Below are 120,161 nucleotides of genomic sequence, written 5' to 3'. Positions count from 1 at the left end.
GTCTCCCACATTGCAGACAGACGCTTTACCGTCTGAGCCACCAGGGAAGTCTTTGTGCCAGGCATTATGACTTAAGTGCTGGGGATACAAAGATAAAAGACAAGCTTCCTTCTTTAGATTAAGTTATAAGTACCTTTGAAAAATCCAAATGGAAGTATCAAGTAAGCAATTATAAAAGTGAGTTTAGAGCTCAGGAGAAAGACTGAGATTGAATAGCAATAGAGTTTATGGTGAGCCACACATAAATAGTTATCAGAATTGTTGGTGTGTATTATCTTGGCCAATGATGGTGTGAACAGCAAGGTAAGGTAGCTAAGGATATTACCCTTGGGAACACTAATATTTAAGGAGAGGTCAGAAAGGCTGAGAAAAAGAGACCATATCAATAGAAATTAAGCCATTCATTCACTTAAAAAATATATCTATTAAGTCCCTAGTCTTTGTTGAAAGAAAGAACTCAGGAGGCAAAAGAGAGCATTTCAAGGAAGGACAGATTAACTTAGCCAAATGCCATAAAGAGGCCAAAAGGATAAAGACCGAAAAGCTATTTATCGAATGTGACAAGGAGGTCATCAGTGACCTGGATGAGAACAATTTCAATGGCGTGATGGGGGCCAAAATGAAATTAATTGGCAAATGGGGAAATGAATACAACAAGAATAGATGACTCTACAAATTTAGCTATGAAGGAAAGAGAGAAATTGAGTGATATCTAAATACAGGCAAGGATCAAGGGAAAGTTTAGAGTTTTTTTTTTCCTTTCCATCATTGGAGATATTTGAGCATGTATATGTGCAGTGGGGAAGATGTCAGTAGAAAAAAGATATTAGAAATAAAGAAGAAAGTATTTTTGAAAATATGTGGCATAAAACCCCTAAGGAGGATATACAGAATCAGATTTATTCAACCAATGTATTAACAGTCAATAGCTGCAATGTGCCAAGCCGTGTTGGAAATGCAAAGGATACAAAGGTAAGAGAGACATAGGTGGGCCCTGTGTGTGTGGTGCTTACAGTGAAGCAGAATGGTGAACCTTAGACAAGCAGTATTGATGCCCCACCTGCTGGGATGAGACGGATGTGAGGGGGCAGCTAAGTGCATGTCTAGAGGGCAAACGGTTGGTGAGACTCTCACTTTCTTATCTCGGTTTTTCTCTGAAGAGGGATATGGATCCTGCTAAGATGAGCAAGGAAGCTCTGAGGAAAGGAACTTGAGGAAAGAAGCAAGCATTTGAGACAGCTATTTGTAGGGGCTGGGAGAGGGTAATTTTCCAAGCTTGGAGATGCTGAATTTATAAAAGGCTCTCGTCTGTGGGACTGTGATTTTTTCCAGAAGACCCCGGGGAGTAGGAAGAAAGTCATTTCGGTTTGAAATAGCTCTCAGATTCACACATTTCTTTACATACCCAAAGCTACCATCCTTGTCTGACTGCCCCTCCCCTCACCCTTGAACCTTCCTGTTTTCTTGCTAGAAGGTCTCCTTATCTTGCTAAAATAAAGTATTTTGTTGGTAATACCTTTATTCAAGAACTTGAAATGATGTCCTTTTCTTATCAAATTATTTGAACCAACTTGCCTTGGTGTTCCCAGCTTTCCCTGGTTGGTCTCCCTCTTCCCCTGTCCTCTGCTAGTGTATCCCTTATATATCAAGTCACACAGGTCCTTTCGCTAGCCAGGCTTCAGGCTCCTCGATCACCAAGTAAAAGCTTTTGCTGAAGCTATGTTCTTCGAAACATTTTCTCCTTTCTTTTGCTCCAAGCCAACTCCCACCCAGGTTTTCCCTGGCCTCCATGATAAAATGTATCCAACATCTTTCCCTGCAGTTATCCTGAAGGGCACTTACTGTCTTTTCTTTCATTTAGGAATTATGTCCAATGTAACTTTGTGGCGGGGAGAGTGGGGGAAGACTGTTTTTTGAGATTTGGTATTGCTTTTTAATCATTCAGTACATGTAAGTCTTGTTTTAGTTCAAATAGATGGTGTTTTCTTAAACACTCCAACCACATTCCACAGTAGATTATATTTGAAGTAAGTGTTTAATATTTACTGGATTGAATTGAGATTTTAGTTGGGCCCTAAAACTTCAAATGAGTTATACCTTAATCCCCATTCACTATTCTATTCAATGAGAACATATTTTAATATTTTTGGATCTTAGTTCTCCAACCTGGGATCAATCCCACACCCCCTGAAGTGGAAGCACAGAGTCTTAACCACTGGACCTCCAGGGGAGTTCCAGGCAGCACATTATACCAAAGTCCTGTACTAGGAACTGGGGACATTTCTTTCGACCTCCATGTGACTCTGTATTCTGAGGTGTCTTTCTCCCAAAACAGCCCTGACTCACCACTGAATGACTTTGTTCCCAAGAGTCCCCTGGCAGTTCACCTTGTATAAGGAAGGTCCCATTGTTTCTGATTCTGTTTATCTCATTGGTTCACCTTCCCTCTCTGTCTCTGTGAGTGTGTGTGTATATGTTTATGTCTGACATGACTGAGCGACTTTCACTTCACTTCACAAGTCAGTGATGCTATCCACCCTGATCTCAGTCCATTAAAGACTGTCCAAGAGGAGCAAACCCCTGCCTCTCCTATCCTGAAGTCCAGAGACCAGGATGTGTATGTGTGTGTGTGCCCGCTCAGATAAACTATCCAATAATATCAATGTCTCCCATGCCACCCACTATCCTGGGAATTTTGAGAACGTCTTTTGTCCCAGTCCCCACGCAGGGAAGAATCTTAGCAGGCAATACTAAGGTGGGAGCTAAGCAGAGCTGTCTGAAGTAGCCTCATTCTTCCTCCCCACTGACATTCCTGGAATCAAAGGGTCTTTATAGAGGGTGGGGATTGAGAAAAGGCAGTTTTGCTGCTTGGAGGGATTCCAGGGCCCCCTGAGGAAAAATGGGACATCACTAATCCTTATCTGTGGGGCAGTAAGGATATGTGGGGTTGAGGCAGCTGATTCCTTTTCCTTTCTTTCAGGTCCCATGTTGCTCCTCTTTCTGTGTGACTCTGAATCAGTTTGTCCCAGTCTCCACATCTCTGTTTTGGCTTCAGCCCTACTCACCTGTCCTCTTCCATCAACCAGCAGCCTAACTGCTGGCCACCCTGACTTCCTGGCTCCTTAGTGTTCTGGCCTACTGGCCTAAGTACATCTTGCTTTGATAGTAGGGATAGGAGGGAGACGATGAAGATAAGGCAAACTTCCTGGCGACATCTTCCTTACCTTTTCCAGGCCTCAAGCCCTCAAAAGCATGCTAGGTCTCCCTTATCCGGGTCAGGATGAACCAGAGGAGGCACATGAGAAGAAAAAACGATTTGATGTAAGAAGAGTGGAGAGGAGGAATAGAGGCTTGGGGGCAGAGTAGGGGAGAGGTGTACCCAGGAGCAGGGTAGTCAAAGACACTGGAGAGAGAAAAGAGAGAGGGAGGGTCACGCCGGCTCTGACAGCCCAGCCCAGCCGAGGTCCTCGGGTTTCCTGTCTGTCTCTCCTCCCAGCTGCTGTTCCTTCCTTTCTTGTGAGATTTCTTCCTAGGGCCTCTCCATGTTAAAGCGTGTGACCCCTCCTCTGACCGGGGCTCAGCGACTGTCAGTGGATCTCGCGCCTAGCTCCGGGCTCCTGCTTAGCCTCCCGGCCAGGCCCTCTAGGTGGGCGGTGCTCCCGACGCCCCGCCTCCTCCGAGAACTATTGGTGGAGAGGTGTCGAGAAGGCGGTGTCTAACCGGCCTCCGAGATCCCGATTGGTAATGAGGACCCCGAGGCGGGCCGGAGGCGGGTCCGGTCGGGAGGCGGGCGGGGCGGCTGGGGCCCGGCCCAGAGCTCCGGGCGGTCGCATTGTTTTCCTCCGCGGAACCGCGGCGGGAGTGGGGTTTGCGACTGGGACCCAGGACTCGCGCGACCTGACAGCGCCCGGGTTCCCAGATCCAAGCTCCATCCAAATCGGACATTCACCACATCTCACCGGGGCCCCAACCGATTGAGAACTCGGCGCGGTGCGCGGCCGCTGCTCGACCGCTGCGATCTCTCTCCCGCTGACCCGGATCTCGGAGTAAGTATCCCGGAGTAGGGCTGGGGCTGCAGGGAGGCGGGGAGGATCGGGGCGTCGAAGGCTGGGGGTAAGCTTGGAAGTGCCAGAGGGACCTGGAAGGGCGCCAGCGCTCTGTCGTGCTTGGATGACGGAGAGGGTCAGCGGAGTTGGGGTGAACCGAGGGTAGAGGGGAGCCCCGCTACGGCACTGTGGGGCGCAAGGTCTGGGCGCCTCTTGTGACCTGGCTTCTCTGAGTCGCATCCCTCTCATGAGGAGAGCGAAAGGCATTTTTTGAGGCGCGCATCATACAGAGGGTGGAAAACCTGGTCTCTTGCCTCCCCAGCAGAGATGGTAAGGCTTCGAGATCCGTGGGGAACCGGACCCTCGCGTTTTCCTGCAGGGAAGGGAAGGAGAGCGCGTCGCTCCAGACTTTGATGTTCCGGCTGCACCTCTGTCATTGTGCAGGGGGGAGTCTGAGCATCTCCCAGCGGGGTTGACTTGATCATAGAGTCGGGAATGGGCCCCGAGGAACATTAGTCCTAGAGCCCATAACCTTCCTTCACCCCACTCGCCCAGGGGCTTTGTTAGACCTTGGTCTCCCAAGGCGGAGAGCCCGGCTGACGATTGCAGCTCCAGTCCGCGGACCCCGCTCTGCGCTGGCCGCAGGCCCGCCCTCCTCGGTTCCAAGCCTCTGGCCCTGTTTCCCTGGCCTCGGAGACCCGCCTCCGCTCCCAACCCCCGCTCCCATCCCTGTTCGATCTGAGCCTGCAGGCCCCTCCAGCCCCTCCTCCCGCTAACGTGGCTCTGGGACCCGGTCCCGGCCCAGACTCCGCTACCCGCCCCTCTCCGAGCCCCAGATCCAGTGAGGGGGAGACACGTCGAGCCCCTGGCCTCAGGCCCACCTCAGACGAGGCTCTAGACACCTGGATTATCCTCGTTCGGGGCTGGGTGGGAGGGAAGGTAGGTAGCAAACCTGGGGCTGATAGCTAAGGGTGAGGGGAACCGTCTTGGAGAAGGGAAGGCGCCTGTTCCCTGAGGCTCCTTGGTGCGCCCCCCACCCCATCCTTAGAGGAACGTGGACTGGGGCAGGCGACCAGCCCGAAGGCTTCCTGCTATTGTCCCCAGCCGGGTCTCCCCTTCTCCATCCCTTCCCCAGCCCCCTGCTAGAATCTGGCTATGACCCTGGCCACTCCCCAGAGGTGGCTGCAGGGCCAGGAGGAGAGAGGCTGTTTCCTCTTCCCAGCAAGGGGAGAACCTAGGAGGGGGAGAAAGAGCTGGCCAGGCCTCCCCCATTTGCTCCAGATTGGGGGGTGTGAAGCAGCTGGGATTGGTCCTGGCAGGGTAAGCCTTTCCCCAAGCCAGAGGTTGCATGGGGCAACTCAGATGCTGCTCACTAAAATCATCTATGGGAAGCCCTCTTAAAGACAGCATAGTTAAGTCTGGGGGGCCAACGCAATGGCCAACCAAGTGTTTTCAGAGGCTGGACTAATCCAGTCTAAAGAGGGGGGTAGGGTGGAGAGAGATTGGGTGGGAGGAAGGCAGGGCCTGCTCTGAGGAAAGGAAGGGGCTGGGGGTGCTTGGTATTAGAGCATTTTGCTTAGGGATGAAGACCATGCAAATGATATGCAAATTAGCCTCTATTGTCCCCAGCTAGGGTGCTTTTGCTAAGACGGCTGCTGGGTTCTGAAGGTTTTCATATGAGAGTGGCTGGCATGCCCTCCAAACTCTCCCAATCACCCCTTTTTCCAAGACTAGTCCTGAAGTTCCAGGATTTTCTGGGCAGGGTCCAGCCCCAGCCCCTGCCCTTGCCCTCACAGCTCTAGGCATGAATGGCCAGCACCTTTGTAATCAAGCTCAATGTCAATGTGTCCCCCAGTTCCAGGGCAGCATCTCCCCTACCCTAACCTCATTAGACTTCTGATGTTCACATTTACTTTTAAGGGATGTGGTAAGGAGGTATAAATCAGTCTCTTCCCTCCTTCTGTCCCTTCTTCCATCAGGTCAGAGGTCTCCTATCCCCCTCAAACCCCCACAGGAGTCACCACCCCAGGTAAGGAAAGGACAATAGCCCCTGAGGGCAGGGGATGGAAGTAGGCATGGCCTGGGAACAGAAGAGGGTCAGATCATTCTCCCCACTTGCCTGAGACTGAAGTTGTTTCCTGGGTGAAGATACCAGTTGCCCAGGGCAACTTGTGGGGGGGCAGGAGGAGGAGGATAGGAGACAAGCTGTGGGCCTTTCTCTTCCCCTGGGAGCACCAACATCCGGAACCGTGGAGGGGGTGGCAGAGGGAGGCTTGACCTTTCAGCACCAGAGGGTCGTTAGCTAGCTGACTGCTCTGCCCCTGGGGAGGGGGTCATCATTAGGTGTTCCTACCCCTTCCCCTCCTCCAGCTCTCTTGGGATCCCATCTGACGTCAGCCTCCCCATCAGTGACGCTGGATTGGGGGTGGGGTACACTTGGGTCCTGGCTCCAAGAGTGGGGTTGTGGGGGAGATGGAATGGGGTAGGCCTGGAAGCCCAGGGTCTCTTCTTTGGGGGACATGGCGGGACAGGCAACTGAGCATTAGTGAAGGATAACTGTCTGTTCATGGAAAGGAGGGAGTCTCACCCTTGCTGACCAGATTTCCTGGGCTTACTCAGCCCCTCACTTCAATATTAGGGGAAGGCAGGAAGCTGGTGTCCACCTCCCACTGTGGGTTCCAGCCAGGGTCAGCTTGGCTGGGGAAGGCCGATGGAGGCTGATGGGTGGGAAGGAGGGCTGTCTTACAGTCCCTTCCACCGTATCTATCTTTTCCTGGACTTTGGGCTACAATCGCCTGCCTGTCATTGAATTATTTACATTTTCATTCCAAGGCAGCCCCAAGAGGGAAGGAAGGGAGAGAGGGCCATATTCAGTCGTGTCTCCTCACCAGTATAGCCCCTTCTATGACTGGCTCCTCACAGAGGGTGGGTCCACTCTTCTCCAAATTGAGCACATGCAAGGTTTCTTAGGTGTCGGCGAGGGACCAGGGGGCTAGGGAGGCTGGGAGGGGGCACAGTGGTCGGGCAGACAGCTGCAGCCAGAGCTAAATTTAGCCTCTGATCTGGCTTTGATGCAGATTCATTTTTGGCTAAGACAGCCCCCTCCCCCACTCCTCTCCCTACCCAGCTTCTCCCTAGCAATGGAAAGGGCCCTAGAAGCAGGAGCTTAGACCAGGACAAAGACCCCTGGGCTGCCTCCCCAACTCTGTTCTTCCTCAGCCCTAAACAGGATGATGGCTGCCTCACAGCTGCCTCTACCAAGGCACAGTGCCTAAATTGCTCCCAGGGTGCCATGGGGGTCTGTGAGGGAGGGGAGGCAGACATGATATCCTCTTCCTCCACCCGGTGCCAAGGAATCACTATTTATAATTTTAAGGCTTCAGTGTCTAATTATAGCTGAGACGAGGTTAGCAAGAGGGGGCCAGGAGGTGTCACCTACCGAATGTCCCAGGCCCAGTCAGGAGAGAGGAGGAAAGGCTGAGTGAGAAGGCTGGGGGGAGGGAGCAGGCGTATCCTGTCCTCACCTGGGGTCACACTGGCAGGCTTCACACAAGCCAGTTTGGGCCAGTTGGAGAGAGAAGGGCCTTGAGTGACAGTGACAGCCGGATGGCACTGAGGCAGTGCCAGAGATAGGATTCTTTACCCTTCTCCGCAGGGTCTTCTGGGGATAGACCTGGGAAGGAGCCCTCCTGATTCAAAGGTGGAGGAAGTTTGGCCCCTTCCCCCACTTTTGTCTTCTCTTTCAGGGCCAGCATATGGGTGAGGGGGCACCCCCTGGGGCCTGAGCTGCCCCACACAGAATGCCCCGTGCCCCCCACTTCATGCCCTTGCTGCTACTATTCTTGCTGCTCTCAATTCCCCATACCCAGGCTGCATTTCCCCAGGACCCTCTCCCTCTGCTGACCTCTGACCTGCAAGGTGAGTGCTTGGTACCCTGACCCTCTATGTGAGCTCAGCACTCAGTCTTGGAATTAGACACTGAGACCTTTTGTGTGGGTGGCAAGCTGCAGGAGGGCTCTCAGTCTCAAGGAAGCTAAGAGCTGACAGGAAAGAGGAGCAGATAGGTGGAGTGGCACTGAGGCCAGTCACTTCTCATCTGTGGGCCGACTTTCTTCACTTCCAGGCGGCATTGTTCAGTGATAAAGAACATGGACTCTTGGTCAGACCAAACCTTAGCAGGTTCAAATTCCTGTTAAAGCTGCTTGCTTTATGAGCACTTATTTAACCTTCTTTGCCTCTGTCTCCTCATCGGCAAAATGAAGATAATTGTATTCTACCAGGAATTTCCCTGGTAGTCTGGTGCTTTCACCACAGTGACCACAGGTTCAGTTCCTGGTTTGGGAACCAAGATCCCATGGGCCATGAGGCATGGCCAAAAAAAAGTATTTTACCTCATAGAGTTATTTAGGGATTAAATGAGGTAATACAGGTAAAGTGCTAAGAACACTGTCTGGCACAAAGTAAATGATGTATATGTGTTTGCTATTATTATTGGCTACAAAATGAAGGCTTGGGACTAATTCAGTGGTTCCCAACACCTCTTACCTCCCTCTCCACCACTTTATCACCACCACATCTAGGTCCGTCAGGGTAGGACCTACCGAATGTACCAGGCCCAGTCAGGAGAGAGGAGGAAAGGCTGAGTGAGAAGGCTGGGGGGAGGGAACGGGTGTATCCTGTCCTCACTGGCAGGTTTCACACCAGCCAGTCTGGGCCAGCTGGAGAGGGAAGCGCCACTGTCCCACCATGACAGACCTTGCAGATAGATCTGTTTGCAGCTTCCTGTTATATATGTAGAATTTAGAGTAATTTTAAGGTTGAAGGAATGGCAGTTAGGTTATTGAGAGTAACTGTTGGGGGACAGATAAGAGTAGCAAACACTTCCATGTGCCAGACATAGTTCCAGTCACGGTACAAATGTTAAATCATCTCTCTGTGAACTCTGGGCTCCCTCTGAACACTGACGACTGTGGTTTCCATGATCAGGCCAGGTGGATGCTGGAGTTGGTCAGAGGAAGCAGAAAGCTTGGAGGCTTGAGGTGGTCTGTGAAGAGCCTTGAGGGAAGGGTGCAAAAAGAGGGCTGGGAGAGATGCGGTGAGGAAATGGTCTCCATGGGACAGCATACACTGTGGAATGAAAGGGAATCGCTATCCCTAAGCAGATCTAAGAACTGGGTTGGGCTCAGTTCCAAACTCAGACAGACCTGGATCTGAATTGGGGTGCCTGCCACTCCCAAGCTAAATGATCTCTGCAAATTTCTTATTGGCTTTAAGCCTCAGGTTCCTCATCCGTAAGACGGCACGAACCTACTTCATAGGGTTGTTGTCTGAAATGAGACAATGCAGCTCAAGTGCTAACGCAGTGCTTGGCAGAGGTGAAGTGCTCAGAGTTAGCTGATATTGTATTTATTAGTAGCCTTCTTAATACTTTTATTAATACCTCACAACTTATCTCACATATCCACTATGACCAGGGCTGGGTTTCCTCTGGTTGGAGAGGATGTTGAGGGAGTGTTGTATCCTGAGGGCATCAGCACCCACCTCTCTGTGCCTTCTAGGTATTTCTCCATTATCCTGGTTCCGGGGCCTGGAGGATGATGCTGTGGTTGCAGAACTTGGGCTGGACTTTCAGAGATTCCTGACCCTGAACCGGACCTTGCTAGTGGCTGCCAGGTAAACTGGCTGTGGCACCATTGTGGGGCTGCCATGCCTGTTCCAAGGCAGGCATGGGACCTGCATGGCCACTGCAACATCTTGCAGAGGATACGTGCAGGGGTACAAACCCTGGGATTTGGACATGCTAGGACCCAGAACATAGTTGCCAAGGTGTGGAGTCAGGGGGAGAAGACAGGGCAGGAGGTCTACACTGTTTGTCCCCAAGCAGCCGAACACTGACTAGGTGGGGACTCAGGAGTTCAAGTAGGGAGCCATGGCTTGGCTCTGATCCCTCCTTGCTTATCCCTTCAGGGATCACGTTTTCTCCTTTGATCTTCAAGCCCAAGAAGAAGGGGAGGGGCTCGTGCCCAAGAAGGTGAGGGGCTGTGTGGGAGGAGGTTGAGGCATGGAGATGAGACCGGAAAGGTCTAACGGGGATCCAGGGCGGGTGGGAAGAAGACTCCAAAAGGGAACCATAATGTGCGGTGGGTCTAGGTTGTCCCATGATTTTCCCTCTTCTACTTTTCCCTCCAGTATCTAACATGGAGGAGCCAAGACATGGAGAACTGTGCCGTGCGGGGCAAGTTGACGGTGAGGAGTGGGATGAAAATCTTGAGGGTAGGAGATGACCCAGCCTCCAGGCTCTGTCCAACTGACCCTCCACTGTACCCCAATCTCCACTACTTCTCTTATCTCAAGTCACAGAGGAAAATATACAGGAAAGGGAATTGATGATTTTTAGCTTCCTTTACACATCTCACACGGGCTTCCCTGGTGGCTCAGAGGTTAAAGCGTCTGCCTCCAATGCGGGAGACCCGGGTTCAATCCCTGGGTCGGGAAGATCCCCTGGAGAAGGAAATGGTAACCCACTCCAGTATTCTTGCCTGGAGAATCCCATGGACGGAGAAGCCTGGTAGGCTACAGTCCACGGGGTCGCAAAGAGTCGGACACGACTGAGCGACCGAACGGAATGGAACACATCTCACACAAAAGAAGAGTGAGGCTCTGAGAGGCCAAAGAACTTGCCCAAGACCCCAGGACTAGTAGTAAAGAGCTTCTTTGAAACTTTACCCCCTATTGCTCTAACTGGCTCAAGGAGGAAAACCCTACTTCCATGACCCCCGTCCCAGTCCCAGGGAGCCCCGTGTCTGACACAGAATTCCGGATTCTCTAGGACGAGTGCTACAACTACATTCGTGTTCTCGTGCCCTGGGACTCCCGGACGCTCCTTGCCTGTGGAACGAACTCATTCAGCCCCGTGTGCCGCAGCTATGGGGTACAAAGGCGAGGGTGGGGCATCAGGATGGGAGTGCAGGAGAACTCAAGCTGGGCAGTCAGTTTGGTGGGGTTGGACAAGCAGGGGTTGGGGGATGGGCATGCCCAGGGTAGAGGGTCCGGAAGCAGTGGGGCAAGGAGGCAAGGGGCCGTGAGGAAGTGGGCTATGGAGCCAGACTTGCAACACCCCAAGGCTGCCAAGAACCTGTTCCTTCTGCCTCCAGATCACCTCACTGCAGCAGGAGGGTGCGGAGCTGAGTGGGCAGGCCCGATGCCCCTTTGACGCCACCCAGTCCACTGTGGCCGTGTTTGCAGGTGTGCACCTCGGCATGTGCGGAGCAGGCATGTGGCTGCCGTGTGGTCCCTTTCCCAGTTTAGTCTTTCCTGCATGCTCCTGAATCAGGGTGACGTAGGGGCCAGGGTCAGGCCAAGGTAGGGGTGTGGGAGGCCCAAGAAGAGCCAAGATACAGATCCCTGAGCCCCCCTGATGCCACCCTACCCACCCCTCCAGAGGGCAGCCTGTATTCAGCCACAGCTGCAGACTTCCAGGCCAGTGACGCTGTGGTTTACCGAAGCCTTGGGCCTCAGCCCCCGCTCCGCTCCGCCAAGTACGACTCCAAGTGGCTCCGAGGTCAGGGTGGGCCTAGGGGAGGGAGGTTGCTCTTGGGGAGGGGGTGCAGGGGGAGGGCTGCGGCAGGCAGGCGGTGGTGACTGTGTGCAGGTGTGCTGAGGGGAGCGGCAGCGTGGGGTCAGGAGATTCCGGACAGGCACAGACACTCTGCATTACTGTTCCTGTTGCTCCCCACTCAGAGCCACACTTTGTCCACGCTTTGGAGCATGGAGACCATGTCTACTTCTTCTTCCGAGAAGTCTCTGTGGAGGATGCCCGGCTGGGGAGGGTAAGGAGGTGGGCACCGGGGGTGGTAGCTAGAGGGTTCTGCTGGATCCTAGGAGCCAGACGTTCAGGGAAGAGCTCCTGGCTGGGCTCTAAGCCCCCACCGTGGAGCTGCTCTCAGGCCTCTGTCCCCTCATCCTGCTGTCCCTCACCTTGACCCACACTGACCAACCACACCACATCCTTCCTTTGCTGTGCCCCTGACATTGGTCTCTTGGTACTCTAACCCCACCAAACCACTCTCATCCTCTCATCCTGCTGGCCTGGGGGTTCTCTCACTGATCTCCTTCCTCCCTGACTCTCCCCTGACAGGTGCAGTTCTCCCGTGTGGCCCGTGTGTGTAAGCGTGACATGGGTGGCTCACCTAGGGCCTTGGACCGCCACTGGACATCCTTCCTGAAGCTGCGACTCAACTGCTCTGTCCCTGGAGACTCTACCTTCTATTTTGATGTCTTACAGGCCTTGACAGGGCCTGTGAACTTGTATGGTCGCTCTGCTCTCTTTGGGGTCTTCACCACCCAGACCAATAGGTTGGTACTGGACTAGTCAATGTAGCCCAGTCTGTCCCCTTCCCCCCACGTCCCCCAGCAACAAAGATCATCCCTCAGAGCCTACTGATGAGGGTGGTGAGGGGAAGCTCCATTTTCCTTGTACTTTCCTTGCATGGCCCCCAGGGGCTGCCCCGCTCTCTCAGGCTCTCCCCTAAGATGGTACATGAAGGGGAGCAGCCAAGTCTTACCTGAGAGGCGCTCTGCCATCCCTTCTAACACGTAGCCCACATTGTTCTCTGGCTCCCTCAGCATTCCTGGCTCTGCAGTCTGCGCCTTCTACCTGGATGATATCGAGCGTGGGTTTGAGGGCAAGTTCAAGGAGCAGAGGAGTCTGGATGGGGCCTGGACCCCTGTGTCTGAGGACAGGGTCCCCTCCCCCAGGTACCCAGGATGGGGGGCTTTGGTGGAAGCAGAAGCAAGCAGTGTCTGCTCCCCAAATAGGTTATGAGGAGAAGGCAAGGTGTCCAAGGCCTGGGGAGGAGGCTGTAATGGGTTGGCAGCAGGGAAGGGAAGCAGTAGTGTGAATGTCTGTGCGCAGATGGAACAAGGAGCCTCCCAGCCCTAGGGCAGGCTGCTGGGGCTTAGTTAGGCTCTGTGACCACCAGCTCCCTGTCCTAAGGCCGCCTCTTCCTATGTGTCCTCCAGGCCCGGATCCTGTGCAGGAGTAGGTGTAGCTGCATTATTCCCCTCTTCTCGAGACCTCCCTGATGATGTCCTGACCTTCATCAAGGCTCACCCACTCCTGGACCCTGCTGTGCCACCTGCCACCCATCAGCCTCTGCTCACCCTCACCAGCAGGTATAGGGCTAAAAAATCGTGACCACTGCCATCCGCCCCTCACCCACTCTCTTTTTCTGACCCCATAAGGTAAATCATATTAGTAGGAGGAAGAACCTATGAAAGTGGGAGGGACAGAGCTAAGAAGGAAACCCTGGGCTGGGGGAAGGGCAGAGAAGGGGTATTCAGGTTCTTGAAACACTCAAGCTTCCACTGGTCAGGCTGTCCTGACCTGAGGCCTATTCTTCCAGGGCCCTACTGACCCAGGTGGCTGTGGATGGCACGGCTGGTCCCTACAGTAATACCACAGTCCTGTTCCTTGGCTCCAATGATGGGACAGTGCTAAAGGTGCTGCCGCCAGGGGGGCAATCTGGGGGTTCTGAGCCCATTCTGTTGGAAGAAATCGATGCCTACAGCCCCTCCCGGTAAGCCCTTTGTCCAGCAGGCCCCCTAGAGCAGGGATGGGATGTGAGGTGGGAGACGGGGATATGGGGATGGGGTGGGGACTCCGATATTGGAAGTTGTGGGGAAGAGAGAGGGACTTGGAGAGATGATATTGTGCGGCACTGCGGGGTAGCCCCATGAGTTGTATTCAGTTGCTTGTATGCCTCCCCACCTTCTTTTCTTTACCTCACCTGCTCCATCTCTGACTCCTTCTGGCCTCACCTTAGGTGCAGTGGGAAGCGGGCAGCCCAAACAGCACGGCGGGTCATAGGGCTGGAGCTGGACACTGAAGGTCACAGACTCTTTGTGGCTTTTTCTGGCTGCATCATCTACCTCCCTCTTAGTCGATGTGCCCGGCATGGGGCCTGTCGGAGGTGAGAGGGACTTTAGGCCAGGCTCACTGGGCCTGCAGGCACAAAGGCCTTGGGGGTGGCATGGAAATGCAGGAGATGGTTGTGTGTGGTGGGATGTCCACAAGCATCCTGCAGGTAGGCAGTCACCAGGGATGGGACTAGGGATTGGTGTGGACAGGATGGGAGTATCAGGCTAGGAGCCTCCTGCAGGCCAGGGTGAGAGTGAAAGAGGCAGGGGAATGGACTGTGATTAGAGTGGAGAGTCCCAGCCTCATTTGACTCAGTTTTCCCTAGGAGCTGTCTGGCTTCTCAGGACCCATACTGTGGATGGGACAGCTCCAGAGGCTGCGTGGATATCAGGGCACCTGATGGGTAAGTGAGGGGCTCCTGGATCTCCTGAGGGGAAAGCTCCCCACTACTAAGAGAGGAGGCTGAGGGCTAGAGTGGGGCAGGGGACAAGAGGTATACCTGCACTGAGCCACCTCCATTTCCTTCTAGGATTGATGTGGATCCAACTGGTAACCAGGAATCCATGGAGCATGATGACTGCCAAGGTAAAAAGGGCTCTGATGGCCACAGACACCATCCCAGGTGTGGGCTTTTGTCCTTCTCTCCTTCTGTGGCACAGTCATGCCCATCAGTTCCTCATGAAGCCTCCCCCCACCTTCACCCTTTCTCTCCCTGTTTCATAGGTGGAGCTACTGGGAGTCAGTCTGGTACAGGGGATTCCACTTATGGTGAGTTCTGTTGTCCCAACTTCACCATGGTCACCCAAGTCCATGCCCCATGGCAGCAGCAGACCAGCACCCTGGACACTCTGAGAGAGTCTCAGAAAGGGTTAACATTCTAAGTATCTAGCATATAGCTCAGTGCTTGGCACATAATAGGATGCCTAACAGATATTTTTTGAACAAAGAAATGAAAGAATGTCTTGCATGGTAAGCCCTTCCCCATTCCCAGAGGAAAATGAAGGCTGCAGTTCCGGACTTTTGGGTTTCAAAGGGGGTGGGGGACCCACTGGGGGTATCAGAGGTGGAGAACAGGAGTCTCACTGGCTCTGACCTGGTCTCTGTCATCAGTGCTTCTGAGTCCTGGCCCTTCCCCTGAGACCCCCAGCCCCCCCAGTGATGCCCACCCCTGGCCCCAGTCTTCCACTCTTGGAGCTCACACTCAGGGTAAGGGGGCTGGTTGGGAGGGACAGGAGTGAAGTGTGGAGCTGCCGATTCTTGAAGAATTCTAAGCCCCTCACTGATCATTGTTTGGTGCTCACTAATAATGCCTGTTTGGAGCCTCCCCTCCCTTCCCCTCCCCAGAGCTGGCGCTCCCAGCCCCGCCTTCTTCAGCACGGCAGAGTTTGGCAGTTGATCTTGGCATGGCTGCAGGGGCTGGAGCTGGGATGGGACTCCCCAGGCCCAGGCTCTAGCTTGTGTGTGAGCGGTGGTTGGGTGGGCGGTGTGTGTTGAGAGGTCAGGGGAGGAGACTCCTGAAGAGGGTCAAGGCTGTGTCGGAGTGAAAGCAGAGCAGCAGTCAGAGGGAGGGACCCTTCGGAACTTGTCTTCCCGCTGGCCTACCTTCGCTGAGCCTCCGTCTTTCCCTCTCGGTTAGCAGGAGTGCGCCGGGACCTCCCGCCAGCCTCAGCCTCCCGCTCAGTCCCCATCCCACTCCTCCTGGCCTGTGTGGCCGCGGCCTTCGCCCTGGGCGCCTCGGTCTCTGGCCTCCTGGTCTCCTGCGCCTGTCGCCGAGCGCACCGACGTCGGAGCAAGGATATCGAGTCTGCCGGGATCCCACGTCCTCTCTCGCTCCGCAGCTTGGCCCGGCTGCATGGGGCGGGTCCAGAGCCGCCGCCGCCGTCCAAGGACGGAGAGGGGCCTCAGACGCCGCAGCTCTACACCACCTTCCTACCTCCTCCCGAGGGCGTACCCCCGCCGGAGCTGGCCTGCCTGCCCACCCCGGAGTCCACGCCAGAGCTGCCGGTCAAGCACCTCCGCCACGCCGGGGGTCCCTGGGAGTGGAACCAGAACGGGAACAACGCCAAGGAGGGCCGGAGCCGCGCCCGGGGTGGGAACGCGGCGGGTGGCCCCGCGCCGCGCGTGCTGGTGAAGCCGCCGCCGCCTGGCTGTCCCGGGCAGGCCGTGGAAGTCACCACCCTGGAGGAACTTCTGCGCTACCTGCACGGCCCGCAGGCGCCCAGGAAGGAGGCCGAGCCCCCGGCCGCCGCCCCTTTCACCTCGCGGCCGCTGCCGCCCGAGCCCGCCCCCACCCTCTTTGCCGGCCCCAGCCTGCTGCCCCGGGACTGTGCCCCGCCTCGGAGGCTGGACGTGCCCCCGGAGGCCAAGTGCCCGGCCCCCGCCGCCCGGCCTGCGCTCTCCGCCCCAGCTCCCCGGCTCGGGGTGGGCGGCAGCCGGAAGTTGCCCTTCTCCGCGCACCGTGCACCCCCTGCGCTGCTCACCCGGGTCCCCTCGGGAGGCCCCTCCAGGTACTCGGGGGGTGCCGGGAGACACCTCCTGTACCTGGGTCGGCCTGAGGGGCACCGGGGCCGCGCCCTGAAGAGGGTGGACGTCGAGAAGCCCCAGGGGCCCCTGAAGCCTCCCTTCGTCGGGCCCTCCTCGCAGGCGGCCGTCCCTAACGGCAGCCATTTTAACTTTTGAAGGGAGTTGCTCCAAGGCCTCAAGTGGGACCCTCGAGGCACATGCCCTCAGAGGCCGTGAGCGTGGACGCGCCTCCAAGGACAGATGACCTCCCTCTCTGTTCCACACCTCCAGCCTTCCTGGACTCTGAGAGTCTCCCGGGGACCCTGCCTGCCCCGGGTTTATTTATTGACTGCCGACTGTCTTTTCCCTCTGTACCCTGAGAGAGGAGTGGGAGGTGAGAAGCTCGCCCCCTCAGTGAGCCTGCTTTTCGGGGGGTAACTGGCACACTCCCACTCCCCTTCTCCCTCAGCCAAGCTGCCTTAACTCGCCCCTCCGGGCCTCCACAGACTGGGCCCCGGTCGGGCCGCACGGCGGACGGCCGGGGCTGAGCCACTCGCGTTGTGTACAGAGTCCTCGGGCCTCCTGGGACGTGCCTCCTCCTACTATGTAGGAGCCTCCGCTTCCCAATACAGCTGTGTCCCCGAGCCGCTGCCTGACTTTACTCGCGGAGCGGGCGGGGCGGGACGGGACGGGACGGGACCCGGTCGGCTACTCTGAGCACCTTTGCTCCAGAATTTCTACCTTCAACTTGGCCTTGACTCTCTCCGGAGTAATTGGGATGGCTGCGGTCCCACCGGGGTTAATCAGGAAAGGTTTCCTGAAGTAGGCAAGCAAAGAAATGGTGAGTGGAGATGAACCAGGGCCCAGGAGACCCCGGGTAGAATTTAGGTGGGGTTCGGGAGGGTACTCCAAGCCCGTTTCTGGATCGAGGTAAGAGGCACTTTTTCGTAGAATGCTCGACAGGGCGGGAGGAGGGTATTTGGGGGAGAAATAAAATGAAGCTGCAGTGTAAGTGACTGAAGTTTCGCATCAGGAAATCGTGTCAGAAGAGAATTTCGCTGCAAGAACGTGAGTCGCAAGAGAAGAAGGCTACAAAAAGAAAAAAAACAAACAGCAAAGGCTTCATTCCTGGAGGAGTCAGGGGTTTGCCCCAACACTTCCCTAAGGAGCAGTCACCCTTTGCAGAGCCAGAGGGGCGCCGTGAAGCGTGATTCTTTGCACGCATGCGTAGCCTTCCCTAGCGAATGCCCCTGCAGCACTCCAACCCCGCGAGCCGAAGATCAGCTAGCGTGTTTTGTGCGGTTCCTCTGGCCGGGGCTGGCTGTAGATACCTGTCCGTTACTCCCCGGGGCCAATGAGAGGGACGAACAGGATCTGCCCCGCCCACTACCTCGAGCTGAGGACACTTCAGGCCCGGAGCTGGCGGTGGCGGCTTTTGCGGATTTACAAGTCTGGCTCTTTACCGGCGCGTGGCTGGAGTATCTTACAGGGTTGGAGCACTAGGCTTCCCTGTTGCCGGCGCCGCCTAGAGGCAGTCCACGCCTTGCAGCTAAGGAAATCTCGCCGGGCTCTCTCCCGGTTCTTTGCCTAAAAGGCTTGGGCAGGAATCCGCTTGGAACAGTTTGTTGAAGAACCGTCAGATGGTTTCTAGCTCCGCCCTTTACTCCTTGTTATCCTGCCGAGTCAAAGATCCACCTCTTAGCCTTAACCTGAAAACTGGGGTTGAGAGGCTCAAGTACGATAATGTATGAGAAAACTCTAAAGGAGAAAACATTGGTATCTTGTGATGATTTGTGAAAAAGTGAAAGTGAAGTTACTCAGTCGTGTCCGACTCTTTGCGATCCCATGAACTGTAAGCCTACCAGGCTCCTCCATCCATGGGATTTTCCAGGCAAGAACACTGGAGTGGGTTGCCATTTCCTTCTCCAGGGGATCTTCCCGACCTAAGGATTGAACCCGGGTCTCCCTCATTGTAGGCAGACGCTTTACCGTCTGAGCCCTCCAAACTCACACTTAGGCTATTATTCCTATCTTTGCGATCTGCTTCTACTCAGCAATCTGTTTCCCTTTGTATCCTTACAAACTTCACTTATAGATTTTCCCCTCAAGGTTTTTAAATGCTCTTTGGATACTTCTCACACCTTGGTTAGCTAGTTCCACCAAATTCGGCTGTCCTCGAGAATCTACCTTCTTTCTCCCTGAAGCTTGTTTACACCAGCTTGGAGAGGTCCTTTAGATCTCAGTTTTGTTTTCTCACTGGATGCCTTACTTAAACCAATATACTTTGAAATCATTGCTAGTTTCTAGATAGTAGAGAAGAGCAAGGAAGGAGTAAAGAAGTCACCTGACTTCATTATCCCTTTCAAACCAAGCCAGGATAAAGAAAAATTCTAAGACTGCAAACTTTCATAGCCTTCTGAAGGCAAATTTGCACAAATTCTTCAGTTCAGCCCTGAAGGTGGTCACAAAGAAAGGGGTAAAATACCCCAGGTTTCAATGTAGATCCCAAAGAATAGTATAATAGAATTTTAACCTTGTGACTCTGCAGTCAGCTGCAATTTACAGGTTAAAGTCCCAGTTTCAGTTTAATTGTGAAGGGTGTTCATTTATTAGTATTTCTAAAGGATGGCAACTTCTCTAGTCAAGAGTACCCAAGCTGGACTCTGAGAACTTTCTCAGGGCTTGGGAAAGCAACTATGTTGCAGTGAGAGCAAACAGTCCTTGAACTCTGCCACTTAATAGTCTTGTGGGTGACCCTGACAATTCAACTAACCTGTCTATACTTCAACTTCTTTTGTAAAGTATGGAAAGAAATATGCCAACAGGGGTTTATAAAGCATTATATAAATATATAGGTTTAAATTAAGTGCCTTGTGGGAAATGGTTACTTATCCCAAATAGACTACTACCAAGAATGTAATTCATTAGCACATATGAAAAACCTCATCCTGACAGAGTAGTGAGGAAAAAATTAAGGGATGAATTGAAAGAAATTATCACTGACAACACAGGGATAAACATGATCCTAAATGAGAAATCTGCTGATAGTCTTTTTTTTTTAATTAGGATATTAGCTCAAACTTTGTCTTCAGAAAAAAACAAACTGCGCTAACAGGAGGATAAAGTTATCATCCTGAGGGATTTCCAAGCTGATTTCTCAGAGGCATCCTGGGAGGCTATGGAGAAACCAGGGCCCCAGTAGGCAGAGTCCATCAGCTTGTGTAAAGCTTTGGGGACCTGAAACACAGAAGGTTCCACAGTCACAAAGCTTGAAAAGCTGTTCAGCATCTTTTGTAGCTAAGTCACAGGGGCCTGAGCTATTATTATCTCTCAGATTTATGTCTCCTTGATACCACTACCCTACCCTTGGGAACAGCACAGGTATGAGTCACTTTCTGTTACTTAAGCCAGCAGTTGACCCTTTAGAACTGTTGACTCATAAGAATTTAAGGTTACATGTATGAGCATAAGATTGAAGTATATGGATAAAATATGAAATTTATGAATCCAAAATATCACTGCTGTTATCAGGTGTATTAAGGCCTCAACAGAAAATAACTGACATGCTCAAAATAATCAAGGGTTACTTTTTTTTTTTTTTTTTTAAGAACTACTTTTAAAAATTGTTGGCAAGGGATAGGTTAGTAACTGGAGGCTAGTAACAGCCTTACACCTGAAAGGACAAAGGGAGGTAGTGGTTACTGAGCCTTCGCGAGATAGCATTGAGAGGAGCAGTGGCCTTTAATTAAAGGAGTGGGGCCCATGCGACCCCAAGGGAGGGAAACTGGGAAATCAATACACTGATTTCAGTCATTTTTCTCCATCCTGTCTTCTGCCCGGAACTTCCTATTGACTGAATCCAACTGGAAGCCAAAGTGCAGGAAACCCATTGATGAAATTCATGCAGGTTAGCCCCCCAGGGGGCATCCCAGGTGGCACTAGTGGTAAAGAACCTGCCTGCCAATGCAGGATTCGTTCCCTGGGTCGGGAAGATCCCCTGGAGGAGGGCATGGCAATCCATTCCAGTATTCTTGACTGGAGACTCCCATGGACAGAAGAGCCTGGTGGGCTACAGTCCCTATGGTTGCAGAGTTGGACAAGACTGAAACGGCTTCACACACACAGCCTCCCAAGATACAGAACAAGATACAGGAAGAAGGAGAGTGATCTGAAGAAAATATAAAAATATCTAGCATACCTAGATATGAAGACCCATCCATTTCCTACAAGAAGGGTTATCTTTAACTCTCCCTAAGTGTTGCTGCCCAGCAACTTTATGAAGATGCCTCCTAAGTTAGTTTAGAAGCAAATTTTACTTTGGGGATTTTGCAGGTAAGGCTGCTTGGAGAAGTTACTTCTTCTCAGTTTCTTTTCCTTTTTTTTTAAATTACTTTATTTTTGGTTGCACTGAGTCTTCATTGCTTCATGTGGGCTTTCTCTAGTTTCAGAGAGTGTGGGCTCCTCTGTTTCGGTGCACAGGCTTGTCACTGCAGTGGCTTCTGTTGCAGAGCACAGGCTCTAGGCACAAGGGCTTCAGGAGTTGCAGCACACGGGCTCAGTGGCTGCTGTACCTGTGCTTGCTTAGTTGTTCCGAGGCATGTGTAATCTCCCCAGACCAGGGATTCAATCCCTGTTCCCTGCATTGGCAGGCAGACTCTTATCCACTGTACCACTGGGGAAATCTACTTCTCCCATTTCTTAACTACAATTTGGGATGAGTTAAGTTGCCCAAAGTTAAGTGAGATGGTATTGTGACTAAAGGACAATAGAGAAAAAACACTAATAACTGTGTAGAAACAGGGGCTTTAGAAAGAAAACAAATATCTTTTAAGCTGAGACTTGGGGCACAGTTACAGCCTGTTTTTTAGTATCTATCTACTGAAGATAATACATGCCTTGCAAGATAGGTATGCTTGTGTATACACGAAGTACCTAGCTCACTGATGGACATATCGCAAAAGCTAAAGCATGTTACTGTTTATGATATTGGCTTCTCTCTCAAATACCATTTTACTTTACAATAAGAACTTTCTTAAACTTTAGGACTGATTATGGGAGCAGAATACAGCCCCATACCTGGCTTTTATTTATTTTGGCTGTACTGGGTCTTCTTTCCTGGGACCGGGCTTTCGCTAGTTGTGGTGAGTGGGGCTTCCTTTTTGTTGCAGTGTGCAGGCTTCTCACTGCAGTGGCTTCTCTTGTTACGGAGCATGGGCACTATGCACCCAAGCTGCAGTAGTTGCAGCACACGGGCTCAGTAGTTACAGCTTGTGGGCTCAAAGCTGTGGTGCACAGGCTTAGTTGCTCTGAGGCATGTGGGATCTTCCCAAACCAGGGATCAAACCCGTGTCCTCTGCATTCGCAGGCAGATTCTTAACCCCTGGACCATCAGGGTAGTCCCCCTCTATAGTCTTAACTAACTTAGTTAGCTAACAGACATCTTGTGTAAACCCTGAGTAGGTGTAATTATCACAAGGCTGCTCACACTTCAGCCTTCTCTTGTATTTTCTACCTACTGATCTTGGAGTAGAGGGCTCACTTTTACAGAGAGATTCAACACCACTTTCAGTTCTTTGCTTTTCAAAGCTTTTTAAATGTCTGTTTTTCTTTCAGCACTGCAAAGACCATATATCCATTTATGAGGTGCCTGCCAGCTGTGCCTTATAGTTAATATGTGCACAGTATTATTTACCGAAAAGCAATTATTCACATGCAGCTTAGTACATAGAAGTGTTCAGTTTCCTAAATATTGACTTTGAGAGCTTACCTGGAGATTCTGATGTTGAATACTGATACTTAAATGTCCTTGATTTTGGTATTACCCTCCTTTATTTAAGAAAGACATCTTTACTGCCAATGGAGCAGCTTTTGGAAACACCATACACTGGCAGCTCAGCCCGTAAAGAATCCACCTCCAGTGTAGGAGACCCCGGTTCAATTCCTATGTCGGGAAGATCCCCTGGAGAATGGATAGGTTACCCACTCCAGTATTCTTGGCTCTCCCTGGTGATTCAGCTGGTAAAGAATCTGCCTGCAATGTGAGAGACCTGGGTTCTATCCCTGGGTTGGGAAGATCCCCTGGAGAAGAGAAAGGCTACCCACTCCAGTATTCTGGCCTGGAGAATTCCATGGACTGTATAGTCCACAGGGTAGCAAAGAATCGGACACGACTGAGTGACTTTCACATACACTTGATGGGGACACCTTAGTAGCCAGCCAGACAGATCCCTTCAAGCCTGGCTATCAATGGGGACTGTACCACAACAAGACTGCTACTCATATTTACTTAGTAAATGTGTGCTGAATTGGACTGAGATAACAACAAGCACCTTATTAACCAAGAGTAGCTTAGAAGTTAGCAGAGCAAATCAACTGTCCCAGCCTCCCTGGGCCTTATGTCCACCCACCCCCTCCCTGAATATCTTGGCATTGACTTTACTCCCACACAAGACACAGAATCATTTCCTTCAGCTACTCTTCTCCTCTCTTGGTTATTTGCTTTTAGGGATGGGAGTCATCAAGAAGGGAAGAAGATATAAATTAATAAGCCAGTCAAAATCTCTCTCCATTCTCACTTCTGTTCTTGCCTCAACTTGCTCTGCCTGTTAAGACTATCAACAAGTAGCTAGATAAGGAAAAGGTAGAGAGTGTGAATGAGTAGAAGAGACCTCAACAGGGGAAAGAAGACACCGCCCTCCCCCTCAAAAAAAAAAACAACACCCTCCCACCGTTCCATTTTCATTAGTTCAGTTGGATGGGGAAAACTTGCTCTTAAGGTTTATCTGGGACCAGGCAATAGATATGTTTTGCTCAGGAGATGGAAAAAATTTCAGTGACACTTGAAATGGTAAGACTTTGACATTTTATTAAGAAATATCTTTTTATTTTAAATGATAGTACAAAAATTGTATATATAATATAGATTTGTATAGGTGTACATACACATAAATGCTCTCACACACACACACGAACTTGCTCATCAGATTCAAACCCTATTTTATCAAAATCCTAAATAAAAGAGAAGTAGATTTGTTTTCCTAAAATATACTGTACATAAAGCTGTCAGACAACTTGTAAAACTGAAGCTGTTTTGAGAAGCTAAGCACCCCACCTACCCTTTCTCTGGCCTAACACAAGTGGCCTTGGCAGAAGGACAGTACACAGGGCAAAGCCAGAGAAGGGAGCTGTTATTATTACTGCTGATAGAACAAGATGCCTGAAACCAATGAGGAAGCACAGGATATAGAGCATGACCTAGATTAATTCTCAGAATTAAGAGTAAACCACTTAATAAACAGAAAATAATGTGGTGGGGAAGGCAGGGAATAGAAAGAGGAAAGACAAGGCCCATAGATTAGAAATGACCTACTAATTAAGTTCCAGTGCCTGGGAAAGACTCAACGAGATAAGAACAATGGGGTCACAGAAGCAGAGTAGTTAGAGGGGAAGGGGAGGAGGGAGAGACAGGGAATCACAATTTCCTGCCATTAATAAGCCAAACTGCTCTGTAGTACAATCTTGGGATATCACCCCACCTCCTAATCTTAGAGAGGCTTAAAAAAAAAAGGTAGTACCAGAGGTTCAAAGCTACTTAAAGTGAATTCACATCCTTCTTGCTCCTCTCTCTTGGTAAATATGTTGGCACAGGAAACAGAACACTAACTCAGAAGGGGAGAACATAAAATGGAAATAGATTAGAAATTAGAGCAGCACATAGGTGTGCTTGGCTTGTATTCCATTCTAAAACTCCTTTTCTGGCCATACAGAGATGTCTACACAAGGAGCAGAGAATAGGAGGCCATTCTCCAATAAATCTGGACAAAGACTAATTGCCATTCTGGATTAAACTTCTGGGAATAGTTCTCTATATGTCTCAAGTCTTCTAGTTCTGGGGATCCATGATATTGTTTGTTAGGAGAGAGCCACAGAAATTTCTCAAAATGATCTTTTCTTAAAAGGATGAGGTATCTAAACTGGAAAAGCAGATGTATAGAATGTCTGCTCCTTCTGCCACAGACCTTTATCTAGAGTTTATTTCCTATTCAGAAGTATAAGAAATCATGCAAATGTCAGTCAAAACAGCTGCCACAGGAGTGGAAAGGAGGCTTGCTCTGTGGAAAGTCAGCTCCAGTTCTACCCCCAACCCTGCTCTGAAGCTTTCAGTTTACATGATGTCATCACACTATATGCTAAAGAAATCTCTGCAAAGCTAGGTACTGGCTCTCCCTAGGGCCTTACTCCTCAGGTTTCTCATTACTGCCTGTTGAGTGTGCCTCTCAGAAAAGGGCCAAAGTAATGCTTTTTCTTCCTCAGTCCCTTTAATGAATTGAAAAAAAAACCCTCTCTAAAGTGTTTAATGAAATAAAAAATATTTCCAGCTTTTACCAGGTACTTTTTAGAATTGGACCTCAAAACAAAGAGAAAAGTGGGAAAATTCATATGTATTTATAAACATACACAATAATACACATACAGCAAAGGGGTATTAAAAAAAATGCACTGGTCACAAAATACCTAACTTCAACTGGAGAGCCTTCTGGTAAATTCATTTCTTTTACAGCAATATAAAAAAAGAAAGGAAAGTCATTTTCTATGCCACAGATTTCTAGTATTACTGAGCAGACACAAAAATCTTAATAAAGCAATGCTAAAGCTGAAAAAGAGGGCGAGGCAAAGCCAAAAATAATGAAACAGATATGACAGAGAAAAAAGAAAATCCTTTAAGGTGCTGAGTTCAAAATACAGAAAACCTAAAGCCAAGTTCTCTCATATTTCAAGTAAGAGACCTCAACTATGGCATTATAATTAAGAGATCCCACAGAGGTAGTGATAGGAAGGGAATGTCCATCTATACATTTGTAAGTAATTTCCCTGAAGCCGGGAACAAGAACAGAAATATTAAGATTTATTTCTTTCTCTTATTTAGGCGGAAGCTTAAAACCATAATGTTAATGTAGGGTCTAAAATTTCTATATTAATACTGATACTATTAAAGCAGCTTTATTTTAAAATAGGCAGTCATCCTAGGTTTCAGGTTTTTCCTGCTCAAGTACCATCTCTGAAGCACCTGTCTGTTATTTGAGTCTCTGTAATCCAACCTTGCCAATAGGTCAGCTGGATTCCCCAAACCCAGAAGACCGAGCAACATTTTCCCAACTTCCAAGGTTGATCCAGAAAAATATGCAAAATCATATAATGGTACTGCCAATAATGTCGTTAATATTAACTACTTCAAGGGATCCTGACCTACCATTCTCTCTATGGCAATACAACCAGAGATCAAATCCTATTTCCCTTCTCTGGAATGATAAATGGTCTATTCCAGGTAAATAAAAACAAATGCCCTTTTAGTACCCACCCCTTTCCAAACATTGCCCTTCTCTCTCTCCCTAACCTAACCCCTCCTTAAACCCCCTATCTCAGAGACCCCATCATCAAAAATGACTTGGGCTATATTAGATATTTTTCTGGGTGGGAATGATAGGCTTTTACAGAAAAATTATAAGAACCTCTAAACAGCTCCTTCAAACAGTAGGGGCTCTGTATATTCAGAAGGGAGTGCTGGATGGAATCAACCTCCATCAGAAGCTACCTTAGAGAGTATGCTGGTTGGACCTAGATATTTTCTGCAAGGTTAACCTCCACCCCCTTAACAGGAAAGAAAAAAAAAAACAAGGAACTAAAGTTATATATACACCAAGAACACACACAAAACACATCTAAAATAACACTTGGTCCCTCTAAAGTTAAGCTAAAGCTCTGAAATGGAACACAATAGCAGCTTACTGTTAGCACCTGATTCACAAAGGGACTCAGAAAAAGGAAAAACACTGCAAACAGAAACAGGATGATTTGACAGCAGATACCACCATTTTACATTTTACACTCACCCTTACCTAGGCTGCTTCACTGCATTTCTCCACCATCCCCAATGGTGCAGACTAATCTCCGATCATCTGGACAGTGCTCAGTACTTGGTCCATGGAGAAAACCTAGCCAAAGTGGCCCATAACCAAGATTCATTTCAAAACTGATATTTTTGTCTATAAGCCTCTAATAGCCAATTCTTTTTGGATTTCCTTGGTGGCTCAGAGGGTAAAGCGTCTGCCTGCAATGTGGGAGACCTGAGTTCGATCCCTGGGTTGGGAAGATCCCCTGGAGAAGGAAATGGCAACCCATTCAAGTACTCTTGCCTGGAGAATCCCATGGATGGAGGAGCCTGGAAGGCTACAGTCCAAGGGGTCACAAAGAGTTGGACACAACTGAGCGACTTCACTTTCACTTTTCTTTTCACTTTTGTTAAATTTGGATTGGGGAGTTATGTTTACAGTCTATTTTGAGCCCTAAATGATTCTGCACCTCTGGAAAACTGCAGCAAATTACTTCACTAATCAAGGTAAACAGAACCCTGTTAACTGTCACATTTTATTCCAAATTAAAAATACATGTTTTCCCCATGATCGCTAATTAAGAAAACCTTATTCTAAACAGTCATTCAACTGTTTACTTGGCACATCTCCCTCTTGTTCAGTTTGTTCAGTCGTGTCCGACTCTTTGCGACCCTGTGGACTACAGCACACCAGGCTTCCCTGTCCTTCACATCTCCCTCTGGTTGCTTCTAATTTATAACAAAGTTAAGTCCAGGATGATGACCTCTCCACAATCTCTCTCTCTCTCCACCCATATTCCCATTCTTTAAAAAAAAAAAACTCCAAGAAACCCCAGCAATGAAACACTTTCTAAAGTGTCTAGGCAAAAGGAGCAGGCATGGTGGGAGAGAAGAGATTAAGATGACCAAGATCTCGCCAGAATCTTTGGTTCCTTACGTTATGGCACTGGTTGTCCTTATCCCCTCTGCCAACACACTGAGCACCTGTAAAGCACAAAATCTCCACACAAGACCCGACCTTACGAAAACAGAACAGTGTACTCATCCCAGATCAGATGGATAAAAACTATACAACATCCTCAGCCTTCTCTCCTCCTGTCTTTTCTTGCATATGAGTGGATACCATGTAAGTTCCACAGAAAGGCACACTTAGCAAACTCAACAAAATTTTATAAAGTTAAAAAGTTGATATTAAAGCTTGATATTACATAAATGTTTGGAAGCAAGTTGTTCTGACAACAAACTACCCTCCTCATTGCAATTTCATAAAATCTAGCCAGAGCAAAGTTGGTATCTCAAGACCAGACTGTTTCCTAACCCCATGAGCCTCTTTTCTGGCCACTTTCCAGCATCGCAGAGATGCAGTTGGAGGATCTGGGATCTACATACACTTCTCCCACATCAACAAGTTTTCTTTCCTTTCCAGTTTTTAAAAATTCGATTTTAGTTTCTTAAACTGGCATCTGGGCTATGGACACACAATGGATGCAAATTTACTTAGGTGATTTCTTCTCAGTGAAATTAACTCAGGATAGTGGGGAGTGCCTGTCTGTTCCTTTGGAAGCAGAATATATTTCTTTGTCTTCCCCAAAACTTACATCTAATCCCTCCTCCCAATTAGGTTTCTTCCCTAATGGGTACAGATCATAAATCTAAGGCAAAGTTTCAGGTCACTTGATGGTACAACTATTAAAGGCCCTGGGTATGTGCATATTAGAAATATTATTTCAAAAGCTTCTTTTTTATTTTTCAAAATCTTCTGATAGAAAGTCAGTTATTTAAAAAATAATCAGTCCATAACATCCACCTTTCTTTTACCACTATGCTTCAAGCAATGATGTGAGCTGAGAAATCTGGTCCTTATTATTTTGGACCCTCAGAAGATTTGTTCCCTAAATTTGGCTTCGAATTTTCCAGTTGCATGGAGAGCTTTCCTGAGCCCAAGCTGCAGCCTATAGCACTGTACCCTGCTATAATTTTCTTCTTTAGGACATTCTTAATTTTTACACAATGTTTGTCCTCTGTATTTTTTTTTTAAAGAGGAAAAAGATGGACACAGTACAAGTTGTGGCCCTTACACATTAAGTTGAAACAGCTTCCATGGAAACTCCAGTATGAGGCTCTGTGGTCCCTACTGTCCTAGTCACTTCTGTCTCTCTCTCTTCCATCTCCCCCTCTGTGACTACTACAGCATCTACCTCAGCCACCTCTTCAACCATGGCAAAATCGACTCCATTGGGCTGTTGTCGGGCCATGGCCTCTAGTTTGAGGCGGTACTGTTCTGCCTCCTGCTCTTTCTTTAGGAGCTGGTGTCGGTATTCCTGGGCTCTTCGATTAGCCTCCTGGAGTTGCTGCTGAAGTAGCTCTCTTTCAGTGCCTTCCTGTAAAAGTAAACCACAGAGGTAAGGATTCCTAAGAGCAGACAAAAAGAGAAGGGTTCAGGACGTGAGAAGTCTGGCTTTGAGTCTTCGCCTTCTCTCCACTGCTGAGAGCATTACCTTGCTTTCTTCCACACTGTTCGTCATCTCTTCTATCCTTGGTTTCTTAGTCAGTGGCAATTTCTCTGCTTCTTCTGCCTCTTCCTCAATGACAGTCTCCTCTGCAACCTGACCAGCAGGTACAGTTAGAACTATAAGCCAAAGGACACCAATTGGAGGTGATGAATACATAGTAAAACAAAGAGATTTTGCTTACTTTGAATCAGAAAACAAACTAAAACATATTCTCTGATATCTTACTGTTCATATCTCTTCAGATTTTAGAATCAACAGGTAAGGCATGGCTTTGTAGAGAGAAACTGAAAGGATTAGAGGCACTAAGAAGACTTCAGAGGGACTTCCCTGGTGGTCAAGAATCCTTCTTGCAATGCAGCGGATGCAGGTTTGAGCTCTCTTTAGGACACTAAGATCCCATATGACCTGGAGCAACTGAGCCCACATGTGGCAACTACTGAAGTCCGTGTGCTCTGGAGCCTGCATGTCACAATTACTAAGCCTGCACGCTACAACTAGAGAGTTCGTGCACCACAACTAAATATCTTGCATGATGTAATGAAGACCCTATGTGCCATAACTAAGACCCAGAGCCAAATACACATTTTTTAAAAACAGAAAAATACAGACGACTTCAGAAAGGAAGGGCAATGATTTGCAGGTTTGGAAGACATGCAGTTAAGACCCGAGTCTGAAGCTTTTATATAAAAGTGTCTGACTATAGATCAGAAGCTGTGACCACTTAGCTTACAATTCTGCAGGAATAACTTATCTAAAGTAGGTCTAATGTCTTAAATAAGAATTTTAAGAAAACTTTCATGAAAGCAGTTTACCATCAGTTATATCTAATTTAACTAGTTCTCTTCTCATAGATAAGTGAGAAAAGGGTCAACACATATGCACACAACATACAAGATGTACTGCACACCTATCAGAATGGCTAAAATTTTAAAAATAGTGATAACATCCAACACCCAATTCTGGCAAGAATGTGGAGAAACTGGATTATTCATAAATTGCTGGTGAAAATGTAAAATGGTATAGTCACTGTAGAAAAAATTTTTTTTTTTACAAAACTGAACATGTATTTACCATATGACCCAGAAATTGTAGTTTTGGACATTTACCCCAGAAAACTGAAAATTTATGTTCCTATAAAGCCTGTACATGATGAGTCATAACAGCTTTATTCATATATAGCTAAAAGCTGGAGACAACTTAAGTAGTTAAGCAATTAAATAAACTACGGTACATCCATACTATGGGATACCACTCAGCAATAAAAAGAAATGAAGTACTGATACAAACATCAATTTGGATAGACCTTAAGGGAATTATGCTAAGAAAAAAAAACCCTATTTCAAAAGGCTATATACTATATGATCCCATTTCTACAACATTCTTGAAATGACAAAAGTATAATGATAGAGAACAGATGGATTAGTGGTCACCAATGGTTAGGAATGGGGTGGGAAGGGAAGTAGCTGTAGACACAGAGGAGCACAAGGAATCCCTGTGATGGAATCGCTTTCTGTCTCAACTGTGGTGGTGCGCATACAGTAAATTGCACAGAACACAAACTCACAAATGAAGGCAGAGAAAACTGCAAAAAATCTCAAAAAGGTTGGTGGATTGTACCAAGGTAAATTTCCTGTCTGTAATATCTCACTATTTGTATATTTTACAGAACAGTACAATAGGATTCCCAAGTGGCACTACCGGTAAAGAACCTGCCTGCCAATGCAGCAGACATAAGTGACACGGGTTCAATCCCTGGATCGGGAAGATCCCCGGGAGAAGGGAATGGCAACCCACACCAGCATTCTTGCCTGGAGAATCCCATGGACAGAGGAGTATGGCGGGCTACAGTCCATGGAGTCGCAAAGAGTTGAATTACGACTGAAGCGACTTAGCACACATGCACAAAATAGTACAAAATATTTGTACTAATATACAAAATGTTATCACTTGGGGAAACTGAGTGATAGATATATGGGATCTTTCTATATTATTTCTTACAACTGTACATGAATTATCATGTATAATTATCTCAAAATAAAAAGTTAAAATTATATTTAGGTTTTAGGCTGTATTATGATTTTCGTTTAAAGCAAAAATTGATAGCATCAATCGACAGCAGTAGAAAGCATCTTGCTGCTGCTGCTGCTGTCGCTTCAGTCGTGTCTGACTCTGTGCGACCCCATAGATGGCAGCCCACCAGGCTCCTCAGATATCTGTTAAGTGGAAATGGAAGTTTTGTCTGGAATTTAAAATTCCTTACAGTTAATTCACAAAATTTTGGCTTTCCTTCTTTGAGCCTGGTTAAATGCATCTGTAAAAAAAAGTGCAGTTTATCCAGGCAAAATCTCGAAATTTTTTTTTCCCCCCTAGGGCTTTCCCAGTGGTCCGGTGGTTAAAACTCTATGCTCCCAATGCAAGGGGCACGGGTTCAATCCCTGGTCAGGGAATTAAGATCCCGCAAGCCGCAGGACCTTAAATTTTTATTTTTTTCCCTTAAAACAACTCCGATCTTAAAAAAGCAAACAAACAAACAAACAAAAAAACCCCCAAAACTCCGTTCTCATTTACTTAATTCCATTACAAGTAGTCTCTCACCTACTCTGTGAACTCCCCCAAACTTTAAATGATAATGTCCACAAAAACATCAGTAGTATATTTCCAAGTAAAATTCCAAGAACTTATGATACCAAAGCTTGGATTATAAAGGTTTAATTCCTACTCTTTCTTCCCATACTGCAAAGATCCATCAATTCAAATAATTTAAAAATTATAAAATCCTCATAATTATTTAGGCCAACTCAAATTGCTGATGACACAAAAGGCAATGATACCAACCCTCCTTTTTCAACCTCTAGTATTTCTGAGGAATGAAGTTGTAACGTTAGTTTCTCTTTTTTTCAAAAAAAATTTACATAAGTATTTTTTAATAACTAATACATTCAGATGGTTCCAAGATTAAAAGCTATAAAAGCATATACACTGAAAAGCTTCTCTTCCATCTCTAGCTGCCCAGGTGCCCTGCTAGAAGGGAACCAATGTTAAATGATATTTCTGAATGTTCTTCCAGAGACAGTCTAAGTCTACAAATACATTAGCAAATATACACATAAATTTATCCCTTTAAAAAATACAATGTAGCATACTCTACACACTGTCTGTATCTTGCTCTTGTCACTTAAGGTATTTTGGAGATTAGACTATACTGGTATATAAGAATTCTCCTCATTGTTTTTAATACCTGCATAGTATTCCATTTGGAGAAGGCAATGGCACCCCACTCCAGTACTCTTGCCTGGAGAATCCCATGGATGGAGGAGCCTGGTGGGCTGCAGTCCATGGGGTCGCTGAGAGTTGGACATGACTGAGCGACTTCACTTTCACTTTTCACTTTCACACACTGGAGAAGGAAATGGCAACCCACTCCAGTGTTCTTGCCTGGAGAATCCCAGGGACCGGGGAGCCTGGTGGGCTGCCGTCTATGGGGTTGCACAGAGTCGGACACGACTGAAGCGACTTAGCAGCAGCAGCAGCAGTATTCCATTTCAGGAGTAGGGTATACCATAATTTATTTATCCAGTTCCTTAATGACTTCTACTTAGATTCTTTTTAATCTGATGATTACAAATAATGCTGTAACAAATAACTTAGTATATAGGTCATTTCTCTGTGTGTGAATATAGATTCATAGAAAAATAACTTTTTAACCAGAAGGTATGTGCAGCCTATGATACATGTTGACAATTTGCTCTTCAGAGGATGCATTCACACTCTTACCAGTGATTTATAAGAGTGCCTATTTCCCCATACCCTTGACAGCATAGTGCTTTAATGGCATATTGGTGCAGTATTTATACTTCTCTTGCCATAAATGAAATAAATTTTCCTATTTTTAAGAACCATCAGTATTTTCTGTGAACTACTAGTTTGCAATACTTGCTCTTTTTTCTATCAGGTTATTGGTTTTACTCACATATTTTATATATATTAGGAGAATTTGACTGGTTTTGGTTGTTTTTTTTTTTTTCCAGAGATTCTTTGCCCCATCTGGGATCTGGCATTCTCCCATTTTCCCCTAACATGCCCTAATGCTTCATTTTTAGAGGTGTGTTGAGTGTCTAAAATATCTTTTAATAAATAACTGTCCACGTGGGACAACTCACCTTGCTGTCCATCTTGCACAGCCACAATAAACGGCTGGCCAATGCCTCCAGTAGGGATTGTAGTTTGGATATTACCCAGAGGGACTCCATCGGTCACTATGGTGATGACCCTCTGGCTTCCACTCCCCACCACTTGCTGGATTGATGAATCAACGGAATTTCCCTCTATGATTTCTTCTGAATTAGCTAGAGATAACAAAAGTAAACATAAAATTACAGCTTAAAAAATAGGAGTAATTTCAGCCTCCTTGAAATTGATAATATCAGGAATAGAAAAACTTGAAATGCATTAGAACAGTATTTTCTAAAATGTTTTCACTGACATGTTCAGTTCAGTTCAGTTCAGGTCAGTCGCTCAGTTGTGACCAACTCTTTGCGACCCCATGAATCACAGCACTCCAGGCCTCCCTGTCCATCACCAGCTCCCAGAGTTCACTCAAACTCATGTCCATCGAGTTGGTGATGCCATCCAGCCATCTCATTCTCTGTCGTCCCCTTCTCCTCCCGCCCCTAATCCTTCCCAGCATCAGAGTCTTTTCCAGTGAGTCAACTCGTCGCATGAGGTGGCCAAAGTATTGGAGCTTCAGCTTCAGCATCAGTCCTTCCAATGAACACCCAGGATTGATCTCCTTCAGAGTGGACTGGTTGGATCTCCTTGCAGTCCAAGGGACTCTCAAGAGTCTTCTCCAGCATCACAGTTCAAAAGCATCAATTCTTAGGCGATCAGCTTTCTTCACAGTCCAACTCTCACATCCATACATGACCACTGGAAAAACCATAGCGTTGACTAGACGGACCTTTGTTGGCAAAGTAATGTCTCTGCTTTTTAATATACTATCTAGGTTGGTCATAACTTTCCTTCCAAGGAGCAAGCGTCTTTTAATTTCATGGCTGCAATCAGCATCCGCAGTGATTTTGGAGCCCCAAAAAATAAAGTCTGACACTGTTTCCCCATCTATTTCCCATGAAGTGATGGGACAAGATGCCATAATCTTTGTTTTCTGAATGTTGAGCTTCAAGCCAACCTTTTCACTCTCCTTTCACTTTCATCAAGAGGCTTTTGAGTTCCTCTTCATTTTCTGCCATAGCATATCTGAGGTTATTGATATTTCTCCTGGCAATCTTGATTCCAGCTTGTGCTTCTTCCAGCCCAGCGTTCCTCATGATGTACTCTGCATATAAGTTAAATAAGCAGGGTGACAATATACAACCTTGACGTACTCCTTTTCCTATTTGGAACCAGTCTGTTGTTCCATGTCCAGTTCTAACTGTTGCTTCCTGACCTGCATACAGGTTTCTCAAGAGGCAGGTCAGGTGGTCTGGTATTCCCATCTCTTTCAGAATTTTCATGTTAGTTTTCACTAAAGACCAGTTCTAGGTACAAATAAATTTTCAAAATGTTTGTTTAAATATGCTTAAATTTTTGTTTTTATTTTGTAGTTTAAGTATCAGAGACCCTAATAGACAAATGAGCATTGTGACTCTCTGATAGAAAATAAGATATGCTGAGTTTCCCCAACATACTTGATCTTGGGACTCCTTTTTCAGGAAGTATCTTGAAAGTCTAGATAAATCTACAGAGACTAGAAATATAACTATAAATTAGAGTAGACCTATTTCTATAAGAAATAAAGGCATTTAATAGAGAATTAACAAAATAACATGTCAAGAAGTCAAAACACTAAAGAAGTTTGATAGATAAAAACAGGTGGCTTCTCCCATCTGACTGATCAACAATAACATTAATAGCAATGAACACTATTTACTATGGGCCAGGTACCTTTCTATTAATAAGAACTTTACATGTATCACATTGAATAGAGATTTTCACTTTGGTTAGTCAAATATCCCCAGTAACTATTAGGGGAAACAGCTCCTACTACTATGAAATTTCTGTATCTAAAGAGTCACAAGGAGACGTTTGCAACAGGGGTAGGGACTATCCATATGAGATGCATTCAGGCAATTTAATGGAAGTAGAGCATTCACACTTCTTAGAAGCAAAGAACAGTTAAATGTTAGAGCTGAAAGGACCCTGATAGATAATCTAATCCAACTACCATGTCAGAGATGAGAAGACAGACCTGAAGAAGTCAAATGATTTATCCAACATCAAACAGCAAATTACAAGAATTAACAAGCACAAGTTTAATACGTTGCTTTTTCCTCTGCCATGCTGCTCATTCATACACATCTGAGTAGAGATCTTTATGGTTGGTACCAGTTGGAAAAATAGAATTGGAGGAATGTTCTCAGCATCCAAATGTCTATGGCAGAAAGAAATCAACAATCTGCTTTCATTTATGATGGAGCAGATTGCCAGAGGGCTCCAGAAAGATTCCTAGATGACTATTTACCCCTATCTATAACTATTTGCCTCTTACCTATATGAAGTCTTAAACCTTTTCCCTGGAGGCCACTAGCTCTTGCTAAGGGACCTGAAACCTTTCTGTTTTAAAATCAGAAGGGCACTATACAGGATTTATCTCCAAAAATCCATTGGGAATGCCAAAATAACATCTCCAGTGAAACGAAGCACGCCAACCTGGGGTACACAGGATGTAATAATGAGCGAGGTAGCAGTCCCATGTATTTTGATGCTTTGATACACCAAGATATCTAGGCTGCTATTTTGAATCATTCTATGATAGTATCAGTCAAAACACAACATAGAGTATTTCCAAAACTGCTATATAAGACTAAACATTTCAATCTGATATAACTCGAGTCAGTGCAAACAAACTTGAAGCTGCTAGAATACAAAGGAGTAACTTACTCATTCTCTGATATTATTCAGCTGACTGATTGTATCACTTAGTGATTTTTCATTCTGATGCTCAGTGACTCTAGATCCCTTTATCCTAGTTGTCTCTAATCATAATTCTTTAACATTTCACGGAAATTAAATCTGCTGGAGAGTTGAAAACAAAAGAAGAAATGGTGATTCACTCAGCAGATATCCCTTACCTACCTGTGGCTCTGTGTGAGTTGGAAAGGGGGGCTGATGCCTCAGCAAGAGCTGCAAGGGTGGCCAGCACTGAGGTGGTAGAATTTGAGAAGTGTACTGTTGAGGAGGCATGGGGGTCACCTATTTTGGTAAAAAAGGCAAATGAGGTCCAGTGGAGAGAATAAATAGAGATGAACTAAAATGGCTTATTAAATCAAAATCTCAGCTTTTCCTTAATCTTGCTTTCTAATACAAACTTATATAAACCGATTATCATGGTGTTAAAACTCTTAAGGTTTAAAGTTTTCCTTTAAAGTGGATTAAGATAATACGCTTGGTATAGGGCCATTACATTCTCTTCATCTGATCATTCTCTTGGCACTGTCAAGGCTGAGCATCAGCAGCTAAAACACCAAGAGTTCCAACCACTCCCAAGGCTGGCTGTACAGAGCTCTTCTTGGCAGCAGGCAGTAAGCATACAGAGCATGCCTCACCCCATGCTCGGCAGTGGTGAGGGAACAGGCCCCTCCTGGGCTTTAGTCAGCCTCTTCTATTCAGCAGCTAGAGAGGTGAGAAGACTAGGACTGACCTCAAGGGCAAGGACAGTTAAAAATCTGAAGTTTCACATTTTGATTGTCAAAGGATAGTACAATTAATTGATGCTAAAAAATAACAGTTAATTAGTTATGTCATGATGTGTTATTTAAAAAAACTTTGTTCATAACCTTTTCCTCTAGCTATGTGATATACTTACAGCTAAGTTCCAAGAGGGAAGTGCATTAGATCTGGCAACAGGCATGCCTAATTTTATGAACCTAAAGTATTACTCAACAGTTTTGCATAAATCCAACTTTTATAACATGAATTGCATTTCCCAAAGTCTTTCACTATAATTTTAGAGATAACTTATTGTACCAATTGCAAATTAACTGCCACTGGGCTCCAAATCCACCTTCCTTTGCCATGCCTTGTGATACTGAAGCTGAATCCTATAAATATTTCCTGTCATCTGGTAGGAGATTAAGTTTTATCACATAGAAGTGAATGCTCCCCATACTGGCTATTCCTATATTCTTTAGAGTTCTCTTCACCTCTTAATAGTTATCCATGGTTACTAACAAGTCTTTTGAAATTAAGTTTATACATTATATATTTATAATATATATTTATTGTATATATATAAATATTTCTTACATATGTATAATAAAATTATGTATAATTAAACTATACCACACATAATTTTGTCTCCTGAATGAAATGGACTGATACACTTCTCTTCTTTTTTTAAAAAAAATAATTAGCTAATTTTATTTATTTTGGCTGTGCTGGGTGTTCATTGTTACATAGGCTTTTTTCTGGTTTCAGGGAGCAGGGGCTACTCTCCAGTTGTGGAGCATGGGCTTCTCATTGTGGTGGCTTCTCTGGTGTGGAGCATGGGCTCCAGGGCATGAGGGCATCCACAGTTGCAATTTCTGGGCTCGAGAGCACAGGCTCAATTAGTTGTGGGGCACGGGCTTATTCTGCGCCATGTACGAACCCATATCTCCTGCACTGGCAGGCAGACTCTTTACGCCCGAACCACCAGGGAAGCACTAAATGTACTCTTACTTTTTGTTTTCCCAATAACATACCTTAAAAAAAGTCAGTTATCTGTAAAATACTTTCAAAGCTTTTGGATGATGACTGTGGGAATGAAGATAAGCGTGGAGAAAATAATGATGTCATTATTTTAATTCTCTCATACGCAAGGAACCAAATGGTCTTAGTGAAACAGAGTGCATGACCTCCAGAAAGAGCTTGTGTCAATCTAATGACCTTGCAAGAGCAACATTAGCTACAGCTTATACTCTTAATTTTCTTGCTTAGTTCATGTTTTTCTTATCACTCAGACTATCATACCAAGTGCTGACATAAGAACTCACAAATGAAACAAATAAGGATCAAGCAAGTTTTAGATACATCCCTCATGGAGGTTGGAATGTATGTGACAGTAAGTCACTAACAATAAAAAATACACTATTATTTTATCACAGTTAAAACACACACAGACAAACACACAAACAAGGCTGTTATACCTAAAAGTTCAAGTAGGACAAATCAGGTAGGCCACCAAGCTAAAGGAGACTACTTGTGTAGAACTGCTTCATGAGAAAAGCATTATACACCTTTTAGCACATGATGATTCCAACCTAAGGGTTTTGTTCTCCCTCTGATTCAAACATAATGAGTCACCCAACTTCTCTTCAATAACAAGAAGAAGAAAGAACATTTGTGAAAAATTAGGTTTAGTATTCTGACAGAATACTAAATTGAAAAGTTGAAACTGAAAAGAGATGATACAAATGATCTCGTTAGACTTATCCCAGAGAGTTCTAGGAAAATAAAGGACTTTATTGTTAAATAGTGCTAATTGCTTCGTTTTAATACAAGACCCCCATCAAATGAAGTGAAATGTGCATGGCTGCTGTTGTTTTGGAAGGAAAATGGCATTTTTAGTGACAATTTGTTACCTACTCAGAATGTGGCTTATATAAATAAACTCTTCAGATCAGGATTTAGGGGCATGTGCTATGGTTGGCTAGGCAGTCTCACCAAGTCAGTGAAAACTGGTGGTGGTGGTTTAGTCGCTAAGATTCAGAAAAATTAAGTAATTTGCCCAGAGTCATGCAGACAGTGAATGTCAAGAGCCCAGATCAGAACCTAACTGTCTGATTCCAAAGCTTTTACTCTTTATGAACCAATACAAGGCAATTCGTACTTGACTTCGGAGTGCATCTCACGATTCTACAGAAAAAGGAAATTTACTTTCATAACTCTGTTTTGCCCTGATTAATATTTAAGTTAGTCTGCCTTCTCCAGTCACTGCAGTTTGATGGTGGCACTGATGATAACTGATATCTTTAGTCACAAATAGAAAATTGAAAGCAATCTTTACAGTCTGGATTTGGGTATCAAAAATATCCACCAAAATGACAATCCTAGGATACTTACAGTTAATTCTTAAAAAAAAAATTTATATATTTATTTTATTTTTGGCTGTGGTGGGTCTTTGTTGTTGCGTTCAGGCTTTTCTCCAGTTGCGGCAAGCAGGGGCTACTCTTCGTTGAAGTGCATAGGCTTCTTACTGTGGTGGTTTTTCCTGTTTCAGAGTATAGGCGCTAGGTGTGTGGGCTCAGTAGTTGCAGTTTGGGCTCAGTAGTTGTGACTCCTGGGCTCGAAAGCACTGGCTCAGCATTTGTGGTGCACAGGCTCAGTTGCTCCACAGCAAGTAGGATCTTCCTGAACCGGTGTCGCTTGCATTGCAAGGCAGATTCTTAACCACTGGACCACCAGAGAAGCCCATTCTCAGTTAATTCCTAAAAATATTGTTGAATGATGGGAAACAAGAGGGCTTCTCTACCATTCAGGAAAAGAAAATCCTTAAGCCCAGTTCAACAACAGAACCTGAATTTGACTTAGAACTTTTCTCCTTTCTTTAATCTGCACTGATAGGCCAGTCCCCTAAAGGGAAACAGCTAGGTAGAACTGCTTCATGAGTAGGATGACACTGGAGAGATCAGCTCTAATTATGTGACGGTTCAGCAATTTCAATTTGCTGCTGTCAACATATAGAAGAGAAAAAAGAAGTAGGTTTGCCAGAAGCAACAGGACAAGCATTATATAGGTCCACAGGAACCAAGGCTATGAATCTCTATGCTGCATGCCTTCAGCTTTGCTTTCATTTCAGATAAGAGTCTGGAGAATTTCAGTAGTTAGACTAAAGACTTAATTCTAGCCCATGTTGTAAACATGTTATTTTATTGGCTTCTAAAAACTTTTGAATTAAAAAAACACTTGCTCTAATTAGTGTGGCCTGAACCACAACAAACCCAAATGGCTGTGAATATTCTGATTACATATATACATATATTTAAGCTAAACTTTTTGAATCATTCAGCTGAAAACTAAACCATAATTTTAAGACAGTTGATAGCTTATAAAATGAAGGGCACTACTGCCCCCTCGTGGGCATGAGAGAGTCAACTTTCACTGAGAAGTTAAACATTTTCATTCAACATTAGCTATTACTGAAGCCCTGCTATAAAATGGGTACTGAAATACAAAACCTCAGTCTCACCACAACCTCATGAGGTAGATTATCATATTCTAATTTAAAATATAAGCACAAAAGGCTTAGGGAAATAAGTAGTATTTCTAAGGTCAAGTATCTTAGTCAATTAATAAATCAGTATTTGAAAGCAGTTCTGGAATGCAAAAACCTTTGTATACTGTGTATCTATTCTTTCTAGTTTATACTGCCTCTCAATAATAATACATCAGTCAAGATCTTCCTCTGGTATTTTACAAACAACTATGAACACAGTTGCAATTTTTAAATGAAAATCGGAAACAGAAAAAGAAACCAAGGGTCAGTAGGAACATTTATTTAAACAAGGACATAATTTCTCTCATTGTAAAATAAATATCTGTAAGGAGATGTTGAAAATAAATTTGATTTGCTCCTTTTTATTTAAAAAAATTTATTATAGTTAATTTACAATGTTGTCTCTGCTGTATAGCAAAAGTAGATTTGCTCCTTTCTAGATAGATATTTTATTTTTATTTAAAACATAAACACTGTGTACTGTGTACTGGTGGTACAGTAGATAAGACTCTGCCTGCCAATGCAGGGGACATGGTTTGATCCTGGGTCCGGGAGGATCCCATATGCTGCAGAGCAACCAAGCCTACTAAGCTAGTGCTCCAGAGCCCATGAGCTGCAACTCCTAAGCCCACACGCAGCAAGCGCTGAAGCCCACACACTTAGGGCCTGTGCTCCTCAGTAAGAGAAAACACCACAATGAGAAGCCTGTGCACCCAACTAAGAGTAGCCCCCACTTGCCACAACTAGAGAAAGCCTGAGCAGCAACAAAGACCAGAGCAGCCAGAAATAAATAAATTAAAACAAACACCTGTAAGTGTCAAAAGAGCAACACCAAGGGCTTTCTTTGCTACACTGTTGTTTTATATGTTCTCAAGAACAAATCAGGACTCTTAAACTTTAGTCGAATAACCATACTTACCTCTTGTATATCAGCATCCAACAACCATTTATGTTTATTTTCTTGTTACTGATTTAGACTATAAATATTTAACTATTTTCCTTAGCAGTACCATATTAAAGCACCTTATATTTTCATTTTGGGGGTCAGACATAACCCTTCAACAGATTAATCTGTAGAATATTTTACTTTTAACACAGTTAAGCATTTATGTATAATCCTAAAGTATGATCTTCCCTTCCTCCAGAAAGAATAAAGCATTAGTTTTAAAATCTATTATAAATCTTCCATTTGGGGAATATTTTAATAAAGGAGGGGATATCAGACAGAGTATCTAGTCATCTTATTAAAAAAACCTGGAATTCGGTTCATTTTAAGTCTAAAATAAATGTCACATTCTCAGAACATCACCTGAGGTTGTCTTGGTGCTGGCTGAAGAAACAAGGCTTGTGAGGTTGACAACTTCTCCTGATGTGAAGATGAACGGGGTAGCCATACTCACAGGGTTGGCTCTCTCGGGATTAGCATTCACCTGATTCTGCATAGCTTCCTATAAAACAACACAAGATATTTCAAAGTAAGAACACTTACTAACTAGCCTCAGTTATACAGTTACTGAACAGCCATGCCCCCTCCCCGCTCAATGCTCTGTCAAGCAGAATTAGTTCCGGCACACAATGTCCTAGGGACCACAGAGTTCTCATTAACACTACTGTTTTTTTCTCAGACCAGGGCAACAGATAGCTTAGATTGCTTTCCCAATTATTTTTACCTTAAAAAAAAAAAAAAGGTGTATATTTGCAAAAGCTTTTAGACAATTCACTTAACCTCTCTGGACACTGGTTTTTAACTTGAAAAATAAAAGGGGTAGCCTAAAAAGGAATTTCCAGCACTAATATTCTGTGATCAATTATGTACAAGACATGGTGCTAGCTGAAGATCCCTGCAGAGAATCTACAGAGAACAATATTCTCCAGAGTTTTGTCCAACTACTTATTCCATTCTGCCACTGAGGAAATCCCTAAGAGAATATATAACAAACAAATAAATGAGTGCCAGATTTTAAAGGCTATTTCCATACACTGCATTTTTGCTTTCAGGGATAACTGCACAATTTTGGTATAAAGACGCTTATCTTTCTTTTTTTATCTTCATAAGTAGTTTTCCACAAACATGATTACTACTTTAAAAAGTCGAATTATAACACTGCTCACTCTAAACAAGGAATTGAAAGCTGAAGTGGGTAACTGGTCTATAGGGAATCATACATCAGAAAAAAACAAACCACTGAAAATACAGCAGACATGGCTATTTTTTTTTTTTAACATACAACTATCCCTTTGCTATGAGTTTCAACTGAAGCAGATTATCCATTCTCTGGTTACCTTCTTGAACCTGCCCCTTCTACCCTCCATTATCACTTCCTTAATTCTTGGGCTTCCCTGGTGGCTCAGAGGTTAAAGCGTCTGCCTCCAATGCAGGAGACCTGGGTTCAATCCCTGGATCAGGAAGATCCCCTGGAGAAGGAAACGGTAACCCACTCCGGTATTCTTGCCTGGAGAATCCCATGGACAGAGAAGCTTGGTAGGCTACAGTCCACGGGGTCGCAAAGAGTCGGACACGACTGAGCGACTGAACAGAACAGAACAGAATTCTAGCCCTCATTGACTCTTGCCTGGCCTAATGAAAGTCACTAGATGGTGAAGAATCTGCCTGCAATGCAGGAGACACAGATGTGATCCCTGGGTCGGGAAGATCCTCTGGAGAAGGGAATGGCAATACACTCCAGTATTCTTGCCAGGAGAATCCTGGAGACAGAGGAACCTGGTTGGCTACAATCTGTGGGGTCAAAAAGAGTCGGACACGACTGAGCAACTAACACTACTACTACTATATGGTTCTTTGGCATTGTCTTCTCTCAAGTCAGTGTACCACACGTCAGACAATCACCTTTAAAAAAATCTTCTCATGTCAATCCTATATTTAAAAGCTTCTATTGGAACACCACAAAACAGTCCACACTCTTGCACACCATGGAACACCCCTATGTTCAGAACTCAGCCTTTCAAGTCTTAGCTCCTGCCACTCCCAAACTCTGCTTCTCTTGACCAATCTCTAGGCACAGAACTATTAATACTTACTCTTTCCTGATCATTCCATGCCCTTTCACACCTCTGTGTCTTTGATTTGCTTTTTCTAGCCTAGAATATCATTTTCTCACATCTCTGCCTAATGATCCTTCAAAACTCAGATCAGAGTCTACATATACTTTGATCTTTGCCTTAAGCATGATCAAAACTCCCTCCCGTAACACCTACCAGGTATCTGTTTATTATCATAGTGTTAAATCAGTATAGTATTGTACTGCTTTATATTTTGTCTTTACCTTCATTATGCTGTAAACACTCCAAGGACAAGGCTATGCCCTATTAATTTTTGTATCTCTCATCCTGTTATTTCCTGATATGCACATACTGGCTTAAGAAATCAATGGATGATATCATTACAGCTGATTTTTAATTCTGAGATAGTTTCCTTACGACTCAATATGCTTTAGAGCTATGTTCTATCTCACATCAGTTGATGTATGTTTATAAAACATAAAGAGGCTTTTCATATTATCCCAAGTCAAGCTTAATTAAAAAGGGAAATTTTCATGGAGAAAAAAAAATTCTAAAGCCACACATAAATCTTATTTTTGTACTGGTCACAACATTGCTCTTCAATCACCACGAATAATTCAGGGCTTTACAGAATTTTTTTTTAAGATACTAATGACAATCACAAGATTGAGACATAATGAAAGTACTACTTTGATAAGATACAGAAAATTCAGTTTTGATTCAGCTCCTACAAAAAATCCTTAACTTCAGCTAAAGTATACTGCGGTGGTATAAAAAGAACAGTACCTGAAGGATGACCAGAATCTCAGCATTGTTCTTCTCCAGGGCTATGTCAAAAGCAGATTTATCAAACTTGCTGAAAGCATGGACATCAGCTCCATATTTGATAAGCAGCTCTACAACGTCTCGATGGTGGTGCTCTGTGGCCCAGTGCAAAGCTGTCATCTTTAGCATGTCCTTGGCGTTCACATCTGCACCATTCTGTCATAAAAAAGTAATTTTTCAAAGAGATACTGGTTATAGTAGCACAGGTGCAATATCCCATCACCAGATACCGAGGATTTCCATAGTGATTACACATACTCAAATTTAGAAATGTTTAAGAAATATCAAAGGGAAAAACATGTCTAAAATTCTCATGCATGCTGACACACACAATGCCTTAAACGAGAGGGTCTTTTAAGGACATCACTGGGAAATTATAACAGATGGGAGAGGAAGGGGAAAAGAACAGATTTTTGTTGCATTTATTAACAGTGAGCTGAGTGCCTGAAAAAACAGGCATAAGAGCGAAGAACACCTGCAGAAGAAGAATGAAGAAAAATCAATAGTCTGTTTAGCCTTCAAAAGATTAGAAAATAAAATACTCATAGCTATGATGACTCTTGAAAGAGCTACAACTCAGTGCTATAAACCGTCCTAAATTTAATCTTTCCCAGCCTAGTTTCCTAATGCCTGTTGAAGTAAGAAAATAGGAAGGTTATTTGTCTTTTTCACAATACAGACCCGCCACTATTCTTGCTTTACCCTAACAAGCAGTTCCACGATGTGTGCATGTCCATCCGCTGCAGCCATGTGCAAAGGGGTCCTGTCCACTTTGGTCCGTGCATCCCTGCTGACTCCTGCTCGAAGGAGCACTTCTGCTGTGGAATAATGACCATACTGGGCTGCAAGGTGAAGGGGTGATGTTCCAAGCTGTGGGGAAATAATACGCATTTAATATCAACTGTGTGCAAAGTCCTAAATCATTACTGGAGGGATACAAATGAAGAACAGGAGAAGCCTAGGTTCCTGTCCTTGGAGAGAGAATCTGGCTGGGCAGATAAACTGAAGAAATGATTTAACTAAAATTAATATACTAATGGACACATAAACATACTATCAATTAATAAGTGCTAAGTATAATGGCTTTAAGTCAGGTGGACTTAACAGGTAAAATTCCATAAAGGGTACGATTTTAAACAGGGCTTGCTGTTGCTGCTAAGTCACTTCAGTCATGTCCGACTCTGTGTGACCCCATAGATGGAAGCCCACCAGGCTCCCCTGTCCCTGGGATTCTCCAGGCAAGAACACTGGAGTGGGTTGCCATTTCCTTCTCCAATGTGTGAAAGTGAAAGTTAAAAAAATAGAAGAGAGCATATTGAGTCAGGAACATGGGGGCATAGGCAGGTTCAAAACAATTCTTGAGAAAAGGGCAAAAACTAGAAAGTGACATGTGAAATTTAGGGTGCAAATCTAATTGGTTGAAATAGAAGTCTGTTACCACAGTAAAGCAAAGCAGAAAGACTGATGAGATGAACAGCCAAAAAAAAAAAAAAGATTAGCAATAGTGTGTCAATAGCAATAAACAAGTCTGCATCATCTCACAGTAAATACTGTTACTGTCAGAGTTATCTATCAGCATCCATTTGGGTCAGAGATCTATCCCTTTCTTTGGGTTATGTTCTTTAATTTAAAACCTATTTCATTTATTCTTTGCTGTTCATATATTCAGTCTCTCTGCCTGACTGGATTTAACTCACATTGTGCTTTTCAAGTCCATTTATAGAAATGTTAATCTCCTGGGTTTCCTTTCTTCCTTTTTGTGAAGTGTTGGCCTCTAAAGTTATGAATTAATCATCTCAGAATAGAAGACACTGCTTATTGAATTGTTAAAATTAGGCAATGCTAACAAAATCTATGAATACTAAGCAAGCCCATGTAATAACCTAGACCTGGAACTTCTGACACTCTGCTCACCAAGCTGATTGTTCGAACTCATGAAATTACACCTTCCTCTTTAACGTTTTTTAACAGTGAAAAAGGAAACAAAATGGTTAGGCTATTCCTTATTAATGAGGACATTTTAGAGAAAAGGAAACCAGGAGTTTATTAGTTTAGAAATGCACTCTTAGTATACTGATTTTGTTTAATTTCTAGCTAATTACAGAAGCCTATAACCCAAGTACACTCCAGAGAAAAGTAAACCTTTTAGACAATACTCTAAAAAACATTATAGAAAATTACAAGTACATAATACCTTACAATTACCACCTATCTATCCACAGGAGATTTGTTCAATTTGGAAAACTAAAAGAAAAAGAAAACCATGTATTCAGATGAGACAAAGATAATGAAACTTGTAGGGAGACTGAGGCAGAAAGACAATAAAAAATCAATTCAGACTATTTAGTCTTTAAGAAAAAGGCTAACAGCACACACTGGGAATAATTAAGAAAGCTTACCCAGTCTGTGGTGAATGGGGCACCATTTGCCATCAATGTTCTCACTTCATCATCTTGGCCTTTTCTTGCTGCTTCTAGCAACCTCTTCCCTAAGTCCACCAAAGACATCTTTATACATAGGAACACAAATTTTCAGGAAGCTGTAACTCAAACACAAGGAAAGATGCATGTAAAAATGTTTTTAGAAGACCTCTTGTATTAGAATATATGTAATATACTTCTCAAGTGGACTATCTGATAAGGCACTTCTTTTCTACTTCAATACGAACTGTCAGGCATTTGCAAAGTTTCAGGCCCTAAACTGTAGTTCCCTCATGTTCAATCTCCAGTAAAATACTTTGAAAATACATGAAACACATTGCTGCCTTTCTAGCTTAAAGACTCAATAAAACAGCATTGCATCCCTTCAAAATAACCATGGGTAGAAATAATGTGTTACACGAAAAAAAAAAATGAATAGACAAACCAAGGATATTGAGACTCGGGTACGTAGAGGACACTTTTTCAAAAATGAACAGAGACGTCACTGCACCTGTCAGAGGTGTCTCAGCAACACCTAGAGTGTTTTTTAGAGTCATCAATTTGGCCAGATTATATACTTTGTATAAAAGTACAGTTATGTCTAAAATCATTACAGTTTTTCACTTAATAATGCTGGCATTATTAAATTTTTGTGAAAGCTCACAGTAAAATAAAAGCATCTGAGTACGAGAGTTTTTTCCTTCCTTGTAAAAGGCATACAGTCAACTCCCCGTCATTCAAAGAAAAAAAAGGACTTCCCTGGTGGTGCAGTGGATAAGAATCTGCCTGCCAGTGCAGGGGATGTGGGTTCAATCCCTGGATCTGGGAAGATTTCACGTGCTGGGGAGAAACTAAGCCTGACCACCCGTGGGATGGAGCACCCTGGAGCCTGCGCCAACCAGGAGAAGCCATCACAAGGAGCAGCCCATGCACCACAACAATGAATAGCTCCCGTCTGCACAACTGAAGAAAGCCCAAGCGTAGCATTGAAGACCCAGCACAGCCAAAAGAAAAAAGGCTGCTGTTAAACACATGAAATCAAAGGCAATAAATGGTGGAGATTGTCTTAAAAAAAATGACCATTTAAATTGATAGTTGTTGTAAAGTAAATTAGAAATGGGCCTGGGTATAAATTCAGAGATGCACAGGATACTGAGAAGCTCCTGTATGCAATGCAGAATTGTCTGAATGGTCTATAATCACCACACATCACAGATTTTCCAACAAGTGAGGAAATGGCTGTTCTGGATAAATCTAATTTGTATTATTTATTTGCTTTCATCTTGTACTTTTTTGTCTTAGTTGCTCTGTGGCATATGGAATCTTCCTGGACCAGGAATCAAACCCGTGTCTCCTGTATTGACAGGCAAATTCTCAACCACTGGACCACCAAGGAAGTCCCTATAAACTTTTCTGATAAAATGAGTGGTGATACTAATAACTGTGATTTTTAAATATTGCATAAAATACATCAACATTTGGATGATGGGCATTATTTGGTGAACCAATATTTTTCAAATGAACCATATATGTCACAAAATTATGCTCAGGTAAAAAGGGTCATTCAAAATGAAAGCAGATCAATGGGTTTTAAGGTAATCAAGTATAAAACATTCATTGACATGGTTTCAGATTCCTCATTGCAACTAACTTTTAAGAAATTGCTACTTGTTGGGTTTTTGTGTAACATAGAAGAATAATAATCACCATTACCTGAACAAGCTATTAAAACACTCCTCTGGACTTCCCTGGTGGTCCAGTGGTTAAGAATCTGCCTGCCAATGTGTTATATCTATATATAAAAAAGTATCACCAAGCCCTAAACACTTTCAATCCCTGGTCAGGCAACTAAGATCCTGCCTCAAGTCACACAGCACATTCCCCCACCTCCCCCTCAAAAAATGAAAAACAAAACAAAGCCTAAAACACCTCTACGATAACTGATCACAAAGGGAAAGAACGTCCTACACGGGAATGTTGAGAAATGTTGACATGCAGCAGATTAAATTCTCCTAATATTGAAATTTCAGTTCTATTCTCCACCACAAAAAAATATGCAGTTGTAGGCTGAGGTATCTGGTTAAGGAGATACCTCGTTTGCTTCACATTCCTGGGAAGCTGATACTTCTGGAAAACAAGATCCTTTAATTAAGTTGATTTTAATCCCACTGCAACTGGTGTCCTTAGCACCTGAACTCTTAACAAAATATTTTTGAGGCATCAATTTTGTCCACTACAGTCTGCTTTCATATATATGTCAATTTTATTACTTTTCTTCAATCATATTTACAAGTCTGTGTATCAGCACCTCTAAATGACAAGTGACCCAAATGTTTCATCCCATTGTTTTAAACAGGCCACCAAAAACCTTATTTCTTATTATAAATTGTAGTTAAACTTTGGGCTCTGAATGTGAATAGGCTGTTGCATTAATCATTTGATAGAAAAGAAAAGTTTCCTAGATATGTGTTCAAGGTTCTTTCCTCCCCTTATGCTCACTCTTTGCTTTTAAGTTAAAAGTAAATGTGTTTTTAAAATGATGGCATTTTTCGGGGACTATGTGTCATTCTCCCATATACCACCAGATGAGAGATGCAGCCTAAGGATAAAAGACAGTCTAGGCACTTCTGAGCTCCCTTGATTACTAAAAACAAAAGGAAAACATTCTCCCTTAGTGAATGAACCTCCACTTTCCCTACTGATCTAACTCGCCTTCCAAAACTTTGGAGATTAATAAAATAGCAGAGCATCCACTTCCCCTCCCAAACGAACACACAAGAATTTTCAATAAGTATGTTTTAATAACTGATGAAGTGCTTGAGCTCTTCACAACAACGTACTCTATTGCAAGAGAGTAATTTCGCTTATTGATAGAAAAATTTAGGTGGGGCACTTCTTTCACTGTTATCAAAGCACATATGAACATAGATGCTTAAGAACATCTCTTGTGGACTGGGTGAATCAAAAGGTACAATGAAAATACAGTCTCAGATGGCCAAAAATGTTAAGTTGCTGAGGGTAAATCATAGAATGTCCTTTTCTATAGATGTTTTAAAAAGAGAGATGAGAGAGAAAGGTCCTTCTGGAAAGGGAGAGAAGGGGATGATGTCTGCTGGCTCAAGAAAATCTGTGAGAAAAGGAGAATGATTAGGGAAGGAGAAATGGAATTGAAGAGTCCATGATCTGAAGACCTTTTTCTATTGGACACGTCCCCACTGCTCCACCAGCTGTACAAATAACTGTGCAAGAACTGGAGGCGGAGCCCTCACTGCTCCTGCTCAGATTACTGAGCTCATTAATAATCTTTAGGCTAATCCTGGGATCAGAGAATTAGGGAATCCTTTTTCTCCTCTATTGCAGCGATGTTCAGTCTTTCTGCCAGAAGGGTCAACTAGGGACCGGGAGCCAGGGTCTCAGCCTCGAGGGCAGCCCCCGGCCGGCGAGCCGCGCTGCCCCCTAGCGGTCACCTCTGCGGCCTTGGCTTCCCTCGGTCCAGCTCCCCAGCCCCAGGTCTTACACCCACCCCCTTCTTCACCTCCCAGTCCCCTCCCCTTCCTCCCGGCAGCATCCCCTTCCTCTGCTTCCCGCAGCCGCCCCCGCTCCAGCGAGGGGGCGCCGCTCCGACTGCACCGAGAAGTTCGGGGCCGATCTGGGAAGCCGCGCAGCTTTTCGCGGCAGTCTCCCTTCCAGCCCTGACGCCCCCTCGAGCCCATGCATCTCTGTTTCCCCCTCACCTCCTCGTCCGGGACGTTGCCGGCTGTGCTTTCACCGAGCCTGCCAGTTTTGTCCTCTTTTCCTTTTCTAGTTAAGACTCCCTGTCATGGACGGTTGCTTTTTGGCCTTTTCACATATGCATATTTTGGGGGCCTTTAACCCCCCCTCGTGAAGAAATGGAGGCAGCAAAATGGCGGACCCGGAAGTGAAGACTCGGCGAATATAATTTCTGGCGGAGGAATCTATGAAGAGAAAATGATCGGAAAACCCGAGTTTGTATTCGAACAGGACGATGATGCGCCCCAGAGGTCACTGTCTATCCTCGGAAGGCCTTTTGAGGTAAAACAGTGTGTATTCGAGACGTTTTGGACAGGACTATTTAGCGAGGCGGAGGGTTGTCGATTACGTGTCGCATAGGTCCGGCGGGGGACGGACCCGAAGGTTTGTTTTGGCGCCAAGAACCTGGTGAAGTCGGATTCTGCCCATCTGTCCCGCTGTCTTTTGGTTGTTTTTAGGAAAAACCATGTTTCGCGGTCCCACCCTCGGGTGAAGATGTCTGGGACGTTGCAGGGTTTGCGCGTGAATTGAGCTCTTGTGCCAGACGGACGTGTTTTCCGCTACAGCCTGAATGGAAGGATCCTAGAACCAAGCTGTCAACAGTTATTTCCTGGTGGGGGCTTAGCAGAGCATGGAGCGGGAGTTTGCAAATTCATTTAGGCACCTTACTTACCAGTTGATTCCCATCTCCACCTACCATTCGCCAGGAACTAAAGGACAGAGCGAAGTCGGGAAAGAAGACTTTCGAAAATAAATAGAAAAGGAGACATCACTGCTCCACTTTATTCGATTTTGGCTTTTGTCGTTGATGGTGGGGACCATCAACGCTTTTCAAAGCCTATGGGGAGGATTTACGTGCTTTTTAAAAAAGTTATTGAAGTATAGATGATAGTGTTAATATCTGCTGTACAGCAAAGTGATTCTGTTGTTAACGATATATGCTTATATTCTTTTCTACTATGGATTACCACAACGTATTGAATATCGTTCCCTGCGCTATACAGTAGGACTTGTTTATCCATTCTGTATGTAATAATTTGTCATTTGCTAATCCCAAACTCCCAATCCATCCCTTTTCTCAATTTTCGTAGATCCTGTTCATGTTCCTTAAAGGACTTCTTTGGCATACTGCCCAAGTTGGTATTTACAGCTTCTTTGAGGGTCAAAATCAGTGTTGTTTACAGCCTCTTCTGTTGTCTGACTCGGCGTCTCATACAGGAGGTACTCATAATCTACTTATAAATTAGCCCAAATAGCTTTTTTTCTTTTTTAATGAAGTGACTTGTAAGTATAAGCACATAACATATTTGGGTTAAGTCGTTTGTTTTCTTAGGGACCCAGGCTGAGATAATGAAGTGCAGATTTAATGTCACAGGTACCTTCTGAAGCATCTGGAATTACTACCTAATACATTGGTAGTCAGTGGGCAAGCACAAGAGTGGTTGGTTACAGCTTTCTTCAAAATAATTTGTTAACTTGTTTTTACCCTTTTTCTTGTTACTTATCTGTTCAACCTGAAGTTCATCATTATAATGTATAAAGGCTACTTAAATCCTTCTTCCTCAAAGTTGAACATCAGATAAAATATTAAGCTGAACATGGAAGCAAAGTTAATTTTTTAGATCTATGCTGCTTCCTGTGAAGAGAGAAAACTAGAATCCAGTCCTGGGATTGAATATCTTTATTAAAGAAGTGATTAAATGGCAGCACAAATCAGCAGCAATAAATTGGGGAGGAGTGGAGACATGGTGTAGGGTCAGAGTTGATTGTTCGTTTCATAGTGTCAAGGTAGCTGAAGAACTGTGCCCAAGGCCCATTTGATCAGTATCCTACACTGCAAATGCAGAAGGGCAAAACTAAAATACTAAGGCCCATGCCTATGCCTTTTAGAGATGGAATAAAATTTTACAAATTATCATAACAGCAAGATTGCATTTTAAGATTTTAAATCTGATTTTCCTCAGCTAGCATTTTCAGCCCACAGAAGCAAAATTGTAAATTGAGTAGGCTTAAAGGAGGAACAACTTTTGAGAGAGTGTAACTGTTTCTGAAATGATTCAGGGCTTTTCTCTTATTATCATCTCCCACGCTGTGTTATTTCCTCTTGTTTCATACATTTAACGCCCCTAATTTCTCTGAGAAAAAAGTGTATCACAAGAAGCAGCAGGATCACCTTAACCTTTTAGAAACCCTACAGTTTTATAGCAGATAATCAAAATTTACAGGGTTTCATCAACCCCTGAAGAAATATTTGTGTTTCCTGGCTTGGAACAAGAAATTAGGAAGGTTTGAGCAATCTCTGAAAGCTGATTAAAATGAACAAAAAAAAAAATCAGTCCTCCATTTTACACTGCTGTACAACTCAATGGTGCCCTCACCAGTCTTTTTTCTGGATTTAATGTCTGGGGAAGAAAAGGAGGAATCCCTGTGACCCAATACTCCATTGCTTGAACCCTTTACTTTGTGACTTGAGGACTTTTGAGGAAAAACTGGTTAAATAAATAAATAAATACATACATAAAACACAACTCAGGCAGATTCATCAGCACCACCTCAACACAGTAGAGGGGAGACAGCAAGATTGATAGGGGAAAAGGGTGGAAGGAAGGGGGTTTGAAAGATCAGGCAACGAGGGCAAAGTGGTGGAAGAGAGAGGTCTTGGGCTTAAAGCAAGTCCAGTTCGAAGGAGTGGATGCTGGCAATGGGAGCTCTCCAAAAGTTGAAGGTGCTGTACTCAAGGAGGGCATCGCCTTCTGGGTTTTTCTCCTGCTCTGCTCCGGTTGCTTGCCCCGACATTTTGCCAACGCTGCTGTCCTGGATCTTGTAGGTGGATGTATCTGACAGACCCAGGCCTTCCAGCTCCGACAGATCCAATTCTGGAATGGGCATCCTCCAGAAAAGAAAGGAGCTGTACTGGCTACTCACAGGGTCCCTCATAACTTCCTGGGAAGAAACCAATGATCAGTATTCATGCTATAGCCACCTCTTTGTGGCCCATGGCCTTTCCCCATTTGCCTCTGTACATAATTCAACCAGGACAAGTTTCAGGAATCTGCCCCTATTACCTTTTCCTGCCATTTCCTAACTCTGCCCCGTCTTGGAATAACTTATTTACTCCCTACTGCTTGGGTCTGGTTTTCAAGGCCTTCCAGAATCTGGCCCCATTTTTCCTAGTACATTTTATGCTACAGCTATACTTATTCCTGTCTCTTAACTCGACACTCTCCATCTTAAAATACTATCCAAGTTTCAAGGCTCCATTCAAGTCCCTAGAGGAATCTCCATTGACCCCTTACTATATTTCATATCCTTGATTTCTTCTGTTTAATAGGTCATGGTACCTCTGAAAAGGGTTTCCATGTCCATGATTTTTCTATTTTCCTCCCTGTTTTCTAAACCCTACTGTAAACACTTCTTCCTGGAGGACATTCTTAAACTTAACTCCATCTAGCCTATTTCTTGCAATATGTCCCACAATGCCTATAGAATTTTATCTGACTACATCAGTTTGGGGTTACAGATCACCATTATATGTCTTATATAAGGATAATCTTAACTCCTTCAAGGGACTGAGAGTTTCCCCAAGTAAAAACCAGTCTATTTTACACCTTCACAAGTGCTAGGCTTTGCACACACACACAAAACATCCAAAGCTGCTGACTAATTTTCCCTCAGTATGTAATACAATGAATACTTTCCCATTCCTAGCCTACCTCTCCTTCAGAACAAAACCTAGGTTCTTAAAGTTTATTTTCCTATGCTATAACAGGATCTCTTTTCTCTGATCTCAGTGCTAGAATACACCTGATGATACAGCAAATGGATTGGAAATTTCAGGAAAGTTTAGATTGGAAGAAGATCCTTTAATAGATACTTTTCCATGTTTTAATGAGTACTCCCCTTTTATCTTTCCTGTGTGTCCCATGCACACCCTCAAGTTAGACTATTATACCTCCTTGCGGCCTCCCTGTTGCTTACTAACCAAGGCAAGAGGCAAGAAGCATTAGTTGAAATGTTCCCGAAGGAGCAGAAAGAACATTCCACTGCCTCTAAAAATAGAATCCCCATCTCACCCATCTCACAAGGCTTTCCTCCAACACACTCCATTGGCTTTCACCAAGCTTTGAGACTCCTAAATAGTGACCTTAAATAAGTTCCAAAACGCCACCAGAAATGTGGCTTTAATCTAGTGGAAAAGTAGGCTTTAATCTAGTGTACAGTTATCTGTGAGTACGGGGGTTTTAGGAATGTTAAGTGGGTAGACTAGGGTATTTTCAGTGTTAAAAGTGAATTCTGAGTTGCTCTTTGTCTTCTTAGATTCAAGCTCCAAAATAAACCCCGAGAACTGAACATTACTCAGCAGAGAAGCTGCTTAGAAGGAGAGTAATTTGGGGACTGGAAGAGGGTGGGGGAGCATGTTGGAAAGGTGAGGTCATCATCCTATGATATTCAGCTCTGATCATCTCCACAGTAATTTGCAGAGACATGCACAGAAAGCTATTTAAAAAAAAAAAAAGTTCCTGTCAACCAACTAACCCTGGCTTAGTCTGGGACTGCAGAGAATGTAAGAAGTAAACCTTCCCACAGGGATTTTAATTAATAGTACTAGTTTGCCTATCTAGATGGTCTCTTATATTTCCTCCAGAGTAAGCTTAATATAATGCTGAGCACATCATAGGCTCTTTTTTTTTTTTAAGAAATCCTATTTTATTTACTTATTTATTTATTGGCTGTAACATGCAGCACATGGGATCTGAGTTCCCCCACCAGGATCAAACCCTCACCCCCGGCACTGGAAGCATGGTGTCTCAACCACTGGACCGCCAGGGAGGTCCCCTGCCTCCCCCCCCTTTTTTTTTAGAAATTCTATTTTAAATAGGCTCTTTATAAAGAATAGAATCATGGAGGAGGAGAGGGAAGCACAGGATTTTAAAACTAGAAAAACCTTAGAAATTATCCAGTCAGTTTGGATAGGGTCTCATAATTTCCAGTCTAACCCTTTTTTGATGTGTACATAGTTGCCTGCAGCTTGATAGAATCCTATACCAGTATTCTCAGAACTGGCAAGAATTCTTACTTCCTGAGGAACAGATATTCAGTGGGTTTGGTGTTGATTATTCCTGTGATTAGAATCTGAATGGTGAAAATGCAAAAGGCAGAAGAGAGGAAGATAGGGTCTGAGAAAGGGAAAAAGCTCTTTGACAGACTGACTCCTTTTCTTCAACCAGTGTATGTATAAAAACTGTCCAGCCACTTCTGAATGTCTGGCAGAGCTTCTCTTGAAATTAAAAAAGCAAAAGGAAATTTTACAAAATAATAACTTAAAAGGCCCTAAATTCCTAGCCATGCCATTCATTGACTCAGAGACATGTATGTGGTACCAAATGCATTTCAGAAAGGCACTCAATCAAGCATATCAGCACTTAAAATCAAGTCAAGAATATTGGCTGTACCGAAAATGAAGCTAAAATTCGCATTAGCAATGAAATTTTTAAATTTAATATACTATGGATTTAATTCCCAAGTACCCGAATTTTGCACAAGGTTCCTTTTCAGCTAGCTTTCTCTTCCCCAAATATTCTCTATCCGTGCCTCATCTATCTTTATATCTCTCATTTATTTATCTCAAAGGGCTTAGATAGTGTCTTGTACCACAATATATGCTCAATAAATGCTGCCCACTATCCTTCATTTTAAATAATCACTTGTTTTAGGCAACAATAATTTCTAAATATCACCATCTATTCTTAAGAGATACACAGCAAATACACAGCATAAAGTGGTTCTCTCTGAGCCACACGGACACGCCCAAATACCGTTTGTCCAGACCCTCTGGGAATCCAGGGCCTACCCAACAGGGCCTTGCTGTGTCATGCTGCCACCATAGAGGGGACAAGGGATGATGGTGGAGGGGAAAGGAACCTCCCTGGCATCTCATTATAGGTGTCTCATTCTGGGCTTGGATTTTCCTGCTAGCCATGTCCTTCCCCCACCTACTCTACTGAGCTACAGTGAAGCATTCCTGTTCCAAAATCTGCCCCCATACCTTGCTCCTGTGGACTGTACTGATTGCAATACGAAATCAGGCAGTTGTCCAACACAGAGGTCCCTACCTTCCTACCTCAAACTGACTCTGGAGCAAAGGTCTGGGAATGGGAGAAGGAGATTGAAAAGAAAAGTCAGGCTTAATCTCAGTATTATCACACCTCTCCCCCCAAACTCCTTTCTATGGAGACAAATAAGTGGGGTGAGGGTAGACACATCAGTGGAATGTGACAGAAAAAAAATGAAAATACAGGCAAGTAGAGGCCAGAGTGACACAGGAGGACTAGAGAGTCATCAAAAAAAAAAAGAAAAAAACACCAGGGAAAACAAATGATAGCTTGAAAAGGAAGACACAGATAACTGAAGACAATAATTTTATCTTCAGGACAAATTTTAGGCAGATTGACAGCTGAAATAGGGAGATAAATGCTGAAAAATAGCTATACGTAAATTGTTAGAAATTAATGTCTGTGTCAAGGATTATAAGGAATGGATGCAGAGCTTAGGAAAGATGTAAAACGGTGAACAACTACCTACCTATTGTTCCCAGCGCCGCCTTCGCTCCTACAGACCTGTTCCCCGACCCCACCCTCATTAGGGGGTCTTCAACCTAACTAGCAGCACCTCTCACAGCTTTCCAGCCCATTGCCCCCCTCCCTCAGTCTCGTTTACCTGTTATCAATGAATTACTAGCGTGTTCCAAAGATGGAGGGAGTACCTCAGGGCTCCGGGGTGTGCTCTGGGCTGGAGAAAAAGAAAGCTACTGGGGCTCTGACGGCTTTGTCTTCTCACTCCCTCTCCCTGTTCAGTGACTGAGCCAGTCTGCTCAGTCCCCCTGCAATGCAGCCCCTCCTAAGAAGGGCGGAAGGACTCCCCGCCCCCTCCCGGCCTGACTTGGCTAATTCAAACGATAGGTTCCAGAACACTTGAGGGAGGGAGACAGGATTAAAGCATCTCCGCAGGTTTATTGGTCTGCACCACGGTTCCAGCACCCCCGTGCTGACTGAGGGAGTAATGAATGAGCACTTAATTGTCCTCTAATTTTAGGTTTATGGATTAAAAAATCTTGACTCTACATAACGATGGAGAAGAGGAGTGTCCCTTTATTCCCCGATTGAAGGATTTTTAGTTACTCGAAGTGTTTTCGAGAATCGGAAAAAATTCTCCAGCCCTCCCTCCCGATTGCCTCCCCACCCTCACAATGGGTAAATAACCTAGCCCCCTTCCATTTGGGGAAGGGTACAGGAAGGTCGGGACGGGGGTGTGCTTCTGCGAATCTCTGAACTCGGTTGGGGCCAGAGGATTCCGGGGCTCCGCTTCCTTTCTGCCCCGCAACCGCCGGCGCGCAAAGGGAACGCGCGGCTCCGGACGGCCCAGGGTGGGTGCCAGGCCCTCCGCGAGGGCCCAGCTTCCCGGGCTCGCCGGGCGGGGCGGCGGCCCTCCGGGGCTCCCGAGGCCCCGCCCACGCCCTTGCACAGCGCAGCGCCTCCTCCGTCCCGAGCAGAGCGCTGCGCCCGGGACCGGTTTCGTAATCGCGTCGCGGCCGTTTCCGCCCTCGGCCAGCCCCACCTCTGCCGGCCCGCCCTCGGCTCCCCCACCGCGCCGAGGAGCGAGCCCGGGAACCCACACTGGCGTGCCCCGAGCGGGAGCCCCCCGTCAGCGGCCGCCCGCCGCCTCGATGCGGGAGCAGAGCAGGTGAGGCCTTGGGGTCTGTCCCCGCGCCGGTGCGCCCCGCCTGCCCAGCCTGGCGGAGTCGCACCGGATGCTGGGGGTGGGGAGCAGGCGGTCCGCGGCTGTCGAGATGCTGGGTCGGCGGCCAGCGCGGGTGCGCTGGGTGAGTAACCGTCCCTGTCCACGCTCCGGCGGTGCGCAGCTGAGGCCAGTGAAAGAGCAGAAGGGAGGACGGGGCTGGAGGGCTGGGGGGGAGATGGGCGGTGGAAACAGGTCTCTTCTGAGACCCACCAACCTCGGTGCTGTGATGTGCCAACAGAGTGAAGCTGAGCTGGTCCTCGAAGCTCTGAATCTGAGACAGGCAGTCACGGAAGACAGCGGCAAGTCGGAAAGATTCACAGAGAGGTCCCAATCCTAGTTCAGCCTTGGGAGAAGCGGAGAATTTCTGGGTGGAGTTGCGGGGGTGGGGGCAGAAATGGAGTCTGTGGGACTGATTGTATTGGGGAGGGGGAGATGAGGGCCTAGCTCTGTTTGCTCTTAAGCCTCCACAAGACCTTCCCGGGGGAAGGGCCAGGTTGGTGCTGGGGCAAATGCCTATCACTTGACTGAGAAGTGGGGTCCCCCCTACTTCTCTCGAGCCCCTCAGCAGCCCTCCTCCCTGGAGGTCTTCAGAAGGGCCAGCTGCAGCGCCGGGCTCTTGGCCAGAACTGCCCGCTCCATTCTCTCCATTCTCTTTCTCTCTTTCCCCAGCTGCTTCTTGTGAAGGCTTGTCAAGCAGCGGGTTGGAGGCCTTGGGGCTGGAGGCAGCGGGACCGGGAGAACCGGTTTGGGGCTAGAACAGGACTAGGGAACTACCTCTGTACATCCTTTCTCCCATCCATTCTCGGCTCACTCCCTGGCAGTTTTAATGTTCTTAAGCTCCGTTGTGACCTTGGTGTCTTCTCCAGCTCTGTATTTCACCCTTCCTATTTGGGACTCAAGCCAGGTCAAGGCACTGCTTGCTGTCAGGATAGGGCCTTCCTTATCTGATCAGATCCTGACCTCTCCTGTTGTTTACCCAGCCCCTTCCCCTTCATTTTTGGGGTTGAAATAGTGGGTAGTGGGTTCAGGTGCCTCTTCCTCCTGGACTGACCAGTTCAGGACTTCATTTGTCCGCAACTCACTCTTTAGCGATTTAGATATTTTAAAGGAGAGTGGCAGCCAATCACTCTTACTTCCTTTTCTGACCTTGTTCCCCTCCCCGCTCGCCACCACCACATTCACCCTTCCCAGTCTTCTCCTCACGCTGACCCCACCGCCACGTTTCAGAGACCCTTATGTCCTGTGTCCTAGGGCATGGAATTTCCTGGTCACTTCTCGTCATCATTGGTCATTTCATGCCAAGTCCCACACACACACTTTCCCTCCACCCAGCCCTGGCCAGGTCCCTGGAAAAGGAACAGAAACGTCCTTGTTCCCTCCGCTGCCCCTTTCCCTCTCTCCTCCTCCCCGTCCTCGCTCCTCTTCCCTCCCACCATCCACTTCTGTCCACTCAGCTCTGAACAAGGGGGGGTTTTTGGAGGAGAGTCCAGTCTTAGTACAGCGTGTCTGGTAGTGTTGGGGGTTTCCTCTGATTCTTCATTGTTTTCTTCATCCCCTCCCACCCCCAACCCTTACCAACCAACACCACCACCATCACAGCAAACCCTGTGACTGACTGACCTTCCCGCCGACCACAGCCCCTGTCTCTGTTCAGCTGCCTTCTCACTTCCTCCCTGTCTCGTTGCTTGTCCCTCCGGTGGTGGGAAGGGAAGTTAGAGGAAGCCTGGACTCCTGGGTCCTTCCATCCCGCAGAAACTCTGCCTCAGTGTTTGTGTGATCTCATCTCAAGGCCGAGAAAAAAAATCCCTCTCGGCTCTTAGATCAGTCTAGGGTGCCAGAGCATCGGGGTTCCAGTCCTGGAGGGAGAGGAGATTCCTATCCAGGCTCAAGTATGGTGTCCGTGAAACTGCCTTGTCTGGAATCTTTGAGGTTGCTTGTATTATCCGACTAGGAGAAGGCACTGAAGATAGAGGAAACCCATATGTGTCCTACACTGGCGGGCAGTAGTGAAGTAGTGTCCTTGGACACTAGTGCTACTGGAAAGTTCCTCATATCTGGTTGGCTGATGAAGATTGGGGGTGGAAGTGCTACGGAGAGAAAGAGAACAGGTCACGGCAGGAGGCAGACCGGCCCAGGCCCCGTGGCTTTTGAGGCCGAGCGGAGTGGCAGGACACGACGTGTGAAGAGGGTGGGGAACCCAGAGAAAGATCCCTCATGGGACAGAAGATACCTGGCGTGTGTACCTGCGACCTGTGCTCAGATGGTCGCCACAGGACACACATGGAGCCAGGGCCACGCCGCACACGTGTACACACAGGAGTGCACTGATACAGAACACAGCTGAAAGTGTAAGCAGTCCTCAGGAAGGATCTCACGGTCGAGCGATGAAGGAACTGTTAAATGGTTTTTGGGAGGGGTTGGATCTCACTTGAGGGAAATGAGGAGGAGCAAGGGCAGGGAACAGAGAGGGAAGAATTCCTCACCGAAGAAAAGCTTTCTTAGATTCCAGCCTGCTGCAGTGAGTCACCCAGGACCTAGGTGGTCAGTCAGGGCCTCTCTTGGTAAAGAAAATCTAGGTGTTCAGGGTAAGGTAAAGAAAAAGGGAGGGTCAGGAGTGGAGGCCTTGTTTGTGAGAACAAAAAAACCACCATTTCCTCTTTAAAGTCACTTAAATGCCCCTCCCCTTCTGCCCTAAACCCAGGGAGAAGGGAGGTGGAGCTTGAGCACCCCAACTTTGATCATTTCTGCCAGTATCTTTTGGTCCCCTCCCATCCTGTCACCTTAGCTTCTAGCCCTTTTTCCTCTCCCAGCAGCTACAGCTTCTTAACCCCTTGGTGCCCTGTTGGTTCTTTGCCTTTCTGTGATCATCATACTTTGAGGTTATGCTTACAGAGGTTGACATTGGTTACAGGACTGTGGCCTTAAACTGGAGCAAGAAGATACAGGCTCATCAGGAGGCCTCTCAAGGAGTGGGGGATGGGGGATTTCTCCTTAACTTTTCTTCTCTCTTTCTGTTCATCCAGGGTTCCAAGTCTATGGAAGACATAACCTTACACCTGCCTGCCCACCCCACTCTCTGACCTTGCTAGTCTCTCAGGATCTGAGACGCTGACCTTCACCACTCAGCTCAGGGCTCCAAGGACTCCACTTTGTCTAGACCTGTCCAGCTGAAACTCAGGGCGTTGTTACACCTGAGGGAAGTGAGGGGAGGGCAGTCAAGGCACAAGAACAAGAGCCCTCTGGGGCCTCAGGCAGAGGAGTGAAACTGGAACCATCAGGGAACATGAGTGAATTTTGGCACAAACTGGGCTGCTGCGTGGTAGAGAAACCCCAGCCGGTGAGTCTCCCCAACCCCACCCCAACACACACAGAAATCAGTTACCATAGACTGTGACGAAGACACATCATCTGGAATCTGCCATCTGAAGAGCCCGCTTCTTGCCTACCTCTCTGTCAGAATAGCTTCTAAGGCCAGGCTGGTGTGGGCATGGAATAAAGGGGCTGAATGATGGAAGAGGTGAACAGTCCCAGCTGTCACTTCCTTTTCCTGTCCATTTTGAGTTGGACAGGAGGTTGTAGGTGGAGCTTAATACCTGTCAGTTTGCCCCATTGTTTGCTCATCAGCCAGAGGTGGCTTTGACGTGCCCTTTCTCTGTCCCCTGTGCAGGCCGCTGCTCTTACCACCCTGCCTGTGTCCTCTGCAGCTGTGTGGTTCTAGCCCCGCCTTTCATACCCTAATGATTTCCCTATTATAAGGCCATATCCCCTTTGCCCCCAAACCCTTAGCTCTTCCCTTAGTGGTTTTCAGGACTCTTTTCTGTTCCTCCACTGTGATGTAACTCCCTGTTGTCTCCAAGCAGAAGAAGAAGAGGAGACGGATTGACCGGACCATGATTGGGGAACCAATGAATTTTGTCCACCTGACTCACATTGGCTCTGGGGAGATGGGGGCTGGAGATGGACTTGCCATGGTAACGAAGGAATGGGGAGAGGTTGAGATGGGATTGTGGCCTGAAACTGTGCCCCTTTTTGAAAGTTGAACCTGGAGACATAACAGTATACTCAAAGGGAAGCAAGAGGCTAGGATTCTAGTCCTGTTTGCAGGCTGCATAAATTTGAGATCTGGCATTTCAGGTCTCTGGTGTAGTCACCCTCATCTTTACAATTAGCAAATTTTGTTCTCCACTGGGATGGGGGTTATATATCTTAATAGTTACTTAGAGAACTTTTTCCCAAAATCATAGCCCTTCCTTCTATTAATTAAGAACTGTCTCAAAAAAAAAAAAACAGTGGGTGGGCTTGGAGATATTGAAGGAATCTTTTCACCAATTATGAAATTGAGATAAATATGAGAGAGTCCTTTGTGAAAGAATCTTACTAGTAAAAGACCTAGTTTATCGCATACTCATAAAGGTCAATGTGAAGGGAGGCATTGAAACTTCCCTTGGAGAAATGGAGGTTAGTTTTGACCTTTTCATATTTATTTTCTTGTCAAAGAGATGGGGTCAACCTCTTCCCTGGAGGGCAGAGGGGAGAACTCCTGCTGTGCTATTTTTAAGGTTTCGGAGGGTCTCACATGTGCTTTTTCACAGACAGGTGCAGTTCAGGAGCAGATGAGATCCAAGGGAAACCGAGACAGGCCATGGAGCAATTCTAGGGGCTTATAGCTCCAATAGGAATGGTGAGTGATTAGAGCAACTGATCCAGCGCCACTAGCCCCCTGCCTTGGAACCATGATCCTTTGCAGGAATGGGAAGTGAAGGGAAGAAGAAAGACTTAGGATCCAGAAAGGCAGAAATGGATGTGCAGAGAGAAATAGAAAAAAAGAGCACACTATGGAAACAGTTAGAGTGTGAACCAGGTGGTGTAGTCTCCTAGAGGTTATCTTCGAGGCTAATCATCCTTTTTTTTCTTTAATCAGGATCTGCTATGTGTCCAGCCTCCACTCTGTCCAGCCCAGAAGAGATGCTGCCCCTACCAGTTCTCCTCCCAGAATCAGTGACCCAGGGCCCCTCTTTTCCCTGTCTGTCTCTTAGTGCCTCAGAAGGCTTGGGGGCTGGACTCCCTTTCCTCCCTCTGGTTGCAGCCCCTCCTGGAGATGGGGTCAAGGCAGCAGGACTGACCACGTGACGACTCATTGGCCAGAGGAGATCAGCTGAAGCCTTGGACGCTCTCAGATCTGAGATAGGAGATTTCTGGGAACTTGGAATGAGTTCCTGTCTCCTGAATGATGGTCTAGGTGCCATATGTTTTTAAACTCCTAACCTGGAATTCCTTACATGTGGTGGGTAGGTGAAATGACCTAAGCTGAAGCCAGCTTTGCTGAGAAGCTCCCTACCTCCCTGCATTTGTCTTTCCTCCTGGAGTGAACTGAAGTGGATGTCAGATCAGGTCTTGTGGGGTGACAACTGGCTAGTCTACTCTTGCTTTTTAGATTGTGGACTTTAAGCTCACAGTCCCTCACTGTCTCTTTGCCAGTACCAGGTTCTTTCTCTCAGAATGCCTCTAGCCCTGTTTCTATAGCATTGCTGGCTCCCTCAGATCTTTTCCTCTTTTTTTTTTAATTAAAATTTTAATTTAAGATGAAATCTCTTAATTACCCCATCTTGCTACTACCTCTGTCCTTAACCCCAACCTTGTCATGAGCCTTATTATTTCCCACTAGATAAGAGTTAAGGGGTGGATCTTAACCTGGAGACATTCCTTTTTAGTCTTGGGGATCTGCCTTCTGCCAACCTCCCTGCTGGCCTAGGTAAGAGGAGGAAGAGGGATCTTGGAGAAGAACCCAGAAGGCCACAAAACTAGGAGTTTATGTCTCAGGGTAGACTTAATGATCGCTGAGGATGGGAGGGGTGGTGAGATAAATAGGTTGAAAACAGTTGTCCTAAAATGAACTTAAGATCCTCACAGCATGGGAGTTGGAAGACCTCTAGAGCAAGTTTTCTCAAAACTAGGCACTTTGACATCTTAGTCTGGATAATTCTTGGTAGGGAGGGACTGCCTTGTGCATTGTAGGACATTTAGCAGCATCCCTGCCCACCCTAGTTGTGATAACCAAAAATGTCCCCAGATGTGGCCAAATGTCTCCTAGAGGGCAGCCTCCCCGCTGAGAGCCACCGCTTGAGAGTCAAGATATTTTCCTCTTAATTGACTTCCACTTGTTCGTCCTAAGCCTGAACCATGGATAAGTGATAGCCCCATGTAAAATAGGTTCAGTAGGGCTGCACCTGATCTCCAAGATCTACTCAGGGTGTTGCTTGTGCTTGCGTGGGTTCATGTCTCTGTATGGACATGTGCTGCGATGCTCCATCCTTATTCTCTCCAGGGGAGGGGTTCCTGCGGCGTGGGGGCCTGAACAGGGTGAAATGGGGTTGCAGAAGGGAGGAAGAGAAACAGTAGAGCTGCAGCCAGCCCAGCTTATCCCCCCCAAATTTAAACTGTATTTCTGTGCCCTAGTCCTAGAACCAGACATAAATAAGACTCAGGGAGTTTTGTCTGAAGACCAGCGTCCCACTGCCCACCTGGCTGAAGAGTCTGCCTTAGGTGGGAAAATATTGTAGGAGCAGGGTCTTTAAGGCACTTTCAGTTTTCTCAGGTGTTTTGTTCTGGCCCTTTCCTTGCAGGGTATTTAGAAGGGCAGAACAGATAAGCTCCTGCCTGCTCAGAGATGAGAAGGCAGGGGTCTCGTTAGCTCAGTAACAGGAAGCATCCTGTTTGATGGGAGTCAGGAATGTGAGAACTAAGGTCCACTCTGCTGATTCCACCATCCATCTGGTTCGCCCCCACCTATAGTAACTGAGGTTCTAATTTTTTCAAATTTCAGTGTATTTCCTGCAGTTTTTCAGTGTCTAAGCTTGGTCATAGGGATTCATTCCCAACGTACTCAGTTTCAGTCCAGCTAATTGCTCTGCAAGTAGCTCAGTAGCCTGAGGGTTATCCTAGATCTAAAGGGTTAAGAGGATAGGGCAGGAAGATGAGGACCTCCTGGAATCTCTGGTCACCCTGATCTTGAGCCTTATTCTATTGCCTGTTCTTTACACACAATCTTCTTTTCTTTGGTGCTCTCTCACCTTTAGCTACCTTCTCTAATGTGTATGCTACCATCATTTTAACAATATTGAGAGTGATGGGGATGGGTTTGAGAGTCATAATTTATATTGAAAATTGTTGGACTTTTAAATACATTTTCAAATAAAAAGTTGAAGCAAAATAGTTGCAGAGTAATCACTACAGGTATGTGTGGGTTAGAGGGTAGACATTGTTAATGAAGGCAGTTCCAAGAAAGTGGCTGTTGTAGAGTTTTGTTCTGACCTTGCCTCTTCTGAGGAGAGAAGGCTGTGTCGTGAAGGCAAGAAGACCACTGTCACCTTCCAAGGGCTCAGCTTGTTCTTCCTGTTCCTTTTTGGGGGGCATTCATCTGAGATTTTTCAAGTCTTTAAAGAAGTACTTGTTTAGAAACAACCTTAGAAATGAGGAAGATGAGGACTTCCCTGGTGGTCCAGTGGCTAAGACTCCGAGCTCCCAATGCGGGGGCCCCAGTTTCCATGTCTAGTCAGGAACCAGAGGCCCCTTGCCACAAGTAAGAGTTCACATGCTGCAACTAGAGATCCCGAGTGCCTCATGTAAACCCGGCGCAGTCAAATAAATGAAAATTTTAAAAATAGAGGACATGAATAGACATTAAAAAAATAGAAATAAGATGAGCAATATCAACATTTTTATCCTGGAGGAGAGGGGAAGAGACCAAGTCAGATGTTGTTAGCTACACAGTTCAGTTTTAAGGTTCAAGAGATTTATGGTCTCTCTTTCAGGTCCCTCTGTACAAAGATACATGACTAAACAGTTTTTTTCTAGTTTTGTTTTTCTGTACTAAAAATATATCCAGTGGGTACTGGGATTCAAGGGGGAGGAGAGGTTGAGACGCTGACACCTCCTCTTGTGGTTGAAGTGGCCATTACCTCTGATTTCTCTTTATCTGGGTGAGGAAACAAAATAGAAGGGAAAATATTATAACCACATCCATATTCTTTTCCCTTCCTTGCCTCATTTCCCTCTTTCCACAAACCCTCATCCCCTCAACACTATTGCACACTCTGCTTTATTATACTGAATAATGGTATTGGACATACAAAGAGAAAGACAAGGACGGAAACTGACAACCAAGTATACATTTTATTGTCTTTCCCCAAAGGACCTATTATCCTGAGACCTTGAGAATATGTTATCAGGTCAACCAGGAACTTTGGTAGCTCTTTTGGTAAAAGTAAAGGACTGTCCTTCCTTGAGAGTTCTTAAGTTTCTGGGAATAATCCCAGAAGGACAATTCTTTGGGTTAGTAGTGGTTAAGAGCATCGGCACTAGTATCAAACCTAGTTTGAATCCTGCTGTGATTCTGCTACTTACTAGCTTTGAAAGCCCTGTTTCTTCATCTGTAAGGTATTAATAATAATATGATACAGTTGTTGTGAGGATTGATCCAGGCAAAGTGCACAGAGGAAGACCTCAGATATTGGTGGCTGTTACTGTTAAGCTGCATTAATAAACTGAAAACCATGAATATCTTCCACATGCATTAATCATCTCCACATCAAGAATTCTTTATATAACTACCATCTTATCAATTTGGTCAATAATCATCTAGTGACCAATAGTACATGTTGCCTAATAGCCAAACAGCAGTTGCTCAAGAAATGGTATATGGAATCAATGGCTAACAATAATGTGAATAACCAATGCGTATTATGAATCAATTACCAAATAAGTCAACAGTTCGTGCAGACATGCTGGCTGGTTTAGCAACAGGTTTCTGTATATCAGGACTTTTCAGATTCATTAACAAAAATCCTGGCTCATCACTAAGCACTTACTGGTTCCATCTCTGTGAACATTGTAGAGAGGTTGTTCCAAATATCCTCCAGCCCAATCCTGACCCGTTTCCAAAAAGCATAGGCTGGGTGGGGGCTGGGAGTGGGACTGGGGATAAAGGGGGCGGGTCTGAGTCTGCTGGTTAGAGGGGGGAAGGGGGTGGTGGTGGTGGTGGTGGAGGTAGCCCTGGTGGTGGTCTGGGTGGTGCAGCTGGTGTCAGCACAGAGACCTGCATCTAGGGGGCACTCCTCCCGCTCGCGGTTGCAGGGGCATAGGTGGTAGGTGCAAGGCCGGTGCTCAGTGCGGAGTTGACTCAGCGCCCCAACTCGCAGGCGCCCCGAGAGGCCATGCAGTCTCCCGGCCCGGGTCCGGCTCATAGTGCCCGACTTGCAGTGGCAGTGCCACGGGCCCCAGGGCAACAGCACCAGCCGCAGATCCTCCGGAGCTGGCATGGCCGTGGGCGAGGGAGGCGGCCACCGGTTCAGGGTGGACCCTGCTGAGGACCACGGGTTCGCGGTACTGTCAGAGGGCTGTGAGTCCACGTTAGCCTTCCAGGTGGAGTGAGGCAGGCTTGAACTCATCTTGATGTCGGAATCCTGGTCGTTCGCTGTAAGGTCTGGGCTAGGCCTCCCAGGCGTAAAGCGAGTCGTACTGTCAGTCTCCGACTCAGTCACATTCTTTCTGGCGTAAATCACAACCCCTTCTTCCAGAGACCCATCCTCCTCCTGCGACAATCGTGACCTGCTGCCTGTGGCCACCGTAGAGGCTAAGAGCTCCGCAGCGGCCGGGCCTGCCAGGCGGTCGGCAGCGGCCACGACGTCGTCCTCATCCTCCATTGTCACCCTCATCCTCGGGGATACAACGCCGGGAGTGGTCCGGGCGGTGGTTCTGTAGCTGCGGGTCATAGGGCCCCCGAAGCGGAAACTGTCCCGCGGCATCGCGGTCGAAGTCAGGCCTTCGGCCCCCGCCGCCCGGGGCCCCAGACTCAGCAGCAGGGCCCAGAGCAGCGCGCCGGCGGCGGGGACCATGGGGCTGGACGGTGTGGGGTTGGGAGGGAGCCACCGAAGGCTGGGGCTCCCACCTTTTCTCCCTCCCTTCAGCTCTCGACCCAGACCCACCGGCTCGTTAGGACCGAGGCCCGCGGGGGAGGGGCGGGGGGGCTCGCACGCGCGCCGCGCCCCTCCCCCAAGCCCTCCCCGCAAGGGGCGCCCTGGCAGGCCCCGGGCCTCGGGTGGAAATCCCGGGGATCATGTGCAGCACCGACCGACGGATTGTGTGTGATGCAGCGGGTGGGGAAAAGGTAGTCCACTTCCTGGGCGCAGTGCTTAATACATCTCTGATTTATTAAGAGAGAAAATTTACTGCAGATCAGAATTTACTAAAGAGGACAAAGTACAGGTTTTGAAAGTGCCCCTGCTCAGGCTCACAGGCAGCAGACATGACGACTGACGGGAAGAGGGAAATAGAACGGCTCTTCAACGTTGAGGCTACTGGTTCCTGGCCCGATGGAGGAGGCCTGCCCTCCCGATCGGCCCGCTTCTCACCTCTACAGACTGCGGGAATACCCCAGGTGAAAAGGATCGCGGACTCAAAGAGATGAAGTGATTTGCCCAAGGTTCTACAGCTAAAGCAGCACACCTTTGCACTATGCTTTAAGAAAATGCCACGATATGCAGCCCTCCAGCTGAAACGAAAGTTCCCCAGCACATCAGGGCCCTGCTTTGAAGTCAGGGCCATGGAAGGAAAGACATCCCACTGAGATGCGAAGATCCAGTGGTGCTGGGGTTGAAGATGATTTACAAAACAGCTCAGATGTGTCTGGGTTTAGGGTGTAGGCAGATCCGTATCTTTGATTGGTTCTTAAGCCCATTTTTCCAGTCTTATGCTAGGTTCTTCCTGAACCATGGAGATCGTGGTCCAGCCTAGGAGGAAAAAAGGGGGGAAAATCAGTACAAGAGCAGACCTGGTTTTTATTCAGGGGTTTGGGGAGAGAAGTCAGGTGAATTGGAAGATGCTTGGGTTAGTCATCATGTAGAATTCTTTGCTCCCTAACAACCCTCCCCCACTGGATATTCTCTCCTATTCACTGCCAACATCCTTTCTTAATTTCTAGAGCTGGTCTGAATCTCCTTAAATTCTATGCTGTGATTACTGCTTTATTCCTTGATGCACTTATAGGGATAATTTTTTCATTTGTTCTTTTTACAGTAAGTAGTGGTGTCCTTGATTTCTTCTCTGCATGTATGGCTTTTTCCCAGATACACGGAAGCAGCTGAAAGCAGAGCCTATCTTTCAGTTCCTTTGTATCTCCCTCAAGGCATTAAGAAAATGGGAACTGGCTTTTACATATCCCATCCCAAACTTTTATCCTTAAACCAGGACTCACTGTCTGACAACTTCTGGGATGTGGACCTGATCCATGGAGATGAGTTGGGCCAGCTCTGCAAGGCTGTTCAGAAAACGGATCTTTCGTGTGAACTTGGAACTGAAAAGAGAGGATCAACCAAGTGTGTTTTATACTAAGAAGAGGGCTCCTGGAGATCCTTACAAAGGCAACGTAACAAGTAGAGAGTGGTTAAGGCTAGAAAGAGCCACAGTGGGGCAAGAACTTCTTAATCTTGGTTGTGAAAGTGCGGAGAGGGGCAGGGGGTCTTTGTCCCCCGAGCAAGTACCTGATGAAGGGCCGAAGCAATGCCAGGAATGCCTTCATGTACCATGCAGCATGGACAACCACCAGAGCGCGCAGGTTTTTCCGGAGCCTGAAGAAGAACATGAGACCATCCTACTCTCCTTCCACCTTCATACCTGAAGATCAGGTGGAGCTACCTTCTGTACTTTAGTTTCCTTCGCTTCTGCTCTAATTTCTAGAATCCTCTGTCAGTTGGGTTGAATTCCCATTCCTTTAATTGCCATTTCAGCTACGTGTATCTTGCTTAACCTTCTCCTTTTTTTAGCAAACTCTTCTCTCAGAATCCCTTAGCCTGGTCTTCTCAGCCCCACTTCCTTCCTATGCCCTATGCCCTATGCTCCTCATACTTCTTTTTGTGTAGTCCTTCATCCCTTCATGGCCAGGTGAAGACCAGTGAGGAGAGAGAAAAAAGGAACCAGAAGAGAAAAGTGGCCAAATGGAAGATGGAAGGAAGAAAGGAAAAAAAGAAAAACCAGGGGGAGGATAAGGCAGGGATTGTGGGTTCGATCCCTGGTAGGGGAACTAAAATCCCACATGCTTTGGAGTAACTAAACCCATGCACTGCAACTACTGAACTTGTGTACCTAGACCAAAGAATTTGTGCAGTGCAACAAAAGATCCTGTGTGACACAGGAAAATCCTGCATGTCACCAAAAAAAGGCATAAGGGTCAGAGATGAAGGCAAACAAGAAAAGACAATGGAGATGTGGAAAATGAAATAATCAGCAACGCTATGAGAAAAGGAAGGGCTGCCTGCTATTGCCAGGCAAGGCACCATGTTGATTTATTTGATTTTCACAAATGCTTAGTGGCAAAGATATTAATATTATCATTGTCATTTTACAGAGCAGGAAACTGAACCCCAGAGGTTAAATCACTTGTCCAAAGTCATACAGGTAGTAAATGATAAAGGCAAGATTTGAAACTAGATTTCCTTGACTCCAAGAGAGGACAGAAAACAGGAGAACCTTGGAAAGGGTTGTAGGGGGACAAAGAAAAGTGGCAGAGGGAGTTCCCTGGTGGCCCTAGTGGTTAGGATCCCAGGCTTTCACTGACAGTGCCTGGGCTTCAATCCTTGGTCAGGAAAATGAGCTCCCAGGACCAAAAAAAAAAAAATTAGAAGAGACCGAATAGAAGAAAAAAATGGAAAGATGAAAGAGAAAAGGATAAGATAGAGAGTTACAGTCCTCTTGTCCGAGAGGCTCACCGCCGATCCAGAGTGTGATAACATTGGCGTATCCAGCTCAGAGGTGGAAACTGCGCCCTACTTGTGCCTCCACTCAGGTGAACCAGTAGATAATTTTCAGCTACCAGCAGCTCCAGAGTTCCCACTATGTACCTGGAGAGATGAAATTGTCAGGGAAGGTATGCGTTTGGGGTTGTGGGGAGTGAGAGGGACATTGCTGTAGACTTGACAGTCAGTTACCGATCAGAGAAGGGGTGCTTTTTAACGTTTCCCTCCATAACATCCACTCTGGAGCCCTTCAAGCCTTCCACCTCACCTGAACAGGTGTTCCATGACATAGGTGTAGTTGGGGATGCTGCTTCTGGGTAGGTAACAGGAAGCAAAGAGAATAACAGCATTGAGGCCATCACCATGGTAGCCTGGGGAAGAGAAGGGGAAAACTCACTCAACAAATAAGTACTGATGGACAGTACATCTGTTTAGGTTGAGCATCTCTGTGGGTCTCTAGAAGGTGAAGGAAGGATTCTGAACCCAATAACTGAATTTTCAGCTTCAGCATTTTATTCAAGAAGTCACAGTTCTTATCCCTTCACTTACTATAGCCATTACCTCCATGAGATAGGACTTTCTTATAGGGCTCAATGACAGTCATGTCCACTCGCTGCTCCCGCTGTCCTGTTCGGAACACCCTCCAGCGATGACCATCTTCTCCAGCCACATCCCACATACAACCATGGCCCAGCCTTTCAGCTGCCTCACTGGCCCCTAGGCCCTCTGCCCGGGGTAGCTCATCTAAAAAGAGGGATGGGGAAGGATCAACAAGGCAGAATATGTATCTTCAGCGTCTTGAAACTTCCTTAGATTCTTAGCGTTTATTACCCCAACAACTAATTCCTCATTTTCTCCCTGTGACTCTAGCCCTGGTTTGTCCAATCAACCCAATCTTTTGCTGATTTCTCTTTCCTGTGACTTATCATCTTCACTTTGTCACTGGACAATGGCCTGGAGGTAACCTTGAACTACGGTAGCTTGATGGCCCTTGCCATTTTCCCAGATTGATTCTTTCTTCTGATGCTTTTCCTTCCTTGGGTGAGCTCATTTATTCCTGTGTCTTCAGCTACTGCCAGCATGGTGATGACTCCTCTCTAACCCAGACTGCTTTCCTGATACCAGACCCATATTCCTGAATGTCTGGAGTGGACATCTCTATTTTGTGTTTCTCTGTCATCTCCAAGTCACCAGACCCAAAGTGCAATTCACACTCATTCTCTTCCTCCTCTTTGCCATATTCTTTCTTGATGAATGACCCCATCCATTTAATTGCCTGGGAGAGAAAATTCTACGCCATCCAACACTCTTACTTCTTTACCAGCCCTCAAGCCAGATCCTCCTCCATCTACTTCCATTAGATAATAAATTATTCTTTCTGTTCTTACTGTCCTGGTATAACTTCTTAGCATTTCTTATCTGGCCTTAGTACTAGCCTTCTATCTCCCTACTCTTATCTGTTTTCCTCCATCCCACCCACCACAGCTCGAGCAAACATTTTTTCCTCCCCTCCCATTTTCATTCAAATATCAATATTCTATATTCACTAATTTTTTGCATAACTTTTCCATAGCCATAGAAAGAACTGCTTCATCTTAAAAAAATAGTTGCATTCTATTCCATTGCATGGATGGACAGTAATAGAATTAACATCCTACTCACAGATGTTTAGGTTGTTTTCAATCTTTTAAAAGCCATTAATCCTGATCATGTTATTCCCTTGATTAAAACTCATTGCCTACAGGATAAAATCTAAGCGCCTTAGTGTGGCAACAGGGACCTCCATAATTTGACCCTTGCCTATTTAACAGTCTTTTGTCACTCTTTTCACTGCCCAGTCCTTCAGATCTGTGATATAATAATATAAATTTTGGTTTTGTTCCTGGCTCCTGACAATAAAGGTGAAAGTAGTATCTTTTCCTATTCATAACAGGTCTCTTTCAACAACACAAGTTTATGTTAATGAGGTGACTTTGGAAAGCTCCTATGGATGGGTGACTGGTTGCCAGGCGAAGTGACCGTGATTAGAGGGACTTTTGCCATCTGCCCTCCGAGAAGGGGAGAGAGATTGGAGGTCATGCTAAATCACGAATGGTCAGTGATTTAATCAGTCATGCCTACCTATGAAGCCTCCATAAAAAAAAACCCTGAGACTTCCCTGGTGGTACAGTGGATAAGAATCTGCCTACCAATGCAAGGAACATGGGTTCAATCCCTGGTCTGAGAAGATTCTACATGCCACAGAGCAACTAAGCCCAAGAGCCACAACTCCCGAACCTGCACTCTAGAGCCTGCCCTGCTGCAACTACTGAGCCCATGTGCAGCAGCTACTGAAGCCAGTGTGCCTAGAGCCTGCTCAGTGCCACTGGAGAGTAGCCTCCCCTCATCCCAACTAGAGAAAGCCCACGCACAGCAATGAAGGCCCAGCACAAGCGAAACATAATGCTATCAACAAGCAAACCCTAACTGAAGGGATTCTGAGAGGTTCCAGCTTGGTGATACACAGAGGTACTGGGAGGGTGGTGCTCCCCTTTCACATAACTTGTCCTATGTATTGCTTCCTTCTGGCTGTTTCTGAGCTGTATCCTCTTATAATAAACCTGTAATCTAGTAAGTAAACTGTTTCCCCAAGTTCTGTGAGCTGTTCTAGCAAATTATCAAATCTGAGGAGGGTGTAGTGGGCACCAGCGGTTTATCCCCCATCAGTCAGAAGCACAGGTGACAACCTGGACGTGTGATTGAAGTCTGAAGTCTGAGGGCAGTCTTGTGGGTGAGCCCTCAACCTGTAGTATCTGTTCTAACTCCAGGTAAGTGTTGTGACTGAATTGTAGGACATCCAATTTGTGTCTGCAGAATTGGTAGGGGGAAACTGATACATTTGGTATCAAGTGTTGTGAGAAGAAATCAAACTTTTCCCTAATACCCAAAGAGTCATGTTCAATACCTTGAATTCCCCATCATGCCATGCTATTGCCCAATTTGCTTTTTCCGTCTAGAATGCCTCTCCAGCTACCCGATAAGCTCAGAATTGTTTCCTCTTTCTTAATACCTCTCAGGCAGAACTGACCTTTGCCTTCTCCCTGCTTACTCTGTACCCTACATACATGTAGATCATAATCTTTACCGCACTTATCTATACATATGTTTGTTTTATATTAAACAGACAATTCCCTGAAGGTATGGATTATCTTGTTCATCTTCATAACCTGGCTGTAGCTCATTGATGTCTTCCCTTGTGGCTCAGATGGTAAAGAATCTGCCTGCAATATGGGAGACCCACGTTCAACTCCTGGGTCAGGAAGATCCCCTGGAGAAATGCATGGCAATCCACTCCAGTATTCTTGCCTAGAGATTCCACAGACAGAGGAGCCTGATGAGCTAGAGTCCATGGGCTCGCAAAGAGTTGGACATGACTGAGCGACTCCACTTTCACTTCCAGCTCACTGATAGCATATAACAGTTATTCAGTAAAATTTCCCTCAATAAATGAAGTGGCCCTCCCCTCCCCCCATACTGACTACTCTCACATTGGATCTATAGGCTCCACCTTTCCATTCCAGGGAAATTTTGCTCATCTTACCGCTTGATCTTCTTATTAGTTCTAACTTCAGTCCCATTAAATCCATCCCGAGCTGCTTTACCACTGGCCTCTACTTCTACCAGCTCAGTCCTCAGCTTTCTTTCCCACCTTCCCATTCAAATTCATGTCCACTGTCCAGCAGCTCCGAGTCTGATGGTGTCTCCAACTCGTCTACCTCCAGGTCAGAACTGCCATCAGAAGAGGAAGGTCCAGAGTGGGTGGGAGAAGCTCCATTATCTCCAGGCCCCTTAGTCAGAGTCAGCCGCAACTCCGGGGCAGAAAGACGCTTGCGCATGGGGCGCCGGCCACACAGGGCTAGAGTGCTGGGCGTGCCTGGGGTTGGAGGAGGAGGAAAAAAAGAAGAGAAAGATGGATGTGTGTTGGCACAGGACATTAGAATTCCTATATATGTACGTGACACTACGGGGTGAATTCTAAAGGACTAATGCGGGACATTTGGGGAAAGGGAGGTAGAACCACAAGGGGACAGGCTGGCATAACCTTGATTCTAGAATCAAGGACTTGAGACCTAGGTTCTCATTTACCTACCTGCCTGTGTGTCTCTTTCAGGATCGTGAGGACCTTCAGAAGGGCCAATCTCTTCAGGAAGCAATCTAGAAGGGAAAAGCCGAAAAGGGGGCAGGAACATAGGCTAAGGCATTAAGCCAGGTATCACTTTATTAACTCTGTTTCCCTACCACCATTTTATTTCTTCTTTCTTTTCCCATCTCTCTCTCTTTCAAGTCCAAATTTACCATCCCCACCCTCCATTTGTGACCAACTCTTCTCTTTCCCAGCCTCCCTCATACATCCTCACCTAGGGAATTCTTCATCTTGCCATTCTTCCTTCAGCTCCAGTTCCCCAAGTCTCAAGGATGCTCCTAGTATTGCTGTTTCTGCATTCTCCCTGATGCTAAGATAGTCCCCCAGGAAAAAAATATTATTATGAGACAAACTAGGTGTATCTTTAAAATATATATATATAATTTATTTATTATTTGGCTGTGCCAGATCTTAGTTGCAGCACCTGGGGTCTAGTTCCCTGATCAGGGATTGAATCTGGGCCCCCTGCATTGGGAGTGCAGTCTTCCACTTGCCCACCAGGGAAGTCCCTAGGCAATGTCTTAAGGGAACTGGATAGTAGGTGAGAACACTGGCATGAAGAATAGTAGTAAGTTACAGAGCAGAGGGCAGGCCTTAAGAAGAACTCAGATTTGTTGTCTCTAGATGTTTCTACCACCTTCACTTGTTGAAAGGCAATCATCCCTACTGCTGGGTATAGGAGCAGAGGGAGCATGGAAGGCCCCTTTAAGATCCCTCTAAGGTCAAAAGCTAAATTATTTTGATCTGTGTGGCAGTTGTTCCGCCTGGACTGTAGGGTGAGAGGTATTTCACATTACAATTGGCTGGAACCTGACAGACCTGCCCAGCTGTCACTGGGCAAAGCTGGGAAAGATGGCACCTTGTTAGGCTTGCTTTACCTCCATCACACTGGGGAGTGGTTAGGGGAAGCATGGCATGGGTGGAGGGGTGGGGGAAGAAGGTAAGGAGGAAGAGAGATTTGCTGGGAAGGACCTGGATCTTAGCATAGTTCTGGGGCAGCTTTTCTCATGGCCATTCTGGAGTGTGGGAGTTAGAAAATGGAGAACAGGGGCAGGTTTATCAGACACAAAGTATAGAAATTTCCTTAAAAGAAAAGCAATAGGGAATTACCCTGGAATCCCGTTCCCTTAGGATACTGGTACTTCCTACCTAAGGCCACCCCCATCCCTTCCCTGCCAATTAGTTCTCTTAGTCTTGTCTCTGCTAGGACTTGGTAAGAGCTGAATGGTGGGAAAATCCCTGAGGACTGTTCACTCCTTGTTTCCGATCACGTCAGCCAAGATCTTACTCACCCGAGATCCACCGTCTTTTCTCCGGTTTCTTGCACAGTTCCCATCTTCACAAGTCTTCCTGTCACCTTGAAACACTTGTAGTTGTTGGGGAGCCGGATGCCCCAGCTCCCCAACACTCCTGTACCCACTTTTCTGTCTCGGCTGCCGTTGCTCTTGCCTCCGAGGAGGAAGGAGGGGCGGAAGGGAGGGAGCCTCCCCTCAAACAGGTTTTGCCACCTCCCTTCCCAAGAAGCAGGTTCGCACAAAAGACAAACCCTGCCTGTGTGGGGGTGGGTTGTGGGGAGGAGTACATCTTCCAAAGAGGCTAGTCTTGGGTGAGTCTAGGAAGACATTCTAGACTCCTTAACACCTTCTGGGAGCTGCTTGAAAAAAAAAAAAGCAATGGTAGAAACCATTTTGGTTTTAAGACTATCGTGTGCCTACTTTTCAAGCATAAGCAAAATCAAGGACACAGAAGTATGTGATAGAGTTCTGGAAGAAGAAACATTAAAGGAAAGGCTGAGGATGAGGGGAGATAAAAAGACTGTTGCTCCTTATTCCCAAAGAGAGCCAACAGAAGGAAGACAGTAAGCACAGCAGAAAGAAGGGAAATGAATCTTGAGGAAGTTAATTATCCAAGGGAAAGAGCTCATTGTAGTTGTAAAAAGAGACGATAAGACTTCAAACAGGAAAAAAGTATTTAATACTTTAACAAAATGCAAAATACAAGTAACCAAGTTACAAAACGTAAATTCCTACACTTGATCTTAGCCAAAAGGCCAAGAAGCGATAAAACGTAAATTCCTTTGGTTCAATAATCACACCACTATTTTACCTTCCAATGGCTACAAACATCATCCCTTCAAAGTGAAGTCAGACTGTTTCCCTCATATGAAGACATCATGCCAAAACCATCACATACCCCACTGTTCAGCGAAACTGTTGACAACCCACAGGCAACAGAGCTATTAGGGAGGAAAAGGGGGAACAGGTTGGTCTGAAGAGAAAAGGGGGACTCTACACATGCAGAACAGGTCGGGCGGGGCGGGAGGAGCTCTGTGCCGGGTCACTGTGGCAGGAATCACACCCTGTGCATGCTACATGAGGCTGAGGACCTGGGCACGGTCACACAAAAACAGACAATCCGGCGCCCCTGAGCATTCCCAGGGAGACAGACAAACACAAAAACCAGAGCAGCAGAGGCGAGAAGGGACGGTGGCAATGGGACAGAAACCAGCAAACACCAGTTTTGCAGACTGGGAAATGAGACTTGAAGGAGTGAGTGTCTGGACAAAAGACATAGTTTATGGCACTCGGTATGAAACTTCTTGTTTCCTTCTACTCTGTGCAAGAGGAGAATGAGACGGGTACAAAATCAGTAGAGCCGGGGCTCTCATGGTATTTTTGCCATCTTTTGGGAACAGTGCCCAGGAGGTCTTAAGGCCTTCCCAGGTGTCTCCTGAACCAGAGGTCTTCTGGATCCCTGTGGCTCTGGCTCAGAGGGATCCAGAGAAACTGAGAGCTAGGCCACCTGATCAGGACAGAAGACAAGGGCCTCCAATCTGCCCCTAAATAATCCTGAAACAGTCACAACGAGCTGAGAATAGAAATTTAGCCATCTGGGATCAGACACCATCACCTAATTGGGGGGCAGAGAGAGGAGTCATGGAGGTGGAAATGAGCTAAAGGCTGAAAACTAGAATATGCTTAAGGTAGGTATTGTATTCAATAAATACTTGAATTAATAAGAGAATAAATGAATACTGGAGACAATGCATGTTTGGTTCCAAGAGAAATCCTGGTTCTGTTACAGAGCCTGACTGAGGGCCCTCTTGGGGTATACACATTATTTCTGTGCCACTCTGCTGCACCTGTGTTACTACATTACATAATACGTGCAAATGTATGTTATAACATTATGACCCTGGCAAATGAAATAGATGATAGTGCGGATTCCAACAGTTAAATTAAATAATAAAATTTGTTTGATTGGTTGAGATTGTGGGGAAAAAGACAGAAAGCCAGCTCAGCTTTCTTTCTCTTCTTTCTCCTCCTAGGTTAATGACAACAGTACACCAGATCCGGGAACAATGAAGACAGAGCTGCTGAGACATCTCAAAACATGCATTCAGGATGGTTCAAGCAACCTCTCCCTCTTTCCCCTTCCCTCTCAACAGTCATTTCTTGCACAGGGAGGCAGTGGTAGATTCTGACAGCGAGATCTGACTGCATTTCTCGAAGATGACCTCGGCTGAGAATTTCGGCAGCCCCTGATCCAGGGGGCACTCGTCCACCAGGCTATTCATAGGCGTGGGGGGCAGTGGAGGCTCCTCCTCATCCTGACTCAGTCCAGAAAGCAGGGAGTTGCCTGCCCTGTCCAATTCTTTGTCCACCTGCTCCCTTGACACACCCTCTGTCTCAGGCTGTCCTAAAGGGATGTTCGTGGAGTCAAAATATGCTGACAGGGCTTCCTGGAGCAGAGGCAGAACTTTCTTTCGAGAGATCTGGGTGTTGCCTTGAAGATAGGCTTGGAGGTTAGGGTGGCTGCTTGGGACAGGGGTCAGCTTCAGGGACGGAGAGTGGGAACGTTCCAGGATTCCACAGATCTAAAGAGGAGACAAGATGGGGAGATGGTATATAAGGTAGTGAAGCAAAAGGCTGAGACTTCTAAGAGACTTCTCCAGCACAGGAGGAAAAAAAAAGTTTTTTTTTTTAATTTAAATTAAGTCATCCAGAGTTGTTTTATTGATGCACATCAGCTAATACTGATTACTAATATACAGTATTTTAGAAACAGAAGAAACATTTGAGATCATATATTTCATTTTATTAATAAGTAAATCAAAGTCCAGAGAGATCTGATGTCTTGAACACAGATGATGGTAGAGTCTGAACCAGAATCTGGGACTCCCAGATCCTAGGATTTTGTTGTTTCCAAGGGTACTGCTCTGTTTAAAAACTTGAACTCTATCCTTAGCTGAGATGGGCCAAGCATCTGCATTGAAGTCAGGGGAACGATAGAGGCAGAAAGAATGAATAGAGCAAATGGGGCTGGGAGGTATGTCAGGAACTGTGCCATGTCTGGCCATTTTCAAATACTAATTTTCTCGCTTAATCCTCACAACTACCTTACTGGTTGGTATTACTATTACCATCTTTTATAGTTAGGGAAACTGAAGCTTAGATAGATTAGGTAGCTTGCCAAAGGTCAACTCTGAATGAAGCAAAGCTGATAGTTGAACTCAGGTCTGTCACTAGAGCAGTGTTCTAAATTATTATATACCATTCTTACCAAAGGAGAAAGAGAGGAAATGGGAGGGCAGACCGTGAAAAGAGGACTACCATTTCCCGGGACAGAGGCCGCCAGGGCGATGGTCAAGTCATCAGAGGGACTGTGGCAGGGAGAAGAGGGGAGATTCAGGAAGGTGGGGTCAAAGCACCCTTTCCTTCATGACATGATTACTAAGAGTACCTTGTGCCCAGCAATAAACTTCACATATGATACTATGTTTCACGATCATATCACATTAGGTAGTAATATGCCATTTATGGACTCAGAAGTCAACTGACTTCCCTTTGGTCAAAGTGCCAGTAAGTGGCAAATGTGGGACAGAAAAGCCTATTTATCTACCTTTAAAAGGGTAGTTCTTTCCACAATGCCAAACTTACTTTCCATTGAATGAAATTATGTTTGCTTCCTGAAGGAGAAGATAAAGACAAAGAGAGGTAGGAAAAGGCAGACATACCTTTTATGAACAAAAAGATTATCTAGCTGTATTCAGATAGTCTAGCAGTCCTCATTGCTAAGAAATCCAAAGAATCTCTGGACTGCCTTAAGTCTACTTTTAAATTCTTCCTTGAGTTTATGAGTAACCAACAGAGGAAAAGAAAGGTGGAAAAGTGAGAAAGGTGGCCAAATGAAAGATCAGAGTTAAAAACCAAACCTTCTCCTCAACTACTCTGCACAGTTAGCACAGAGTAACTAATCCTTGACTGGTTAAAGAGTAAAAAAGGTTTCTCTTCTGTTTTCAGTTTTCAAAGCAATAAGGTAAAAAGAAAGAAACTGAGCTCCAGGAGTTAGGAATTAGTGATTAAATCAAGTTTTAACTCCAGATTTATAACAGGTTCTTTTAGCCCAATTTCAAGTCCTACTAAGTAGGAATTGTGTCTAATTTTCTTTGGAATCTCCGTTTCTCACCAATAGCATGATTAAGGATAGTCATATACAGAGAAAATGGAAAAAAGGAAGGAGGGGAGATTCTGGAGATAGATCAAGGACCTCTGTATAAATACAAGAACCAAGGAGAGGTCTTTATAGAACAAAGCAGTGCACACAGGCTGAACTCCATAAGGCCTCTAGGACAGAGACTCACCGTCATTCGAAGTGCTGCATGGGGACAGAAAACAGCCAACTGCCGCACTGGCTCATTGTAAGTGTTGAAAAAGATAGTCATGGCAACCAGGGCATCGTAGCTGTGAGCCTGGCAGAAGGCATGGAGATCTGCAAGGAGGCCGGACCTCTGCAGAAAAGCCTAAAACAGAAGAAATGGACGGGGTGAGGGCTACAGCTGGACCCTCATTATCATCCCCAACAGAAGATTTTGCATTTTTGCATGATAACCTGGGACTTTACTCCATAAAAAAGGTAGCTAGTATTTACTCTGTGCTATTTATGTACTGGAAGGCAACAGAGAGAATGAGGAGAACACAGGCTTTGGGTTCAGACAGAACTGGTTTGAAAATCAGCTCTATTGCTTCTCAGTTATACGATCAAGGATCCCAAATGAGAATAAATCATTTATCAAACATGATTGTTTTAAGAACTAAAAAATGATAATGTTACTAACATGCTTGGCATGTCCAAGGCTATCTTGCTCTTGCAATCAAACAAGCAAGGTCTTTGCCTTATGGGTATTTTTATTCTAAATAAAAATAGAATACAAACGGTGCATACAAATAAGTACAGACAACATGACAACTGCATCCTTGGCTCTTCATTCTTTTGTCTGTCTATATTGTTCTCCAAAATCTCATGCGGTATTTCCTCCAATGAATACCACCACCAGCTGCTCTAGATGAGGGCTTTTCTTTATTCTTGGTATTTCTAATGAGTCAATTTATACTGTGATTATGGTACTTGGAAAGCCTTTTGTGTTCTTTAATTTTTTTCTCTAGTTTTTCTTTTTATTATAAAAAATTTTTGTTAAAGAAAGTTTTTGGCTGTGCCATGTGCCATGTGGGATCTTAGTTTGCAGACCAGGCTCTGAACCCCTGTTCCCTGCAGTGAAAGCGCAGAGTCCTAACCACTGGACTGCCAGGGAATTCCAAGCCTTTGGTGCTCTTATGTTTGGTTCCCAAACCAGGTTATGAGTAGTAAGAGAAGAGGCCAAACTATTCTTTTTTTAGTTATTTAGTGTTTTCTACATGTTATCTAGGAGAAAGCTGTGCAGTCTATGAGAGTATGTGTTTAGATCAGGTTGACTGATTTAACCCAATATGATATGGAACTAGGTATTAAAATACCACTATCAGAGTTATATTCTCTCACCCATTTGACAAATTCACTGAGCATCCACTATGTGTCAGGCACTGTCAAAGTGCTGGAGATATACCAGAAACAAAACAAACAGGGTCCCTGCTTTGGGGTAGTTGATAAACCAGCAGAGGAATATAGACAAAAAACAAGGAAACCATGAAACATGATTCTTTCAGTGTGCTGAGTGCTATGAAAAGAACAAATAGGAACCTCTTGGCAGTCTAGTAGTTAAGACTGTGCTTTCCACTGCAGGGGTCCAGGCTTGATCTCTGGTCAGGGAACTAGATCTTGCAAGCTGCATGGCCAAAAATAAAAAGTAATTCTTAGAGATTTTTGAGCACAAAGGGTATCACTTTAGTTAAGGTAATCAGCAAAAATCTTTGAAAGGAAGAGACACCTGAGCTAAGTCCTGAATGAAAAGAAGGAGCTAGCTCTGCAAAAGGAGTGCAAAGGCTCTGGGTTAAGAGTGAGTTTAATGGTTCTGAAAAACAGAAAGCAAACTGGGGTGGCTGCAGTGCTGTGAGTGCAGGAATGGGGCTGGAATGAGCAGATGTCAGGGAAAAGGATGAAGGCCTGATCAAAGATGGCCCTTTAAACCACAGTAAGGCCTTTAGATTTTATTAGAAGTGTGACGAAAAGGCAGTAAAGGGAGGAGAGCCAATAGGATCTGACACGTCTTTTTTTTGTCCATGCCTCGTGGCTTGCAGGATCTCAGTTCCCCAACCAAGGAATGAACCCGGGCCAGAGTAGCCAAAGCACCGAATCCTAACCACTAGACCACCAGGGAATGCCCCTGGATCTGACTTATGTCTTAAAGAGATCACTCTGGCTGCTGTGGGGAGAACAGTTTGCAGGGGCCGAAAGTGGAGACAGGGAAACCAGCATGGGGTCACTACAGGTCACTGGGGGTCTCACAGTGCAGTGAGAGATGATGGACCGTGGAGTTACAGTAGAGATGGAGAAAAGTGGGTATAAGATATATTTCAGAGGTGAGCCAGGAATCAGGGACAAGGTTACAAACAGAACTGAAGGTTTTCTCTCTCCACCCACACCTGCATCTTGCTCTTACCTCCATATCCATATATATGGCACTAATGGCCACCTTAGTGCCTTGTCTGGAGATGGTCTTCTGGTCCTTTCTCAGCATCTGCTCTGTGGTCAGTCCTAGAAATTGGATGTGAGACTAAGGGTCAAACAAAAGAACCCAGGGTCCTAGGATCAGGAAGGTGAGGACACCAAGACAGGTCAAGGAAGAGGAAAAACACAGTCGCTCTTTGAGGCAAAGAACAGGGCTCATAACTCAGGATGTAATTCTAGAATGGAAATTTACTTTAAATAAAAATTATTTTCAATTACTGGGTCACAACAGTTACCTTTAGAGCAAGGGACTTTGGGGAGCAGGGAAAATGGAAGAAGAGAGGCTTTTACTCCTGATTTTCCCCTTTCTGGGTTGTTTCACTTTTCTAAAAGTACATGTGGGACCTTTCTTTCTATTTTTTAAATATTCACAAGCAGTGAAAGAAAGTCACTCAGTCAAGTCCGACTCTTGGACTGTAGCCCACCAGGCTCCTCTGTCTATGGAATTCTCCAGGCAAGAATAATGGAGTGGGTTGCCATGCCCTTTTCCCAACTCAGGCATCGAACCCGGCTCTCCTACACTGCAGGTGGATTCTTTACTGTCTGAGCCACCAGGGAAGCCCTGGTGGTCCATTTCCTTCTCTTTTCTAAAATGTCAACAAGAGATAGTTGGGTAAAAAAAGTCATGGAAGTTTTTCTTCTGCCCCCTTCTGCTCCTGCCTTCACTTTTTCCCCAGCATCAGGGTCTTTTCCAGTGAACTGACTCTTTGCATCAGGTGTCCAAAATATTGGCACTTCAGCCTCAGTACTTCCAATGAACATTTAGGGTTGATTTCTTTTAGGATTGACTGGCTTGATCTCCTTGCAGTCCAAGGGACTCTTAAGAGTCTTCTCCAGTACCACAATTCAAAAGCATCAATGTCCTTTGTATATTCCCCCTAAATGTTTCTTCTGCTTCCCTAACCAGTGATCTAGATCTCCCTCTCATAATTCAGTACGGTTGACCCTCTGTATGCAGGTTTCACATTCACAGATAAGGAGGGCCGGCTGTATCATATACTTTGCTATTTTATATAAGGGATTTGAATTCATCCAAGCATTCTGGCATCTGTGAGGGATCCTGAGACCACTTACCTACAGATCTGAGGGACAACTATATTCCTTCAGCATACTTATGTCTATATTTTCTTTCTTTTTTTAAAAAAAAATTCATTTTTTTTGGCTGTGCTGGGTGTTAGTTGCAGCATGTAGGATCTAGTTCCCTGACCAGGGATCGAACCTGGTCTCCCTGTATTGGGAGTGGAGAGTCTTAACTTCTGGATCACCAGGGAAGTCCCTAAATGTCTGAAAACCTCTGAGACTCTTAATATATTCCTTCTTATCCACACAATAGCCAGGACAGAACAATCCAGTAAATGAATGCGTAGTTTATGATTAGACTCACATACTAGCCAGCTTCTTTCTGGTGTAAAGCTTAAGTCATTCAGCATGCTCTGACATTGTTTTGCTGGTTTTCAAGCATATGATGAACAGGCTTTTGTCCACCAGTTTAACACTTCATACCTGATACGTCAAACTTGGCCTTTTGCAGAGAGTCAAAGATGTCATTTCTGCTGGGCAGATCTGGGAAGAGGGCCTCTAGCTTCTCTACATAGTGGCTGTCCTTGAGGGTTGCCTTACCGATTTTAAGGTCCATGTTCACGCAGTCCAGGAGGATTGTTCCTGCGGAGAAGGAGCATGGCAGAACTCAAATGCTGTGGCACTCCATTCCTGGCAACTAGAGCACACACTACCCTCAAACCCAGTGGACACAATACCTAAGGAGACTGTATGGCAACTCACGGAAAACAGAACAACTGGGACAATGTCCTGAGTGGGACATCCCAAATCCAAACTGAAATGCAGGCACAGAAATGGGGAAAAGGTAGAAAGGAAGTGTGAGTATCTCAATTCCTGGAGATTCTGAAACCTAGTCAGAGAGAGATGACCTCTCTTCCGTAGGCCAAATTCCAGTTGGAAGAGATAGTTGAATCCAGTTCTCTCTCTTTTTTTTTTAACAAATGGAGAAAATAAGAACAAAAAAGGTTAAGAGATTTGTTCAAGGTCATATAACTACTTCCTGGGCAGAAATGGTATTAGAATTCATTTCCTGCTTCTTTGGCTAGACCTCCTTCCATTATTCAATGCTACTAATAGGCAGCTTCTAGGTCTGTTGTTTTATGCTTCCTTTCTACTCTCTCCAACAAAATATTCCCCAGGCCTTCAAGGGACAAAGTACTCAAAAGCCTTTATAATGCCTAACTGCTCCTTGAAAGAACCTCCTCCGTTATGGACTAAGCGGCTTTGAGAGGGTATGGTCAGGCTGGAAGACTCTAGACTTCTTTACTTTCCCTTCTCTGGGATGGGATAAAGGGTCAGATCCCAACCCCCAAGCCACCCTCACCATGAAGAAGGGCTGCAGTTTGCCTGTCCAAGATCTCTGGTGCCCCCTGCAGGATTCTCTCGGCCACCAGGGTAGCGCAGGACCCCACCAGCTCAACTGAAACATGGCAGGGAGGGCAGTGTTTCTGATCGATGGGCCGATGGTCTAGCACCTCTGCCACTGCCTCCTCTAGGGCTGCGTCACTTCTGTGTGGGAAAGGGGGGATGTGGGGGAAAAGAGAAAGAAAGATAGGTAGGGGCACTCCGGCTGTAGCTCCTCATGAAGAAAAGACAGACATCTTAGGCGAACACTTAGATCTTTTTTTTTTAATTTTTTAAAATTTTTTATTTTTTTGAACACTTAGATCTTTGATCTCTTCCACCTCTGCCCCACTCCTTTCAGTTCTCTTCTTAAATACTATAACTGAGGCCATCTTTAAATACTGCATAGTGAATTTGACAAAGTATCAGCTACCCATATCTCATCCACATGTTTGATGTGCCTTTCCAGTTGACACCTGGACACCCAACATCTAAATCTCTCCTGTTTCCTCAATTCACTTAATATCCAAATGTCACGCAGCTCACAGGATCCTATGGTTTCTGGCTCAATTCCCATCCATTCCCTTCTCTCCAACCCTCTGCTACTGCCTTATTCTCATCTGCTCTGCCTCAATATCTCTCATCTGAACTACTCCAATAGTTCCTTAACCAAACATTTGCTTTCAGGGTCCTCCTAAACTGTCCTCCACAAGGCTACCTGCATGATCATTTGAAAAACACAAATCTGGTTCTGCTAAGACCTGGAATAAATAGAATTGACAATAGCTCCCTGCTGCTCTAAAATAAAGTCTAATCTCCTGGAAGGGCTACAAGGTCTCCAGGATCAGGCCCCTGCCTACCTCTCTAGTCATCTTTTTTATGTCCTGCTTCTCCCTCATAGTTTATGTTCCAGTCATGCAAAACAAATCCCAGTTCTCCCAAGTCACCACACTATTTCATGCCTACCTGCATTTTGCTTATCTTCATGTTCATTACTCTGCCTGGATACTTTTCCTAATTACCTCACCTCCTCATACACCAAGCAAATACTGAGTCTTTCAAGAGTGAGATCAAGATCCATTCTGTTAGAAAAACTTCCCTGACATCCTCCACTCCCCACTTGTATATTTAACCACTCCATCTTCCATGCACCTATTGTCCCCTGAATGACAGTTACCACTTACCTCTAACACCCACTACAATGACCCGTGTGTCTAGTTCCCTCCTCTGACTGACAACTACTTGAGAACAGAGACTCCACTTCACCTTCACCCTCTAAACAGAAGTTTATTAATGAGTGAGTGGACAGATGGACTAGCACCTGAAGGCTGTCCTCTGTCAGTATCCCTGCTATAACCAGTGTGCTCAAGGAAAAAAAAATATACATATTAGTATTAGCAGGAGCCAGAGACACTTGGAAAGACCATATTCGTATTGCTTTGTTGGCCAATTTTTTTCAGTCCTAAATTAGGCATGGAATTATTATAGGTGTGTACATTTGTTAAATAGCACTAATGAAATATTGCTTTATGAAGGAAATTATTTTGCTAATTTAAAAAAAATACAGTTGTAACCATTATTCAAAGGTTTCTATTACAATAAATCTGCCATGAAATCTTAAAACAATGATACCAAAGGTAGACCTAAATTATTTCTGAGTTATCCTTTAGTTTGAACTCTTCATGTTTCTATTTCTTTTTATTACTTGTATAATTAGAGAAGTGACAATATTTTTTACTGCCTTTCTATATCTGGTATCGCCCATCAATTATGATTAGCCCATGAGATCCCTGAGAGCAAACATTCTTCTTTTCTTTGAAAATCTTACTTATCACAGTCCATGGCACATGATAAGTATCAGCTTTACTTCTTCCACTTACTTGGGTAAGACATGATGGTCAACAAGGATGAGGGTGAGCTGGCCGGCCTGGTGCAGTGCATGGAGGTCAATCTCATCCCGGAAAATCAAGAGGGACTCTGGAATGTGAATCTTCTGAAGGAAGAAGACATTATCACCTCGCAGAGGTAGCTCTGAACGTTTTATATTTAAAACTGGCACAAAGACTTCCTCGGCCTCAGTTGTCTGGATAGGAAAGTGAAAAGAAGGTATGGCTGTGTTATGTGACAGGACAGGAAAAGTCACAAGACCACTGGGACCATGGCAGACATGATCTTGTGAAAGTGACTGCCTTCCTCAAAGCCGTAGTTTTCCAGTCTGATCAAAATAAAAGGATGACCCTTGCCCTCTCTCCTTCTTAGCAATAACATGAAGGTCAACAAGACAACTCATGGAAAAGGCCTAGTTCCGGATGCTGCCGAGAAGAGACTATCAGTCCTCCAGAGCTGCCATGGGCCTGAGGAAGACACACAGACCACTGACACCCACTGTCGTTCAGTCACAAGCTGCGTCTGACTCTTTGCTACCCCGTGGACTGCAGCACACCAGGCTTCCCTATCTCCACTATCTCCCAGAGTTTGCTCAAATTCATGTCCAGTGAGTCAGTGATAAGTCAGTAACTGACTGTGTGAATATTGCTTTATGGTTTACAAATTCTCCAAAATACATCTGCTCATTTGATCCTCACAGCAACATTGCAAAGTATTATCATTTCAGATTGTATAGTTACTGATATGAGACTCAGCCAAGTTAAGGGATCTGAGTTACCTAAGGCTAAATGCTATCAAACAGCAGAGCTGGGTTTTGAATCCAAATCTTTTCATTCTAAGGAACTCTGTTCTTAGGTACTCACCTTTGCCAGGTAAAAAGCCAGGGCAAGGGCTGACACCATGGAGTCCAAGTCACAGGCTTCATTTCCCAGCACAACATGTATGGGTTGGGACTCCTAGAGAGGCAGGAGAATGGGATTAACAAAAGCATCCTCTAATCATTTCCATTTATCTAATACACATGTAGGGTTGCATACACATTCTCTCATTGATCTTCATAGAGATAGGTCAGATATTCTTATGGGTTCTCATTTCATGGATAAGGATATTAGCTAAAAGGGCATATGTGTTCTGGCCAAGCTTTAAGCATTCCACACGTATCTACTTAGTGGAAACGTACTCCTTCCTCTCTACCACACTGTCTCCCTGAATGTTGAACCTTCAGAAGAGCAGTAAATAATTCTCTGATTCTTATGCTCCTTGGGATACCCAAGGAGTAGTCAAAGGAACAGCATCTGGGGTAGCTGATGTATTCAAACTATATCAACTCTGGTTTGTACTTTTTTCCTGTTTTCAAATAGGGAAAAGAATCCTTGTACTTCTAAATGAGAATAGGTGAATAGACTTTGAAAATAAAAGTAAAAATAAGATCAAGTCCCTTATTCAGATATCTAGTCCATGAAATTCCCCCTACTCAGAGAAGTGTCAATGGTAGCCAGATTAACCAAAACTCTCACACCCAAGAAACTGATACTTTCTCCAAAGGGTTCAATTAAAACAAAAAGAATTGCTGCTGCTGGAACTTTTATTTTTAAAGCTTTGAAAATGCAGCTGCTGATAAGAACTCTGAAGAGGGAGATACATCTGTTGTTATTACTAACCTTGTTACTTTGCATCCCCCCATCAGACTTTAAATAAAATACAATAAAACCTACAGGTGCCCAAAAGAGCAAAGATGCATTTGGCCAGGTAGAATGAGACCATACAGTCCATGCGGCTTAGGCACAAGGATTCTCTCTTACCAGTTTACTTTTGAATTTCTATCTCAGCCTACTTCTAAAAGAGAGGAAGGAATATGAGAGATTCCTTAAGAGATACACTAGCTTCTTAATTTCAGCCCTATTGGCCTTTTGAACTGCACAATTCTTGGCTGCAGGGGCTGTCCTCCTGTGTGTTGTCAGATGTTTGGCAGCACCCCCAAACTCCACCTCCAGTCATGACAATCAAAATGTCTCCAGATTTGCCAAATATTCCGCGCAGGACAAAATCACCCCCAGTTGAGAACTGCTGGGTCACAGAAAAGTGAAAATCCACTCTGGCTTCTTCAATCAGGGAAGATTTGCCAGACAGAAGCGTTTAGAGAAGTGGGGAAGCATTTAGAAGAGTAAAACGTAACACGTAACGGTTTATCAAGTAATATAACTTTAGGAAGAAAGAGAATCTAGGGGAACCTAGAATCAGCTTCCCTGTATTGACTGTTATCCACTCTTCTCACTTGCCCAGAAACCCAAAGCCAGAAAGGGACAATTTTAGACTTCTGGTGGTAAAAACTGTCCTGTCTAGTAACTAGGTAAGTTTTTATTTTGAAACCACCCTCTTCTCCATCTTCTACTCCCAGCCCTAGTTGTTGTTCTTGTTTAGCCACTAAGTCGTGTCCAACTCTTGTGACTCCATGGACTGTAGCCCGTCAGGCTCCTCTGGGATTTCCCAAGCAAGAATACTGGAGTGAGTTGCCCTACAGAGAAGGACAGAAGGCAGAGGTTATCTGTCAAGGTTTTACAAACAGCTTCTGGGAAAAAGGGCTTCCCCGGTGGACTCAGTGGCAAACAATCTGCCTGCAATGCAGGACAGGCAGGAGACGTGGGTTCCAATTCCTGGATTGGGAAGATCCCATGGAGGAGGAAATGGCAACCTACTCCAGTATTCTTGCCTAGGAAAATCCCATGGACAGAGGAGCCTGGCAGGCTATAGTCCAAGGGGTCCCAGAGACGGACACAACCGTGCAACTGAACACACACGCACCCCAAAGGTCACATTTAAAAATTTTTTACCTCTGGGGAAAGTCTGCCCTTAGGTTCTGCCTTGTGCCCATTTCTCTAAGCCTCTTTCAAAAATGTGGCAGCCAAGACCCATTCACACTGAACAGCATGGGAGAGGGAAGATTCTTTTCAATATTAAACTCTTTGCCAGCACAATAGGAGAATTCTGCACCCAAGACCCGAGGCCCATAATAACTCCTCTGACTTGCAATTCGTCCTCCTGATACCAGAGAAGGCCCCTCTGTTTCCTGGATACCACGAACTGACCAGATGGCTGTGGACCAAAGTGACAACAAAGCACTTGAGATAAGTGGCTGCAGAGATAACTTGCTCACAGAAGCAGTAAGGGAGGGCACTATGTTCTCTAGAGAGGGAACTAAACACAAGAGAGGCCAGATGGCCCTGACCCTGGAGAATAAAGGTAAGAGGAATAGAAGAAATGCAGCGCAGGAGAGGTCTATTGCTGGGCCTGACGGGGCCCTCAGAGAACCCTTCCAAAATTCACACTGGTGCTGCGTCCTTCCAAGTAGCAGCTGAATTAGGCTCAATCAGATCCCCAGCACCAAGAGAAGGCTAAGCAGAAAGTAGGGACCAAACACAACGTCATGGCTCTGAGGAGGGGAGAAATGACCACCACAGGAAGGTGAACAACTAAGCCCTGTGCTCAGCCAAGCTCAGACAGCAACCAACAAGAATTAACACAAAAGGAACACTCTGGGACCGTCAGCAAATCTTGGAACAGGAGCAACCAAGGGAGGTGGTGGCATTCTTTCCTGCCGTCAGCACCCACCACTCCCTGAGTCTGACTGGTCCATTCATCGCCCACGAAACACGATGTGCACATTCCCGTCTCTGTCCTTGGCACTGTTTGTTCTTCTCTGAGAGCAGCCGAACTGTCACTGGAAAAGACCACAGGCTGGGGCTGAATCCCAGCTCTGCTTCTTGTTGTAGGACTTTGGCCTCTCTAAGCTTCTTTTTCCTCATATAAAAATGAAGATACTCCTGTAACCAATTTCATGAAGTTGTTATAAGGATTAAATGAGATAGCACATAAGAGCCAACTCTGTCACAGTTCAGAGGAGTTTCCTTCCATCTTCTTTCTCCAGCCCTTGCTGTCCTTACCCAAGCGCCCTCTCTCTGCAAATCTTCCCTGCACCCAGGCCACACCAGTCTCTTCTACTTCCAGCTTCCTGTACTTGGGGTACAGAATTTAACTACCACCTTAAGGAGCTTGCTATCTTTTCATGGACGTGTATCACAAATCCTTAACATAGCTTACAAGTTAGGTGACTATAAACTTTGCTGTTCAAACCAGTACTCTTTTGAGAATGAAAAGGGCTGCAATTAATGATTATATTTCAATAAACTATCCTGGGCAAGCCAGGAATATGAATGCCTAACTTACAAGGTACCATTCTCTTCCTCATTTAGGAAAAACATGTGTAACTCTTAACCCCCATCCCATCCCCCACTAGTTGAAAGCACAAGCCTCAGTTTTCTAACCATCAGAGGAAGAGTCCCGGGCAAATATAGCTATACTTAGAGCATGAGGAAACCTGAGCTGCCAATGGAAGAAATACAATCTGAGAGCCACAAGTAGATATAAACTTTTTTTTTCCTTCCTTTAAAAAACCCACTAGTTGAAATGACTATTCTGATGTTCTCTGTAGCCTCAATGGTGTGAGAGGGGATGGTTTTAGGGCTAGCAGAGTCAACCACTTCCCTTCTGAGGCTGAATATGGTCTGGTGCTTACTCTACAAACTAGTTAATGAAGAAGGAAAAAAGGAGACAAGGAGTCAGAGATAGAGAGGCATTTCCGGCAGGGAAGATGGGACTAACTGATAGTGATGCAAGGACCGTAAATTTCTAAGGAGAACCAGCCAATCCTGATTTCTGCCTCATGCCTGAGAAGTGCAGACAACACACAATATCCAAAGCTTCTGGATGAACACCTAAATAAACCAGAATGTGGCCTCACCGTGAAGCAAAGATTCCCCCCCGCCCCAACTAAAAGTGACAGATGACTTACCATGACTAGGACATTTAGTTAAGTAAGATTTCTTTTAAATAGAACAATCGACTACCATTGTGGTGGCAGACTGTAGAAAATTTCACTGGTATCAACTGCTGAAAATATGGTATCGATAGGAAAGTTGGCTGAGTTATCAGCTGTTTCTGTCTTATATAAAAATCCAAGCATTCACGATTTCCTAAAAGTTATACTGTATTTTAACAGCAACACTCAAACTTAATAGTGTCTCTGGGGACTTCCCTGGTGGTTCAGAGGCTAAGACTCCACGCTCCCAATACAGGGGGCCCAGGTTCCATTCCTGGTCAGGAAACTAGATCCCACAATCTGCAACTAAAGATCTAGCATGCCACGATGAAGAAAGAAGATCCCGCATGCCACAACTAAGACCCGCCACAGCCGAACAAACAAACAAATACAAATTAAAAAAAAACACAACAGTATCTCATGGAAGCAACCTAAATGGTCATTGACAGATAAATGGATAAAAAAGATGTGGTACATATATACAATGGAATATTACTCAGCCATTAAAAAGAATGAAATAATGCCATTTGCAGCAACATGGATGGACCTAGAGATTGTCACACTGAGTAGAGTAAGTCAGCAGAGAAGGAGAAATATCGTATGACATCCCTTATTTGTGGAATCTAAAAAGTAATGATACAAATGAACCTACAAAACAAAGAGATTCACAGACTTAGAGGACAAACATGGTTGCCAGGGAGAATGGACAGTTAGGAAGTTTGGGATGGTCATGTACACAAGGCTGTATTTAAAATGGATAACCAACAAGGACCTACTGTAGAGTACATGGAACTCTGCTCAAAGATATGTGGCAGCCTGGATTGGCAGGGAGTTTGGGAAAGAATGGATACCTATATATGTATGGTTGAATCCCTTTGCTTGTTCACCTGAAACCATCATAACATTGTTAATCTGCTATACCCCAATACAAAATAAAAAGTTTAAAAAAATAGTTTCTGTCTAAATCATGTCTTTCTTTAGATAAGAAACAACAGTGTGGCCTCTGGGAAATTGGATATGGAGAAGAAAAAAATCTTTCTAATTTTCTAATTGTATATCTTTTTTGTATTAACTTTTTTTCACTATGTACATTTTCTACTTCCATAATTAACAACAATCTAAATCACTGGGTATCCACCGGTATGTCCTACTACCAGGTCACCCACTAACATTGCTAGTCTAACTTTCTAATTTCTCTTGGCCCAAGCTAGGTTGTGTGATAAGAGCTCTAAGATATGATCTCTCCTTCACAAGTTTGGAAAAAGGAAGATCTAGATCTTGTTCCCTGGGAGAATGAATTTAGGCAGAGAAAAGTCAGGTGATCAGTAATACTGAAAAAATCCAGTGTTTTTCAGCTTCATATTTCTGAGGAAGACATACTCTTAACCTGGGACACTTCTGGAGAGCAGATGCTGTAGAATAGACAAATGCAATGAAATGCTATCTGGTAAGGTTTCAGGTTCACAGACTCTTTATCAAATGGTGAAAAAGACTGGTTATTTGGATCATTAGGGAAAAATCCAACTTCTTGACCCTTGGAATGGTGCCAAAAAGCCTCTATATTAGTCTTTAATGAGTTCCCTGTGGTGGAAATCAGAGATGACCAAAATGAATTGGGCCCAGATTGTGTCATACATTAAAACGACCTTCCCAAATTTGTATTTCACAAGGAAAAATTTGGTGTAATTGGTTTTACACTAATTGAACTTCACTCCTATTCTTCTTTTGTTTTCGGCCATGCCACACGACACATGAGATCCTATTTCCCCCACTAGGGATCAAAATTGCACCCCCTGTATTGGAAGGGGGAGTCTTAACCACTGGACTGCCAGGGAAGTCCAGAACTTCACTCCCATTCTTCAGGTGAGGACATTCCTTTATGACAGCAGCTGATTCTGCAGGAGGAATTAGGTGACTTTTAGGTTTTGTTACAAACCAGAATCTTATTTCCCAGAGGAATTTGTAGAGTTTAAGATACTTTAAAAGGAAGCAGAGTCAACCATCTGTCAAGGTTTCTCCAAGGGTAGTAAAACTTGAAGCAGGGGGACCAGGTGAGCTCCTGGAGCCTCTCTCTGGCCTGCTGTTTGCTGCTAACTGGGAATAGCGACCTAACGTTGCACGACCAGTCAGCAAGGCTGGGAGACTCCAACTAGCTCAGAGAGTAGCAAAAATAAGCCACAAAGCATTCAGGAGTCATGCATATAGTTTTGATTCCAAACATACTTTGTGCTTATCCCCATCCAGGTCGCGGATTTTTATGTAATTTGTGTGTGTTAAGGCCAAGGAAGTAAACTGAAGGCAAAGAAATGCAAGGCTGTGGGTCAACAGACATGCCTGATGTACTGTGGGCGTTTACCTTAAAAACAGATTTAAAGTGTTAACACCATGACCACCTTTAATTTAGAAGGAATTAGGCCCGTCAGACAAAAACCGCCGTTCAGAGGCAACAAAGCCGTGGGCACAGGTTCCCTCGTACTCCCGGGGTTCACCTGGAGGACAGGGCGCCAGAAAGGCCTCGTGAACGGAGAACTGAAAGAGGGGCGGGGAGAAGGGAACAAATACACCTCGCGGCCGGCACAGCCCGCGTCCCATTGACAGAACTAACCCAGCGACACCGAGCAGGGGCTCAGAAGCAGCACCCTGCCCCACGATTCCGCCTCCCCGCTCTCGAGCAGACCCCAAAGCCTGGAGCCCCTAAGTGAGCATGCATTCCCACTCTCAAAGGCTGGGTTCTCCTTCCTCCCTCAGGTTTCCAAGCCCCCACCCCACAATTCCTCGTTCCCTCCACACAAACCCTCCGGCTCCCCAGATCCCACATCTTCGTCCTTCCTGGACCCCAGGATCCATTCCTTACGATCACAAACAGGGGTCCCTTACCTGCAGAGCAGCTCGACAACCCTGCAGGTAGTTCTCCATGGTGAAGCCCAATGTGTGCCGCCGCCCCTCGCCGCGGAGAGGTTAACCGGCGAATGCGCCCCGCCCCGGACTCAGGGGCTTGCGGCGAGTCGGGAGGCGGGACTCGAACCCGCCACACGGCGATTCTCCCCGGGAGGAAGTGCGTAACCGGGCGCCCCGGCAGTCCGGCGTTGCTCCGCCCCTAGCGGCGGAGGCCAAGTTCTGCGCCCAGAGACTCACGGGAGGCGCGAAGTGGGGCATGGTGCGGGGGCATCCTGGGAAATGTAGTCCCGCAGCTCCGCTATAGCCCTCCCCCCCGCCCCCAAGAATTGCGGGAAGGCGAATTATCTGAGTTCACACGTGTGTAGGTGTCATATAATCTATCTTTGTGGCTTCTGAACTTTCCCTCTCGAGTCAGGCTAAGTATAGCGTCTTTCCATAAATTATATCGACCACCTGGTTGACATCTAAAATTCCACTGGGCAAAAACAACTCTTCATCTTTCTTGAATTCTCTTCCTTACCAAACTGACCAATTATGTGGTCTTCCTTGTTATAAAAAAATTTTAATAATCTCTGACCCCTCTTCTTTACTTAATACCTACAGTCTCTTGCCAACTCCTGCTGCTTCTTTTACAACTCTGTAGCCTGTTGGCAAATATCTCATTCTTCCCCGGTCTGTTGTAACCTGGGATCTATACTCCCTGCCTCCCGAGTTGTTCCAACTCCCCTTTCAGCCTGCAGAGTTGCTTTAAGTTTCATCCCGCCATAGCCCTGTGAGTAGAGCTTGGAAGGCCTTTCAGAATGTAAAGTTGGGTTCCAACCTCCTTTAACTGCCACCTTCCAGCCCCAGAGTAGTGCAGAGTACAGCAAGTAAATGTACTCTCATCATCAAAGGTTCCCTCAGTTATGAATCCGTCCCCCTTTTTTTTTTCCTGCCGCCAGCCTCACACCAGTTTTTCCTCCTCACCAAGCTAGGAATTGAGAGGAAGTGATGGATGAGAAGCTGAGGCCTGTGGGGGTAACAAGGACCAGAGCACAGCGGTATGGGATCCCCTGCTTGCTCAGCTAGTTTTCTGCTTGCCGCACTCTTCCCGGAGCCCGCTGCTTCTTCCGCACCTTCTGCATTACCAGGGTGCAGCCCAACCGGTTTCATTTCTTAACTAAAAAAAAAGAAAAAATGATAGAGTGAGGACTTCGAAAGGATCACGATTTTTTTTCACTTTAAATGAATAAATATGAAAATATCCGGCTCTTTGGCCCTGTTTTTGTGGAGGCAGGGCAGAAGACTGCCGCACCCAGGGAGATCCAACAAGCTTCTGCTGTCCAGCCCTGCTCCTCCCAGCTCAGCCAGGGCCCTTGCTCTTCCCTGTTCTCACCAGAGAGGCACAAGTGCTCCATCCCTTCCAGCGGCAGGCGGAGAGAAGAGAAAGGGTCTGTTGTTTTTCTCTCCTTGTTTCTCTGCCTCACCGCTGATCACCAAGCTGCTGACCAGGTCAGAAAGCCCGAATGGAAATCTGCCAGTGCCGGGCAGGCTCCTCCTCCTTCGGGGAGATTGTCCTTGACTGATTTTTCTTTGTCCCGATGGGGAAAAAAGAGCGAGAAAGAAGAAAAAAGGAAAACCACAAACTTCCTTTGAAAACCAGCGCTTGTAGACGGGGCCTGGAGCGCGCGCCCTAGACGCGACGACTCAGAAATCCTGAAGACGCGCTGGGCGATCTGGGCGCTCCTGGGCTGCACCCCCGCCTGCCCGCACCCTTCTCCCGGGCCCCCCAGGCGTGGGCGGGAGCCCGGAAGTAGCCACGAGCCGGCCGGGACCGCCGCTCGTAAACCTGGGGCAACCTGTGTAGACGCTGGCGTTGACAGCTGGGAGGCGGCGGGACTGTGGCGGCGCCCCTCCCTGAGCCCACCGCCCTCCCCGCAGTCCCGGAGTGGGACCCTCCTTCTAAGTCCTGGAACAGCCCCCGCTTCTTTAAGGTAAAAACTGTCTTAACCGTTTCCTTCACCTTTTTTCCTTTTCCCCTCTAGCTTTGGGGAGGTGACACTGCCTGTCCTCCCACCCTGGGTCTCTAAGTGTGGATTTCTAGAGGCGCTCGGGCAGAAGGAGTAAGTGAAAGAGATGCTACCTTTCCCCCGTTTAATTACACCTTCCCCCTCTCCCTTGCTAACGAGTAGACAGGGCATTGTGGTGGACTTATTCTGAGGGGGAAATCTAAACCATTAGTTGCGTGAAGATTGGGGTCAGAGTGAGAGGGAGATTGGAGTGGAACCCTACGCGCTTGAAGGGAGAGCAAAGTTCCTGGGGAGTAGGGGTGGGAGGGGGGGAAGTGTCTTCTTGAAGCTACAGACTTGATTCCTTTGATTCTTCCAACTTCTGGCTATTTGTTGCCACTAGCTAGGGAGGAGCAGGGGCTGTTTTACCTCCCCTGTCCGCCACCTGAGGATGATTCCAGAAAGTGTAGGACTTAGTTAAGAGGGAAAGAATGAATTCCTTGTTTGTTTAAGTACCTGTGAGCCTCAGCATCCGTCCTGCTCTCAAGTCCTGCATGCTCACTGCACCAGGTGTGCAGCCTGTAGCCTGGAACTCTTCCATCACACTTCCTTCCCCTCTTCTGAAGGATTAGCCCACTTAGCTTTCAACCCAGTTTCTCTGAGACCCAGCTTCCTCTGGTAGTCCAGTTCTGGGTTCTTTTGGCTCACTGGACTGCTCAGCCCCCACTTAATTATAGATCATTTCTGGCATTTGGATAGAAAAGATAAGTAAGCCCTGTTTTTCTCCAAGCTTTTAAAAAATTGTCCCAGGCTCTGCTTTCTGCTTCTGAGGCTCATCCTAAATGTTATTTGGGAAGGAAGGAAAAAAGGAGAGAGATTAAAAAAAAAAAAAAAAGTGTAAGGCCTGTGGGCAATTTTTGCTACTCTGATTCTAAATTAATCACATGGAAATGAGATGCAGCTAGCATAGACTATATTTGAATCAGAAGGATGATCAATTTGGGTGACTAGTCTTATTTCCCGACTTTTACATTCCTCAACTTCACCTCCGAGGCTTTACCTTAGCCCTAAATTCCTACCTGATTGCGAAAGGAAGCATAGTCTCAGGTTAGGAGGAAGCAAGAGAAAAGATCTCTAACAAGTTTATTACAAGTTTATTTCTCCGCCTTACTCACCCTGATCAAGGTGGAGAGGGGAGCAAGGAGGTTGAAGGGAGATATTTTCCAAGAGGCAGGGTTTGTGGCTTTTTATCATCTGCTATCCATGGTGTTAATTAAATGTCTATGCTGAGTGCTCGTAGAGAGCAGGTTAAACAGGTCCAGAGTTGACATTTAAAATGACCTAGATGGGAATAGATTGAAAGAACGTTTGCACAGATAGATGAATGTAGAGGGAGTAATTTTTTTAATGTAAATCAGTAATCAGTATTTTCATGTTGCATGTAGTAAGCAAGGGAGTCCTGGGTTTGAGCGGTTTTCAGAGCATAGAGGAACTGACGAGAAGTTGCTATCCCAACTCCAGCTGGCAAGAGAAGCTTACTGGAAGAATGGGGCTGGGGGTGGGGTGGGACAAGTTGTACCTCTAATCTGAAATTACTTATCAGAACCCATCTCTGTTTCAAGTCACCGTGCCTGCATTTCCCCTCTCCAGCCTACAGGAAGCTCCTCCCAGGACCTTTTTGTTGTGGTTTGCAATTGTGTAAAGCTGGAATTGTAGAGGTGGAGTCCTTCAAGGAGAAAGACTTCTTTCTCACCAGTGTTTGCCCTTTAGGGGTATGATACTGACTCTTTTTCTTCACCCCAAGCACTGTTGAGCTCTTTGGCCTTGGGATGAAGAAGAGAAAACAGGGCCCTAAAGATGTAAGCCCTTGTGCTCAGGATGTTCCCTGAACAGTCAAGGGCAGGAGTGGGGGATAGGGCAGGGGATTTACCCTCATTCCAGCTATGGTGGGTTTTACTGACATCATGCTTGTTTCAAGGTTAGCTAAAGATCCCTGTATTAAGATCACTGTCAGTATTGTGTGAACATTGCTTTCTCCATCTCTTTTCCTACTTTCTCCTTTTGCTCTCCCTTTCTGACTTGTCTTCATTCCTTGTCGTTTCTGTTTCAGGAAAGCTGACGCCACCCAATGTCTTCAATCCCACCAGAATTATCCCTTCCAAACCTTTGAGTCCTGTACCCTCTTTGGTCCCACCTGGTCACAGCAAGTTAGAGGTGACAGCTCAGCCTGGGGCCTTTCTGTGTAACCTAAAACTGTCCCGCCCGTAGCCTGGAGTGGCTTTGCTCACCAAACCTTCTGCACTACATTCCTTTTCCGAGACTTTTCTGGGTCTGTTTGCTTTTGAGCCCAATGATTTCCTTCTTCTTGACTCCGTCTCCCTTCCGCATATCAAGCTTAGAGTGAGTAAGGCCAGTCTCTGCGGACAGTAAAGCCCCTTGGTGCCCCTCAGTCGACCCTTCCTGGCCATGGAACACCGTCAGCCTGAGCAGCCAGCCCCTGGTGAGGCCAGGACTACGGAAGCAGCCAGCCCTGAAAACCACAAGGTCTTATCAGATCCCAAAGAGCACCCTCAGGGCAAGGATGCCAAAGAGGCAGACGGGGCAGCTGGAGAACAGGAGCCAGAAGACCAAGCTTCACTGCCAGCCCAAGGCCAGGATAACTTCGAGTCCCCTCCACCAGATGCTAGCTCAAGCCAACCAGGGCCAGCCCAGGAGACTCGACCTGAGATAGAGACAGTGGGGGCCTGCTCCCAGCTCCAGGAGCTTCCCCAGTCCCCCAGGGCCCGACAGCCTGAGCTCGACTTTTACTGTGTCAAGTGGATCCCCTGGAAAGGAGAACAGACGCCTGTCATCACCCAGAGTACCAATGGCCCTTGCCCTCTCATCGCCATCATGAACATCCTTTTTCTTCAGTGGAAGGTAAGAGCAAGTTGGGATGGGGCCTTAGAAAAGGTTGATCATTCTGCTTTTCTCAAACCTATCAAACTTTCCAGGTTTTTCTTCCTTTTTCTCCATGTTGAACAAATGAGATATTTGCAAACACAAGACAATTATCTGTCCTACTCCTGCATCTTCTACTGTCTAGCAAATGGGAATGCCTTGCAGTTTTTCACATTCAGTCCCTTGCTCCAGTTGCAAGCCATTTTTGCCCACCACACCTGACTGCTGGTTAACCCCTGCCCTCCTCCTGCCTTTCTCTGGATTCCTCCTTCAGTGCTCCATGAAGGAAAGCACACACCTGGCTGATTTTTTTTTTTAATTTATTAATTTTTGGCTATGCTGTGTCTTTGTTGCTGCACACAGGCTTTCTCTAGTTGTGGCCAAGTGGGGGATACTCCTTGTTGTGGTGCATGGGCTTAGTTGCCACATGGCTTGTGGAATATTTCCAGACCAGGGATCGAACTTTGTCCCCTGCATTGGCAAGCAAATTCTTTACCAATGACTGGCCAACTCTTTGATCTCTCCTCGCCTCCAGGTAAAGCTGCCACCTCAGAAGGAAGTGATCACGTCAGACGAGCTCATGGCCCATCTTGGTGAGTGACTGGGTCTTCAAGAGGAATTACCCGAAAGGTTCCAGTGCTATCTACTGAGCCAGAAATCCAGAGTATTGAGGGACCCCTCATTCGGGGATCTTATGTGGCAGGGAGGGTAAAGGTCTATAGGGTTTCTCTGCAAGGCTGGGGAATGTAAAGCAAAAGTCAAGGTGTCAGGAGTCCTGGGTCGTCACCCTCATTCTTCCCTTAGCTTTCACATGTGACCTTGAGTGGGTCCTTCACCTTTTGTGGCTTCTTTCTTCCTCTGAGAAACGAAGGCTCTTTACAACTCTGAAAATCTGTGGTTCTGTGATATTACCTCTGTTTTCTTAGAGAAGAGGAAGCAGCTTTTGGGACAGTAGTGGGGTAAGCTGATAAGGAATCCTGTCTTGTAGGAGACTGTCTTCTGTCCATCAAACCTCAGGAAAAGTCAGAGGGACTTCAGCTTAATTTTCAGCAGGTGAGGTGAAAGGTCTGTGAACTGGGGGGTTACAGGTTCATAAGGGGACACCCAGGCTATTAAGAGAGGCTTTTCTGATGCTTCTCAAGAGTGTTCTTTGAACCATCACTTCTTTCTGCAGGAGGGAGACAGTGTATCTCTCTCTTAGAAAATATGTTCATTTACATAAGATGAAGAAGGATTGAGAAAAGGGAGGACTTTCATTGTAAGAGAAACCAGGGGAAAAAAGCAGCAAGATCAATTTTTTTTTTTTTTTCTGGAGGTAGGAGTGGAACAAGAAGAGGGAAGGCTAGACTACCCGTCATTTTCTTTTTCCACCAGTTTTATTAATATATAATTGGCATATAAGGTTTACTTTTTCATTTCATTTTTTTTAATTGAAGTATAGCTGATTTACAATACTGTGTTAGTTTCAGGTATATAGTATGGTGATTTAGTATTTTTGCAGATTAAATTCTATAATAAGTTATTATAAGATACTGGGTATCTTATTATTAGATTGGCTGCGTATATGGGACTTCCCTGGTGGTTCAGTGACTGAGACTCTGTGCTTCCAATGCATGGGGCATGGGTTTGATCCCTGATTGGGAAACTAAGATCCCATGTGCCTCACAGCCAATAAGCAAGTAAGTAAATAAAAAGTTTTTAAAAAGATACTGGGTTTAATTCCATGAGCTATACAGTATATCCTTGTTGCTTACTATAACACTAAGTCTAAAATGCACAGTGGGCTGATTTGACCTGTCCGTCATTTTCTTTTCCACCCCCAGAACGTGGACGATGCGATGACAGTGCTGCCTAAACTGGCCACAGGTCTGGATGTCAATGTGCGGTTCACAGGTGTCTCTGATTTTGAGTATACACCGGAGTGCAGTGTCTTTGACCTGCTCGGCATACCTCTGTACCATGGCTGGCTTGTTGATCCACAGGTGAGGGTGGGAGACTCAGCCAGCTCAAGCTGAAAGAGAAGCAAAATTTTGTGGGGTTGGGGTTAGGGAGGTAGGGAGTAGATTGGCTAGGGAGGAGATTGGGGTTTCAAGGTTGGATTCAGTGTGGAATTCCTTTAGTTCTTAACTTTTGGGGGTAACATTCAAACACAAGCAAGCAATATGAAAATGGGTCAGTTCTTTAGACATCAAAAGTTTCAGGAAGCTTTTGTCATAGGGTGGCAATCCTTGTTGGCTTGGTTCATTTCCTTCCTAAAAAAAGCTCTCCATTTTTGGGGGTACCACCCCACCCCGCTGCCCATGCAGAGTCCTGAGGCTGTGAGTGCAGTCGGGAAGCTGAGTTACAACCAGCTGGTAGAGAAGATCATCACCTGCAAGCACTCCAGTGACACCAACCTCGTGACAGAAGGTGACATTCCTCCCTTCTCAGCAATCTTATGTGGAGGGAATGATGGCTACCGAGGTTTAGTGTTTATTGTCTGTCTCTCCACCACCGCGTCCCATGAGAATGTAGACACCATGAGCAGGAGTTTGGGGAGTTGTCTGTTTCGTTCACGGATGCATCCCCCGGTACCTAGTGCAGTGCCTGGTTGCTCCGTTAGCATCTGTTTATTTATTTGGCTGAGTCTTAGTTGTGACATGCGGGATTTTTTTTTAGTGGAAGCATGGGCTCCCCAGGTGGTTCAGTGGGTAAAGAATCTGCCTGCAGTTCAGGACACGCAAGAGACTCAAGTTTGATCCCTGGGTTGGGAAGATCCCCTGGAGGAAGGGCATGGCAATCCACTCCAGTATTTTTGCCTGGAGAATCCCCATGGACAGAGGAGCCTGGCGGGCTACAGTCCATAGGGTTGCGAAGAGTAGGACACGAGTGAAGTGACTTGGCATGCGTGTACACCTGCGTCTTTCTCTCTCATTTTTTAAAAATAATTATTTCTTTATCTGTGGAGGGTCTTAGTTGCGGCATGTGACCTGGGCCCCCTGCATTGGGAGCATAGAGTCTTAGCCACTGGACACCAGGGAAGTTCAGCATCTGTTGAATGGATGAATATAGCCAGGCTTCAAGAAAGGGATTTCACAAGGTGGGACTGATCCCTAGGGCTTTGATAGGGGCTCTCTGGATGATCCTCCTATGGACTTTGGATTTGAGTCCCCTGTCCCTCTTTTCTTGTCCTTGCTGCCAGGCCTGATTGCAGAGCAGTTCCTGGAGACCACTGCTGCACAGCTGACCTACCATGGTCTATGTGAACTAACAACAGCTGCCAAGGAGGGCGAACTTAGCGTCTTTTTCCGGAACAACCACTTCAGCACTATGACTAAGCATAAGGTGATGCGGGTTTGGAGGTGGGAGGTCGGAGTGCCGTCTGTTTCCTCGTGCCTATTTCTTCTGGTCAGTGTTTCAGTCAGGGTAAGGTGGATTAAGCTGTGGTAACAAATGACCCCTAAAATCCCTGTGGTTTACCATGACAAAGGTTTATTTCTCATTCACGTTCATGTCCACTGTGGGCTGGCTACAGTTCTGTCCCACATCATCTTCACTCTGGGGCCCTGGCTGACAAAATAGCCTTTCTCTGGAACATGGGGGAGAGAAATGAACACACCATGCACAGTGTTGGTTCTGCTACCATCTCACTGGCCAGAGCGAGACATAGGAGTAAGCTTGCCATCGGTGGGCCAAGAAAGTGTGCATCCTCTCCCAGGAAGGGGCGTTGGAAGTTTTGAACAATGCTATAGTTTTCCAAGGCTTCCCTCGTGGCTCAGACTGTAAAGAATCTGCCTGTAATGCAAGAGTCCCAGGTTTGATCCCTGGGTTGAGAAGATCCTCTGGAGAACAGAATGGCAACCATTCCTGTATTCCTGCCTAGAGAATTCCGTGGAAAGAGGAGCCTGGTGGGCTACAGTGTATGGGGTCGCAGAGTCGAACACGAGCGAGCGACTAACACACACATAGTTTTCCAAAACTAGAGATTGTCTAAGCGTTCTAGGAATTGAGTGGAAGAGGGAAAGATCTTTGGTTCTTAAAGGATTTATCCTCATAGGCATCCCGTGAGCCCAGAGAACCTCGGGAAGCAGGATAGGAAGACTCCTGCCCCGAGGACACCATAGATTGACCGCAGCGACTGCCACACTCCCACGCCACTGAGCATGCCCTCAGACAGCCCTTCTGCCCACAGCCATGCATACTGAGCGAAAGATCCACACACTCACATTGACCCATTTCAGCTAGCATGCCGACCAGTCATGTGGGCTCTGCGAATCTCAGATCTTCTGGCCTTAAACTGTTGTTGTCACCCATCCCACCAGCGCATCTGCTCTCTTCCTCACAGGGCCACTTGTACCTGCTGGTCACTGACCAGGGCTTTCTACAGGAGGAGCAAGTGGTGTGGGAGAGCCTGCACAATGTGGACGGGGACAGCTGTTTCTGTGACTCTGACTTTCACCTCAGTCACTCCCCGGGCAAGGGACCCGGAACGGAAGGTGGGAGTGGCTCCCCAGAAAAGCAGCGGCAGGTGGACCAGGTGCGTGGGGCCCTGGGGCCGGGGGTGGGGCGCAGAGAGCGTGTCGGCCTCGGAGAGCTTTGTGCCCAAGGCGAGCAGCCTGTGTCTTATCATTGAGAGACTGTGACTTATGACACCCGGGCCCCTGTCTGGTCTCTGTGGACCATCTCTGCGCTTGGTGTGTGTTCTCTGGCATCACAGATAAAATACGCAGCTGTGTGTTTCACTCTGGAGGAGAAGGAGCTGGGGGATTGGAAGGATAAGGAAAGGCTGAGCTGGTTTGGAAGCCTAAGCCCAGCCTGGCCAGCCCCCTGCCCCAGCCTCCCTCACTGCCCTTGTTCTTGCCCCTGTCTCTAGGACTACCTGATCGCCTTGTCCCTGCAGCAGCAGCAGCCCCCGCCCCAGGGCACCTCGGGTCTGAGCGACTTGGAACTGGCCCAGCAGCTTCAGCACGAGGAGTACCAGCAGCACCAAGCGGCCCAGCCTGCCCCTGCACGGGCCCCGTCACCACAGGTGGGCCTGCCCCTCCTTGCCCTTAGTGCTGCCCCTCCGGCGTCCCCTGATTCAGCGTTTGTTATTCGCACCAGCATCCCTTCAAGGTTTCCCTCGGGGCCCCTCTCCTGTCTGTCCCTCTCCCCTGGGTCCCCTCCTGTCTTTCTCTCCCCACAGCCCCTCCCAGTCCTGACCCTGCTTCCATCTAGAGTCCCTGTCCTATGTTCTGCCATGGTCAATGGGTGACCAGCTGTTAAATCTGACACAGGGGAGAGGAGCCTCATCTGGACGCCCAGCTGCTGAGCGTCGGCAAAGGCCGAAGCAAGAGTCCGACTGTGTCCTCCTGTAGCCCTGCTTGGGCCCGGCTGCCTTGCCTCCGCTTTCAGAGGCGGGGGATATTTGTTTGCTCCCCCAGCTCAACTTGAGATATGCAGGGTAACTTATTTATGGGATATTGGGGATCAGAGCAGGCAGTGAATGCTAAGGTCAGACTTGGTGACCTCTTTGCCCTCGTGTGCTGCCTCCTCTTCCTTCCAACCATCCAGGGCAATGTTGGAGTTGATGGGGTGAGGATTTCTGATTTCTAACTCTTTTCCCCCAGAATAGTCACATTAATGTACAGACTCAGGCTCCGGGGTGAAGTCCCTGTCTAGAATCTATCTCCCCTACTTCCCACCCCTGACTGGCTGGGTCATCCTACAAGCCCATCCGAATCCATCTATCCATCCATCCGTTTGTTTCAGGGTTTGATTTGGGTTTCTAGCTCTATTATTTGTAATGCCTTCCTAGGGGTTTGGAAATAAAACTTCTTTCCTGAAGTCTGTTGTTTGCCTTACCCTGCAGCTGTGCCGTTCAGTATTTGACCCAATTGAGGAATGCAAAGCGTGGTGGGGGTGGGGAGAGGGAGGGGTGGTTAAGAGGCTAGAGGGGGTGGCCTGTCATTTCTAATAGAACCAGCAGGGGGAGCCAAAACTCTGCTTTTTCCTTTCTTGTTTGTTTTTTTTTTTTTTTTTCATGTGGTCATTGCTGTTTACCCACTCCAGTATTCTTGCCTGGAGAATTCCTTGGACAGAGAGCCTGGCGGGCTATAGTCCATAGGGTCGGAAAGAGTCAGACACAACTGAAGCGACTTAGCATGCACACATGTTGCTTAGTTGCTAAATCATGTTCACCTCTTGCCACACTATGGACTGTAGTGCACCAGGCTCCTCTGTCCGTGGGGATTCTCCAGGCAAGAATACTGGAATGAGCTGCCATTCCCTTCTCTGGGGGACCTTCCTGACCAAGGGTCAAACCCATGTCGCCTGCATTAGCAGGTGGGTTCTTTACCCACCGAGTCACCGGGGAAGCCCCTTCTTTTGGAGGTAGTACTCTAATTTGGGAGGTGGGTTTCTAAGTCCCAGCTTTGAGCAGATGAATTTGAGGATTGTATGCCCCGCTAACCCACCCAATGTTCCCATTCAGGGGAAGGGTAGCTTGATCCTCTGCTTGCTTCTCAGGTCATACAGACAGTCCTTTGCTACTTCTAGCCATTTCTGGCCTCATGGTTCCTGGTTCTCACCTATTTTGCCTGAAATTTCCTGGGGAAGAGAGAATAATGGGGGTGAGGGGGGATGCACGGAGGAGGCAGGTTGTTGACAACCGCAGTTTAGAGCCTCAAACAGGACTCCTGTTAAATATTCAAGTGCACATCAAAGGCACCTCCAACTTCAAGGCCTCCTCCCCGCCAGTGTCCTGCTCCACCCAAACTTCAATCAGGGAACACAAATGACAGCGAAGTTTGCCAAAAGAAATCAAGCAGCAGCGAGATGTTCTGGCCAGAATTCAGGAAGAATGAACAGGATAGAAACTATCCAAGCGATCTCGTTTTGCACACCCAGGACAGAGCTAGGGGACCCAGGTGCAGACATCACTTTGAGATGAGAGAAGTGAAGGAATTTAAAAGAAACTTTGAGTTCTGGCCTCAACAAGAAGCTGGAACATGTGGTACTCAGTGAGGGGTTATCTTATTTGGAGGCCCAGCTGGTCTCCTGCAGGCTCAGCCAAACAAGAGAATCTCAGATCCTTGAACGTCATGCGGGGATGAGGTCTCAAAGGTCTTCCGCCCTGCACAGGGCTAGTAGGGCTGACCGGCAGTCCCCTTTCACTGCATCCTGCAGACAGGAAAGTCAGATGTCAGAAAGACCTGCCACCATCATGGCTCAGGCACTCTGTTCTCTCCCTCGTGCTGGTCCAGAGCTTGTTTGGTTTCTAGAGTTCTGCACAAAATTAACCAGAGACCAGGAGTTCTCTGGGCCATGAATATGCTCCGCTGTGTGCAGGGTGGAGGTGATGAAGCTCTGGGGCTCCAGGTTAAGAACCAGCCAAGCCTCACCTGGAGGGAAGAGTAGAGGGACTTCCCAAATTTCTTTCTGAATTCGGCTCGGATACTTAGAAGATCAGTCTCACTTCGAGAAATAAGGATGCGCATCAGTGCTTGGTAATTGGGTTCAGTCTCCTGGTAGAGGAAGAAACAGAATGGGGATCTGGTGGTAGGGAAATTCTCACAGGGCAGGGATTGGGCCACACGGTGAATTATTCCAGGGAGTGCTGGTGAGGAGAGAGTCAAGGAAAAGAGAAAAATATACATTATCTAGAGGCAAACATTATCTGTGTCCATCCTCAAGGGAGATGATGTGGCAGGAAAAATCAGTTGCTGTGGGGAATATTTACAGCAATAACACGCATTCCTTTCACATCTTTCCTAGCCTTGCATTAGCTTAGAGTCTCACTCCAAGAGCAGGGACTCAAGAAAGGATTGAGATGCTACCTGTGAAAACTTACAGCATGATGGTCAAGAGACTGTTAGCAGGGAATGTCTAAGGAGGACACTCACCCAATCCCTAAACTGTCAGCGGTTTCTCCTGGTTAGACCCCTGAGGTTCAGGATCATTCTCTCTCTCTTGTATCTGCAACAGGCCTCTTGCCTTTTGGTTAGACAGTAACAGAGGGTTCCGTTTAGAAAATAATAGAGGTGTATGTGTGCGTGTGTGCTAAGTTGCTTCAGTAGTGTCCGACTCTGTGCAACCCTATAGACTGTAGCCTGCCAGGCTCTTCTGTCCATGGTATTCTCCAGGCAAGAATACTGGAGTGGGGTACCATTTCTTTCTCCAGGGCAGGAGTCAAACCCACTGTCCCTTATGTCTCCTGCATTGGCAGGTGGGTTCTTTACCACTAGCTCCACCTGTGAAGTAAAAGTCGCTCAGTTGTGTCTGACTTTGCTAACCTATGGACTACACAGTCCATGGAATTCTCCAGGCCTGAATACTGGATTGGGTAGCCTTTCCCTTCTCCAGGGATCTTCCCAACCCAGGGATCGAACCCAGGTCTCCCACATTGCAGGCAAATTCTTTACCAGCTAAGCCACAAGGGAAGCCCAAGAATACTGGAGTTGGTAGCCTATCCCTTCTGCAGGACATCTTCCCAACCCAGGAATCGAACTGGGGGCTCCTGCATTGCAGGTGGATTCTCTACCAACTGAGCTATCAGGGAAGCCCTAATAGAGGTATCAAATCAGGAGCTACAACTGATTATAATAATGTTATCATGAGAGATTTCTAAATAAAGTATTTTGGTTGCGAAATTCCTGTTTGTGTCATGAGCTGGGTAATGCTGCTGTCACCATTTTCTAATATCCTCTTTTTCAGAGCTTCCTCAGGCACCTGACTTCTGAGACCCTTCCCAGAAGTGCCTGAAACCCACACTTATAGCAACCCTACAGATCATGAACTCCTAGAAGAAACAAATAAAAAATGATGAAGGAAATATAGGATGCTATATTTTATTTGGACTTATTACCTAATTGTCAGTGGGCCTGATGGCTACTTTTTTTTTTCACTTTTAATTTAATCTGATTAATTTTTTGGCTGCACAGCTTGTGGGATCTTAGTTTCCCGACTAGGGACCAGCAGTCAGAGCACAGAATCCTAACCACTGGGCTGCTAGGGAATTCCCTGATGGCTACTCTTTTGGTTTTGTATTGTGATAAAGATTGCTGAATGCTTCCCAGTATTCATTCTTCCCTTCTTGCAACTCTTGTACTCCACAGCTGTAGAACTGGGGTAAGAGTTGCTCATTAAGTGAATATTCCCAGTGTGTAAAGTGGCTCTCTACACTATATATATATATATATATATATATATATATCAAACATCATTCTTCTCTTATTACCTGAGAGTATGTTTGGCATCTCATACTGCCCTAGGATCTTTATAAAGAATATTCATTGTGTGGTTCAGATTGGTCTGAATCTGGACTGCAAGGAGATCCAACCAGTCCATCCTAAAGGAAATCAGTCCTGAATATTCATTGGAAGTACTGATGCTGAAGCTGAAACTCCAATACTTTGGCCACCTGATTCGAAGAGCTGACTCATTTGAAAAGACCCTGATTGAGGGCAGGAGAGAAGGGGACGACGGAGGATGAGATGGTTGGATGGCGTCACCGACTCAACGGACATGAGTTTGGGTAAACTCCGGGGAGTTGGTGATGAACAGGGAGGCCTGGCGTGCTGCAGTCCATGGGGTCGCAAAGAGTTGGACATGACTGAGTGAAGTGAACTGAACTGTCCTGAATCAGCCATCACTTAAAGGTCATTTTTCTGAATAAATATTTATCACAATTATGTTTTTACATATCTCCTATAAAAGAATAGTATGGAAGTGTCTTGACTGAGTTTTTCTTTAAAAAAAAATATTTTTTTTCCCAGAAAAATAAGCCTGCATCACCTCTTGACTCCTTCTTCTAAGATTAAACCCACAATTTATATCCAGGAGTCTAAAGTCCTGTAATCCAAATACATTATAATCACTGCTGGAGTACAGGTTTGTTTTTATGACAGGAATTTAGATAACCACAACTTTTCAAGTGAATCCTAGTGTTCACTCATTATAATAGTACAGGATTTATTGGATAAGTATAATAATCCACTGTCAAATTGGAAATCTCTGGATGATAAAATAAATGCTTCTAGATGCCTCCCTGATGGCTCAGCGGTAAAGAATCTGCCTGCCAATGCAGGAGACACGGGTTCAATCCCTGGTCCAGGAAGACCCCACATGCCATGAGCAACTAAAGCTCGTGTACCACAACTACTGGCCTGAGCTGGAAAGCCCGAGAACTGCAGCTACTGAAGCCGAGAGCCCTGGAGCCTATGCTCTGCAGCAGAAGAAGCCACCGCAGAGAGAAGGCCGTGTACCACAGTGAAGGGGAGACCCCACTCACAGCGACGGAAACCCAGCGGAGCCATAAATAAATAAATAAAAATAAAATGTTTTAAGAAAGTTTCCACGTAACATTTTGAATAGTTGTCAACAGGCATCATGGTTTCTCAACCAGTGTACCAACAACTATTCCATCGTCAAAGTTTGGGTGGGATTTTTACTTACAGGTCTTGGGGGACAGTTGTACTAGGGCACCTAGTTGAATGAGCAGAATGACTGGATTCTGTTTATGAAATTACTCAAATCAAGATTGCCAATTTAAGTTTGCATTATATAGAGCAAAGTCTGCCCGGTATGGAGAAAGGTGATCTTGGGTACCAAGAGTAGGCTATAGCTTATAGTATAGACCAATACCTGTGGAATAGACTAGGAGTTGACATGTGGCAGTTAAATGTCCTATAGGATCATTGTGTGTATTGTAGGGAGACTGCTGTGTGACCTTGGGCAAGGTACTTAACCTCTCTGTGCTTCAGTTTTTTCGTCTATAAACAAGGATGGAGTGTTAATGTGAGGACTTACTGAAATCTGCCCAGCAGAGGCCCTGGCATACAAGGAGCCCCTCAGAAATGGGCGGCTCTTTCATTCTTCTTTCTAGTGTTACCGCCACCCTCATTCTGGCAACAACTGAAACTGGACAGGCAGTGTCTTTACAGAGCAAATTCATATCTGTATCTGGCCACCTAGACATTCACTGGGCCAAAAATTTTAGCTTTAGGGCCCTGATGGTCAATGGACTTATCTCTAACCACAGCTCCCTCCTCTACTCTTGACAAGACAATTTGTAAACTTAGGGAAAGAGAGCTACTCCATGGTTACAAAGTAATATGAGATGGTTACATTAGCAACAGCGTGAAACTTCCTCACTCTTGCCTAGGAGGTGTCTCCTGCCCATTTTTGTTCCAAAGCAAGGGGAAAGGAGCCTCAGTCTTACCTGGAGGGCTTGATGAAGTTTATCAGCAAAGTACAGGGGTGTGTTCCGAATCACCGAGGCTGGAAGCAAAGAGGCAAAGATGGAGAGAGACCACCGCCATTCCACAGGAGACCTCTGCCCCGCGGGTTCCAAGCGGACCCCTTACCCAGGTTGAGCAGAGCCACGCGGGCGGCGCCGTGGAAACGGGCCCGGACAGTCTTCTCCAACTCGTGCCCTGTGTGCCACTGGTACTGGTTCAGCACTGTGGTGTACACAGGAGGGAGTTAGAGAAATACGTGGGGAGGGGGTGGTTATCCCAGAGAAGGATGAGCCCTCCCCGCCTTCCTCCTCATTAGAGCAAGCTGGGGAGATCAGAAGGCTCGTGTGTACCTCGGACGAGGTGCTCGGGATTGCGCTGGGTGAAGACAAGGACCCACGTCCTCTCCGTGCTGGGTCCTTCAGCCTGCCTTAATGCCTGGGAGCAGGGAGTAAATCAGGATCACTGGTTGGGGGGTTGGGGAGCCACAGTTATGGTGTTCCCAGCATCCATAAACATGGAAAAGCTTATTTTAACCTATAAACTAGTTGTATTTATTTATATGTGTAGCACAGCATGAGGGACCTTAGTTCCGCACCCAGGGATCGAACCTATGTCCCCTGCCGTGGAAGGAATTAAATAATCCCCAAATGCCCATGAGAGGAGAATGTGTGAGTTCAGGAGTCAGAGGCCGGATGAGTGGGAAAAACTTCATGTGTGACACTGCCTGATACCATGTCCCCCTTACGTCACTGAGGATTCCTTCCCAAGGCAAGGACAGTTTTGCAGGACAAGTGGGCACACAGGTCACCGGCTCTTACGTGCAGGACGGTGCAAACTCTCCCGCCCCTTGCTCACCTGGACATCCTGTGTAGCCAGGTTGTAGTCAATGATTCCAGTGTAGGCCTCACGGCCCCCCTAGGAGGAGAAACTCTCAGGAGGACACTTTGGAGGGCAGTTTTTTATCACCAGACCAACAAACCAAACCCTGGTCTCCCCCCAAAGCCCCCTCCTGTTCATTGCACCACAGCTGGGTGCTTCCCAGTGGGGTAACTCCCTTCCGCCCAGACCAGTCCCCCTTACCTTGGCCAGGGCCAGGAGCAAGTCCCGCAAGATGCCCCTGGTCTCAGACTTGATGTCCTCCACAGCGTCCACTTGGAAACCTGGGATGGGAGCAGGAGCTTTCTGAATCCCCCTGATTTTTCCCAATGAGGATAACTCCAGGACCTGTCAGATGCCTGTGCCCTGTCAATCCCACCATCCCCTGCTTGATGGCCGCTAGTTCCCAGGATGTAAAGCAGAAGCACCACCGTGGCCACCCTGAAAGCATCTCTAAGCTGCGAGTAATCTGTGAGCTGTGGGGTCGTGCACTGTGGGGCGGCCTCATCTCCGGTTGCCAGACTGCTGGGGGTGGGAGGCAACCAGTTACTCGAGGGGTGGCCAGGCAGTGAAAAGAGGATGGGGCTGGGGCCGGGCCCCCTCCTTGGAGGTGAGGCGAGGTGATAAGGGAGGTAGAATGTGAAGAAAGGAAAGAGCAGGAAAGGGAGAAAAGGAAGGGGAAAAGAGAAGAAGCAGGAAGGAAAAGGGGCAGGAGAAGGGTTAAGAAAATCGACTTCCTGGACGTCAGGCAGTTAAGACTCCACACTTTTCTTGCAGCGCACGCTGGTTCCATCCATGGGTGAGGAACGAAGATCCCACATGCCGGGGATCTTTTGACATGGCCAAAAAGTTTAAAAAAAAAAGGCCAAGGTGGGACATCAAAGGAAAATTGGGGAAAGCAAGAAAAAGAGGGGGTGTGTTAAGATGAGGGTGAGAAAAAACTAGTTACCAATTAGTGGGTGAGGCAGGGCAGTCACTGCAGGGACAGTGGCCAGGGGCCGAGAATTGACACCCACGAGAGCGTGTCCCCACCTTTCCCCCTGGCTACATCGAGCTTCCATCCAGCCTGGGATGTGGTGTGATGGCAGAGTCAGCAAGGGGCTGGGAAGGTGACTTGGGTGCCCTTGGGACTGTCACAGGGCTCAACCTTGTCATTACCTCAGGATCCACCCTGGAGCCCCAGACTACGACAGTTAATGACTGCTTCTCTCTCTTTAATGATGACAACTGGCTGTCTCCCTGGGGAGACCGAGCCCAGCAGGGGGGGTGGGGGAGGAGGAGAGACCCCAAGGGAACAACAGAAGAAGACAGGCTCCCAGAGGGCTCCCTGCAGGGAGGGCAGGGGAGGCGAGGACTGTCCTGTCTGGCTCTTAGGGCCCATCCTCCACACTCTCACTGTGTTTGTAGACTGCCAGGCACTCCTGCAGCTGGGATGGGGTTCGGGTGGCAAGAATTTCCAAGGCCACATCTTCAGCAGAACCTGAGCCCTACAAGAAATTGGGAAGCCACACTGTTAGAATGGTGGGGAGCAGACGCTGACCACTTGTCCTTCTGAGGGTCAACAGGGACTACTTTTCCAGGGGGCTTCTGCCAAGTCCACTCCTCTGGAGTGGGCAAAGGCAAGGCAGTCAACGTATTCTTTCCCTCAATAGGGTCATCACTCCTGGCAAAGCTCCTCTCCTGGTACCTTCAATGTGCTTAGTTGCTTAGTCCTGTCCGACTCTTTGTGACCCCATGGACTGCAGCCCACCAGGCTCCTCTGTCCATGGGGATTCTCCAGGCATGAATACTAGAGTGGGTTGTCATGCCCTCCTCCAGGGGATCTGCCCAACCCAGGGATTGAACCAGGTCTCCTGCATTGCAGGCAGTTTTTACTGTCTGAACCACAGGGGAAGCCCAAGAATACTGGAGTGGGTAACCTATCCCTCCTCCAGGGATCTTCCTGACCCAGGAATTGAACTGGAGTCTCCTGCACTGCAGGTAGATTCTTTACCAGCTGAGCTACCAGGGTACCTTCAAGGCTGTCCTCAATTCCCAGGCATCGAGATGGGCTGCAGGCTGCAGCAGAGCAACCACGATCCTCTCCAGGTTGCCAGACAGTGCTGCCTGCAAGGACTTCAGCAGGTCCTACAAGAAACAGTCCCCATGGCAGAGGAACGACATGAGGGGGAGAGTCCCAGGTGTGTGAGGAGGTTTGGGAATATTTGGCTGGCTCTCATCTCAGGCCTAACCACCAGGCTTCCCTTCCCCCCCACAGACTGGGTTTAGCAGGGGGCTTGGACTGCAAGGAGATCCAACCAGTCCATTCTAAAGGAGATCAGTCCTGGGTGTTCATTGGAAGGACTGATGCTAAAGCTGAAACTCCAATACTTTGGCCACCTCATGCGACGAGTTGACTCACTGGAAAAGACTCTGATGCTGGGGGGGATTGGGGGCGGGAGGAGAAGGGGACGACAGAGAATGAGATGGCTGGATGGCATCACCAACTTGATGGACATGAGTTTGAGTGAACTCCGGGAGTTGGTGATGTTCAGGGAGGCCTGGCGTGCTGCGATTCATGGGGTCGCAAGGAGTTGGACACGACTGAGTGACTGAACTGAACTGAACTGAAGGGCTGGTCTCAGCTGGCCTCAACTGCTTTTGTGCCCAAGTTTCCTGGGGGCTTCTCACCCCAGCCCACTGCTCCTGGGATTCAGTGTGGTCTCACCTGCTGGGTGCGTTCGTGGAAGGCTCGAGAGATGAGCTGCCTTTGCTCTCGGCTCCGGTTGGTCAGCACATCCAGAATGGCAATACGGTCCACACCTGAACCAAGGTGAGGGCTGGCCTGTGAGCCTGGCAGAGCCCTTCAGGGTCTTTACAGAGTTGAAATCCCCTTATTCCTTGACTTGAAGCCTCCAGAGGAGGAGATGACAGGGTCTAGGAAAAGCTACATCATCCCTACTACCATTTGATCCCGAAGAAGTTGCCAATGGCATGTAAATCTGACCCAAAGTTAAGCAAAGGTGGCCTGGTACAGTGCAGACAATGGCCTTTTGGGATCACAGGCTTTCTTTAGAATACCAGCTCTGCGATATTTTGAGCTATGTGATCTTGGGCAAGGCTTTTGACCTCCCTGAGCCCCAGTTTCCTCATCCGTGAAACGGAAATAGTATGATTTGCCTCACAGGGGTGTTGTGAAAATGGAGATGATACCTACTGGGTACCGGACACACAGGAATGAAGGCATTCCACAAACATCTGTTGAGTATTGTCAGTTCCTCCTTCTAGCTCCTTAGTCTACAGACTGGTTTCTAAAAGATAGATGCCCCAGCACAGAGGGAAAGGGCTCACCTTGGCCTGCTATGGCCTTCAGCAGCCTCTGTACATCCTTGTCCACGTTGAAGCTCAAGAAGGTTCTGAGGGTGCCCAGGGTACCCCAAGCTGCAGTCTGTAAGGTATGGGGATACCAGAGTCTGCCCATGCTCCTCCCCAGTGACCCAGCCGGGCCCTTGGCATAGCCTCAGGCTAGATCTTCCTTTCCTACTCCTCACCCCACCCCACAGCCTCTGCATTGATATCAAAATAATTTTTTAAAAATAATTCCTACAATTTTAGCAGCCCTTACCTTATTGGCAAGGCCCAGGTGACTGAGGATCTCCTGAGTCAGGGAGAGTCCCATCTTCCCGTGGGTCACAGACATAGTTCTGGCTGCCCTAGGGGGAGGGACATAGGAGCCAATTGAGGGGAACGTCCCCCTAGCCCTTCAAGGCCTCTTTATGACCCCCAGGCCTGGGAGCCCGGGAGCCCTTTGCCCACTCCTTTCCCTTGTTGCAGAAAAAAAGAACAACCTGCTTGGCAGGTTGGGGAGCCCAGCTGGAAGGTAAGAAGGGTGCCCCCACCTTCCCCACCACTCACCGTCATTCAGGAAGCAAGGTTTGATCAGGGATGCTGCTAGAACTAGCACCAAAACAGACCCTCCCAGACTCCAGGGCTGGTCCCTGGGCTCCCCAGCCCTGTGGCCTGAGATGGATGATCCGCTACTGAGGTCCACCTCCCCCTCCCTTCCACGGCCTGGCTGGCTGTTCCTGGGGCAGTGTGGGGGAGGTGAGGATTAAGTATGCAGGGTGGGAAATAACAGCACCTCCCCTCACCGTCAGTCAGCCCCAGACTACAAGTGAGACTGTCACTTGTCCGTCAGCTTCCACTGCTGTGCTGTGTGTCTTTCACCCTCTGAGTTTCCGGCTGGAATCTTTAGGTCAGCAGCCGCAGTCTCTGAGCTGAGGTGAGTGTGTGTTCTTGTGGGTACATGGGTACCTGGAGAAGGAAGCAGGCACTCATGTTAGAAAAGTCCTTCTCCCTCCCCCAAGTGATCAACGAGTTCCTACCAATCTCCCCCCTCCCCCAGCATGAGAGCCCAGGTCCGGTGCTTACCCAGAGGTGCTGGGGGCGAAGTGGGTGTCGTCAGAGCCTGGCGTGGTGTCTTGTGTGGGCACCAGCTCCGGTGTGGCCTGGTACAGGACAGCGGTGTGTGCCGCCCAAGCCAAACAGCCAGTCAGATGACCTCTGCAGCAGACCAGCCCCGCTGTCCTCGGGCTCTGGCCCCTCCCAACTGTGGGAGAGGACCAGGCTGTACCGTGTCCCACATGCAAACACCTCCCTACAGCATCTCTCCTCCCAGGAACTGGCCTCGGCCCAAACAAGAGAACTCCGCTGGCCTCTCAGCAGCCTGGCCCTCACACAGGAGGCTTTGTGCACTGCTTTCTCTGCGGGGCTGGGTTGGGACCACAGAAGCCCAGTCTCTGAGTCCAGTTTCTGACCTGGCTCTGCCTCTGACTCCAGCTCCCTGGGGGGGCAGGTCAGACAGGCTCCAGGCTGATTTGGAGGTTGATAGAGAAAAACCTGTTGGGGCACATACCAGTGGGGCACCCCAGCCTGCACCCCAGAGGGGTCCCAACCCAGAAACTCCCTTGATGGTTGCCTTATTGGAGCAGTAGTGAGTGGGAGTGATGGGAAGAGTAGGGTGGGGAGACTGTGTAAACCTCCGGGGAAGGAAGAGCACAGGTATTTCTGGGTGGGGGATCAGCAGAGTCAAGAGAGAAAAATGCGAAGGGTAATCCCCGTGGACAGAAGCATCGTGCTCCCAAAAGGCAACAACAGGGATATGCAGGAGGCTCCCTGGGTCCCTGCGTCTTAGATTCCTTCTGTTGCCTTTTAGCAGCCAGGACTATTTTAGCGGTAGGTGATGCAACTCCAGCAGCTTTCTTGGAGGCTGTCAGTGCACAGAACAGCAGGTAAACAGTCTTAGGGAGCCAAAGGGGCCCCTGAGCAGGCAATTACTCGAATCTCACAGACAACTCCCTAGGGCCTGGGAGCAGTCTCCTTCCTGCAATGCTAGACAGGTCAGGCAGGGGCTGGGCACAGAAGCTATCTGCAGTCCTCTGCCATGCTCCTGCCCTGGAAGGTCCTCACTGGTTTTCCTACATCCCTGAGGAAGGACCCGCCGCTCATCCTCAGATCAGACCAGGCCTAAGGAGGTGTTCTAAAGGGAGATTGCCATGGTGACAATCACTGCGCCTCACTTTTCTCTCCTGTTAAAGGGAAAGCACTCACCGATTTTTGCTGAAAAACATGGGTTGAGTCCCAGTTCTGCCACTTGTTATGTTCTATAACCTCAGCTAGTCATTCCAGGTCTTCATGTCTCGGTTTCTTTACCTGGGGAAAAGAAAAAAGGGAACAATGGGAGAGGATGAAGTGTTGTGGGTAGGGTTTGGGAGAGGAGGGTTGGGTGATTGGAGGGGGAATTCTGGAGCACCTGGGAATAGGCTTCCTGGGGGGATTAAATGAAGTAATATGTGTGATGGCATTTGAGACAGAAAAATGCCCTGTAGGGCAGTGAGTAGTTAAGAATCCATGCTTCCATTGCAGGGGGCACAGTTCAATCTCTGGTCAGGGAACTAAGATCCAACATGCTGCAGGGTGGCCAAAAAAACTCCCCAGATCCTGATTTATACCAATAGGTCATTCTATGGGATTACATCTAAGATAATAAACAATATTCTAAGACGTGCCTTATAAATTAAGGTTGCCAGATTTAGTAAATATAACAATAATTTGTTAGTACTGAGAATGACCCACGTTTCGTAGGATGTGTGTGTGTGTGTGTGTGTGTGTGCTAAGTTACTTCAGTTGTGTCTGACTCTTTGATACCCTATGGACTGTAGCCCTCCATGGGGATTCTCCCAAGCAAGGATATACAATGCTAATAAGGGCTTCCCAGGTGGTGCTAGTGGTAAAGAACCCACCTGCCAATTCAGGAGACATAAGAGACTGGATTTGATCCCTGGGTTGGGAAGAACTCCGGGAAGAGGGCATGGCAACCCACTCCAGTATTCCTACCTGGAGAATTCCATGGACAGAGGAGCCTGGCGCACGTTCATAGGTTCGAAAAGAGTCGGACATGACTAAAGCAACTTAGCATGCATGCACGATGCTAATAAATTATTTAACTGAGTGTCCTATATTTTATCTGGCAGCCTGAAAAATGGGATGCAGTTTCAGCATGCTGATTAAAAGCAAAGGTTTTGAAGCCAGACTCCTTAGACTTAGAATTCTGGTCTGCTGTGTGACTCTGGCAATCACCTTAACATTTCTGTGCTCTCATTTCTGTTTCAAAACAGAGATTTAAAAAAACTGGTGGTAATAACAGTGTTTATATTATAGGCTATTGTGAGGATTAAATAAATACATGTAAAGCACTTTAGGAGAGTGCTGGGCATTGAATGGCAAATACATGTAAAATATTAACTAATGTGTAATAATACATATGTTATAATGTTATTTTATAGTGGAAACTGTTATTCAGTTCAATTCAGTTCAGTTGCTCAGTCGTGTCTGACTCTTTGCAACCCCATGAATCGCAGCACGCCAGGCCTCCCTGTCCATCACCAACTCCCGGAGTTCACTCAAACTCATGTCCATCGAGTCGGTGATGCCAAGCATCTCCCTAAGAATTCCAACCTTGGCTCTCTTCTGCTGCTTCTTTCTTCCAATCCCCAATCTGGCCACAAGAGGCCATCAAAATCCACTGCAAGAGAGCCTTGAGACCCCCCTGGTGGCCACTCGTGGTCTAGGAGGCTCTGATTCCCCTTGGTATCTGAGGGATACCAAGGGGCTCTCTTGGCCCGAGGGCATGAGGTTCCCCAGAGGACTCCATGGGCAGGCAGGGTCGGGGAAGAGCCTCGGGTAGACATTCACTCCAGGAAGTCCAGGGGCCCCACAGAGACGAATCTCAGCACACACGCAGGAGACTTCTAGGCTGGGTTATAGCAGAGGAGCAGCTCCACAGCCAGCGTCCCTGGTCCTTTGACTTTCTGTACCCTGGAGAGTCTCTTTTAGGCATGTTCCAAGTAGGCTTAGGGGGAAAAGAAGGGCAAAAGAGGGCTCCTGTTTCTCCAGTCTAAACCTCTGCAATGCTGGCTGACCTGCAAGGCTGAATACTGAATTTGGAGGAGGCAGAAGAGTGGCCCTGGTTGCCTAGCATTATGAGGAGGTGTGTGATGCATTTACAGATATCTCTCTGAAACTGGTGGAAGCTTTACTCCTTTTGTCCCTGGGTTTTGTTTTGTTCAACTCCGGAGTCAGACTGAGGCCCTTTTCAGATTTACTAAAACACCCTCCAGGTCATCTCTGGTGGCTCATCAGTAAAGAATGCTCCTACAATGCAGGAGTTGCAGGAGATGCAGGTGATGCAGGTTTGATCCCTGGGTCAGGAAGATCCCCTGGAGAAGGATTTGGCAACCCACTCCAGTATCCTTGCCTGGAGAATTCCATGGACAGAGGAGCCTGGTGGGCTACAGTGCATAGGGTCGCAAATGAGTTGGACAAGACTTAGCAACTTAACAGCAGCAACAAATCAGCCTCCAAACCAATGCTCTAAATCTTAGAATTTCAGAGTTGGAGAAGATCTTAGGGATGACCTGACCTACCACCTTCTTGTTACTGACTCAAGGAGACTGAGTGACTTCCAAGGGCCATGGTGTTGGAACCAGAATCCAGGTCTCCTAACTTCTCAGTGTTTTGCTCATCACTCAGATGAGAAGGTCGACTGATTAAAAAAAAAGCACAAAAAGTAGAGAATTACGTTTTATTTGGTGGACAATACTGGGAACTTAGCCTGGAATGCTGCTGCTGCTGCTGCTGCTGCTGCTAAGTCACTTCAGTCGTGTCCGACTCTGTGTGACCCCATAG

General features: G+C 46.4%; 9 protein-coding genes and 1 long non-coding RNA gene across 30 annotated transcripts; 4 read left to right on the top strand and 6 right to left on the bottom strand.

Annotated features, from left to right (window-relative positions):
• Positions 1 to 3,796: 3,796 nt before the first annotated feature.
• SEMA6C (semaphorin 6C) lies at positions 3,797 to 17,111 on the top strand. Of its 4 annotated transcripts, XM_055404035.2 has the most exons (21): positions 3,797 to 4,046; positions 6,026 to 6,075; positions 7,793 to 7,964; positions 9,605 to 9,719; positions 10,014 to 10,077; positions 10,236 to 10,292; positions 10,876 to 10,977; positions 11,201 to 11,291; positions 11,488 to 11,607; positions 11,787 to 11,875; positions 12,184 to 12,401; positions 12,672 to 12,803; positions 13,068 to 13,220; positions 13,451 to 13,624; positions 13,871 to 14,017; positions 14,291 to 14,368; positions 14,495 to 14,550; positions 14,689 to 14,733; positions 15,076 to 15,171; positions 15,602 to 16,472; positions 16,647 to 17,111. In XM_055404035.2, the coding sequence occupies exons 3-21, from the start codon at positions 7,847 to 7,849 to the stop codon at positions 16,702 to 16,704; spliced, it is 2,784 nt and encodes a 927-aa protein (XP_055260010.1). In that variant the 5' UTR covers positions 3,797 to 4,046; positions 6,026 to 6,075; positions 7,793 to 7,846; the 3' UTR covers positions 16,705 to 17,111. The 4 variants fall into 4 exon arrangements, with proteins under 4 accessions (XP_055260010.1, XP_055260008.1, XP_055260005.1 ...); XM_055404033.2 differs by having other exon boundaries at positions 15,605 to 17,111; XM_055404030.2 differs by having other exon boundaries at positions 15,602 to 17,111.
• A 6,296-nt stretch (positions 17,112 to 23,407) lies between these two features.
• On the bottom strand, positions 23,408 to 50,258 carry GABPB2 (GA binding protein transcription factor subunit beta 2). 2 transcript variants are annotated; one of them, XM_055404036.2, is made up of 9 exons: positions 50,121 to 50,258; positions 46,366 to 46,505; positions 44,669 to 44,836; positions 43,928 to 44,122; positions 41,430 to 41,568; positions 36,001 to 36,117; positions 33,030 to 33,215; positions 28,855 to 28,985; positions 23,408 to 28,737 (listed from the first exon to the last, which is right to left on the bottom strand). In XM_055404036.2, the coding sequence occupies exons 2-9, from the start codon at positions 46,471 to 46,473 to the stop codon at positions 28,438 to 28,440; spliced, it is 1,344 nt and encodes a 447-aa protein (XP_055260011.1). In that variant the 5' UTR covers positions 46,474 to 46,505; positions 50,121 to 50,258; the 3' UTR covers positions 23,408 to 28,437. The 2 variants fall into 2 exon arrangements, with proteins under 2 accessions (XP_055260011.1, XP_055260012.1); XM_055404037.2 differs by lacking the exon at positions 36,001 to 36,117 and having other exon boundaries at positions 23,410 to 28,737.
• A 44-nt stretch (positions 50,259 to 50,302) lies between these two features.
• On the top strand, positions 50,303 to 52,685 carry LOC148778170 (uncharacterized). The gene is made up of 2 exons (XR_016037317.1): positions 50,303 to 50,439; positions 50,616 to 52,685. It is a non-coding gene; the product is annotated as an uncharacterized LOC148778170 (long non-coding RNA).
• Positions 51,824 to 60,550, bottom strand: MLLT11 (MLLT11 transcription factor 7 cofactor). Of its 4 annotated transcripts, XM_088835749.1 has the most exons (4): positions 59,947 to 60,006; positions 58,165 to 58,297; positions 56,875 to 56,946; positions 51,824 to 53,096 (listed from the first exon to the last, which is right to left on the bottom strand). In XM_088835749.1, the coding sequence occupies exons 1-4, from the start codon at positions 60,004 to 60,006 to the stop codon at positions 52,822 to 52,824; spliced, it is 540 nt and encodes a 179-aa protein (XP_088691875.1). In that variant the 3' UTR covers positions 51,824 to 52,821. The 4 variants fall into 4 exon arrangements, 2 of the variants coding, with proteins under 2 accessions (XP_088691875.1, XP_088691874.1); XM_088835748.1 differs by lacking the exons at positions 58,165 to 58,297; positions 59,947 to 60,006 and having other exon boundaries at positions 51,824 to 53,100; positions 56,875 to 57,049; XR_016037314.1 differs by lacking the exons at positions 51,824 to 53,096; positions 56,875 to 56,946; positions 59,947 to 60,006 and adding an exon at positions 59,575 to 59,730 and having other exon boundaries at positions 58,169 to 58,297.
• CDC42SE1 (CDC42 small effector 1) lies at positions 57,721 to 65,164 on the top strand. Of its 3 annotated transcripts, none has more exons than XM_088835750.1 (5): positions 57,721 to 57,897; positions 60,978 to 61,291; positions 61,815 to 61,925; positions 62,547 to 62,635; positions 62,876 to 65,164. In XM_088835750.1, the coding sequence occupies exons 2-4, from the start codon at positions 61,238 to 61,240 to the stop codon at positions 62,619 to 62,621; spliced, it is 240 nt and encodes a 79-aa protein (XP_088691876.1). In that variant the 5' UTR covers positions 57,721 to 57,897; positions 60,978 to 61,237; the 3' UTR covers positions 62,622 to 62,635; positions 62,876 to 65,164. The 3 variants fall into 3 exon arrangements, with proteins under 3 accessions (XP_088691876.1, XP_088691877.1, XP_088691878.1); XM_088835751.1 differs by lacking the exon at positions 57,721 to 57,897 and adding an exon at positions 57,898 to 58,036; XM_088835752.1 differs by lacking the exon at positions 57,721 to 57,897 and adding an exon at positions 58,206 to 58,278.
• A 744-nt stretch (positions 65,165 to 65,908) lies between these two features.
• On the bottom strand, positions 65,909 to 67,862 carry C4H1orf56 (chromosome 4 C1orf56 homolog). Of its 2 annotated transcripts, none has more exons than XM_088835747.1 (2): positions 66,822 to 67,862; positions 65,909 to 65,929 (listed from the first exon to the last, which is right to left on the bottom strand). In XM_088835747.1, the coding sequence occupies exons 1-2, from the start codon at positions 67,845 to 67,847 to the stop codon at positions 65,909 to 65,911; spliced, it is 1,047 nt and encodes a 348-aa protein (XP_088691873.1). In that variant the 5' UTR covers positions 67,848 to 67,862. The 2 variants fall into 2 exon arrangements, with proteins under 2 accessions (XP_088691873.1, XP_055260013.2); XM_055404038.2 differs by lacking the exon at positions 65,909 to 65,929 and adding an exon at positions 66,380 to 66,484.
• A 282-nt stretch (positions 67,863 to 68,144) lies between these two features.
• Positions 68,145 to 76,399, bottom strand: BNIPL (BCL2 interacting protein like). Of its 4 annotated transcripts, none has more exons than XM_088835744.1 (10): positions 76,218 to 76,398; positions 75,140 to 75,235; positions 74,872 to 74,936; positions 74,431 to 74,655; positions 71,292 to 71,486; positions 71,011 to 71,113; positions 70,716 to 70,847; positions 69,492 to 69,578; positions 69,206 to 69,304; positions 68,145 to 68,741 (listed from the first exon to the last, which is right to left on the bottom strand). In XM_088835744.1, exons 1-10 carry the CDS (start codon positions 76,259 to 76,261, stop codon positions 68,705 to 68,707), a joined length of 1,083 nt encoding a protein of 360 aa, XP_088691870.1. In that variant the 5' UTR covers positions 76,262 to 76,398; the 3' UTR covers positions 68,145 to 68,704. The 4 variants fall into 4 exon arrangements, with proteins under 4 accessions (XP_088691870.1, XP_055259389.1, XP_088691871.1 ...); XM_055403414.2 differs by having other exon boundaries at positions 71,304 to 71,486; positions 76,218 to 76,397; XM_088835745.1 differs by lacking the exon at positions 69,206 to 69,304 and having other exon boundaries at positions 76,218 to 76,399.
• A 477-nt stretch (positions 76,400 to 76,876) lies between these two features.
• PRUNE1 (prune exopolyphosphatase 1) lies at positions 76,877 to 96,446 on the bottom strand. 5 transcript variants are annotated; one of them, XM_055402156.2, is made up of 9 exons: positions 96,309 to 96,446; positions 95,900 to 96,092; positions 88,023 to 88,115; positions 87,153 to 87,355; positions 85,253 to 85,437; positions 84,373 to 84,531; positions 82,802 to 82,896; positions 80,570 to 80,728; positions 76,877 to 78,802 (listed from the first exon to the last, which is right to left on the bottom strand). In XM_055402156.2, the coding sequence occupies exons 2-9, from the start codon at positions 96,083 to 96,085 to the stop codon at positions 78,374 to 78,376; spliced, it is 1,509 nt and encodes a 502-aa protein (XP_055258131.1). In that variant the 5' UTR covers positions 96,086 to 96,092; positions 96,309 to 96,446; the 3' UTR covers positions 76,877 to 78,373. The 5 variants fall into 5 exon arrangements, with proteins under 5 accessions (XP_055258131.1, XP_055258132.1, XP_055258133.1 ...); XM_055402157.2 differs by having other exon boundaries at positions 84,490 to 84,531; XM_055402158.2 differs by lacking the exons at positions 95,900 to 96,092; positions 96,309 to 96,446 and adding an exon at positions 94,913 to 95,238.
• On the top strand, positions 96,319 to 105,666 carry MINDY1 (MINDY lysine 48 deubiquitinase 1). Of its 3 annotated transcripts, XM_055402160.2 has the most exons (11): positions 96,319 to 96,424; positions 96,958 to 97,035; positions 99,032 to 99,840; positions 100,397 to 100,454; positions 100,850 to 100,914; positions 101,685 to 101,843; positions 102,168 to 102,270; positions 103,043 to 103,185; positions 104,186 to 104,377; positions 104,714 to 104,869; positions 105,117 to 105,666. In XM_055402160.2, the coding sequence occupies exons 3-11, from the start codon at positions 99,388 to 99,390 to the stop codon at positions 105,195 to 105,197; spliced, it is 1,410 nt and encodes a 469-aa protein (XP_055258135.1). In that variant the 5' UTR covers positions 96,319 to 96,424; positions 96,958 to 97,035; positions 99,032 to 99,387; the 3' UTR covers positions 105,198 to 105,666. The 3 variants fall into 3 exon arrangements, with proteins under 3 accessions (XP_055258135.1, XP_055258136.1, XP_055258134.1); XM_055402161.2 differs by lacking the exons at positions 96,319 to 96,424; positions 96,958 to 97,035 and adding an exon at positions 96,567 to 96,906 and having other exon boundaries at positions 104,741 to 104,869; XM_055402159.2 differs by lacking the exons at positions 96,319 to 96,424; positions 96,958 to 97,035 and adding an exon at positions 96,567 to 96,906.
• Positions 105,667 to 106,659: 993 nt separating this feature from the next.
• On the bottom strand, positions 106,660 to 116,645 carry ANXA9 (annexin A9). 2 transcript variants are annotated; one of them, XM_055402162.2, is made up of 14 exons: positions 116,346 to 116,627; positions 116,066 to 116,228; positions 115,540 to 115,627; positions 115,266 to 115,362; positions 114,643 to 114,737; positions 113,949 to 114,062; positions 113,332 to 113,422; positions 112,140 to 112,219; positions 111,915 to 111,974; positions 111,410 to 111,494; positions 111,186 to 111,281; positions 111,041 to 111,099; positions 107,223 to 107,345; positions 106,660 to 107,001 (listed from the first exon to the last, which is right to left on the bottom strand). In XM_055402162.2, the coding sequence occupies exons 3-14, from the start codon at positions 115,612 to 115,614 to the stop codon at positions 106,939 to 106,941; spliced, it is 1,038 nt and encodes a 345-aa protein (XP_055258137.1). In that variant the 5' UTR covers positions 115,615 to 115,627; positions 116,066 to 116,228; positions 116,346 to 116,627; the 3' UTR covers positions 106,660 to 106,938. The 2 variants fall into 2 exon arrangements, with proteins under 2 accessions (XP_055258137.1, XP_088691869.1); XM_088835743.1 differs by lacking the exon at positions 106,660 to 107,001 and having other exon boundaries at positions 107,342 to 107,437; positions 116,346 to 116,645.
• Between the last annotated feature and the right edge of the window lie 3,516 nt (positions 116,646 to 120,161).

Source organism: Moschus berezovskii, chromosome 4 (genome assembly GCF_049115385.1).
Source record: "Moschus berezovskii isolate FMDL1 chromosome 4, NW_MosBer_1.0, whole genome shotgun sequence".
NCBI lineage: Eukaryota > Metazoa > Chordata > Mammalia > Artiodactyla > Moschidae > Moschus > Moschus berezovskii.
This window is presented reverse-complemented; position numbering and strand designations above follow the sequence as displayed.

Bases quoted from the DNA above. Each gene is read 5' to 3' on its own strand.
- SEMA6C (XM_055404030.2), top strand. From the start codon at position 7,847: ATGCCCCGTGCCCCCCACTTCATGCCCTTGCTGCTACTATTCTTGCTG. The intron at 9,720-10,013 runs GTAAACTGGCTG...TTATCCCTTCAG, and splicing joins ACCTTGCTAGTGGCTGCCAG to GGATCACGTTTTCTCCTTTG. The intron at 10,293-10,875 runs GTGAGGAGTGGG...CGGATTCTCTAG, and splicing joins CCGTGCGGGGCAAGTTGACG to GACGAGTGCTACAACTACAT.
- GABPB2 (XM_055404036.2), bottom strand. From the start codon at position 46,473: ATGTCTTTGGTGGACTTAGGGAAGAGGTTGCTAGAAGCAGCAAGAAAA. The intron at 44,837-46,365 runs GTAAGCTTTCTT...ATTTCCCCACAG, and splicing joins CCCCATTCACCACAGACTGG to CTTGGAACATCACCCCTTCA. The intron at 28,738-28,854 runs GTAATGCTCTCA...TTACTTTTACAG, and splicing joins ACAGTGTGGAAGAAAGCAAG to GAAGGCACTGAAAGAGAGCT.
- MLLT11 (XM_088835749.1), bottom strand. From the start codon at position 60,006: ATGAGGAACTTTCCAGTAGCACTAGTGTCCAAGGACACTACTTCACTA. The intron at 56,947-58,164 runs GTGGGTCTCAGA...CTTTTTCTCCAG, and splicing joins ACATCACAGCACCGAGGTTG to CCCAGAGCACACCCCGGAGC. The intron at 53,097-56,874 runs GTAAACGAGACT...CTTCCCAGGAAG, and splicing joins TAGTAATTCATTGATAACAG to TTATGAGGGACCCTGTGAGT.
- CDC42SE1 (XM_088835750.1), top strand. From the start codon at position 61,238: ATGAGTGAATTTTGGCACAAACTGGGCTGCTGCGTGGTAGAGAAACCC. The intron at 61,292-61,814 runs GTGAGTCTCCCC...GTCTCCAAGCAG, and splicing joins TGGTAGAGAAACCCCAGCCG to AAGAAGAAGAGGAGACGGAT. The intron at 61,926-62,546 runs GTAACGAAGGAA...GCTTTTTCACAG, and splicing joins CTGGAGATGGACTTGCCATG to ACAGGTGCAGTTCAGGAGCA.
- C4H1orf56 (XM_055404038.2), bottom strand. From the start codon at position 67,847: ATGGTCCCCGCCGCCGGCGCGCTGCTCTGGGCCCTGCTGCTGAGTCTG. The intron at 66,485-66,821 runs GTAAGTGCTTAG...TTATTAATGCAG, and splicing joins TGTTCACAGAGATGGAACCA to CTTAACAGTAACAGCCACCA.
- BNIPL (XM_088835744.1), bottom strand. From the start codon at position 76,261: ATGGGAACTGTGCAAGAAACCGGAGAAAAGACGGTGGATCTCGG. The intron at 70,848-71,010 runs GTGAGGTGGAAG...TCATCTCTCCAG, and splicing joins GTCATGGAACACCTGTTCAG to GTACATAGTGGGAACTCTGG. The intron at 68,742-69,205 runs GTGAGTCCTGGT...TTTTCCTCCTAG, and splicing joins ATCCCAGAAGTTGTCAGACA to GCTGGACCACGATCTCCATG.
- PRUNE1 (XM_055402156.2), bottom strand. From the start codon at position 96,085: ATGAAACCGGTTGGGCTGCACCCTGGTAATGCAGAAGGTGCGGAAGAA. The intron at 85,438-87,152 runs GTAAGTGGAAGA...TTTCCCACACAG, and splicing joins GACCATCATGTCTTACCCAA to AAGTGACGCAGCCCTAGAGG. The intron at 78,803-80,569 runs GTGAGTCTCTGT...TCTCCTCTTTAG, and splicing joins ATGCAGCACTTCGAATGACG to ATCTGTGGAATCCTGGAACG.
- MINDY1 (XM_055402160.2), top strand. From the start codon at position 99,388: ATGGAACACCGTCAGCCTGAGCAGCCAGCCCCTGGTGAGGCCAGGACT. The intron at 103,186-104,185 runs GTGATGCGGGTT...TCTTCCTCACAG, and splicing joins GCACTATGACTAAGCATAAG to GGCCACTTGTACCTGCTGGT. The intron at 104,870-105,116 runs GTGGGCCTGCCC...AATCTGACACAG, and splicing joins CACGGGCCCCGTCACCACAG to GGGAGAGGAGCCTCATCTGG.
- ANXA9 (XM_055402162.2), bottom strand. From the start codon at position 115,614: ATGTCTGTGACCCACGGGAAGATGGGACTCTCCCTGACTCAGGAGATC. The intron at 113,423-113,948 runs GTACCCTGGTAG...AATTTCTTGTAG, and splicing joins AATTGAGGACAGCCTTGAAG to GGCTCAGGTTCTGCTGAAGA. The intron at 112,220-113,331 runs GTGAGAGTGTGG...CTCCCATCCCAG, and splicing joins CCTGGCAGTCTACAAACACA to GTTTCCAAGTGGACGCTGTG.